The 144,179-nt window shown below is 39.8% G+C and overlaps 1 protein-coding gene across 4 annotated transcripts; it reads left to right on the forward strand.

Annotated features, from left to right (window-relative positions):
- The first annotated feature begins 50,100 nt into the window (after positions 1-50,100).
- On the forward strand, positions 50,101-114,313 carry Septin7 (septin 7). Of its 4 annotated transcripts, none has more exons than XM_036192248.1 (14): positions 50,101-50,348; positions 66,844-66,848; positions 68,086-68,188; positions 76,519-76,625; positions 85,328-85,428; positions 87,294-87,428; positions 92,814-92,931; positions 96,024-96,116; positions 97,563-97,659; positions 99,264-99,315; positions 104,103-104,228; positions 109,164-109,299; positions 111,594-111,733; positions 113,247-114,313. In XM_036192248.1, exons 1-14 carry the CDS (start codon positions 50,288-50,290, stop codon positions 113,284-113,286), a joined length of 1,314 nt encoding a protein of 437 aa, XP_036048141.1. In that variant the 5' UTR covers positions 50,101-50,287; the 3' UTR covers positions 113,287-114,313. The 4 variants fall into 4 exon arrangements, with proteins under 4 accessions (XP_036048141.1, XP_036048142.1, XP_036048144.1 ...); XM_036192249.1 differs by lacking the exon at positions 66,844-66,848 and adding an exon at positions 57,347-57,348 and having other exon boundaries at positions 50,136-50,348; XM_036192251.1 differs by lacking the exons at positions 50,101-50,348; positions 66,844-66,848 and adding exons at positions 50,674-50,760; positions 57,347-57,348.
- The last annotated feature ends 29,866 nt before the right edge of the window (positions 114,314-144,179 follow it).

The following is a 144,179-nucleotide window of genomic DNA, read 5'->3' on the forward strand; positions in this document are numbered from 1 at the left end:
GTACCCCAGCAGAGCTCAGTCAGAACTGGAGAAGCCTATGCACTGTTTATTAGCATGGATGATCTGAGAAAGGCCATCCTGAGGATGTTTTCTTCATTGCATCAACATCAAAGCATGCACCAAACTAGATGGGTACTGTAGGATAATCCTTTGGTACACTGTAAAGATACGTCACTTGAATTGGTTTAATAAAATGCTGACTGGCCAGTAGCCAGGCAGGAAGCACAGGTAGGACAACCAAACTAAGGATGCTGGGAAGAAGAAGGGTGGAGTCAGAGGAAACTCAAGGAGACACCAGAAGATGCAGAGGAAGCAGAACATGTATAAAATGAGGTCACAAGCCATGAACCATGTAGCAGAGGGTAGATAAAAACATGGGTTAATTTAAAAATGTAAGAATTAGCTAGTAACAAGCCCGAGCTTTTGGCTGAGCATTGTTAATAATATTGAGTCTCCATGTCTATTATTTGGGAATAGGTGGATGACAGAAATTTCCTCCTACATATAGGATGGCCTGTTACACACCTCAAAGATACAGTATACATGATTTATTTAAAGCTTTTATTTTTATTTTTTTAAGCTACATTTGTTAAAAAATTGGGGAGCCTGTACTCAGGAGGCAGAGACAAAAGGATCATTAGCTTCTAGCCATCCTGAGCCACTTAGTGAGGCCCTGCATTAACAAACAAACAAAAACAAAACCCCAGGCTGGGCGGTGGTGGCACACGCCTTTAATCCCAGCACTGGGGAGGCAGAGGCAGGCGGATCTCTGTGAGTTCGAGGCCAGCCTGGTCTACCAAGTGAGATCCAGGAAAGATGCAAAGCTACACAGAGAAACCCTGTCTCAAAAAAACAAAACAAAACAAAACAAAACAAAACAAAACAAAAAACCCAAACAAACAAAGATGGTGTATCTCTAGTCCCGCAGCGTTGGGTAAATAGTTGTCTTCCCCCTCTGCATCTCGTCCTACTGGAGTGTCTCTGGGGACAATGACAGATACAGCTGTCAGCTCCTCTGACAATAGTGGCTTCCTTTGCAGTTCCTCCTAAAGATATGCCCAAGGATGGTTCACATTAATTTTATTTATTTATTCTAATTTTTTATGTGTGAATGTTTTGTCTTCATGTGTGTCTGTATGCATATGCATGCACATTAGATCTCTTGGAACTGGAGTTACAGATGGTTGTGAGCTGCCATGTGGGTGCTAGGAATCAAACCCAGATCCTCTGCAAAAGCAACAAATATTCTTTCCTGCTGAGTCATCTCTCCAGCTCCTTATTTATAGCTAGAAAGGATCTACTCTAGAATAATGAAAAAGTATCACAAACACATAAACCAATAACACAGTTTTGTTTTTTTTTTTATTTTTGTTATCAAGTACTGTGAGCTGGATTTGGAGATGGTTGGTAGAGCCCTTGCTTTGAGAGCACAAGCACCTGAGTTAACCCCCTCCAAATCTATGTAAAATAGGGCAGTGGAGTGTGCCCCTAATCCCAACACCGGTGAGACAGAATGGGCATATCCCTCTAGCTCACGGGCTGGCTGGCCTGGCCTCACTGATGGTCTCAAGGCCAATGTGATCTCCAGGACTGTCTCAAATAAAAAGGTAGACATCATCAGAGGAATGACACCTGAGGTAGATTTGTGGCCTCTACATACATGTGCATGTGCAGGTACACACACACACACACACACACACACACTACTATGTGGTATACATAATTGTATGTGCTTGTTTTTGTACAACAGGAAACACAATGGGTTTGCCTACACTGGCACTATCACAAATTCCTATATAATATACTGTACTATATAAAAACCACAACAGCTAAATATCACTAAGCAGCTGGAATTTTTCAGTTCTGTTACAAGCTTGTTGGATTACAGTTGTATATACAGTTGTTGGCCCAGTGTTGACTGAAACACTGTCATGCAGTACAAGTCAGTACTGTAGAGGGTAGCTGGAAGGATGCTAGCATAAGTAACCAGAAGCTGATGTCTCCACTAGCCAGACTTGGGAGTAGTGGGGGTGAGGGGTTGGCCAAAAGTCATTTCCATGAAAAACACTGGTGACAGAGAAGCCAGGACCCACAATCTCATACCAATAGCTCCAAAGCATATTATACAAAAGGTATCCTTTCTATTGGCCACCATCTTGGGTCATGACTCAAATTATCTCTCATGTGAGCAACAGAGGTAGTCCCAGGGAGCTGTTCTGATATCAGAACTACAAACAATGACTTGATACATAGACATGTGTTCAAAGCACTGAGCCAAACTGAATGTGTCACCCAGCTCACTTCCCCTTCATCAGAGCCTCAAGAAATTTGAGGCTACTCTAATGGTCCCAACCGGGAGACAGAAAGAAACCCAAGCAGAGCCAGATAGTAGTGGCCTTAAGTTATTGTATATCTCTTAAAATCTCTTCTTTGTGCCTGTCTTACAGAAATATTTGGACTTGTGGACTCGTTAAAAAAAAGACTCCTGTATTGACATTGCAAGAGATACTGTCAGAGAGGGTTCCAGTAACTTGACCTTGCAGAAAGTCAGCCTTTGCCTAGAACTGAAGTAGTCTACCTTAGAGGCCAGAGAACTGTGTTACAGGCAGGGGATCTAGGTAAGCAAGAGTGCTTCCTTAGGTACTGTTCACAGCAATAATGACTTGTTCATCAAAGACTGGTCAATAACACGAACTTTTGATAGTTTCTAAGCCTCTGACTTTGTAGATCTCACACTTGTTTGTTAACTAAGATGTATTGAAGACATTCTTTGTGGGCACTGTTCTCAGCTCAGTGGTGAAAAAAGGAAATGCAAACCATGCGTTCCCAGGAACCCCAGGAAAAGACGCAACATCAGACAAGCATAGAACTAGAGGGGAGAAGAGGCTTAGAGTCCTGGAGGAAGTAAAATGGGTTACCCTGAGCTTGTGAGGATGTTAGAAGTGACAGATCTAAAGCGTTGATTTTTTTCAAGAGTTCAGTTTTTCAGTGCTAGGGATGGAGCCTCTAGACTTGTACCGGCTAACCAGGTGTTCCATCACTGAGCCATGGCTGGACTTGTTAGTGCTACTTTTTGTAGGGCCTTTGAAAGGGTGTTCAGCTGCTTGAGAATATACACATCATTATCATCACAGTTTGAAGTGATTAAATGGTTCTACATCATGGCCGTGTTCCCAGTTTTGCCAGCCCTCAACAATTATTTTTGAGTGCCTATTCTTTGCCTGAATAACTAAAGACCAGGAAAATAGTGAGTAAAGCTGCAGAGTGCCCGCCCTCCTAGAATTGCTTGCTGGGGGAGATGGTGTGGCAGAATCAGATCCTACCTAGCTAGCTATAGGTTGTAGCCTAGGGATGGCTTCCTTGAAGAGACAATGAGGTATAGTTGTACACAGATATAAATGGGATTGGTCAACAAGGACAGATGTTCTGAAGGGGCCAGTGTGTACAGAGAGTCAGAGATACAGTTAATGGAATAGGGGAGAAAATATGAGGTCTGTTTAGAGACTTCCAAGCAAAACTAATTGCTCTGATGAAAGTTCCAGTGTGAGAGTGTGCAATAAGAAAAAGAAAAGGATAAAACGACTCCTGCATGTCTGGGTAACTCCAGAATGAGGAAATCCACAAAGAGGGCAACTCATTAGGAAGGGGGAGGTGTGTCTAAAGTAGGTGGGAACCCCAGAATGGTCATAAGTAGTAAGAGACATGGCCCATGGACATCGAAACAGATTGCTCTGGCTGCAGCCAAACTGTGGGATATCAATAGCTGCTCTGCATCCTGATCACTTCTGCCTTTCTCACTTTGCTCTCCTGTGGCTTCAGGGAGTTAAAGAAATGCACACCTGATACAGTTAAAAACAGGTCAACAATGCAGAGCTGTGTGGCCTGAAGAAGAGGTCACTGCTTGGTGATGGCCCCAGCTCTGTCTCTACTTCTCTTCACTTATCTCTTCTAGAATCCACTTTCCTTCCAGTCTCTGAAGTAGGAAGAACAATGCCCACTCTGGTGAGTCCCCAGAGCAATAGCAAGGGAGTGAGCAAGTCACCTGGCACTTGGCAGAGCTCATATGCCAGCTGTTATCAGCAATTGTTGTATATTATCATGCCAGTCACGGGACTATTTCTAACACATGATGGGTGTATGCCAGTACTACTTATTTTTGTAGATAGCTATCTAATGATATCTACCTAAACTAATGTTAGAAAAAATTGTATTACCTGTAGTATTAAAGTAAAAACACACAGACATAACATTTTAAACCTTTTCTCCGTCTATTATTCGACATACAAGTTGCTAATGTTTAGGACTTCACCCATGTACAATTATTCCCTGAAGCAACTGAATGCACTCGTTAGCCTGTCTATCCTCTAGTCTAAATGATATTAAGGTCTCAGGTTCAACTTTCTCAAGTTTTCCAGAGCCCACTAGGGAGACTGCTGACACACCATAGTGGATAGCCAGTAAATAACTGCAGAATGGGAAAATAAGTAAACAATAAGTGAATACATTTAACTAATATATGTGTATATGCATACATATAAACACACACACACACACACACACACACACACACGCATATTTGGTTTTTCAATACCATTTCTCTGTGTAGCCCTAGCTGTCCGACTCGCATTGTAGACCAGGCTGGCCTCAAACTCATAGAGATCCACCTACTTCTGCCTCCAGAGTGCTGGGATTAAAGGGGTGTGCTACCACTACCTGGCTATTTTAACTATATTATATGAGGCTTTTAGAGAATGGAATTTTTGAAATCCAGACTGCCCTAGACAATTCAGGATCTATGGCCAGCATACATTCTCAACTAGATGAACCAACTTTAGAAGGAGCTACCGAGTGCAGCTATAGCAAGTCCAACTGGAGGCTTGTGTTATGTTTATTTTTGAGCGTGAAAATTGTTCCAAGTTCCTTGCTGACAGAGCAGAAACAGCCTAGATCTTAAAGCACTTCTGTCTGACCCAGGACACAGGGCCCTGGATGGGCTTTTCTCTTATCTCACTCACTATAATTAGCTGCCTTGAGCAGACCTCTGCTGGCACCAGAAGAGCAAGCCAAACAGCCGGAGATTCTGTTTGTTAGGCACAGCTGAGCCTGGCTCAACAGAGCGTCGATTCAAATGGGAAATAAAATATGCAGCAAAGTAGAGAGACTGGGAACAAAGAATCCAGTCTAACAATTTACAGGAGAACTAAAGAAACACTCAAAATAGCATCAGAAAGGTGAAAAGCCCCGAGAATCTGAAAGAGATAAGATGAAGCGAGGAAACTGAGAGGACTGGAAGGGCTGATTCTCAGGCAGTGAGGAATCCGGAGCTCTGGAAGGGGCACTGTTCAAAGTGAGGTTTATTGAAGTATAGTCTATCTATAGTAAAATTTGCACTGGCGATATACAGCTCTCTGAGTTTTGATCAGCACACATAACTATGTTCTTATCATCCGAGCTGAAATATAGAGGCATTTAATTATTTCAACATTTCTTCTTATTCCTTTGGAACCACACATCACATGCACCCTTAACCCTGATCTGCTTTCTGTCCCTCTAGGTTTGCTTAGGGATGAGGGAGTAGCTCATTGGTAGAGTGCTGGCATGGGCAAGTCCCTGAGTTCAATCCCTGGTACCACCACCCAAATTTGGCAAGGTTCTAATAAAAGAAATAGCAGAGCTTAAACTGTGTGTGGGGTGATGACTAAGAATCTTTTTTTCAGGGGAGGGTAAGTTGAGACAAGGTTTCTCTGTATGACAGCTCTGGCTGTCCTGGAACTCATTCTGTAGACCAGGCTGGCCTTGAACTCACAGAGATCTGCCTGCCTTTAGGATTTTTTGTTTTGTTTTGTTTTGTTTTGTTTTGTTTTGTTTTGTTTTTCAAGACATGGTTTCTCTGTGTAGCATTGTGCCTTTCCTTCACTTTGGAGACCAGGCTGGCCTCGAACTCACAGAGATCTGCCAGCCTCTGCCTCCCAAGTGCTGGGATTAAAGGTGTGCGCCACCACCACCCAGCATGGCTGAGATTCTTTAGTCTGCCCCTCAACACCCGTTCACTTTCCATACTGTTTAATGGCATCATTTATACGAACTTACTTTAATTTTACATTTTATTATTCAACAACTGCTTTAGTAGCAATTTGTAGAAGTCATGCATTGTCTTTCCTTCTTACAGCTTGTCTGCGAGGAGGTATTTTCAGGATTTCTCAGGTAGGAGAAAAGAATCAAAGTGATGTTCAGCTGGTAAGATGAGAGCAGTGATTGGAAATCAAGACAGGCAAAAATGTTATCATGCTTATCTCTAGATGCTAGATTATGGTAAGATTGTACTTTTCCTATTTTTCTTTTTGTATTATCATAGTTTTGACAATGAGCTTATATTATTTCTGTAACCAAAAGAATATTATGTAGCAGGGCATGGTGGTGCACACCTTTGATCCCACTTAGGAGGCAAAGACAGGTGGATCTCCATGAGTTTATGGCTAGCCTGGTCTACCAAATAAGTTCCAGAACAGCCAGAGCTATACAGAGAGACCCTGTTTTGAAAAAAATATATATACACATGTACATATGCAATATGCATAAACAAATATAATGCCTGCGAAGTCTGATTCTATAGCCTTTTCCCAAATGGAGTGTTGGGGGAACAGTTTAGAAAGAAATGGAGAGAAGGCTCCTGCTGGCAATACGCACCTGATTGGAGGTAAATCAGGTTCACCAAAAGGACTGGAGCTCTTCTGTCTCTAGATCTCAGCACAGTGAAGCAGCCCTGTCAGTGGGTTCTCAAGCAGAGATGTCACTGAAAAGTGCCCAAAATGATCAGCTTTAAGAGAGTCCAGAACCGCCCCCAGACACTCCAGACAAAAGGCAACTCTTATATACATCTTTTTATCTTGTCCTACACCTCCAAAACACCAAGTCATCATCTTCCTGGGCAATCCAAGGCATGGCAGCTGTTCTGACACCACTAGAGTGGTGGGGAATCACACTATAAGGCCAAAGCTTAAAATACAGACTATATGTCAGTGTAAAAGCAGAACACAAACTTCAATAAAAGGTTTTCAGAACACGTATTTCACAAAGACTTAGTATCTAGAGTAAGTAAAGTGCATCTATGTTTAAAATAACAACTTAAGTCAATTTGGATTGGTTTTACAATGGATGATATACAAATAGTTCAAAGTACTTTACAACCAGACTTCATCAGCTTTTCCACTCACTGTCCCTTCTCACCTAACAAATTTTTGCATAATCTTAGGCATAGAGGTATGTAAAATAAGAGTACAAATAAGATATGTTTTGATAATAAGTAAAAAAATTGTTTTAAAGCATTTGCTATACAGGTAATTTTATCACTACAGATGAAAACAAATGAAATGGAGTGCCCCCTTATTTTTGCATGAATAATTGAATCTTGGCTGAGTATTTTATATTTCAGTATGAAGAGAATCTTCAACATTTTTCGGAGATGATTGACACATTCATTTTGCAGTCTTCAATGCTGAGAACACTACTTTGCATAAACACACAGTGGAAAGTGGCAGAAGTATGTTTAGGGCCATTTCAGAAAGTGTTGGAAAACTCATCCTCATCACGAGCCAAAATTCATTTAATATTTTTGGTTTCTTTCTGCTTTATTTAATTCAAGACAATAACTCAAATAGCAATTCATAAAAGAACTTAAAATATTTTTACATGTGTCTGTGTGAATGTGTGTACATGTTCATATGTATGTGAGCATATGTGCTTGTGGAAGCCAAAGCCAACATTGAGAGTCTTCTTCAATTGCTTTCTACTTGAGGCAAGGTATCTCAACTGAACCCAGAGCTCACCCATATGACTAGTACAAGCAGCCATCTTGCTGTAGGACTTCCTGCACCTGGGCTCCAGGTACTGGAATTAGAGGTGTGACCCCAGGTGCACTTGGCTGGTGAGCTGAGCTCTAGTCTTCACACTTGCATGGAAAGTGCTTTGCCAGCTGAGCCCTTTCCTCAGCCTTCACATTGCAATTTAGAAGATTAATCATTCTGGAGCTGGTGAGATGGCTCAGCAGTCAGGAGCACCTGTTGCTCTTGCAAAAGATCCTGGTTCAGTTCCCAGCACCCACCTGGAAACTCACACCTGCCTATAACTCCAGTTCCAGGGCAATCAGATGCTCTCTTCTGGTTGTGGAAGGCACCAAGCATGCATATAGTATACATACATACATTCAGGTAAATAAAGATGAAATAAAAATGACTTTTTAAAAATCAAACATTCTAATACAGTATTATCCAGTGATATAAGAATTTGATATTTATATGCTGAGAAATGAATGATGTTAGGAAAATGTTAAAAGTTTTTGTCTTTGGTAAACAAACTTGTATTACTCAAAGGGCATAAAAGTTTATGTATACAGTAAAAACACTGTGATTCCTAACAAGACAGTTTGAATGTGAGCTGAGGTGTGTCAGGAAGTATTCACTGGCATTGTGTTATGTGGCAGCGTGCATGATGTAAAGTGTTCAGGTTATGCATCCTGAAGCAAGGCTGAATAAATTCCTGTAATACAACACAGGTGGGCACTGCCAGAAACACCTCTAATGCATGACATGTTTGATGTTGAATTAATTTTTGATTGTTAAGTATTCAGAGATCTTTTACTGTTGCCAATTTTTTTGCCCCCATGTTCAAATGCATAACTTCATATGGGGTCATGACCCACAATTTAAGAAGAAATTAGGCTTAAAAGACATTCAAGGGATGTGGAGCCAGAACTGGGAAAGTTAGAGACATATGGATTCCCCCAGCTCACTGGCCACCAGTGTAATCACGTGATGACATCAGGTTTATTGAGAGACCCAGTCTCAAATGATAAGGGAAGCAATAGAGGAGGATAGTAGACATCAACCTCTGGCCTACACACAAAGAAGCCCACATATATACTGTGCTGGCTAGTTTTTGTCAACTTGACACAAACTACAATTACCTGTAAAGAAGAAATCTCAATTGAGGAGCTGCTTCCATCAAATTGGCCTGTGTACATCTATGAGGCATATTCTTGATTAATGAAGGAAGTGACAGGCCCAGTGCACCATTGGCAATGCCATACCCCAGGCCTGAGTCCTATAACAAAGCTATCTGAGCAAGCCAGTAAGCCACACTCTTCCATGGTCTCTGTTTCTGTTCTTCCCTCCAGGTTCATTCCTTGAGTTCTCACATTTGATTTCCCTTGATGATGGACTGTACCTGTAAGCCAAATAAACCCATCCATCCCCAATTTGGCTTTGGTCAGTGTTTTATCACAGCAATAGAAACCTAACTAGGACTTGTAACACACACACACACACCACACACACATACACACACACACACACACACACACACACACATACACACACACCACACACACATACACACATACATACACACACACTACACACACCACACACACACATACACACACACACACCACACACCACACACACACATACACACACACACCACACACCACACACACACATACACACACATACACACACACACATACACACACACACCACACACACCACACACACACATACACACACACATACACACACACACACACCACACACACACACACACCACACACACACACATACACACACACACCACACACACACACACACACCACACACACACACATACACACACACACACACCACACACACACATACACACACACACATACACACACACACACCACACACACACATACACACACACACACACCACACACCACACACACACACACACATACACACACACACACCACACACACATACACACACCACACACACACACACACACACACACACACACACACACACCCCGCACACATTAAAAATAAAGATACTTACCATCACTAGTCATCAGGAAAAAGCAAATTAAAGCCATAATGTTTTACAAATGGCTAAAGTAGGTCTTCTAAAAAGAAAAGGAAAAACAAACCAATCTTGACAGCAACAGAAGTGGAAAGAACATGAATTATTCTGACTTGAACAATAGTGGAAAGAACATGTATTGTTCTGATTTCTCTATGCTACTGGTGATACAACAGCTTTTGAGGAAAGGTCTGAAAGTTTGTTTGAAACTGAGCAAATATTTACTATATGACCCAACAATTCTATCCTAAATACATAGCCAAGGGCTTTGGAAGCATTTCTAGAGACTTGTTCAGAAGAGTTCACAGCAACTTTAACAGACAAAAACCGAGCAGTAGTCACACAGTGGCCTTCTCAGCGTCGTGAGGAAAGAAGAGCTGGTAGATGTAGTAATATGGACCAACCTTTAGACATGATGTTGGGCGAAAGAAGACACAGTAAGAATAGTGTATGACTGCATCAATATGAAATGCTGAAAAGACAAAACTGAATGAATTAATAGAAATTTCCCCTGAAGTTGTTATAACACGGAATGGATACAAGAGAACTAACTTTCTGGAACAATAGCAATATGGTATATTTTGCTAAGTATTTGTGTTATATAGAAGCTTCCATTTGTCCAGCACCAGTGGAATCATACAGTAATGGTGCATGTGCTTTGGCCAATTTAAAAACTCAGTAAAATAATGTGTCTGACCAAATACCAAACTCTAGTTGATGATAGCTGTACTAAAATCTTTAGGGGTATGGAGGATACATGTTCAATGTTTCCTTTGAAATATATGCAAAAAAATAAGATGGAGTGCTGACCGAATCAAGGTGTGGCTACGTGCATAAATGTGGGCCAAGTGGGCAGAAAGTAAAAGTCACTTGTGGAATGCAGATTGCAGGTTTAAGGCTGTTAAAGTTTTGGTCTTCTCTGGATGTTTAAAACCTCCTTAGAATGAAATGCTGAGGCAGGGTCAGAGGAGCAATCTACTATTTAGGAGAAAGGAACAGTGAAGGTCCGACAAAAAGGATGAAGCTGATGTAAGAAATCACAGTTGCAGATCTGTGGGTTGGGGAGGGGAAAAAAGATGGAAGGGAAAGGAAGGCAAGGGATCTGGTCTGTGATGGGCAATGCTCATGGGATTATGTCCTTGTTTCCATGGAGATTTTACTCTATAAATATTTTGTATGGTATTGTGAGAAAACATTATTTTTAGAGTAGAATGATGACCCCATTGTGTTCTAGTTGAGGACATGGGGAAGATTTGATGGCCATGCTGAAACTCTGTAACTGCCCAGCTCACCACATGGATGCTGTGTAAGTACCGGCTTTTCTCTTTCTGAGAGAGAAGGTCTGTCTGGTTTGCCCAGGATGAAGTCCAATATAAGCCTCTCAGCTCAGTTTCCCAAGTAGATGGTAAATGTGTGCTGCAGCCCCAGGCTAGGTTTTAGCACATCATCGGACAGAGAGTGGCTTCTTGAAGAGGAGACCCAGGCTCTCTGGACACAATGCCTTGTTAAACAGGAGGTATGTTCATGTCTCTCGCACAATAGACCATAGATAGTGCTCTGAGATAACATACTGGCTCCATTCACCACACAGCCAGGGAATGTGTGTGCAGGAAAAATCGAGCTGCAGCTCCCAAACTCTACAACAGAGAAAATGGCTGCACAATTACTTTGCCAGGAAAAAAAGAAAGATGGAATCCAAAGCTGGAAAGAGCATTAAAAAAGTTCTCTAAGAAATAGATTCTCACTTACGTCATCTACTTCAGTGTTTCTTGCTAAAGCCTTTCCTCTGTGAGCACAGACCATATGTTAGACACCACCAGGAAAGATAAGAATAGCTTTCTTATACCATATTTTCACAATTCTAAGATGCATAATTATTTTTTGCACATTTTGGCATCTCTGAGATGACATAGTTCTTAAAATTAATGGCATGTAACTATGACTACAATTTTAATGGCACATGAAATAATTGTTTCCTAAAATCATTTTCTTCTTAGAGTTACTGCATTACAGTACCTGGTGCTCCATGGTGCAATGTTTTCATCTTACTTGATTTTGGTGAGCGGGGCAGTTACTAAGATGTGGCATGCTCAACAGATCTTCACTATGTCCTTGACTAGAATATGATGGGGTCATCACCCTACTCCAAAAATATTGTTTTCTCACAATATCACACAAAATATTTATAGAGTAAAAACTCCATGGAAACAAGGACTTGGGTTTATTCACTTATAAAGCACCAGAGTATAAAATATTTCTTGGCCAAGAGTAGATATTTAATAAATATTTATTGAATAAATGTTGTATTCTAGAAGGGAATGAGATGTCGGGGGGGGGGCTATCTATGGCCCTGTGGGCTGTGTGGGCTGGGAAGTTTATACAAAGGGTGGCTATCTTGCCATCTTTTAATGTTGATAACATCTCATAAATCATTCAAATCATCCACCCTACAAAGGCCTTCTTTGGGTCAAGCCAAATTCAGTTGGTTCCCAGCATATTGCAAAGCATACTGGTTTCTACATCAGCTGAACTAGATTTATATCCCCTCTGATTTTAACCATCTGCTGCATAAAAATTTTGGGAGAGAATATCTAAGTTTTCTTATTCTTGATCTGTGTTTATCTGCAAAATTGGGAACAATAGAACCTTTAGGTGTAACTGTGAGTCTTAAGTGGACAGCAGCTATGGTGAATGAACCCAGCTCACAGCTTGACAATGGTTCTCACCTTGCTCCACTTCAGCTTGATAACACTTCATTTTTAGTTTACCTTTTCCCCTAAGATACTGTGAATTTGATTCATAATCAGTTCTCCAAAGCTCAAGGGAGTACTTGACACATTTTAAGTGTTGTTAAATATTTCTTTGAGCTCAATCATTCATTTACTTCATGCTTCAACACCTACTATATGCCTGCTGTATACTGGAGCCCATTCTAACTACAGGGTGCAACATTAATCGTATTAACAGAACTTGGTAAACACCTTACACATAGGCCGAGAATATAGCTCACTGGTAGAGAAATTGCCTAGCATGTACAAGGCCCTGAATTTGATCCTCAGCACTGTAAGGAAAAAAATCCTTGTCTTTATGGTGGAAGGGTAGGCAGATGGACAAGACACAAGTAAATAAATTATGTTCAGTGGTAAGTGCTATGAAATAATAAATAAATAAAATAATAATAAAATAAAACAGAAATGGGGTAGGACACATGGAAGATGGTTGGGGGTGATTTCCTGCAATAATAATTTTAATGTAGTGACAGTGGAGCAGAAATGCCAGAGAGATAATGGAAATCTGGTAATCTAGGTAAATTTAAAGAGAAATTTAAATACATATAGGGAGAAATGGAAGAAAGTAGCTAGAACATTCCAGGAGGTGGGAACATTTGACCAAGAGCAAATTAAGTGGAGTCCTTGGGTGGACAATGCTAAATGGACGTCTACTAGAGTGTCAGCTCTTAGAACATCAGGATGAGGGTTTACATTTTACCTTAAGTACAATGCTGAATCACGGAAGGCTCTTAAGTTGGCAGGGAGGGCAGTGTCACTGGAAACTACCTGATAATATAGCCTTTTCTGGGTGCATTAAAAAGGACAGTGGTTGTGAGCCTAGCCTTTGATGGCGGAGCCATCTCTCCAGGTGGCACACACCTTTGATCCCAGCACTCGGGAGGCAGAGCCAGGCGGATCTCTGTGAGTTTGAGGCCAGCCTGGACTACAGAGTGGGTTCCAGGAAAGGCATCAAAGCTACACAGAGAAACCCTGTCTCAAAACAACAACAACAACAACAACAACAACAAAAAAAACAACAACAACAACAATAACAACAAAAGGACAGTGGTTTCATTTAAAAATCTAGAGTTTGGCATCACAATGGGCCACCAAGAAGAATTTGCTTGGCACACAGCAGGAAATATAGGCCTTTGGCTAAGAGAGAAAAGCCTGGGATTTGGGGGATACAGCCCAAGCAAACCCTGACAGTCGGTTCTAATGATCTCCCAAGGCTGCAGCAAATGGACCTTGTTACAGTTTCGCTTCTGACCTAAGAGCATTTCTCTCTGGAATGTTCCACACTTGGGCCAATACTAGATAACCAGAGTCATCAGTAATAAGAATGACATGCAGGACCTGACAGGGAGACATACCAACTAGTTAAGACCATGAGGAGTGGAGAACAAAGTGCCTTGGAAAGCTCAGATTTGCCAGGAATCTGCAAGAACATATATCATGCCAGATGCCAAGGGTTTTTGGTTAAAAGTATGCTATGTGAAATTATCTAGACAGTTTTCATAAAGCAGCATGCCTATAATTAGTCATATCTACAAAAACGACACGACCCCGTCAGACTTCTCAATCTGACACTGACTGGAAACATTAGGAAAGGGGGGAAGGAAGGAAGCAAAGCCTAAGGCTCTACATTTGGAAGCATTTCTCCTTTAAACTTCGGCAAGCAGAACAGAGGTGTGGGCGGCTGCAGAGGCAAGGGTGGGTTTATAAACTCCAGAGAGAAGGCACAGGAAGCAGCTGCATCTTTACGTAAGATCCTTGAGTCCTGCTACCGTGCTGTGTGACAGTGGAAATCTACCCCTGAGAAAAGGAAAAAATAAAATAAAATAGGTTGCTGAAATAAACTTGGTTCTTCCTGACAAAAGTTAATGGTTGTCATTTTGCCTGAGATCTTCCAGGTGTGTTATGAGCCTATAGTTAGATCTAGGCTCCCCAGGAGGACAGAGACTAGGAAAACACACAAAGAATTGGCTTATTTCACTTGAAATGTATCATCTTATTGCAGGGATCCTCAAATGTTTTGCTTATATAATCCCCCAAAGAAATTTAAGTTATGTAATCCCACATATTTTCAGTTGACATATGAAAATTTCCATCAAAAGGTAAAATAAGATGATTGACCATAACTAGAATAAATATTTCATGATGTTATTTGATAAAATAGGTCTTCAATTCTCAGGTAATAAAGCATCCCAAATCTGATAGGAATCATGTAAACATTTTCTGAGCCTTCTCTATTCAAAGTTTCTCGACATTTGTACTTGTCCTCAAGAACATTCCAGTTCACCTGAAGAGAATCAGCAAATGCCTGCTTTCTAGGTGTGCCAAATCCAGAGCTGCTCCCACAAACGCCATCAATCACCCCACCTCTATTGGGTGTGACATGTTCATCATTAATAAAGAGATATGTCTTCACTAACTGTAGTGGTTTTAATGAGAATGTCCTCTATAGGCTCATATATTTAAATGCTTGGTCCCTAGCTGGTGGAACTTTTGGGAAGGGATTAGGAAGTGTGGTCTTGTTGGAGGAAGTGTATCACTGCAGGTGGACTTGAGGTTTCAAAGGCCCATGCCAGGCCTAGTCTCTTTGCCTGTTGCTTGTGGATCAGATGTGAGCTCTCAGCAATTGCTCCAGTGCCATGCCTATCTGCCTGCTGCTGTGCTCCCTGCCATGATGGTCATGGACTCTTCTAGCCTCTGGAACTATGAGCTCCTAATTAAATGCTTTCTTTCATAAGTTACCTTGGTCATGGTGCCTCTTCGCAACAATAGAAAGGTAACTAAGACATTAACTCAGTGGTTTTTTGTTTGTTTGTTTGTTTGTTTTTTACATCTATATGCACCTATAAAACAGAAAGAAATTTCTTAACAATTGAAATAACACAGTCACACCTAACAAAATATTCAGTTCATATTAAAATGTCTCACAAGGTTGCAAATACCCTTTATGGCCAGTTTTAATAATCCAGGCTTCAACTCAAGGCTATACACTGCACCTGGCTATTACATTTCTTTTCATCTAGAAGGTGTATTCTTTTTTTTTTTTTTTTGGTTTTTCAAGACAGGGTTTCGCTGTATAACTTTGCACCTTTCCTGGAACTCGCTTTGGACACCAGACTGGCCTCGAACTCACAAAGATCCTCCTGCCTCTGCCTCCTGAGTGCTGGGATTAAAGGAGTGTGCCACCACCGCCCAGTTTAGAATGTGCATTCTTAATGGCAGTGATGTCCCCAAGGGAACAAAAATTTATATATGCATATGATGCAAATATCCATTCAGGACTCCCGTAGTGTTTTCATAATGGGGAAATGGTTGGAGGAAAATGCCTAAAAATGATCCCCTTCCAAAGGGGGTGGTAAACAGTGGAAGAATGAAAAACACAAGTCTCTCTCATGATGCTGACGGACTGCTAAGTCCCCACCCTCAGTTTGTGCATTCCTTTGCTTTCTCTGTGTGGTCACAACCAACAGCTGAATAAGGCTGACTACACTGGGTCATTTCCACATGGGGACTTCTAAGAGAAGCCTTGACTCTGGAGCTTCTTCAGCCTGAGGAAGACTTGTAGGGTGCATTGTGGTCTGATTCCCCCCACCTCTCATCCTGTGCACATTATTCCCCAGTACAATGTTGACATTCCTAGCTCTCAGTGTCTTTCTCCTGGAGAACAAAGCTGGTATTGTGAATGCCAATGCAGGCTCGCAGGTAGGCTTTAGAAAAAGTAGACAGAAAGTTAATGATCTGGAAAATGACCCCTTTAAAAATTACAAAAAGTGTTCACCTTCCAAAGGTATAAGGAACCACTCAAGGTTCAACGAGACAAGTAGAATGGTAAAGACAGATTTACTTTAACTTATAATTTATTTAATATGGGGATTAACATAATTGACCTTCCTCATCTTGGGGAGCTGGTCACAGCCAATTGCTTCTATGTCTAGTGCTGAACTTAAAAATCAGAGAAGGCATTTGGGAAATAAAGATGGCAGTGAGAGTGAAAAGCCAAAGCAAAGGAGCTCAGAGGGAGAGACTGGAATCCACTTTAACTTTCTGTCCCAAGCCTCCAGCTTCAAGCATCTGATACTGCTGGAGATGCTGGAGTCCATTAGAGTGCCTCACACATCTCTTACTGGAGGCAGAGAAGCTGGGGATGCTGCTGTTCCACCCATAGGGTGGAGAGGGTAGACAGACAGCATGAACGAGTGAGCGCCAAGAACACAAGAGCATGCACCAGTTTCCAAGAGCGAGGAGAACACAGCTCACTTGTTGCTTTAGCTGTCTAGATCTCACATATGAAACGTCCTATATTAAGCCCATTCTAATGCACAGGTACAGAGAAGGGACATCTGGAGGCCATAGCTTCAGTTGAGCTCAGCTGATAGTTAAATCCACCAGGTAAACTTTAACCTTTGATTAAGGACCACTGCTTGTATAGACAACAAAGGGCCAGAGATTCTCCTTGAAAATTACACTTGGGAGTTAGGGATAAAATGTATAGCTTTGTTGCATATTCTAAAAGTCTATTAAACCTAGTTCCATCAGTTGGGGAGAAAATTACTTCTTTACTTCAGAGCTTTGACAATGAATGAACTAAGAATGGAGAAGAAGAAGTTTAAATCTTATGGAGCCAGGTGGGATGGCTATTAACCTCTCTAATGCTGAGTTTATTCATCCACAAGAAGGGCTGATAATAACTACCATGAAGATTATATTAAAATAGTACACACAAAGCTAAAGTATACAGTGTCAGCATATCACAAGTGCCTACTGAAGGGATGCCATTATTTCAGGGATGCTTTATAGCTTCTCAGTTAATAAAATCGTGCTGAGACCATAGATCCACTGAACTTCTGGGCAGTCACAGCAGGCAAAGATTGGTTAAGCTAGAGGCTGGAGCTTTCCATATCATCAGCTCACGTTCCCTAAAACCAGAGTGACCCATGTCCTCGAGGAGAAGAGCAGAACACAAATCTGATAGGCCTAACTGCTTAGCTTCCAATTGATCCTATTAATTGCTGAAGGCAGAAGACAGTAGCTAATGAGAAATGATGCTTCACTGCTATTGAAATTCATTGTTTCCTGAAGGCAGATTCCTCCTTCCTGGTTCTTCATGCCTCAAAGAGCTGAAGTGACCTGGGAATCATGGGAGTAAATAAAGTTGTGAAGAGCGGGGAAAGGTCATTTTGTTCTGTCCTAATGTAATTTTTCCACCCTCTGCTTTCTTCCACTAATATATAACTTAAGGACTACAAATAAAGCTCATGGTCAAAATGCACCTAGCCTTAAATTAATTAAAACTGTGCTTTTGACAAATACAAACGCAAGCCCAACTAGCTGTAAACAGACACCCCCCCCCACACACACACACACGCAAAAGAATGGCAGGAAAGAAGGAAGGAAGACAAAAAGCAAAGAAAGAAGAGAGGGAATGGAGGGAGTTATGCTTTCTTTATTTGGCTCAGCAATGCATATTCCAGAGGAAATGAACTCTGGATTTTGCAGGGCCTTAGCAAATACAACCTCTAGGTTCTCTCTCTATATCCTGGGCTGTCTTCAAGCTCACAATTTTCCTGTCTCACTCTCCTGAGTATTAGGATTATAGGCATGCTCCACCATGCCTGGCCAAGTCTGAAATATCAAGCCTGGATTTTTGTCCCTGCAGAATATGACCTCTTCTAACTCTATATACTCAATAAACAAGTAGTACTTTTGTACCCACTGGCCCATTTCTAGCTTTCTATTACTTTGTCACAGACCTCCCCTGACTCACTCAGCCCATCGTGCTTTAAAGAAAGGCCAGTGGTACTCACTTCACAGGATTCTGTGAAGATAACAACAGTAGGCATGAAGTCCCAGCACACAGTGTACCTGTTACACTCCATCAACTTCATCAGTGCTTTCCATGGTCTGCGTTGCCGTAAAGAGATCATATAGCACACTTCTTTACCACACAAGTCCATCAAGTTTCCTTCTTTTTTTTTTTTTTAGAAATATTTGAATAAGCAGCAGAACTTTCAAAACAAAAATAGTGCTTACACTAGTTCAAGATAAAACACTCCCCGCCACCCCCAATGATTTAAGCTATTATCCGACCGACTGCGTTTGCTGTTTCCGTCTTTAACAAAGGGTCTTTTTTTACATGGCAGCAACAGCTGGGGAAGGAAAGAGGGAGACCGAAGCTGGCTCCGCTGTCCTCATCTACTATCCATAAATGATCTTTTCACGAGGACAGCTGATAAAGAGAAGAGAGAAGACAGAAAGCGTTCTTGACTTAGGACTGGAAGAGCACCCCTCCTCCCCACCACCCATGTCTGGTTTAGATATGCAGAGTGGCTTTCTCAGGGCTGTGCCTCTTTTGAATTATGTGTATTCCCCCCACCACCGCCCCAGGCTTCATATTAAAGACAAGATGCAGCTGCCGGGGCCTCCAGAGAGTTTCTAGCAGTCTACTATAGTGAAATAAAATACCATGTTATGGTAGCTAGTCCCTTCTTCACATGGGCTGAGCTATCTCAGGGCCAGGACAAAAGACCCCAGGCCTTGCTTCTTCATGTTTTTATGTGTTCCCTAATGATTTATTTTTGAGACTGAGTCTCACTATATATACTAGGCTGGCCTTTAACTCATTATGTAGGCAGAGCTAGCCTGGAACTCATAATCCTCCTGTTTCAGCCTCCCCAGTGCTGGGATTACAAGCATGTACTATCATGTTTGCCCTTGTATGATATGGATAGTTATCTTCCAGAAAAATCAGGTATGTTTGTATGGTACATATATATTCCTCCTCTTTGGAATTCTGCCCTGAAGGAAGACAACTATTTTATTTACAACTAGAGGGAGATTGATGACCTTGTGCCCCAGATGGTTTAGTGCGTTGGCAGCTTGTGAACTTCCATTTTCATCTTTTATGTCATTACTGGTTGAGGCTCACATCACACAAATGGGCTGGTGGAACTGCCTCTGCTGTTGCATGCTCAGCTTGATTGACACCAGAGAAGAACAGAGATGGCTGAAGGAGCACTGAAACATTACATGAAAATCTGTAGTAGTAAAATGTTGAGCAGGTGTCAAAGTGGGGGTGCTGTCTAGTTTAAAGTGTAGTAGAAGGTGCTATAATTTAAATATGGAATGCTCCAATGGCTGTCCTTCATGTCAACTCTACTGGGAAGATGTAGAAACTTCAGTAAGTGAAGAGTATGGGAAGGAAGTTAGATGGTTGGGGCTGTACCCTTGGATGGACTATTGGACTCTAGCCCCTTCCTCTCGATTTCCATGCTGCCATGGGGTGAGCAGACTTCTTACCTTCCTTGTCCCCAACCATGATGTTTTCCCAAGTGACCCCAGACCAAAACCTCTGCAACAAGCCAGAATAAATCTTTGGTCCTTTACATTGTTCATCTCAGAATTTTGGCACCATGACAGAGAGCTAACACAGAGAATGGATTAAAAGCAAACATGATGTCGCATCCTCACAGTTTGATTGCAATCTTTGGACGTACCTCATTCAGAAATCTTCACTAGAATACAGTTGTCAGCTGCTAAGAACCAAATTATTATTGGGGGATGTATATGACAGAACTGGAAAGGCCCTAATTCATGATGCAAATATGAAATTACATGTTCATTCAGGCATATGAGTCTCCCCACGCAAAATCTGAAGCAATGGAACTTATCAACTAAAGATTGAAGGTGTATTCTTGTTTTTCTTCTTCTCTCTCTTTTTAAATTTGTTAATCATCAGGGAACACATTATTTTAATAAATAGAGTTAAAATAGTGCATTGAATATATCTATGTCAATTTAAAAAAAAATAATCCAAAAAGAATTGATCAAATGCAATAAATTATTAACTACATCCTGAACAACTTCTTTATTTTTAATTATGGTACTTTCCAGTATCAAACATAATGATTTATGTATATTTTCTTCAAATTCTCTGAGGTTTCTATGAACTGGTAAACCAATCCCACCATAATTTTGATTTGGTCCTCACAAAGATATTATTACATAAGTATTCTTTTAATATCTCTGTACAAATAAGGAAACAGAGACCTAGAGAGGTAAATGACCTACTTTGAATAACATAGCTTGAATATGAAGATTCAAAATCAAGCTCGGCCAAACTTGGTGGTGTACTCCTATAACCCTAACACTCTTGATGCCATGATGATGACAAAACCCAGGCCAACTTGGGCTACAAATACATGGAGAGACCCTGCCTTGTTCTACTCCCACCCCACCCCCCCATCCCAAAATCAAGTCTCTTTGAATCCTGAATAAGGTATCCTAAAGTCGCTCTCTGGCTCTGCTTTCTTCCTCTCTTCTTTCCTCTCTTCCCTCCCTGTCCTTCCCTTTTTCTTTCCCTTCTTTACTCCCTTTCCTTTCATCCCTCTTCTCTTCCTTTCTGCTTTCCCTCTCATTCTCCCCCCCCCAATCTCTCTCTCCTGCCCTTCCTCCCCCTGCTCTCTTTTCAGTATCAAACAGGTATCTATGTATGTTTTCTACATACTCTCTAAGGCTTCCATGAACCAGTAAATGTTCATTGCCAGAGAGCCTTGCCAGTCCCACACTGCAAAGATAAGCAGGATGATGGACAGTTATGCTACCAGACAACTATGAGATCATTACCAGCTGCTGGACTCAACCCCAAACTAAAGGCTGTGTAAGCTGGGGCTTGCATTTTGTCACTTGGATGTATGAATGACAACCATTAACTTAAAAACCAATTTTGAAATGACTGTGACTTTAGCCAACTAGTCTGTATACACGTACTGTTGATGTGAATAATTTGCATCAGAAATTTGCTTTGATGTATTTGTAGAAGCACATTTCACATTCTAAGCACTATCCAGGTCACAGTTACGCTTTCTCCTTGATTCAGCACAGAGGTACATTATTTGTGAAATTATCAAGGCCACTCCACGTAGTTAAAAGGGAGATTTATTTTGTGGGGTAACTTACAAATGAAGGGATAGGTTGTAGGGTCTGGCAAAGGTATGGTGCAGTCCGGTGGTGTTCTCTGGAGAACTCTGCTCGGTCTACCTCCAGCGTCCAGGGTCCCAGAACCAAGATAGACCTCTCCTCTAGATCCTGGGTCTTCAGCTTCCTCCCTCAGCCCCGCCTTGTGGGCGTGACCATTACCGAAGCCTCAATGGGGGTTGGAACTTCCAGGCCAATGCGGGGATGTCTACCCACTACAGTACATACTTTTAATCACTAATACTCTTGGCTCTATAAACACACTGCTCCATGGGTTAACATATGTTATTTCATTTAACCAAGGCTTATAGGAACCAAACAGCAGCCCAGTGGTCATACAAGTCACTGGAAGAGCCAACTCTCCAGTATAGGTTGACCTTATGTCAGGTCTAATTCTGAGTGTCTTGTTCTTAGTGACAAGCCTGTGGCATCCTCATAGAAAATAAAAAGAAATGGCTCTGTCAAGGAATGTGGAATCTAGTAGCAGATTATTATAAATGTTCACAAATGTAATAATAAAAGGCAGAATGCAGCCGACAGATAAGGAATTGTAATGATTTCTAAAAAGGAATAGACCCTTAAATTGTGTGCAATGTTTTTTAAAAGAACTTGGAAAAGAGGAAACCACAGAACATGCTCTGAGATAGGCAGCCTTCCAAACATCACAATTTCTTCTGTGGAATAGCAGAGCCAGAAGTTGGGGTGGGATGTCCCAAAAGTCAGTGGCTGGGATAGATTTAAAACTTGTGTGTGCTTCTGAAGATAAAGGGGTCAGAAGGGCCAAGGGAAGATTAGAGCTAATGACCCACAGGACTAGAAGATGAGAGCCTGTTCTATCAGAGCAGCACAGACCATAAAAGGATCCAAGAATTAACTGCTAGTGTGGTAAGGCCCCTGAAGGTCAAGACCTTTTGCAGGGTTTATTTATTTTTCTATAAATAATTTACTTCATAAACCATAGTTTTTAGGACAGCGCACATATTGTGTTAACTTTGATCATTACCGGGTTGAGAGAAAAAAAATCTTTCAAGTTTTTTCTCTATATTTGTGACTTTGTGAGGGAAATCAATGCTAAGAGTCATTTTCCTGAAAGGTGAGAATCACTATATCTATTATATCAATAACCCAACTCCAACGGTTTCTAAAGGACCTCACACTCCAGCTATTCTGGTGATAGACTGGTCTTCCCCTCCAAAATACTACTTTTCATAAATGTCTATTCACTTTGCCTTTAAGTGGATTAACAAATGTTGGAGGGATGCAGTTGTGGAGTTCAGTAGGTGGGTGGAAGAGAGGTAAGAACCTGCAGCCATCAGCACTTCGTCATCAGGTTGTTCTCTCAAAATGAGGAGTGCATTCTGCATTTGCTGCTTGCAGTCCAATGGGATGGCGAAAGCCACGATGCAAAGAGATCTCATAAAAAGAAGCTCATTTGTGTCACACGTGCCCTTCATAATGGTTATCAAATTTCAGCTGTATTTTTCAAAAAAATCTTGTGGGAACTTGCAATGTACTAGCAGAAGTTCATATGGAAGAACCAAGCATTGGCAAGCCCAAGAAGGGTTTAAAAAAAAATGAAAGAATCTTGTCTTTGAAAAGTATTTACATACATTCCAGAGCATTCCAAGAACATAAAGAATAAACTCAGCAGAGAAAAGCATTCCATGCTCCAGATTTTGTCTTTGAAACTGGGATTTGTGTGGAAGAAATACATTCTGTTTCTGCTATATGGATAGAAACAAAACAGAAGTCAAAGGCCCAAATGAAATGTTCTTGGAAATTTCGTGAGAGAGAAGGGCAGACACCAAGGAGAAATTTTGCAGACGGACATGCTTTGCAATTTGAGCATTTTTGAGCTTGCAGTGGAATTTTAAAGCCATCCAGAAACAACAGATGCTTAACCCCAAGTGCTTCAACTTCTGGAAGCCCAAACCAAGGCTCTGAAGGGGAATGCTGTAGTTGTAACATATGAAGAATGAATTAAGACACTTTTCTCCAGCAATTGGTTCCAAGGAGTCACTCTGTGGCCTGCTGGCCCAGTCTCTCACTCTGTGGCCTGCTTGCCTGTGCTCTCAGCAGTCAGTGATCTTCTATATTCTAAGTGATATAAGTTTCTGTCAAATGGGAATATTAATAACTCAAATCCAAATCTTTTTTCTTCTAGGTTTGACTTCAGTCTCTTCTCTTCTTGCTTGCCCTAACTCTTGACTACATCGAGATCTCAGCAAGAAGACCCCTCTAAATATTATTTACTTCCAGAATTTTATATGTAGAAATGTTTCACAGATTATGGCTCCACATGCCAGAATTACCTAGCTAATTTAATTTCCATAAGCAGTCAAGCTAGAACACTGTGAGTATGTAACTAAAACCCAACTAATACTCCCACCAGCAATTAATAAGCAAAGTCCACTTTACAAGTTTATTTTTCCTGAGTAAATGCTATAGATAATAGATACATGTCAAATCTGCTTTGATAAAAAAATAATATATCTTTCATCCTAAAATCAGATGATTACTATTTTATTAAAGTGTCTGACCAACTGTGTCCTTCTATATCTATTTTAAAATGAGCACCATGTAGACTATTGGTTCCCTCTGTTCAGCTTCTAGAGAAACTTCTTGTACACCCCACTTATCAAATAAATTTCCCAGCAAGGTAACAAGTTTTATTTGCTTCCAGAAAGATAATTGGAATAAAGATGTGTCATATTTTGCCACAGGAATACTGTCAACTAGCATCTTTGGGAGAAAGTGGCAGTGTGGCCACAGTTTTAAAAGGCAGCCAGGATCTCAAATTGCAACTGCACTTTAAAAATAGACAGCAGCTATGATTATAACTTAGCTCCCCAGCACGTAAGCATGCTATGAGCAGGAAGTGGGGGTGCATCTTCCTAGCCTGATAAGAGCCTCTAATGCAAGACATATGTTTTGCTGCTTAGCTGGCAAGCAAGGCCTAGTCAGAGGAAGAACAGCATATATATTTATCTTAACCTAAAGATCAAACTTACAAATCTTGGAAGATTTTTTTAAATTACTTTTAAATAAAACCATGACATCAAGGGTGTATGGCATATACTCAATTCTGAAAAGATAATTGTATTTGGAAAAAAATAAAAATCTGAAGTAATTTCCAGGGGAAAATTCATTAAGCTAGCTAGGCATTACAAACCTTTGTTATCTCCTCAGCATGGCAGGGTCAGTCCTAGAGAATCACTGCTAATCAAGAAGGCATGTCTAACAACAACAACAAACATCCCCAATATCTATAAAAAGTCAGGACTGAGCTCTCTAAGGATTTTATGTTTCAAGAACATTTTACAATACCAATAACTGCTCATAGTTCAACTTAGGACAAGTAAAAATGTGACAATGCATTTGGAGTTACTCTGATATTTTAGTTTCTGAACTCTGAAATTAGTGTTTTAGAGAAAGTATAAAACACAACAACATGGCTCAGCAGTGGACAACCAATAGTATATCAATGTGTAGACAGACTAATCACATTGTCCGATTTTTAAGTCTATATTAAAGACAATGAAAAGGAGCCAATATCCAAAGCCTACCATCAAAATTCAAATAGGACTTTTTTAAACCTGTGATATAGTTCATAATAAGAAAAGTCTGAGACATGTGGAAAACAAAACAACAAAAAAGTAATTTTGATTTTGGCTTCTATTCCTTTACAAACAGAAGTCTAGGGATATTTCTCTAGTTATGCAGAATAAGGATGAGTTTACTCATTCAACAAATATTGTTTCTTATACATAAGGTTCTGTTGTACTTGCCAGAGGTCTGGCAATGGGAAAGGTTGATAGAGTGATGCCATTCAAGCAAGACTTGACAGTCAGGAAGCAAGTAAATAATAATAATAATAATAATAATAATAATAATAATAATAATAATAAGAAGAAGAAGAAGAAGAAGAAGAAGAATTTCTCCAAACCTTTAAGGGTGAGGTGTTAAGGAAGACAGAAGAGGTGGGGCTGTTTAAAATGATGCTCAAGGAAAGCTTTGTTTGAGATGAGACCTGATAACTAGAGAAAACAAAATGACTCTCTCCCTCCCTCCCCGTCTCCCTCTCTTTTTCTCTCTCTCCCTTGTAGGAACCGTAAGAAGCAGGTGCTAAGGCATAGGTCCTGATGATGAAGAAAAGCTAGTGAAGTCGGAAATGGTGACTGCTAGAGAGGAAGAAAGGAACCTGGAGGGAAGGCTTAGCCCAGACGGAACCAGAGCTACTGCATCTTGGTAGTGTGGTTTGGATTGCATGCCCTCAAAGGCCTATGTGTTAAGGGCTGAACCCCAGCATGTGGCACTATTGGGAGTGGTAAGACTTTTAAGAAGTGAAATCTACTTTGCTGTTCTACAGAGTCCACAGTTGGTGTGCTCTTTGGGGAGGTTTAGGAGGCGTGGTCTTGCTGAAAGGAGTAGGTCACTGGGGGTGGGCTTTGAAAGCTCAAAGCCTCTGTCTCCTTCTGCTTTGTGCTTGCAGTGGAGGATCTGAGCTTCTGCTTCCTGCTCTGGCTGTCATGCATGTCTGATGCCAGATTTCCATGTCTGGATGGACTCCACCCCTCCAGAAACAGTAGACCAAATAAACTTTTCATTCTATAAATTGCCTGGCCTTGGCCATGATATTTTATCACAGCAGCAGAGAAATAACTAACACACCTAGGAAAGGAAGTTATGTTATTGGAGGCATGCCTTTGATGGGTATATTGGGATCCTAGCCTTTGCTCAGTCCCACTTTTACTTCCCGGCAATCAAAAGGTAAGTGACTACCTCTGTCTGTGCTCCCACCATGATGTACTATTTTGCTACAGGCCCAGGGGCAATGTGTCTACCTACTATGGACTGAAACTTCCCAAAGCATGAGCCCAAACAAGCCTTTAAGTTGATTTTTCTCAGGCATTTTGTCACAGTGATGGAAAGTTGATACATAAAGGAAGATCACATTCTTTGGAAAAGATGGTCCTATCCTAAAGAGATTAAATGAGTCAGGATTATGTAACATTGAACACCCCAGTCTCCCACAATCCTCCTTTCTTTTCCTTAAACATCATCTTACCTATAACTTTCTATATCCCTAGATCTTTCCACTTATTTCTGTTCCTCCTGACCCCCGTGAAGCCATCTGTTCTCCCTGGGGCTTTCCTTTGTATGTATGTCTTTAATATCACTTAAAACATAAATTTGTAAGCTAGGCGGTGGTGGCACACACCTTTAATCCCAGCACTTGAGAGGCAGAGCCAGGTGGATCTGTGCGAGTTCGAAGCCAGTCTAGGCTACCGAGTGAGTTCCAGGAAAGGCTCCAAAGCTGCACAGAGAAACCCTGTCTCGAAAAACAAACAAAACAAAACAAAACAAAACAAAACAAAACAAAACAAAACGTGCCAGGCAGTGGTGGTGAACACCTTTGATCCCAGCACTCAGGAGGCAGTGGCAGGCAGATATCTCTGTGAGTTTGAGATCAGCCTAGACTACAGAGTGAGTTCCAGGACAGCCAGGCTACATACAGAGAAACCCTGTCTCAAAAGAATGAAAACAAAAACACTCACAATATAAATTTGTGGGATTTTTTGTGTGTGTGTGTGTGTGTGTGTGTGTGTGTTTGTCTCCCTCACTTAAGTATAGCTACATCTAGAAAACCAGCTAATATATTTTAGTGGTTTTTAAACCCTCAGAGTATGTACTATTTGTCTTTTACAATGGGAAGCCCAAAATAAATTACTAGACTATTAAATTAAGGAAATTGGAAAAAGAAGGAATCTATAATTTTCTTCTATTCTTGAAGCCATGATTTGGTTATTGCCTACATTTAAAAGCTTATTTTTGAGATCACTGATAAAATCTTCCTAAAGACAAATGAATATTCTCTATGGAGATGAGAAAAACAAGAGAGTGATCCTTCTCTTCAACGTATTTCAAATTCATTCTTCAAATTCATTTCCTTTTTTGGGAAGTTAAAATGCATTGCTTTCCCTTTGGTGGATGAAGTGGTAACACTTTAATGGTGACTCCACTGGAGATATGGCTGCAGCACGGCTGTGGCTCACTGTTTAGGTTATTCTTCCATTCCTGGGTGATGACCTCTGCTTTCCACTGAAAGGATGATACAGTGGTGCAGCTTCTATCTCAAGTGAGTAATATGAGAACAGGATGGCTGAGGATGCAAACCACAGAACAGAATTCCTACTGGACGCAGGGAATGTAACTTTGCTTGGACAATAACTGATAATAGTTTCTTAGAGTAGATTTTGCCTAGATGAAAACCAACTTGGTAACTTTGGACCACCAGCTCCCAAATAATGACATGGAGACTTCTTATTAATTATGAAAGCTTGGCTTTAGCCAGGCTTGTTCCCAATTATCTCTCCAAACTTAAATTAACCCATTTGTATGAGTCTACATCCTCTACATGGAGGATGACATACTCCTCAGTACCGCATGTCCCACTTCCTCTGAATCTGGCTGGTGAATCACCTGCCTCTCAGATTTTTCCTCTGAGTTTCCTCTCTCTCCCTGGAAGTCCCGCCTATCTTCTCCTACCTAGCTATTTGCCATTCAACTCATTATTAAACCAATCAGAAGGTGCTTTGGCAGAGACACATCTTCACAGTGTACAAAAATATTATCTCGCTACAGCAACACATATTGCATTTGAAAATAGGATTTAGTGTGGTTGTAAGCCTTAACATGGAAGTTTATGACAAATATCTCTAAGACAATGGACTGAAACATTGTCAAATTAATACAAGCAAATCAATAACCTTCACATACACAAAACTGTTTAAAATATAAAGAAAAGTACTTATAACACTAATAAATATACCATATTCATCCTGACTCATTTAAGAAAACGGATATTAGGACCTGAAAATCACAGAACTGCTGCTTGACTAAACAGGCTAAGTCTGAAGATCTTTACAATATGTTGTATTGTCCTGACTGTCAAAAAACAGGTCCTCTCCAAAGGCATAAATCAACACAATCTTTACTGAAGGCAATTTGACAACAGTGTAAATTGCAAATAATTTCCTCCTTAACCAATTGGTGCTGCTTTGGGGAATTTATCTTTCATTAGCTGCACAATTTAAAAATAGTTTATGTGAAGCATGGCCATGTTGTCATAACTCTAGTTGTGTGAGATGCTTGGGAAAAGTTCTTTAAGGTTATCACATTTAGTAAAAAAGTAAGTAAATAAATAGAAAGCAGTTATAGATAAGGATGGTGGTCCTAGTCAGAGTACTGACCTATCATGCACAAGTCTTGGGTTGCATCCCCAGCACTGGGGTTGAGGAATGGGTAGGAGTTGTACAAAAATTTGGCAGATCTATAAAACACTGTTTAAAATGAAAAGTGAGTATGATAATATGCTGTTTTGACAAAAGATAAGAAAGCCAAGGGTGGGCAGTGGTGGCATTCTCCTTTAATCCCAGCACTCAGGAGGCAGAACCAGGCAGATCTCTGTGAGTTCGAGGCCAGCCTGGTCTACAGAGCGAGATCCAGGACAGGCACCAAAACTACACAGAGAAATCCTGTCTTGAAAAACAAACAAACAAACAAACAAGAGAGCAAAACTGTGTTGGGCCTTAAGGCATTATTCCTTCACTGAACACTTCAAGGATAGATTTAGTAGTGGGACAGAATGGAAGGTCAGAAAGTTCTCATGAAAACAAAACTACAGGACAGAAGAGATGGCTCAGCAGTTGTTAGGAGCCTGTACTGATCTTGCAAAATACCGTACTTGGTTCCCAGCACCCATGTATACTGTCTCACAATTGTCTGTAACTCCACCTCCAGGAGAATTAGACACTTGTGGCCTCCATGGGCACTTGCACATAGCCACACAGAGACACATACACACGTATGTACACATGATCCTTAGTCTCTTATCACTGGACCATAGGATCTGGGAATTCTCCATTCTGGCTACTCTAAATGTGGTCTGATGTGGTCACAAAGACTTTGAGTGGGCACAAACCACTAACATCACAGACTTTTACTCTAAGGCAGGAGCAAAGCCTGAGTGAGGACTTCAAAATTTCAGCGGTAGGGACCATTCTCACTTTGCCTTTAGGTTGACATAGCTTCAGCTATTTCTTGATGATCCAGCACCAAGTAAAGTGTAAGTTTTAGAATATTACTTTAGAACAGAGAGGTTAAAAAACAAACAACAAAAACAAAAGGGCTTCATGTAGCCCAGACTGGCCACAAACTACATATGTAACAGAATCTGGCTTTGAACTCCTGATCCTTCTGCCTCCACCTTCCAAATACTGGGATTATAGGTATGAGCAGAGATTTTCATTAAAATTTTGATATGTAGCCAAACATTTAAAATATGGCTGAAGGGCCTGGAGAGATGGCTCAGCAGTTAAGGACACTGGCTGCTCTTCCAGAGGACCTGGGTTCAATTTCCAGCACCCACAAGGTCCCTCACAACTGTCTATAACTCCTGTTCTAGGGGATCTGACACTCTCACACAGTCATGTATGCAGGCAATGTGCATAAAATGCAAACAAATAAATTATTTAAAAATAACAAAGGGATGGAGAGATGACTCAGCAGTTAAGAACACACACTGCTACTCTTCCAGAGAATCAGAGTTCAATTACTGGCGACCACAACAGGCAGCTCACAGCCTTCTGTAGCTCCAGCTCCCAGGTATCCATGCTGCTGGCCTCTGCATTCACTTGTATTCATGCACACAAGCACACAGAATTATGAAATAATAAAGTTTAATTAAAAAATAATAAAAATACTGGGTGATGATGACATACACCTTCAATCCCAGCATTCAGGAGGGAGGGGCAGGTGGATCTCTGTAAGCTTGAGGCCAGTCTCATCTACAAAGTGAATTCCAGGACAGCCAGACCTGTTACACAGAGAAACCCTGTCTCAAAAAACCAAAATAAATAAACAAATAACAACCACCCTTATCACCCTTATTATTTTGTGGTTTTTACAAAGTGTATGAGTCAAGAGAAAAATCTCTAAAAGGAGAACTATAGTAGAAAGAATGGAAAAGAAGACTTACTCATCAGCTGATGCCATTGTAACCTGGATTTTAAAATATACAATGTAGACAAAATGAATTTATATTAATAGACCAAAAAATGAAAGCTCTCATAATAATCCTTTAAGCAAATACAGAATTTTGAATACTGAACTGAATTAGTGGGAAGTCTTTGGTCCACAGAAGAAACATACCAACACAACATATTAGGTAATGTGATAAATACAGAAATTCTGTTTTCCCTTAATGGCAGCATTCACTTATGAAGCAAGCTGTCAGTAGGAAGCAGTTTTGCTTGAGTTGCCCAGCTTAGCAGATGTCTTTGTCAGGAATGTGACAATTATGGTCATATTTGTTTCACTGAATATCAAGTGGGAGAGAGATGCCAAGTCCTCTTCAGCAGCACATGGTCAGCCACATCAAGCAAGCTGCTTGCACCTTTACTCTTTGTTACTTGCTCTGGAAATTATCATAAAATGACATACCCGACTCTGCTCCAAATTGAAACTAGTTCGGAGTTGCTCTCACTGATCACACATACTACATAGACTACAAAGGGAAAAGGATTACTGTTCCTTGTGCTTTGCGGTATAATAATGCTGAGTCACATTCACAAGGCACTTACTCTGTACCAAATTATGAGTAGGTACTCTGTAGTCATTATCTCTTAAAATTATGATCAGATTCTCCCTGATAATGACGTATAGTCACTCACCTGCACTATCTTTCTGTTAACATTTTATTATTTGTTATATCATCTAATGACTTGTTTTGATATGAGTACTGTGAACTTTTGTCCACTGAATAATTCTTACTATAGAGAGTCTGTAGTGAATAGAAAATTAATTTATAATAAATATCAAATTACTGCTAAAAACAAATTTAAAAAAATTACTATCCCCCCAAAGTGAAATTTGATCCTTAGTTCTATAAATTAAAAAGAGGCCACCCTTAATATGACATTCAACAGTTCAGTGAGCAATTAAGTGCCTATTGTGGACATGCCTCATGGTTATCAAGTTATACATTAACATGAATTTGACCTTGCTCCTGTCTTTCAAGTGGAGCTTTAGTGGAGAAGATAAGCAGTCACTTTTGTACAAAGACAGATTTAAGAATTTTCTGTATTCTAGATATTAATTGAATGTAATAACATGAGGGGTCTCTTTTTCTGATTCTGGTGATGGGGAGAAAGCCTGTTGGAGGAGAATAATTTGAAGCTGACTTCAAAAGTCCCTAGCCCTATGAATGTTTGAAGACCCAACTCTGGTCTTCCTTGAGCTTTGCAAAAGCAACTTTTGAGAGGAAGCCACAAGACAAAAGCAACAGCTTAAGAAAACATGATTGAGTACAAATCATGTTTAGGGACTTGTCGCAGATCAAGGCACACCAAGAGAGATTAAGTCGGACTAAACTAAGCAAGGCTTTGAATATAAAGGACAATGGGTAAAAAAGGAAATCCTTTGACCTGGAAGTGTGACATGCCCAGGTAGAGCCTTCTGTAGAAAGCTCTAGCAATGGTGCTTTAGAATGCAATATTTAAGATACTGGTCAAGAATAACAAATGAGCTGAAGAATAGGAAGGCACACTAAAGAATCATCAGTGTGTGATTCCACCAATGGGAGGAGAGACTGAAGGGAGTAGAGGAAGTCTACTGTAAAGTCCCATGCAAGCATGAATAGGTTTCTCGCTGTCTTCTAGATATGAAATGGACAATGTGAGCACGAACACACGGTATCTGTGGCTACATCAGCAAAACAAAAAGACATTAAAGTAATAGAAGGACAAGTGGAGAAGACAAAGGAGGCCCACATAAGTGGGAAGGGGATAAAAAAGGGTAATGGAGGGTGAATATATTCTCGATACTTTGTGTATATACCTGAAATTGTCAAAAATGAAACCAAATGCTGAAAAAGGAATTAATAGGCTTCTGAGGAAGGGTAGAGAACAGGGAAAATTGGTTTGAGAGTTAATGGTGAAAGAATACAGTGTTTAAATAAAGATATTAGCTGAGATGAAAAATAACACAGAACTAAAAGTGTGATGCATTCAGTTTAGATTAGAGTTTAAAGTGTCTGAAATCCATCAGCATAAGATGATCAGCATTTAGTAAGAAATGAGGGCATGACTGGGAAAGACAAGTGAGGGCTACCAAGCTGGGCCTCATCGTTACAATGGAGATAGGCAGACAGATCAGCCAGAAGAAAGGTTGAGATAATGAAGAGGCTGTTGGGAGTTAGAAGACAAAGACTGAACAATGAATTTAGAGAGTATGGGCATTGTTATTTAGAGGGGTTGGGTTTTGTTTATTTTTTATTTGGTTTGGCTTTTAGGCAGAAAAAGAATCTTGAAAAGAAGCTAAATGGAAAACAGTCAATAGCACAGGAGAGAACCAGAAGACTGTACCAAGGACACAGTAGAAGATGAGAGGTTTCATAAAGAAAGAGTGGCCATTGTTTTAAGTTGAACATAAGATCTTAGTAGGTTTTGTCTCTAAGAATTTTAATAGGCTAGTGATGCTGAGAATCAATTAAGAGAAGAAATTGAAGTAGGTGAAATTTGTAGGTGAAGGAGACAACCATACCATGAATGGAATTATCATTCAAGAGCCCTTCTTTTTTGGGTAGGAGAGTAAAGGGTAGAAGATGTCAAGGAAGAAAGGCTCAAAAAATATACAGAAACTAGATAACTGATGAGGTCATGTCAAGATGGCTGTGAAAGGAAAAAAGGAAAAAAAGGTCGGTGTACGTAATATAGTTGTTGTACTTGTCTCTAAAATAAAAACTTATTTATTTTTCAAATTTTAGAAAAATGTGGCTCTGTTCCAATCTGTGGTAAAACTACAGAGAAGTTAAATAGGCTAGGTGATAATTTGGGCACAATTAAATAAGTAATCAAATCGTATGACTTCTAGAATCTTCTAAAACAGGTAGTAAACACAGTGAGTGTAGAAATTTAATGAGATTACAGAGGATTGAAATAACAGGTATTATCATTTTAAGAGTAAATTAGTGAGAGGTGAGAACAGAAATGCCTAGTGTTGTTACGTTCCCAGGTTAACTGCATGGGAGACATTTTAGATCATCCAAACAACCTAATGATGTTAAACATTCCAGAAATGTCCAGGTGCTTGGAAAAGGGAAAAGAAAATGCAGACAGATGTGTTAACCAGAGCTAGAAATTAGCTCAAATAAGAATAGTGGGTCAATGGGGCTGGAGAGATGACTCAGTGGTGAAGAGTGCTTACTGCTCTCGCAGAGAGAGGGTCCACATTTGCTTCCCATCACGGCAGTCAAATGGCATACAACTGCTTGTAACTCTAGGTGATCTAACACCCTTTTCTGGCTTCCAGAGCCACTGTACTCACATGCACCACGACATACACACATACTATATACATACACATAATTAAAAACTAAAACTAAAATCTTTATTAAAAACCAGTAAGCCACCATCTGGATGCAGTTAAAAGCATAAGGCATAAACTGTGCCTGCAATGCTTTTTATTTTATGGGGAGGGGACTTATAGAAGCTTGCAGGATGGAGAAAGTACAAAGGGATAAGCCAGGAGTGAGACAAGTAGCAAAGGGAAGATAAGTGGTCTAAGAAGCTCCAGTATGGAAAAGCTGTGGATAGCAGTAAATCTTAGCTAGAGAGGATCTGAGGCAGAACCGTGTGGAAGTGAAGGAGGTCAGAGTTTAAAAGATGATCATGATGGATTCTGAATCTTAAAGAACACTTTCATTATAGATTTTTTTCCAATATGACAAAAGCTATATTTATATGGTATTTAAAAAGGATAATAGAAAAATATTCAAAAGAAAGATTTTTTTATTCAATAAATAATATATATTGAGTATTATAATGTGTCCAATGTGAAGCTATATTTAAAAAGCATACTATATGGGAGAGACTTCTGTATATGATGGCTTAATTAATATTCAGATATCAGTTCCTGCAGTCTGAAGTGATGGTGACCTTGAACTGAAAGTAAAAAGTATAAACCAGTTACTTTGAAGAATGGAAAACAATATAATAGGAAGCCCACACCTAGTAATTATGAAACATCACCCTACAATGAAACAAATAGTTGAACCAAGTAAATAATAGTGATTCTTGAGAAACTGCTTATGCTTATCATGAAACTGCCAGTCATTTCCTCACTGTTTTGCCTTGGAGTATAAGCTTTCACTCTCTTTCCATGTCAATGAATCCAGAAAGACAACTTCTCTCACCAACACATCCTCTGGGTTGTCATAGGACTAACTTGGAGGTGGCACATCTGGAACCACTGAACACACAAACCACAACAAGCTGGGCTCACTGGCCCTTTGTACCCAGGATGGGACAGAGCCACAATTTTCTAAAGTTTGAAAATAAATAAGTTGTTCTTTTTTTTTTCTTTTTTAGAGACAAGTACAGTGACTCTATTATATACACTCATTAGGACACTGTGCAGAGTTGGGGATGTTGTAATCATCCCACTGAAAGAGGAATTGTTAGCCCAGTGTTGAGAATATATGTAAACAGGCTCTGGGAGTACACACCATCTCTGAATCTTTGACCAAACACTACAGCATCTATTTACATAGTTTTCAAACACTCTTTAAAGAAGACTTGGAAGCCCTATTTTTGTATTACTTAAGTTGAATACAGACAAAAACGTTAATTATGAAAGTCGCATGGCAGATAAGAAAGTTTATTGCACTTTCCTTGTATAATTGGATATGCTTGAAATTTCCTTTAATAAAAAGAAACAAGTAAGAGAAATCTTTTTCCCCCCGTATCTCTGTAGCTCATACTGCCCCCAAACTCACAGCAACCCTCCTACATCCAGCTTCAGTACTGGGTTTGGAGGTCCATGCTGTACCTAGCTTCAAATCTATTTATTTAGTTTGCTAATGTAGCTAGTAGATGTGAGGTTCCTTCCTTCTTTGCTTTTCTCCTTGTTGACATACTCTGAAATGTCTGAAGAGTTGTTTACCTCACTTTCTTCTTTTCTAGGACAAATTAGAAGACATGAACACTAAAATTTGGATGGCATAACATCATTATTATTGTCCCCTCATACCTCATAACTCTTGCATAGGCTATTCTTTCATTATTTCTATGGACCTTATGCATTCACAGGTATTCTCCCAAATACATGCCCTACTAGGATTCAGGCCAAATGACACAGGATTTAATTACTAGCCAACCAATCTTAAGAACCAAATCTATATCTATATCTATGTGTGTGTAAAATTATTTAACATTATTTTATGTTCAATGGCACACAAAATGTAAGGTGGTGAGCAGCATCCAACAGACTGCCTTGAATCACTAAGCAAAAATTTATTAAAAACCTACTGTCTTCAAAGTAACTACGATGGCCTTGGTCATATAGCATGCTTGGAATTTCTGCAAGGAATCAGGAATGAGTGAATCATAGTGGTATGGACCTTCTAAGTTAGGAGTAGGGAAACTTATAAAAATTCAAATTCCCAGACCAAACAGAAAGATCCCAGGAAGCCTTGAAAACCACTGCTCTAAGTCATCAAGCCTCAGGGGCCTAGTGATCCCTAGTCCATCCAAAGCTGGGCCTGTTTTCCACTTGGAGTATAGTTTGCAGGATACGTGTCTGAAATCCATCCTGGTGCTAGAAGGCATATATATGCAAAGAGGGCCACGCCTTAGGGGAAAATCAGCAGGATCTGGTTCAGAACTTAGAGCCTAACAGCCCGAGGATCAAGCTGGGACTCTGTACCTGGTAGAGTGCTAATTAGGGACTGTATAAAGATGAGTTATGCATTTTGTCATTTTTGTGTGTGTCAGATACTGTATAAAGCTCTTCACTCATGTAATCTTATCCTATCCTCATGACAGTTCTGTGAGATTGGAGCTGATGTTTACAGCTGGCCAAAAGTGATTTAACTCCTAACTACAGAGGCCTTGTTCTCTCTTTCCCTCTTCATGTTGCCTTCAAAAGTGGGCTACACTCTCACATAGATAGTAGGAGAACATTCAAGTATGAGGGGCTCTTCTCTTTCAAAATATTTTTTTAAAGATTGATTTATTTTTTATGTACACAGAAGAGGGCGCCAGATCTCATTACAGATGGTTGTGAGCCACCATGTGGGTGCTGAGAATTGAACTCAGGACCTCTGGAAGAACAGTTGGTGCTCTTAACCTCTGAGCCATCTCTCCAGCCCTCAAAATATATTTTAATTAAATCTTTGAGACTGTCATACAAGCATACAGTGTATTTTGACCATATTTCACATAACTCCTCTACCAGTCTCAACTTTGTGTCCCTTTTTTCTCTCTCCTTTTATCCATCAAGACCAATTTCTGCTGCTATTCACTTGTGTGTGTGGAGCCTCCACTGGAGCCTGCTTGACCTACCCACAGTCATACCTTTAAAGAAAACTGACTCTCCCAAAAGTCATCTGCTGTCAACAGCTCTCCAGCTAGAGACAGGGCTGACGAGTGCCTTCCCTCTTCATGCTGGAATGCAGACTGGCTTGATCTTTTGCGATCTTGCACAGCCAACTACAGCTGCTCTGAGTTTTTGAGCACAACAGTCCTGTCATGTCCACAAGACACTGTTCAGCTCCAGTCCTCCTCAACCTGTGGCTCTTACACTCTTTCCACCCCCCTGTTCCCTAACGGACCTTGAGTCCCATGGGATGGATTAGGATATAGATGCCCTACTTGCAGCTGAGCACTTCATAGACATTTCTTTCCTGTACTTTGACCAGTTCTTGAGTTTCTGCGCTAACCACTGTCCACTGAATAAAATTCTCTAAGGTCTGAGAGCAGCACTAATCTGTGGGTATAGAGAAATGAATTTAGAGGCAGTTTGTTACTATGTCCATTTAGCAAGTGATGGCAGTAAACTCAGTCCTGGTGTCAACAAGCTCTATTGACATGGCTCTTGCCAGATTTACAGCATTAGGTATGCACTTCCTCCTGTGGAGCAAGCCTTAACAAGCACCACCATTTCACCTATGATATATCTTGCCATTTTGTTTGTTTTTGTAGCTGACGGGGTTCACAGCTGGATAAGACGTTGATAATTTTTCCCTCGGCAGCATGCATGACACCTTCCAGGAAGATGAACACTAGCCAGAAAGGGGGAACTTCTAGATCAGTACCAATTTGACAATGGTACTGATGTCTTTGTGGCAAAAGTGTGTGGTAGTTTCATCAATAGTCTTCACATCAACTTCTAGTGCTTAGAAAGCTTATGAAAAAGTAGGTTTCCATCCAGCTTCTTCACACATCCTAAGTGTTAGTTATCCCTCCCGCTCCTCTATACCTCCCTTTCCCCTACTTAAACCTCTCTTCCCATTGTTCAGTCATTCCCCTTCATATCACCTAGGGCTCCTCTTATAGGAGACACCATGCAACTGGCAACATTCACACTCACTAGCAGGCAAAATAAGCTACCATTAACTTCTAACTGCCAAGGTTCCCATGATTTCCAGATCAGGGCTCAGTCAATGCAGGGCAGTTTGTCTTTATGCCTACCAGAGTTATCTGCCTTTGTTTCTTCCCCAAGTCGGGGAGGGGGGACTGCCTGATGATCTTCAGTTCCATTCACATCAAGCTATAGTGTGTGCTGACAGATTCAAGAGGGCTGTGCTTTGGGAACTACTGATTTCGAATAAAGATCAGGAGCTTGAGTGAGTGAAGGCACTATTAGGAGAGGGGATAAGAAGGGCTTGAAAGATAGGCTGAATTCCTTTAGTCACACTTTTGGATAAACTGGATGCTAAGTGCTGTCTGGAGAGACATGATAAGATCTCAGGAGATAGAGGGATTAAGGGTTCTGCTGCTTCAGAAATTCTCTTGAAGTACTTTTCTTACCACTGTACAAGCCTGTTTGCACAAAGTCCTCCTTTTTTAATGGGAACAATAAGTATGTGTATACTTTTCACAAAGACAGTCTTTAGTGGTCATTATGAAAGCCTCTTTCTTTTTGATAACTGAGGTTGTAGCCCCAAACACTGCTATATTAGTATTCAACAGTGCTGTCCTGCCTGCAATAAATGGTAAACAACAGTACCCACCCCTATCTTAGGTCTACAGGAACTCAAGACAATTAAAAACAGAAAAGACATAAAAAGGATACGAACATGACTGGTCCTGGGTTTCGGTCCCAGATGAATGAAAAGAAGAAGTAAAAAGGAAAGGATATGATTGGTCCTAGGTATTGGCACCAATGAAAAAAAGAAATAAAAAAGGAAAAGAACTTGACTGCTTCTGGGTATGTTAGAGGAGAAAATTTATTATAGGTATGTTGGAGAGCATAGTCAGAGCAGGAACATCTGGGAGATTTCAGAGTGGACATGCCCTTGAGCCATGTGAGGAGAGGGGGTAGAGAGAGAGGAGGAGAGGAGAACCAGGTGCAGCAGTCAGGAGGCCCAAAATGATCAAGGAACCAAAATGGTTGAGTTGCACCAGCAAGGACAGCCCAGTCCCTGGAGTGGAGAAGTACAGGGTAGGGGGCAAGGCTGCCAGCCAGGAGGGCCTTGTAACAAGTAGGGACTGAGGATACAGGGAGAACCTGGAAGCCAGTGTCTGCCCTGACATCTTAAATAGGCACCTTGTCATTTGTCCTAGGTTTGAAACCAAACAAAGACGATGGACATTTTTTCTACTTAACAATCACTTTTGAGCTCTTCATTGCTCTAATAAATACATATGACTATAACTAGTGGCTACCACACATTATATATTTCTAGATTTAGAGATGGTGATTTGCTTGCTGAGGGAATATAGCAGTAACCAGTGGATGATACTCTAAGATAATGTTAAACTATATAATCATTTTCTGTATCCTGTATATAAAACAAGTAATTGTATAAATCAGCAGCAAGAGTTGACTTTGTCATTTATTTTCTACAAATGTTGAAAACCATCTGACTTTTCCAAGCTGTGCTTTCTACCACACACAATACAGCAAAAATATTAATACTTGCCTTGAGAAGTTCTTCCAAGAATTGAATTGTATGAAAATGTACTATCTGTGAAGTGCTCAAAAACATGTGTTGATGGATAGGTACTTGATGCTCAAAAAGTGAGGCTTTGAAAATGTATTGTCAAACTTTAGAGACTTTAAAACTATCTACCTATGCGTAGGATAATTAATGAAGTATCAGTTTCACTTTTAATCCTAAACCATCACATTTATTGCAGGAGTTCAATTATGTAAGTGAACAAATAAAAATTGCAAGGCCCCATTCCAAAGTTCATACTTTGGAGACAGTCACTCTTGACAGGTTGACATATATTCTTTAGACATTTTGCTAGGTATCTACAAATATTTAATTTTAAAACACAAGTTTAGATTATATAGTGTTCTGTAACTTGCAATTTTGATTCAACAGTGTATTTAGACCTAGTATTCTATTTTCTCAGTTGGATTTTAACTGATGATATAAATCTGTTATTAATGAATCATTGGGCTATTTATTATTTTTTTGCTATTCCACTCACTGGTGTAGTGAACATTCTTAAGTAATCCTCTTTTAGCATGTGTACTTGGTATTTTTTTCTAGGACAAATTCCCAAAAGAAAAATTAGTAAGTCAAAGAGTACTATTCTGACCAGCCTTTGTTAACCTGCATGGAGAATGTTACAGAATGGGTTATGTCCCCGAAGAATTTACATATGAAGCCTTTGATCTACCCAGTGCTTCAGGATGAGACTATTTAAAGATGGGCCCTTTAAAAGGGAGATTAATTTATTAACAGGATGAGGTGGTTACAGGGGCCCTAAATCTACTTTGACTCTGACTTGTAGCCTAATAAAACAAAGAAGCTTGGATGTCTGAAGACATTTACAGTGTGTACACACAGAGCAAAGACCATGCAAGGAGACAGGGAGAAGACAGGCGTCTGTAAGCCAGGAGAGAAGCTTCAGGAGAGACCAGCTTACTACCACATGGATCTTGGCCTTTCAGCCTCTACAACTGTGAAAAACAGATTTACTGATGATATCCAGCTTGCAGTATTTCATTGCGCAGCCCTCACAGACGAATGTGATCGTCTTTGTGTAGTCTGCTGTCTGAGGCCCTGGAGTTATGAAGCTGTTCTCTTCGCACCCCCTGCATCCCTGCCTGTCCTTCTCACTGCCCTCACTGCCCACTCCTCCCTGCTTGCTGCAGTTACTTACCAGCTTGTTACTATGAACCTTGGGGAAACCTCAAGGCTCTTTGGAGGTTAGTGAACAAAAATTATTTCTATTTTTAGTTTTTTCACTATTATTATTAGGGTGTAACTAGTGTGTTGAGAACATATCACAGCACACAGCCTGAAATCAGAAGGCAATTTGTGAAGTTGGTTCTCTCCTCCCACCATTTATATGGATCCCAGAAATCGAACTCACGTCACAGGCTTGTGCTTTTACCTGATGAGAGACTTCTATGGCCACACTTTTTTGTTGTTTTATTTTTCCTTTTGCTTTGTTGTACCTCATTCTGGCAAAAGATTACAGGACAAAGCTATTACAATATTTTCCCACTGAATTATACAATAGTAAGAACAAAAGCAATAATGTATTTCTTCCTTGGGTTGATGGGGATACACACTCACTTTAGGTTTATTAAATTCATTGTTTTGTAGTACAGAGGCTTGGATTTAGCGACCACATAGGTTAGGCAAGTTGTTTCGCCACTGAGCCACATCTCTGTCTCTTCTAAAATTTTTAATTTTATTATTTTTTGAGTCAAGGTTCTGCCTTGTTTCAGACACCCTCCTCTGTCAGCCTTCAAAGTAATTGGTATTACAGGCCTGAGCCACTGAGCCCAGATACAGCCACCTTCTGATTCACCTAATTAAATGAATCTGCACTGACCTAGGAGCTAAAGGCACCGCCCTTTCACACAGTCCCTCTTCCTGACCACCCCACCTCCCTAGCCCTCATGAAATCTGATGTGTGTGCTTCTTTGAGAAGCAGGAAGGAAACCTGAAATTACCAAGGATCTATCCTATGGTCTACAGCCTGTCAGCAATCTTCACATACTTGGCATTCTTTTCATTTCCTAAAGAAGTGACTCACCAGAACTCATAGCCACAGTAGTTGGAATAATTAATCTCAATGTCTTCTATTAATTTTTTTCCCTTTAACAATTTATTTTACCTGTAAAATAAAAGACTGCTTTGCTGGATATGTGCATTTTGGTTATAACAGCAGAGGGATGTATCTGTCAGTGATCTAAAAGAGGATTTTTCTTTTCTGATCTCTTTCTTCCCAGAATTCAATTTGGCTGTTCAAGCACCAAAGGCCTGGGAAGCCTGTGTTTACTTTTCCCTAACAGATCAGGAAACCATGGTGGGAGCTGAGTCAGACCTATCTCAACTAACAGGTCAGGATGGCCTGGAAGCAACCTGACTGAAGCAGGAGGTGAGCACATTGCCAATACAACTGACTGAGAGAGGAGGGAGGGAGGGAGAGAGAGAGAGAGAGATCTGTCATGCAGAATTTGCAGGAAGACTATTTATGAAAGGACTTTTCTCTTGTGCTTGCTTATTTTTGCCCTAATGTACTTTCATGTATGTGCAAAGGAAGTTGGGGACAAATTAAGAAACAAACCCAAAGATAATAATCTCCCTATTTGTAATATAAACATTCTACCTTTTTGTCCTTTTATTGTATTTTTAGGTATTGTTTTTTCTATTCTATTTAGTTTACTAAGCCATGTAAGAACCTCAAAATGCATGCAATTATTCCCAATAAACTTGAGTGGCCTCCATATGTAAGGAATTCTACCCAACTTTGTAGAAGATACTCAAGGCATTGTGCTAAATTCTGTATCAGACAGCAAAGATGCCGTCTATCTCAGGATCTGGAGATCTGCTCAACAGTTTGCAGAGAGACAGCTAGATTTTTACATAAGAAAACATTCTAATTGTCTAGTGGTCAGTGAAAGAATCTCAGTATCACTTATATTTAGCTAAAAGCCCAAGAGTATTTTGAGACAATAGCAAGTAAATGAATACTTTTATCAGAAACCGATTTCAGAAGGATTCATTTGTGTGTTATAATTTATGAAAGGGAGAGTTCCGTCCATGCCATATGTGCACAGCAGAGCTACAGTAATATCATCATCTGCAACACAGCTGCTTCACTTGGATTTTCACATTCTGCACTCCAATAGTATGCAGCATGTGGGCTATGAAAAACTATATTTGAGCCAGGTCGGAATTTGGTAGCTGATTTAGAGTATCAGGCCTTCTCTGACCTAAGAAATTAAATGAAGGAGCACATAAATATGGCCTTTGGAGACAAGAACTTGAGTAGAAATGCCTACAGATAAGCAAACCCTAGTGTCAACTGAGATATTACTATCATTTTGGATGAAAAAGAGGTCCATTATTTTCACTTCATGAAGTCTCTTCATCTGTGGATAGTTTTGACTGGCATGATGCTATTATTTACTATAAAATTTCTGGAAGTAAATAAAATAAGAAAAAGCACTAACCAAAACAAGACAAGTAATTTGGTTTCAGGGAATGAATTACATCCTGAGTAACAATCACAAATACGGTCATTTGCACTCTTATTTTCTGTCAGGTGCTCAAGCACCTCCTTAAAACAGGGTCCAGTCAATATGAAATGTTAATGATGCAGTAACAGTCTCTAGGTTTGGGATGGTTTGGTAAAGTGCTTGTCTCAAGTTAAAGACTAGGTGTGGTGACCTGTGCCTCTAATCCCAGTGCTGTGGATGCTGAGACAGGAGGGTCTCCGGGCTTGTAATAATTGCTACTGTAGCCAGTTGATTCAATGAGTGTGCCTCAAAAATGTAAGATGGAGAAGAACTGAGGAAGATACTTGGTCTCGGGCTTGTAATAATTACTGTTGTAGCCAGTTGATTCAATGAGTGTGCCTCAAAAATGTAAGATGGAGAAGAACTGAGGAAGATACTTGGCCTCCATACACACACATGTGCATGTGAGCTCACACGAACAACAAATATATAGTGTTTGTGCAAGTACTTGAGACACACACACACACACACACACACACACACACACGGTCTCTGCACTGTTAGGACCCTCACAAAAGAGGGCAGTAATGACACAATATTTTAACTATTACTAATCTTCTTACCTGTTCCAATCAGTCTCCACAGTACTGCAATTGCTTCACTTAAAGCAAGCAGGTCTGTCTAGCACAAATGCCAAGGCATTTGCTTCCTCTTTAAATTTCCTCTTATCCTGGATGTGAGTTCTCTAAGGTAGACCTTCAGAAAACTCATGAGTCACTAATCAAAATCTGCTAGAAAAGGGCAAATAGGACCAGGCTAGTGTGTACTGCTTAAAAATGATGTTCATGTTCTCACCTATTACATCCATTTAAATTTAGTTAAGTTCAACTCAATTCACTTTTGTACAGCAGGAAGTATTCAGTCATTGCCAAAGTCAATATATTAAGCCTAGCTGCTGAAGGCAGCTGGTTTCCCATACATAGTACTATGTGTCCCTATTTCCGATGTCAGTCGATTGGTAGGAAATGCCTAAGGGAGTTTGCAGCAATGCCCTTTTCCACTTGTAATAGATTTTATGAACTTTGGATTTTTCTCCTGGATCGTTCTAAAACTAATGTCAAACAAAATAAAACAAAATGAAAAGGTGAGGGGTTTCTCCTTCCTGTCCCAGAAGCAAGTATCCTGCCAGTCAGGGATGTGGAATCCCCAAGGAGAAGAGGGGTTCTCATTTGTATGAGAAACAAGTTTGTAAGAAAGCTCTGGAATGTGAACATTCCTTGAGACTCCAATGATAACTGGAGATAAATTTGGACTTCTGGGACATCCTATTTCTCTGCTATGTCTTTGCCCACTCCCTTCTTGGCTGGTGGGAAAAAGAGGTAAAGAATTTAAGAATAAGGCATGTGTTCTGATATTTTTTCCTGTTTGTTTAAATCTCCGTGCTGATGCTGCAACCCCCCACCCCTTCCTTTCTCTTCTCTTTCTGTGTGTTTTGACTTTTCTTCTGTGATAGTTGATCTTTAAATAGATCAAGTATGAAGTTTAATTTTTCTCTAATTTTTGTTCATTAACCTTGCAAATATCACATTCTTGTACTTTGTAGATTCCTAATCTATATAGGGATATATTAGTATCTATTCCCTTTTGTTTGTCTAACATCTCAATTTTCAATTACTTTAATAAGCTTGTGATTTCCTCTGGTAACTATGGTATTAATCACAAATATTTAAACCACACTCAGATTTCATAAAAACTTAGAGACTCTGTGGCTGGTGGATATATTAGTTATTTTTCTGTTGTGTGATAAAACACTGACAAGAGCAACTGAAGGAAGCGGTCTTCTGGTTCCAGAGGGATAGTCAACCATGGCAGGGAGAGGGAGAAGGGGGAGGGGAAAAGGGAGAGAATTCCTATGCATCAGCTGTGGGGATGCAAACTGTAATCTCAGCACTAGCAAGGATGAGCAGGAGGACTGTTATGAGTTCAAGACCAGACAAGACTACACAGAGACTCCCAGAGTTCCAACGTCTACCAAGCAGCTACGTGTTGGCCCCCTGGGGAAGTGGAAGTCACTGCTGAACACCCCGACACCGAGCATGCGTAATTTGTGCTTCTGCAGCAGTGCTCAAAACTGCCCTTCAGGACATCTTTTATTACTAAACTAACTGAGGAGCCCTGACAGTGCCTGTCTATGTCGAAGACATCTATTCAAATTTCTATTTGAAATTAAAACCGAGAAAAATTTAGAATATTATTTACTAATTCAACCCACAAACATCTAAAACTCATTAAAATGTAATAAACTAATATCTGTTAACACAAAACATATCTTATGAAAAATATCTGTATCTCCTAAAGCAATAAAAGTTAGGTTGAGAAATGTCATTGTTTTACATATTGGCAAATTCCTTTAATGTCTAGCTTAATAAGTAACAGCTGATTCTTTTATGGATTTTTTTTTTTTTTGCATTCAACTTGTTACAATTATCATACTGGAAAATGTCAGCGTATTTTTCATGAGAAAAAGATTTAACAGAGAATAAATCCTCATATTCAGTTTAAAATTGGCCTTAAAAGTCAGTATTAGTATGTTAAAATATTGACCTTTCAGTTCCCCACGTTCTCAGAGACAAAATCCCTTCTCACTGCCAGGATTCCTCACTCAACACCTAACTACTGTACTAGTGCCTACTACATAATTATCCCTCAAGAAATAGTTGCTGGATTAAGTAATGGATACGGTACCCTATGTTGGGACTATATAGGTTACCAAGAATCCCTTCTCTCAAGAAGTTTGTACTCCACTGGAATACAAGTATTTATGAAATTGTACTATTAGCACAATATGAGAGTAAACACAAGATGCTATGGAAGTTTAGAGGGTATGCCACCCAATCCTGGAAGGTCAAAAAAGGCCTTTAGGGGAAACGTGGTTAAACTGAGACAAAGTAAACATCAACTGAGAAGTGTGAGTGGAGTGTTACAGATGGAGGGGATAGCAGAACTTGCTAGAGACAAGCCATGAAGTGAGCAGGCCAGAAGGGAGGAAATCTATCATGTAAGTTTTCCAAGAAAAAGTCTGAAGACTAACCAGGAAACTGAGACAGTTAAGGCCTAGAATGATCACTATGGATACAGGTGAAGAATGAGTCATGATACAAAGCAACAGGCTGAAAAGCTGCCACAGGGAGCTAAGTCAAGAGAATGTATTTGTCTAAAAGTAATGGAGATGAAAAGAAATGGAAGTAGATTTGGGAAAGCAAACTTGACTGGATTTCCTGATGATTGTAGGAGGGCGGGGTAGAGTGTGACACCCAGACTTCTGGCTTGTACAACTGGATCAGTGATGATACTATTTAGAGATCTGAAGCAAATACAGGTACAGTGAAATGAGAATTGTAGTTTGAGATGAGATGTTGTTTTGAGATACCCTGGACCATCCAGGATAGACATTTTAAAGGTAGGTAGACTTTATAGCTAAGAGAGAACTGGACTTGATACTTACTTTGTTAGCACACATGATTATGGAAGCCAGGGAGACCACAGAGGACTGTTAAAGGTGAGATGGGGTGCAGGATCGTGCAGTGGATAAAAGCACTTGCCAGGTAAGCCTGATGAGTTTCATCACTGGAAACAGCAGTGAAAGGAGAGAATAGATTCTCTAAAGTCCTCTGACTTCTGCACATGTGGTATACATACACACGCACATATATTATTAATGATAAATTACTTTTTAAAAAGAGACACAGATGAGATGCCTCAGTGGTTAAGATCACTGGCTGATCTTCCAGAAGACTTCGTTTCCATTCCCAGCACTCACATGGCAGTTCATACTCATGTATCTCTAGTACCAGGGCATCTGATGTCCTCTTCTGGCCTCTTTGGGCACCATGTACACACATGGTACACAGACATACATACAGACGAAACACTGATACACATACAATAAATAAATAAATAGTATATCTATATGTATATATGTGAGTAGGAACAAATCAGACAACTTCTAGGCGCATGATATTTACGTGCCAGTAGAAGATAATCCTAGAAGACAAGATTAAAAAAAAAAGAGCTAGAGATCTAGGAGGAAAACCAGGAAAGTGTGGCTTTAGATACCGAAACATGTAAATTTGGAAACTATGGTTACTGGTATTTAATGCTGTAGAGAAGGTGATTAAAACAAGAAAAAAAGGTCTACTCTATTGAAAAAACTGAGTACTGATGACCTTAAGAAGAATTTAGGTAGAGCGATAAGGGTACAATCTTAAAGCTTATTGACTAGAATAAAAAAATCCATTGAGGGAAGTTCCTGAGAAGACAGAAATATGTGCTTCAGAGATGGTAGAGGGTGAAGGACCCTTATCTGTGGTGCCAAGTCAGATGTGTATGCAGGCAGGCTTGGGAGTGAGGAAACAATCGGTTGGTTTATAACTGTTTTGTTGTTTTCTGAAAATAAGAGAGGGAGGGAGGGAGGGAAGGAGGGAGGGAGGGAGGGAGGGAGAGAGAGAGAGGAGAGAGAGAGATTGAGAGAGAGAGAGAGATTGACAATAATGCAGAAAACCTGGCGAGCCTGTTGTTGAAAGTGGGAAGAAGAGCTCACTAGGGGAAAGCATTGCTCGATGAACTAGGCAGTTTACTTGAACTGAACACTGTAAATACATATTGGAAACAACCTACATGGTCAGCCAGGATTTTATATCAACTTCCTTTTCCAAACCTTTTTCTGAATTAGGTTAAAATCTAAGCTTTATTTTGTAAACAAATGTAATACCATAGACAGCACAACAGAAAAATCATAAAATGAGCACAATTCTCACCTTCCATATTTGCTTACATATAATTTTCAACATATATAACATCAGCTACTTAATCTTTCTGAGAAAGCTCCACATGGTATAATCTCATTTCCTGTAATCTTCCATGAATTTTCAATGGAAAGCACTGAAGTTATTATTTGGGGTAGACTTTGTATGACAGCATAAATATATCTTTGACATTATTTATATTGAGAATTTGTCCATTTTCAGGAAATGACAGCTCAACATTCACTAATCTCCTAATGAGAATCTGATCTTACTAAAAGCTCTTCCTCAAAGACATTTACTAACAGAGACAGAGACAAATATTTTCTTCTTTATAGACTATTAAATCATATCAATTATAGTATTTGGTTTAATTTTACATATAATCATTATAAATTAACTATATGTAAGAAGTATTATTAAGTTTACACTATGCACATTAGTCTATTGAATTCTGACAAAAACTTTGTAAGTATAGAGGAAGCTTGATCACAGAAAGTTAAGAAACTTATCCTAGGCCACATACCTAATACTGTAGGCTGGGATTTGAACCCAAGCAGTCTGACTTTGTAGAGCCTCTTTATTTTCTACATTGCCCCTTTCAAGACAGAAATTTAATGAACCTTCCTAAAGTAAAATGCTCACTTGAACTTTAGGAAATTTAACAGAATGAACTGGTTGGCAGTTAAGGTGGAATCGACTTAAAGAGCAGTTGTAAAAATGTAGACTCAGGAACAGCATAAATCAAGATAAAAATAACTGGCTTTCTTAGATAAAATTTCTTCCCTTAAAATAAGGTGCTTGGAAATATTTCAAGTACACAGAAAATAGTTACAATTGAACCTAATTTTAGTATACCTTAAGTTTTGGATGCCACATTTTCTGCTGGTTACTTGTCTAGAAATTAACAGGTACAGTGGAATGCTTCCTGTTACATTCCCTTCTCTTCCTCAGAAAAAGTAGCCATTATTTTAAATTTTATATGTATCATTTATGAGACTTGCACTTTGATTTCATGGCTTCTCATTTAAAAACTTTTATTTATAATAGAGTATTTTGGGAACTTGCTTCTCCCTCAATATTGTGTAAATGTACTTATCCAACTAATGCTAGTAGCTTTAGTTCCTTGAATTTCATCCTACTGTCTGTGTATGAACTTTTTAATAACAATGTAACTTATCCATTCCATTAGTACTGTTTCACTGATACAACTGTTGCTATAAAGATTTATATAGTGCTCACAGTAACTTTGTATACAAAGTTCCTTAACAAGTTCCTGGACTTCACAGCGAAGAGAGCCAACGGTCAAGAAAGGAACTAAAGACAGGGGTGATTGATAGCGAACTGAGAATACTCTCCCTAGGATGCTCCAAGACGACACCTCCCGCCTTCCAGTGACACCCTCCTCCACGGTTCACTGAGATCCCCAAGTGTCCATTCATTTCCTCAACCTGAGCGGAGCGGGGACCAAGGTGAGTCAACAGGAGTGTGTGGGGCGGGGTACAGCCCGCCGCCGAAACTGCACAAGTCGGCCTCTCCACTGCGCCCGACCACCAGCAATGACAAGAAGGAAGAAGGGTCGGGGCCAGCGGGGCCTGAGCTCCTTCTCCACCCCGCAAGTCAGGGGAGCGAGGGAACGGATGCAGGGAGCACAGACACCTGCCTGCTGCCTCTCTGCCACAAGGACGTCAGGACCGTGGAAGGGCCCAGGCGGGCCCCCGCCCTCAGGACGATTTTTCCACGAGCTGGCTCTTGAAGCAGCGCCTCCTAGCCTTACGCCAATTCCGTAAGGAGCGGCCGAGGCCAACCCCGCGGCTCCCGCGGGCTCCCAGGCCTGATGTGCGACTGCGCGGGGCGGCCCTGGCGGCGGCGGCCATCTTTAGTCCGGGCAAGACCCCGCCCTCGCGCCCTCCTCCCCTCCCCCTTGGCTGGCCCTCCCGAGTCCCCAGGATTTTTCAGCGGCCAAAAGTAGCGCAGTTCATCTCCGAAGCAGCGTCGGAGAAACATACAAAAGACCCTACTGTCTACGACAACGGAAGTGCCCAGGCGCGGCCAATGTAAACATGGCGGTGAAGGAGGGACAGCGAATCGGCGGCGGCGCCGGTGAAGTCATGCTCGCCGCGAAGCAGGGCGGCGGGCGGAGGTGGGTAATCTCGCGAGAACTCAGCCGCCTCGGCTCGGCCCGGAAGCCTCAGGGCGGGCGAGCGCCAGTGGGGCCGTCGGCCTGCTGCCGTGTGCGTAAGTGGGGCGGCTACGCCGCGGAATCGGCGTAGGTGGCTTTGGAGAATCCGGCGGCTGCGCGGCGCCGGGGCTGGTCGCGGAGGGGGAGGGGATGTCGGTCAGTGCGAGATCCGCTGCTGCTGAGGAGAGGAGCGTCAACTGCAGCACCATGGGTGAGCCTCAGCCCCCGGCCGCCCGGCCATCCCGGACCCCGGCTCGGGACGCGCCGACCCTCGGGGACCTCCGGCCGTGCGGGGGAACGCCCTGGGGGACCAGAGGGGCGAGCGGCGCGGCGGGGCGGCGGGGAGGCGGAGGGCCCGGGGCGCGGCGGCCGGGGGGAGGGGAGGCGGCCGCGGTGACAGTTTGAATTGAGCCGAGCCGAGGCGGCGGCGGCGGCGGCGGCGTTTCCTGCGCCTTGGCGGGCAGGCCTGGGGAGCGGGCGGGCGATCGGGAGGGGAGCCGCGGCCTCTTGAGGCCCGAGCTGCCGGAGCCGCCCCGTCCCAGCCCTCGCCCGCCTCCGAGGCCAGCCTTTCCTGCGTCTCCTCCGGCCTCCGGCCCCGCGGCCTGGCCTGCCCGGGTCTCCTGGTGGGTGTGTGAGCCGGGCGGGCAGGGTGGGGACCTGGGAGCGAGCTCGGTGCCGGGTTTCTATGGGCCAGCCCGGGAGGGAGGAAGAAGGATGCACTGGGCTGGGGCGGCGGCGGCGGCGGAGGCTCAGCAACTCCAGCAAACATGTTGCTGCTCCCTTTCCCCTTCTCCCGGCGCAACCGGGAAGGCTGGTGGATGGCGAGCGAGTCCCGAGAGGCATCCCGAGCTTGGTTTTGGGATTGATTTTTTTTTTTCTTTTTTTTAGGAAAAAGGGAAAGAGAAGGTCTGGAAAGGGCGCCCCCCCCGGAGGAGGTGTAAAGATGGGAAGGGTGCCTGGAAAGGGGAGGGGGGCGGGCAGACACGGACTGGAGAAGTTTAAGGAAATTAATTTTTGAAAATAATTTCAGTATTCTGTTTTTCTCTTAAGCCTTTTCATTTCCTTTCCTCCCCCACATGCTGGAAAAAGAACAGGCCATTTCATTCATATTTTCCACTCCAGAGTTCCATTTCGTGCTTTTTATGTAGTATGAAATAAGCAGCTGAGATTTTTTTCTTACACATTTCTTTTTGCTAAGTTACTTTTTAGAGTACACTGTTGCAAGTCTGCGTTCCGTCAGTTGAACGGATAGAATCTGTGATGCCCAGATGTTTGCTAAGTTACCGAAAACATTACTTACTGCTTAAATCTCAGCAAGTGTATTGCTGAATAGTTCAGCTTCAAGAGTTATGTATTTTGGTTTTCTAATTTTGATGAAAAGGGACAAATATCTTTCTCATTGCCTCTGAGAATCCAGGAGAACGGGAAATCTAGAGTGACAGCATTTCTTTTTCTTTTTCACATGTGTATGTGCTTTCAGGTAGTGAGAAGGTGTCGTGCTTAGAGCAGGAGTACACCTTGTGGAATCACAGGTTCTTCCGGGAGTCTTTATTTTTGCAAACAGCAAGGGAAAGAGTAGGGGATGATGGCAGAGTGGAGGCAGGAAACAATCTTTCATTACATCCAGCTGAATGGGACTAGAGTAGATAGGGCTTGAGTGGAGCTATAAAAGAAAAGGAAGCTACATTGGCAGTTTACATGCTAGCGAAGCGACGTGTTATTCAGTGATAGGGCAATGTGATGGAGCCTGGTCCTCTTTATACTGTTATTAAAAATATCACATAGGCACCCAGGCTTACAGACTTGAAAACGAAGTTTCTGTGTGTTTATGGGAAGTTGAGGTATGTTTTTCTAATTTGGCAATTTATAGGTATTGGTTTTGGTTTAGAGATAATTTGTACATAACTACATGAAAAGTCATAGTATTATTTCAGAAGTTAGAGAGAAAATCGATTCTGTGGATTTGTGCATTGATCCCAAAGACACGATCTTGAACTACTATGAGACGTTAGGGCAGTTTAAAGGGTTGTGCTTTAACAGCAAGAGTATTGAGGAAGAAATGGGAAGAAGAGCTAGATTTGTGGCTTTAGGACCAGTTGGGCTGAAGATAGTTGTAGAACAGGTTGGTTCCAGACATATAATTTGGTGGTATATAAATGCCTCATGGCTGCGGCCGGCCAGTAGAGTAGTGTTGCTTGACAGAATTGTCAGGAGAAAGCCTAATTTCATATTTTGACTTAAATAGCTAGCTTCAAATTTTTATTAGAAGTTGAAATTTGTTAATGCATTTTACCAAGATTTGAGACAGAAATATGTAGATTCCATTCTCTGTATTGTGGTAAAATGTGCAGTGGTTCAAGAGTAAGGATTTTAAATGTTGTTATAGGGGTTAGTGGTCTTGGTATGAGGGAAAAAAAAGACAAAGGCTTTAAGTTCATGTTGCATTTTCTTATTTGGATCTAGTTATTCTGCACACTGGAAGGTAGTTGGGCTAGAAAGGCCCTATCTCCAGAAGAGGTCACCTCCAGACCAGATAGACACCAGGGTGGGCCCCCAAAGAAAATAGTAGTAGCCAGTGACTACTTTAGGTTTTGAGAAGAAAGTCTTTTGTTTTTTCTTGACCATTTCTGTCATCAGATTTCTAGAGAGTAAGGGAGGGCTTCTGGTTCAAAGTCTTAATGAATACAACCTTACCATGACTAAGAACTTGAGCTTTGATGTCTGACATGGATTCAGATCTTCACTTGCCTCTTCTACTGCTGTGTCAGTCATTTTAAATTAATACTTCACATACAAATGGTTTCATTTCTTTTTCTTTTCTCCTCCCTACCTAAGTCCCTTCTTTTAGTTCCCCACCACCCCAAATCCAAAGTACTGTGAATTTATTTTAAATAAAGCAGAATGAGAAAGACCATGAAAATCCCAACTTTATTATTAGGTCCAATATACAGAAAATGGTCCTGCTATTAAAACAATTTCTGAGAGAGGGATACAGTGTAGTGGCAGAGCATTGTTAGCTTAGCATCTATGAGGTCCTGGGTTTGGTCTCCAGCAGCTTCAGTACCCACAAAGACATCTATTTTTGGGCTAAAAATTTCTATACTTTAACATAAACCTACTTTCTTTCATACACTGGTCCACCTTGCTTTCAGAATAGTTAACTGGGTTAGGGTGTTATACAGTAATTTCTGGGTAGCTAAACATGGGGGCTTATCAGTTGTATTAATGATTGTGTACTTGCAACCAGCAACTTTAAAAGTGCCTTGAAAACTGAGAAGAGCAAAGTATACCTTGTGTTTGAAAGAATAGCATGGGGCTGCTTCTATTTACATTATTTTGAGGGTTTTAAGTCTTGGATATTCATGTATTTGTGTTTTAGTGTACGTTTGCTTAACAAACAGTATAAAGGGGATATCTCTCTTCCTCACTAATCCAAAAGTTACAAGGACTCTCCTTTTTCATTTTTAAATTTTTAAAATTTGTGTATGAGTGTGTATGTGTGTGTAGGGTTCAGAGGACAATTTGTTGGGGTCAATTCTCTTTTCACTATGTATTCCACAGAATCAAACTCAGGAGGTCAGGCTAAGAGGCCTTTGTGCCTCAGCATGCTTATTCTATTTCATTTTTCTCTGGAGCCATGACTGAATACTTTTGGTAGCTTTACTTGCCATGAGCCTCCAATCAGTTTCTCAACTTCTGAAATATTAACATTTAAGAGTTTGTTTTTGTTATGTAAGAACAACTTGGAGGTGCATGTATGCGTATATATGTGGTGTGTGTATGTGTGCATATTATAAACTTAGTATTTCTCAAACTTGAGAATTAGGATTATCTAGGTAGCTATTTTGCTTTCTTCCTTCCTTTCGTTCTTTTTTTTTTTTTATCTTTGATTCATTAGTTTTTGTTTTCTTTTTTGGTAATTAATCGACATACCCTATATTGTGCTAGATCAGTCCCAGAGTATAATTTCTGATCCTCAGATATGAAGAGTCAGCCATAGCCTTGTGTTAAACAGTGCAGATTATCTGGGTTCCAGTAATGTTCCTTGATTCACAGTATCTGGGAGAGAAGCCTAGGAACCTCCATTTTTAAGTGTTTCCCAAATTAATAATTTTAGTAAGGTATAACTTTTATACCATAAAATTTACAGGTTTTAAGCACTTCAAGGAACCTTGATATATAAACATATGTATCTTGTAGCCTTATATATCAATCAAGATACTGAATGTTTCTAACATCTTGGCATTTCCTTGTGCCCATTCTCAACCCTGTACCTTAACCTTGTTCCAGGTAACCACTGATCAGATTTCTGATAGTCATTGATTAGATTTTTAAAAGCAGTTTTGTTGAGATGCATATTTATTTTGTATGATATATATATATGTATATGTATATATGTATCTATCTATCTATTTATATCTATCTATCTATCTATCTATCTATATATATATATCTGACTCATTTGAAATAGTTTTTTCTTGGTAGTTCTTAAAGTTTTTCCTTCCTCCTTTTTTTGTATATGGTGTTTATGTGTGTACCTGTGTGTATGTGTTCATGTGTGTGTTTTGTATCTGTCTATGTGTGTCTGTCCATCTGTCCATCCATCCATTCATCCATCCAAGTATAGCAGCCAGAGATCAATCAGTGGTGGATGCCTTCCTCTGGTCTCCACCTTAATTTTCTTTTTGGTACATGTTTGTTGTGTTTGTGGTTATGCATGTGACTGCTGGAGCATGTGCCTATTTGTGTGCATGCGGGGGTCAAAAGAAGACATGGGTATCTTTGTCACTGTCTTTATTACTTTGAAGCAGGGTCTGTCACTGAACTGAAGCTCTGTTTTGGGATTCACTTGTCTCTTCTCCTCAATGCCAGGGTTAGAAGCATGGGCATCCATGTCTAGCTTTTGTGTGTGTGTGTGTGTGTGTGTGTGTGTGTGTGTGTGTGTGTGTGTGTATGCTGGAGATTTGAATTTTGGCCCTCATACTTACATAGTAAATGCTCTTACCTACTGAGTCACCTCCCCAGCTCATTCACATTTTTCTTGAGACAGGTCTCTCACTGAACCCAGAGCTCACTGATTAGACTAACTGGCTCCAAGCCCCAGACATCCTGCTGTCTCTCCCTCTTAGCCCTCTGCGCCAGGATTGAAGATGCATGTTGTCACCCTTGGGTTTTATGGCTTAAGCTTGGGTATTGGGGATCCAAATTGAGGCCCTCATCCTTGCATGGCAAGTACTTTACTGACTAAGCCATCTCTCTTTGTAAGATTTCAAATGCACAGTAAAAAATTAAAAAGTTAAAAGGTCACATAATTCTAGTAGCTTTCTAGAATTATATAAACAGGCTTGGGATGGGCCCCTGGAAATCTGATTAACTTTTTCAGCAATATAAAAACTTTTCTTATAGTTTGATCTTTGTAAAATAGTCTTGTAATAGCAGTTTGACATTTTGCAAGCTCTTTTCATTGATTTAACAAACAATGATTACAAAAGTCTTATATGCACTATGAAATCTAAGATAATTTGGCCCATAACCTTACATGTATTATTGTGTTTGTAGTTTTGCTTTTGGAATTGGTTTTTGTTCCTCCTCATACCTTTTTTTTTTTTTTTTTTTGTGGCAGTGTCTTACTGTGTAGTCTGAGCAGGCCTGAAACTCATTATGTAGTTGGGGTGGCCTTGTACGCTTCAGAGATCCATCTGTTTCTGACTACCCCTGGGATTGAAGGTGGGCACTACTGTGCCTAGCTCCTCCTCCTATCTTTAAAGCCGTTCAGTTTTCTACTCTTCAGGTCACCTACTCTAACATTTTCTTATATGTACTCTGAAGGATTTAAAACAGAATTAAAAGTCATATAGACTTCCTGCCCTATGACATACATTCTCTCTTGCCTCATTTTCCCCAGCTAGTCTATTTAGACTATCAGTGTGTAAAGGTCAGTCTTATTTTGTATTGTTGTATAAATCTATTTATATGGTATTTTAGTCTGTTTGTACTGTGATAGCAGTATACCTAAGATTGAAACAATTATATAAAGAACAGAAACCCAATTCTTATAGTGTAGGAGGCTGGTAAGGTCAATATCCAAATGCCAACAGGTTTGTTAGCTCGTTATAGCCAAGTCTTCTTTTAAGTTGGTGCCTTAGATGTGACTTCTAAGGAGACAAGTGCTCATCCTTGTGGTGAAAAAAGCTCAGAGTAAATAGCCCTCTTGCACCTCTTTGCAGTAATACTTCTATTGTTTTTTTTAAGTATTTTTTGTAAGATTTTTATTTTTTAAAGTTATAATTCTATCATTTCTCCCTCACCCTAAATATATAAATACAACCTGCTCTGTCTTTATAATGTTATCTGTATGTGTGTGATCTCAGGCTGATGGCTTGTTATTGGATAACCAGTTGGGGTGCTCTTCCTTTGCTAAGACCATTTCTCCAGCTCTCAACATTCCCTAGTTGCCCATGGTTCCTAACCAGGCTTGAGGCCATGAAAGCTTTCCTCATTCCATGTTAGCATGTCCATTGGTGTTGTCATTGTTCAGGTCTTGTTAAGGCAGCCATGTTGATTTGACTTCATGGGTGTAGCCCCTCTGACATCTCTAGGAGATGCAGCCTCACAGCAAACTTCCTGTTTCTCTGGCTCTTAACAAACTTTTTACTCTCTCTTTCAAAATGATCCCTAGTCTTACGTGCAGGAATTGTCTTGTCAGTGAATCATTGGACTGGGAATCACACACTTTCTTGTTCTCTACATTTTGATTGGCAGTGGTTTTCTGTAGTGATCTTTGTTGCAAAGAGAAGTGTCTTTGATGAGAGGTGAGAACTACACTTGGAGGTAAGGGTAAATATTTCAGATGCCGTTAAGAATTAGGCTGGTTTAGTAAGAGGGCTATTTTAGGTTCTCCTCCAGGATCCATGACTTCACTAACCCTGGGTTGTTGGCTTGGTTTCCAGTGTCAGGAATGGTTTCCCTCTTGTTAAGTGGGTCTTAAGTCCAGTTAGAGAGCCGTTGGTTGTCACCTAGGTATGCTTGCCATTACTGCACCCTCAGGGTTGCTGTTTCTAGATACTTTGTAGCTTCAGAATTTTAAATTATAAATAGCATTTTGAAAAGAGAATGTTTAACAAACCTCCCCCCTTCCGCATTTATTCTTGGGGATGTTTATTAGTGCTTTAAGCTTGCAATTTACATTTCTTATGTTACTGAGAAGAGCTGTTTGTTATATATAATCTGATAATTCCTCTGCTTTTAGTGGAATACTCAAGACTTTTAAAAACTACTGTCTGGTATATTTGGTTTTGTGCTATGAATTATATGTAACATGTTATTAAATAATATAATTGGAATTTTAAAACTATATGTAGCTTTTTACATTTTCTGTTTTATGGCTATATCTACCTATCTTATTTCCTGGCTTATTTCTTGAATAATTCCTTATTTCTTGAATAATTTCTTATTTCTGTCTGTCATCTAGCTGTCATCTTTTAATCCACTGAATCCAGTTACTGCTGCCCATGTGTTCACAAGTGTAGGGTTAGCCACTGGCATATGGGGAAGCCTGCTAGTACTATTTCCTGCAAGTGACTCTTCCTCCTCCAGTGGTCATCAGCTGTTAGTGGTTCTTCATTTCTTCTCCTGAGCCCCTCCCTACTCCAGGCTAGAATTTTTGATTCCAGCTTCTTGGTCTTGTGCAGGTAACCACACTGCTGTGAGTTCTTTTGAACAATCATCATGCCATGTCTGAAGGTCATCATTTCACATCTTTCTTCCCCATCCTGAAGTTCTTACATTACCCACTCCCCTGCCCCGTGTTTCTAGCCTTAGATGATGATCCAGGTGTCCCATCTAAAGCTGAGCATGAAGTCACTTACTCTCAGCCCTTTGAACATTAACAAGTGAGTGAGTGTTTGCATTAACCATACCCACTGTAATAAGAAGCTTCTTTGACTACACTTGGAACAGTACAAATTATATAAACTTAAATATTTAAAAGGTAGTTTGACAACATGACTATTTAGAAAAACCACATCAATAGGTTCTCCCCTATGGCTTAGGACTTCCCTAGCTCGCCATGTTTTGATCATGTTTACAGTACCAGATCTGATTTTGCCTGTGTAGACACAGGTCTCAAGTCCAATTTAAGGTCAACTCTATGCCTGTTAAGCATTGAGCTAGATTTACATGTTTGGTTCTCAGTTATGTCCTATAAAGTTAGGGTACTGGGTGAAAATAAATTTAAGTAGGAATAATTCTTGTTCTATGGATGTTGTATAAAATAGTATACAAATAAAAGAGCTACCAAACCCATTTAGGCTGTTTACTGAAGATGCTGAGAATAGTGAATTGATTTCTCTTGTTCAAGTTTGGAGAAATGAGAACTTGACACAAGTGGTGGAATTAGTGGAAGCATGTAGAAACTAGTCAGCTGTACCTAGGGTTTGTTTTGTTTTTTTTTGTTGTTTTTTTTTAATGTTAGAAAGCAAAAGTTGGTGAAATAAGAATAATTATGGCTTACTTCAGGGAGATGAGTACTGTACTGTTGTGAACTGCTTGGAAGCTGACTGTATAGTGATAGCCTCTTTCTTAAAATTTTAAAATAACTTTAGATTTGATAAAGAGATATGATCGTATAATTAGGAAAGTTAAATACTTGGTTAACATGTAGAAATAATAACATAGACATGCAAATATAGCATGAAATGATCATCCACTTTAGTACTGGCCAGGATTAATGGGAATGTCATTTGAACTCTTCTTTGATATTTGATAATTTTTTTGAAAGGATGTCATGTAACTCAGGTTTTTCTTAAACATGCTACATAGCAGAGGCTAACTACTGATCATGCCCCACAGCTTAGTGCTGGGATTTCAGACATGTTCCACCTCACTAGCTCATTTAACAGTAACTTTTAATCTGTGATGAATGTTTTTTAGTACAGCTGTGGGGTTTCATTGCTAGTTTGGTTGAAGAGTGGGTTTTCTAAGTCCAGTTGGTTACCGGAGATTGTGTTTAACGAATTAGAGTCTAGCTAAGATAAACCAAGGACCTTTATTCCTCTAGCTTCTTCATTGATTCTACTGTTTTTGATTTCTTCCTAACTAACAAATCTGTGTTAAGTGTGTTGTAACTAAGGCTCTACTTTAATAAATAATTTGCTTATGGTGGAACTTTAAATAATATCTGTTACTTATAGTATAGGTTTCTAGGGTTATAGTTAAATACTATATTTTGGGCTCTATTGCTAGGATTTTAATTGCCTGTTTCTAGGCAAAGGTCTAGGTGTATGTTTTCATCAAAAGCTTCCTAGGAACTCTGTAGCCTCCAAAGCTAAAAATAAAAAAGGGGAAAAAAAGGCCATAACACTAGAATTTACTGTTTTGAGGTATTACATTATATTGATTGCTTCAATAGCTTAACAAAGTAGGCTTTTCAAATCTTTAGTTGTAGAGTTAGCTTATGATTTTATAGAAACCTTTATAATTTATTAAGAATTTAGCTAATAATTTTATGCAAACATTTAAAGCACTTCCCAGTAACTACATTAGTATGCTAGGTCTGCCATACCCCATTCCCCAGCCCCAAATCAGATGTTTGTTTTCTCACGGGAATGCAGTAGGGAAGCATTTAAAAAAAAAATACAGAAAGAATTCATTCACTTACAAAATTGTCCTGTTGAGAATACTACAGTAAAGTACAGAGTGCTCATGTACTGAATGAAGAAAAGACATAATGACTGACTGGTTAAAGTAGACTACAGCTAATCCCTAAAATTTTTGGCATATGTACTTGATAATCTTATTCTTACGAATTTTCATGAGGTCCTTGTAGATGTAACTGTCTTGTTAAATAAGAAACACAGAGCCAGTTGCAGAGTTAAAAGCCAAGAGGTCAGAGCAATAGCTGAGAGCTGAAAACCTTACCCTTCACTGCTGCTCTGTCTTTCCTCTCCACCCGAGACCTACTTCCTGTGTCCTGTCTTTTATATAGGCTTTCTATTCTGTCTTCTCATTGGTTGTAAGCCACATGACTTCCTCATCACTGCCTGTCTGTACAGACCTCCAGGTCTTCTATGGTTGGTATTGAGATTAAAGGCTTGTGTCGCCATGCGGCTGTATCCTTGAACACACAGAGATCCCCCTAGCTCTGCCTCCCAAGTGCTGGGATTAAAGGCGTGCACCACCACCGCCCAGCTTCTGCTCTGGCTTGCTCTGACCCCAAGGCAACCTTATTAATACACAAATAAAATCACATTTCAGTACAAATAAAATATCACTATATAGGACTGGAAGATCAATCATTTAGTCTCATCATGGAAGCAGCTCACCCTGCAGTCTTCACTTGTTGGTTTTTTAACCCTGAACTGTTCAATATGGTAGTAACATATACATGACTGTTGAACATTATAGATGCAGTTAGTTTGAATGAAGATATGGATCATGATGTGGAAGCCCATATTTCTATATAAAATATCTTGTTAATTTTATATTGATTGCATGTGGAGACAAATGTTTTGAACATCTTGCATTGGTGAAATACGTTGTTACAAGTAATTTTACATGTTTCCCTTTGCTTTTTTAATGTGGCTACAGAAAATTTAAAATCTTGTGTGGCTTGCATATATTTCTGACAGATGAAGTGGTCCATCTATCAGATGTACTAGAGAAAATTGTGCTGCTACTAATACATAGCTGAATGTGGTATTCAGATCTTCTCATTTGCTCCTTGAGATCAGAGGGTAGTTCTTCTTTAATATTATATAATCCTCTGGAGAGAATCCTCAGGCTTTTCTAAGTTTTGGTAGTTTGTTTTCCATTTCCTTTAGCATTCTTTATGAGGCGGAGAAGCAGATCCCTTGAACTGTTGGTGCTACTTGCCTCTGAATTTTTTTTTTTTTTTTAACATAGCCTTTCCTGGTGCTACATTCTAGATAAGTATGCTAATGAACCTTAAAGTTAACCTTTTAGGTCAGTGTTCTTTTCTTATTGGTGAATGTTGTCAATTAAGATGCTTCTACCTTTTCTTTTTGGGCTGCTGCAGTTTTGTTTACTCATTTTTTTTTTTCTTAAGTTAGGAGAACTTACTGAATGCATCAAGTGTGTCCCTCATCTCTTATTTCTGAAGTTCTGTTATAGTTCTGACCTTCATTAAAACTTCGTCTTTTTATTGGGATGAGAAAAAAGGCACATGATGGTTCCACACACTTCCATATTAAATCTTACTTTGGAGTTTTAAGGGACTTAAACAGTAGTTTTTAGCTTTCTTAGCTTTTGTCACTTGCAGGTTTGACTTGTACCTTCTGTGTTTTCATCAGATTATGAAATTATTTTTTGACTTGAGGCCATAAGACAGACTGTCAGATCCTTGGGATGTATAATTCTGCTGAAGTTGATAGACAACTAAGCAGCTGTTTATCTGTCTCACTTTATTAATATTATAGCTCTTTTTGTATCTTTTGAGACATGGTTTCACTGTGTAACAGCCCTGGCTGTGCTGGAACTCACTCTGTAGACCAGGCTGACCTCAAACTCACTGAGATCCACCTGCCTCTGCCTCCCAGTGCTGGGATTAAAGGTGTGCACCACCACTGCCTGACAAGATTTTATATATATATATATATATATATATATATATATATATATATATATATCTATCTACTTCCCTTGTATTCTCATCATGGTTAATCTTAAGGTTTCTTCCTTTGTAGTCTAATGAGTTTGTCAAAATAAAATATATATATATATATATATATATATATATATATATATATATATATATATCTGATTTACGTGTTAAAAGGTAACCCATGGTGGCTTTTGATGTACATAGCTTCATTTTCATTCCTTTTGAATTTTTAAAAGTGGAGATGCTTCTGATTCTTTGGAAATAACCCAGGAGATAGTAGAAAAAAGAATTGTCACCAAGTCCAGCTAGCAAAACAACACTGGTATTAAAATCGGGGTATTGTGTTCTTTTAGATTGTTTTTATTCTTTTTAATTTGATTTTTTATGTTTGTTTATTTATTGTGGGTGTGGGCATACTTGTGGAGGCCAGAGGACAGCTTGCAGGAATTGGTTCTCCTTCCAGTGTGTGGGTTTTGGGGATTGAGCTCATGTCTTCATGCTTGCCAGCAAGAACCTTTACCCACAGAGCTGTCTAGCTGGCTGTTAATTAACTTTTTAAAAAAATACTGTAATGATGATGGCTATGGTTTTATTTCTTTGGTTTGACTCAAATACATGCACGTGCACACACATTTAACTTTTTAAGTTATTACAAAACTTTTCCAATTAGAAGCAGCATTTACATTCCTGCCAGGAATTTATGCGAGTTATAGTTTACTATATATTCACTTAGCAGATTTATAGAAGCAGCCCACCCTCCTCCCCCCTTTTTTTGAGGCAAGTTCTCTTTATGTAATCCTGGGACTTGCTTTGTAGACAGTGCTGGCTCCTAGCTTGTGAATCCTCTTGTCTCTACAACATATGTGTAGTGGAAAACTCAGGACATCCTATGTGTGGAGCACACACACTACCATTGAGCATGTCCTCAACCTCTGCTATGATTTTAGTGGCCTTATGGGTCTTATATTTCTTTTTTGTTAAATCTTAAAAAGATTGTTCCTTCTATAGTTTCCTCATTTCTACATTTGTGGTGCCTTAATTCAGCTCTATGTGCCAGCTCTCTTGAGCCTGTCCTTTGTATGTTCTTTCCAGAGAAAAATAGTTTCAGATAAATCCTAAATTTGTTATTGTGCTCAAGTTACAAGTTGCTGTTGGAAAAAAAGATCACATGACTTCAAGTTCACATTCAAAGAATTGTGGTCTTTAGCCTTAATTAGATGACCATATTGCTTTACTGTCTTATCTTCCCTCTGATCCTTAACATTTTTTGTTTGTTTTGCTTTGGCGTTACTCTGAATTGAACACTATAGAGTCTTGTGCATACTAAGCTTTCCACTGCTAACTTACATTTTATTCAGCCTTCTTAACTTTTTATTTCAAGACAAGGGTTTCACTAAGTTGCTGAATCTGTCCTTGAAGTCACTTTGTTCTAGGCAGGCCTTGAACCTGTATTCTTCCTGCCTTAGCCTCCTGAATAGTTGTGCCACCAGATCTGACTCCTTACTCTTTCTCCCTGTTCTTGTTGCTGTTTTCACATCTTTGTCTCTGAAAAATCTTCTGGCCTTTTCTCTCTTAAGATTAGAAGGTGGTTCTATTCCAGGTATTGAGGAAGAAACCCCTTCCTACACTGTATAAACATCTGTGTCCTCACCAAACCTCTTTTCAGTCACTTATTTTCTTTATCTTTTCTATAGCACTTAAACAAGTACCAAAAACCCGCTTTTCTTTTTGATCCTGAAGCCCTCTCTTGACTCTGAGCCACCCTCTCTATCTTTGTTTAGTTGGCGATGGTGGGATTTTGGTGTTGGTTCTTAGCTAGCTTCCCACTGTATATTGCCATTAGATTCATACCATTTAAACAATGACTTAAAATGTTAATATCTGCCTGTCTTTTTAATTTCTGGTTTTTTGTTTGTGGTGGCGCTCACCTTTAATCCCAGCACTTGGAAGGCAGAAGCAGGCAGATCTCTGTGAGTTCAGGGCCAGCCTGGTCTACAGAGCAAGTTCCAGGACACCTGGGGCTATTACACAGAGAAATCTTGTCTTGAAAAACAAAAACAAACAAAAATACGCAATGTACATATATGCTAAAATCCAAAGATTGAATTTAAAACCATATAGGAAAGACTAATGTTTTTTAAAGTTATTGATGTAACCTTTGTGTTTTTGTAATTTTTTTTTTTTTAAATTGCAATTACAAAAGGGGAAATAGAATTCTGGGTATATTATGGTACTTTGGGTTATACATTGTTATTCTTAACCATTTTAGTTTTTTTTTTTTTTTTTTTTTTTTAAACTGAAATTCTTTGTTTTTTTCAAGACAAATTTCTCTGTGTAACAGCTGTGGTTGTCCTGGAACTTACTTTGTAGACCAGGTTGGCCTTGAACTCACAGAGATCTGCCTGTTTCTGATTCCTCCCTGTCTTGTTCTTAAAGTATTTTTGATTCCTAGAAATAGAGTTAAATAAATTCAATACAGACACATGTAGTGCTGTATCTTATTTCTATCAACAGAATTGTTTACTTTCCATTAAAAGAATTTGATATAGGAATTGTATCTATTAGATTAAATACTTTAAAAATATAAACTATTACAAGAAATGAGTGTTGCTTCTTATACAACAGGCTTGAAATCAGTGAGTACCTTCATGACCCCAGAGTATTTTGGTGGGAGCCTAAGTGAAAAATCATATATTTGTTTATATTTTTGTGTTTATAAATGTCATAATTATATCACTCATACACACATATACATATATATTATGTATGTGTGGAGATATCTATATACATATATGTATATGTGTGTGTATATGTATATATATGTAACATTTATTTTATTTTTGCCCAGAGATTACATTTCATTCTGGCTATTTTGTTGTTCAGGAAAAGAATCAGTGGGTGGTTAAGACTTTCAGAGTTAAAGATTATTTTTTGTTGTTGTTTTTGTTTTTTGAGACAGGATTTCTGTGTGTAGTTTTGGTACCTGTCTTGGATCTTGCTCTGTAGACCGGGCTGGCCTCCCAAGTGCTGGGATTAAAGACGTGTGCCACCACTGCCCAGCCTGTAGATTGTTTTTAAAGTTCAGGGTAAGGAAAGATTATTAAGAGATAAAAAATTATCTCCCTTAGTTAACAAATAGTGGTATACTGTTAGTATATCCTTTAAACTATATTTGGTGCCAGGTTTTCTGTGTGGGAGCCAGGTGCTCCAGACATTAGGTTTTGTATTTTCTGGGATGCTTACTTGCAAATTCTGAGGAAGTTTGTTTGGCAGCAGTAGCCAAACTACTTTGTCATTGTCTTTGGACAAAATTTCTTCTGAAGACATTTGTTTTAAAAGTGTGATCATTCACTTTTTTGGAGGTTATCGGTTGTGTATTCATAGTTTGTTAGGATTGTCTGGGTTCTCTGCTTTTTATTATTTATAGTTTCTTTTTGGGAATCCATTCCCTTCCCAGTATCCATGTGCAGATAACTTATTTTCAGCACTAGCCAATCCTGGAATTTCTTTAGTCATATGCTTCAAATTGTCAACTGGACACCTCTTCTTGAATACAGCAGATAGCCGAAACTTAACATGCTATTGTTGATTTTGGCTTTCACTACTCAATCTTCCTCCTCCATTGTACATTGTTTTCATAATTGCCACCAACCATCAAGTTGTTCAAATCAAAGCCAATAGTTATCCTTGGTTTCTTCTTCTTTCACTGATGTCTAATTCATTAGCAATCTTCCATCAACTCTACCTTTGAAAATATATTTTGAATCCTTAAAATTTCTCATTGCTTAATTTAATCTAAGAGTAGCTTAATTTAATCTACTCTTTCTGGGATTATTGCAGAAGTCTTTTTAGTTCTTAAGCCACTCACTTAACAGTCAGTGAAAGCTATCTTTAAATGCTAATCAGGTCACTTGCTTGTGCAAAACCCTCCAGTGATTTCCTCCATGGCTAAAATAATATTCAAACTTCTTACTTTGGCTGAGTCCCACATGATCTGGCCCCTGCCTGCCTGCCTGCCTCCATGACCTCATTTCCTATCCTTTTGTCTCTTTCCTTTGTTATACATCACATACCTCCTTTTATGTTCCTGAAAGTACCAGATTTATTCCTAGTTTATGCTCCTTCCTGTTGGCTGGAATATGTCCTGCCTTTTCTTAATTCAGCCCTAAAACAGTACTGATTATGAACCACAGACTTGAGAAAAGACAATGAACACGACACAGGTACATACTCTTGGGTGTTGTGTGCCTTTTTGACTGGTGGGTTCCTTTAAGTGGCAAAAGAAAAGGATAGTTGTGGAAGACTTTTCAGTTCTGTGCATGCTGTGTGTATATGTGTGGGGCAGTTTTTGAAATTTTGTTTTCGCTTATTAAATAAATTAAGTATAAACTACAAGAGTACCTTTACTCCTCAGATTATCGAAGTAGGTTGCACAAGTGTAAAATTATACCTTTCTCAGGGAGTTTCTCGTACTGTTGTGTTTTCTTCTCTGCACTAGGTTGTCTTTCAGTTTTCACAGCCTACAGCTTATCTAATTTTCTCATATGTTATGGCATATCTTTTTTTTTTTTTGCTACAATCTACATTTCTTTTAAGTCTGAGTTCACAGAATTTGAAATGCACCATTGTATGAAAAGATTTTAACTAAAATGTTGTGTTGTCTAAGCTGGGCTGTTGACTGACAACACAAAAGTTGTATGAAATCATAGTACACCTTTCCAAAACTTCATATGTCTACTTCTTTTGCAGCATTTCCTATAAGATACAGTATAATAACTGGCCTTTATTAAAAGATAGGACTTTTTATATTTCTAAAGGAAATATAAAAGCTACTGAGAATATTACTTTGGCATGCATAGGATAGAGTCTTATTTTAATTTGTTTTATTAATTTACTTTTAAGTTGTTGAGTTCCATGTAAGTAACTTTAATGTTTTCTGTATTTTGCTACGTTCCAATGGATCTGCTACTCCGGGTGAACTGAATGTGCCACTACAATTTGTGAAATTCCTCACTTGCTGTCTTCTGTGAATTTATTCTGTTGGAATCTGGAACACTGGAATGATGGAAATGTTTCTATTACAAAGTAGCTGTGAGTACACTACGTAATTTATACAAAACCTTGTTTATAGTCTAAGTTAAATTTAACTTGTAATTAGATGAAATATGACCTTTACAGAAACGTATAACTTAACATAGCTTTAGCTATACTCATAATAGGCTCTCAGATTCTTGGCTTTAAAATAGTATATTCCAGTCAGTCTGCTGGTTGTTGTGTTCAAAATTAGCTTTTAATTGAATGGGCTAGCTTGGCTTACCAACATTTGTCTTAGTTAATTTTAATGGAAAGGATGAAAATTGTTGTTTAGCTATAAATATGATAACCAGTAGAGAGTTCTGGCCGTTTAAACCCAAATGTTTTGTAGTAATGCTTTTATATCACAGGTTATTTTATCATTAGAATTTAAATGTGTCAAAAACTTAATGTATGTCTTCTTGAGAGTATTTTGCCACTGTATTTAAAGATGACTATTTCTAAAGTAAAATGAACAGTAAATCTACTCACTCAGATATTGTAACTGTGAACAGTATTTTTTTTTTTTACCAGTCACTCAATTAAGAATCAGACTTACTTTACCAATGTAGAATTAAATTTTTAAAAATTACTCATGAAATGATTGCTTGGGTCACCAGAGAATCAAAACTCCATTTAGCTTCCATAATTATGGTTTGCTTGAAGTCCTGGATGTATGTCCTTCCATGAAGAGCGAGGCAAAAGATGATGGGATCTTGAAGGGACACAGTGGGCCTGGGGTTACAGCCTGAAAGAGACATGCCTCTTCAAGATTTACAGAAGAGAATTGCTCTAAGCACAAATATTTATTTTATTTTATTTTTGAGTCAAGATCAATTGAAAGAAACTCATAAGTGTGGAAATCAATCAGTGTAAAGAATGGTTCTTAGAGTACACTTACAGGGATTTGAATTTTTTCATAGTTGGAACTTGTTTGTTATTTTGTTGCTTTAGATGGTTGTTCAGTTCCTTGTTAAATGAAACTTATTGTCAAATGAAATCTTTGGTCTGAGACCAGTTTCTGTAATTCTCCATTCTTGGGTTTTAATAACTATTTTATTTTAATTATGTTCAATTTATTCTATACATTCTACAATTAATGTTTTTGTTGATGACAATATAAACTATTAATTTGCTATGAAAAATAATGTGTATAATTTTTAAAAAAACAGTTTGTATAATTAAAAAAATAGTTTAAAAAGAATGAGGGAATTTGAAATGTTTGTTGATACATGGTTTTTCTTCCCTTCCTCAGCAACCGAAGAACCTTGAGGGCTATGTGGGATTTGCCAACCTCCCAAATCAAGTCTACAGAAAATCGGTGAAAAGAGGATTTGAATTCACACTTATGGTAGTAGGTGAGATAATTTCTTACTAATCTGGAGTTTTGGTCTTTATTAATCAACTTTGGATGAATTTAAGAAATAGTATCTCAAATAACTTTAGTGAATGTATGTTATATTTTATCTTATGTGGAAACATTTAACAATTTAGCCTAGTTGCATAATAGGATTTGTATCTCCTCTTTCTCCTTCCTTTACCCTCAACCTCTTTGGTAGAAACTGAAAGTTGAGACATGATGGATAGTTGTGATGGAGTAGAACAACGCAGTGATTCTCTCCAAATGGTAATGCTAAGAGAGGAAAAGGCATCCAATAGCTACTTATTACTGCAGGATTTGTGTGCTCTCTGGCTAATTACCTTCAGCAAAGTTGTCACATGAGCATTTAAGGTAAACAGGTATTTGCTTTGAATTTTGAAAGGAAAGGTAGGATAAAAGGTAGTAATTCAAATGATTGCCTTTAGAATTACACTCTGTGTGTGGATATTGCAGGGAAATGTGATTTTTCTTTCTTTTTTTTTTTGTGATGTATTTATTATGTATATAGTGTTCTGCCTGCATATATGTCTGCAAGCCTGAAGAGGGCACCAGGTCATTACAGATGGTTATGAGCCACCATGTGGTTGCTGGAAATTGAACTCAGGACCTCTGGAAGAGCAGTTAGTGCTCTTAACCTCTGAGCCATCTCTCCAGCCCCTTCTTTTTACTTTATTTCTTTATATTTTATGTATGAGTACTCTGCATGTATGCCTGCAGGCCATAAGAGGGTACCAGATTTTGTTATAGATAGTTGGTTGTGAGCCATCATGTGGCTGTTGGGAATTGAACTCAGGACCTCTGGAAGAACAGCAGGTGTTCATAACCTCTGAACCATCTCTCTAGCCCTCTCCTTGTTTTCTAATTCAGTCTGCAAACCCTTTGCTGTGCTCTGTAATCCACTTGAAGATATTGTTAAGAGTTATTTTTCGTATAAGTTGGTTAATATCATCATTATATATATATATATATGTACTTTTGCAACCTGGGTAAGATTACTAATCTTCAATGGCAATCTTATTTCTTTTTATTTTATTTTTTATTTTTTGGTTTTTTGAGACAGGGTTTCTGTGTAGCTTTGCGCCTTTCCTGGATCTTGTTCTGTAGACCAGGCTGGCCTTGAACTCACAGAGATCCACCTGGCTCTGTCTCCCAAGTGCTGGTATTAAAGGTGCGCGCCATCACCGCCCGAATGGCAGTCTTATTCTTAAGTGACTATTTTCACTGGCTATTAGCTGACTTTAGTCTTTAGTAAAATCATGAGTATAAAGGAACTGTGTTACATTTTCCTATTATTTGTTTTAAGAAGGTGAAAGCAAGATACCAGATGAACTATTTTTGAGAAAGTTGAGTCTGTGCTGGATTTAGATGGTGTATATTGTTTTGCTAATCATGCTTTACCACAGTGTTTTTAATTTGCTATTAAGTTACTAAAATTAACTGTGAAATACTCCTTATTGAGGGCAACAGTATTGTGTTGATTGCCACAATTTTTTCCCTTTTGATTAAATTTTTTTTTCATTCTAGAAGTTGTGTTTATTGTAACAGTTCATGGTGTTAAAGCATTGCAATTTTATACTCAATAATGTTGGTTTAAATGAAAATGGCTTACATATCTGAACATTTGGTTTATCAGTTGGTAGTATAGTACTGTTTGGGGAGGTTTAGGAGGTGTGGCCTTGCTGGAGAAATTGCTGGGAGGAAGACTTTGAGAGTTTAAGGCTTTACATTGCTTGCAGTTTGCTCTGTATACTGTGAAGCTTATGGTTAAGGATGTGAGCTCTCAGTCTCCTGCTTTGGCTGCCAGGCCTCCCTGCCATGATGAATTCTTACATCTCTGGTACTGAAAGCCCAAGTAAACCCGTAAACCCTTTCTTCTGAAAGTTGCCTTAGTTGTGGTGTTTTATCACAGCAACATCAGAGTAACTAATACAGTTAGTTAACCTGATTGATTCTGGTTGGGTAGAAGTATTGTACATGCGGCTCTGGGGCAGAGGTGAGAGTCTAGAGAGATGGTTGAGTTTTTCCTTGTCTTTTCTAGGTTGGCAAATTGATAATTATATATGAAGAAACACTACATCTTAACCTTTGAGATGTCATTAACTTAAATTATATTAGAATTTTAGTTTAAAGAATAGCTTTTGAACATGTGTTTAGTAAAATAATATCTGTGGTCATTTGAATGAGATGTCCCCAATAGTCCCAGGCATTTGATCTCTTTATGTGCTGTTTAGGGGAAGTTTAGGAGGTGGAGCTTTCCTGGAGGAACTATGTCACTGGAGACAGGCTTTGAGAGCTTAAGGTCTCACCCTGTTACCTCTCTGCATCATGTTTGTGGTTCAAAATGTGTGCTCTCAGCCTTGTAAGATGCTAACTCAGAATTTTGAGACTAGAATTGAGGTAGGGATTAAAGGGGTAGTCCAACTAGGAAAAGAGTAACCAGTTGTATTAGTGAGGGATTTCTAGAGGAACAGACCAATGCAGTGAAATATATGTATATTACAAGAGGATTTACTAGATTGGCTTACATGGGTACAGCTGGGTAGTTCACTTGCATCCTGGAGAGGCTGAGAACCTGGTAGTTGATAAATCTAAAAAGCTGGCTGCCTCAGCAGTTCCAGTGTGGTGCAGAAGGCCTGCTGCTGTGTTCCAGTGTCAGTGAGCAGTCTCATGGTAGAAGCACTTAGCAAATAACCAAGGTGAGCAGGTAAAAGCATTTCCCCCAGACTTCTTTCTATCTCCTCTTCTCCAGGAAAGTGCTGCTCACCCTGAAGGGAGGTCTTCCACCTCACTTAATCCTTCTGGTGAATCGTTGGGTTAGAAATAGGACATGTGTGTCCAGTTAGAATGCAGTTTTTTTGTCCTTCTTTATCATAAGGTCTCTCACATACTTGCCCAGAGCCATATCTCTTACCTGATTCAGATCCAATGAAATTGACAACCAAGGTTAACAGTCACACTACTTTCTTTCTTTCTTTTTTTAATCACTTAAGTGTCAGGCATATGTTTATTATGTATGTTAAGTCATAATCCTATCATAAGAACTCATTTCAGAGATGACATTAAGGTTACTTGCTTACTTGCTCATAGTTGCAAATCGAGTGTTTCTGTTACTAATAGCCATGCAGAGGCTCATTTAAGAGTAATGAGTATGTATTAATACTCAGTTGAGAAGCACTGGAGCCAGTATACCTAGAGAATTCTTGATTGCAAATCTTTGTTTAAAAATTAATTAAAAACTATTATCAGGCTGAGAGTGGTGGTACACTTGGGAGGCAGAGGCAGGAAGATTTCTAAGTTCGAGGCCAGCCCAGGCTTCACAATGAGACAGTGTCTCAAACAGTGCATAAGCAAAATACCACCATCACCAAGAACCAATGTCAGGTTGGTCACAATGAGACGTGTCTCATTCTTGATGGCTGTGGCGTCAAATATATCTCTATTTGTGCTTCCCTAGAAAAGTGGCTTGGCATGAGGGCTTCCACTATGCTGAGTTCTACACCTCACTAAATTGTATTTAGTAGTAAATCTTAATATCCAGTCCAAGAAAAAAAAAAGTCTTGAAAATATGTCCTATATAAGCAATGTACCTGATAAAGCTATGAATTACATGTCAGTCTTAAGCCTGATTTTTTTTTCTTTTTTCTTTTTCTTTTTCTGTTTTTTTTTGAAACAGTTTTTCTGTGTAGCAGCCCTGGCTGCCCTGGAACTTGCTTTGTAGAGCAGGCTCGCCTCAACTCCTAAAGGCATGCACCACCATGCCTGGCTTAAGCAAGCCCATTTTTATTAGTACATTTTCATGACTTAGTTTTAAAATCCAGAACTAGGGATAAAGGAAAGAAAAAGATAGGGATGATAGAGAATGGTAGAGCAGCTGATAGGTTAAGTGCTTGATTAGTTTTTAGTTTGACTTTAGTTGAATTCCTTTGATTACAGACATTGTATATTATATATATTTAGGTATATTTAGGATGTTAGAAAACATACATGGCCATTTGTAAGTTATATCCACTATATAACGCAGGATGGCCTGGAACTCCATTGTAAAATTAGTAATAATCCCAATTTTTATTTCTAATTTCATTAATTTGAATTTTTCTTCTTTTATTCTCAGTGTAATTGATGGCTTCATAATTTTGAAGGCCCTTTTGGACAGCTCAGTTTTGTAAATTTTTTTTTTTTCTTTTCTAGTTTTTCTTTTTTGGGGGGCAGTCTGCCATAGCTATTATTTCGTTTTGTATTTAATTTGCTCTTTTCTAGATCCATAAGCTGAAATGGTCATCTTTTTAATCCCATCATCATTGTTATGTAAGCATTTACAACTGACAATTCCCTACCACTGCCTTTCTTAGTGCAGTAAGGTTGGCACACTGTGTTGACATTTTCATTTTTCTCTGTGTATATTTTACTTGCCTCTATAGTTTCCTCTTTGATCCTTTGGTTATATGAGAGTGTATTGATTAATTTCTAAATATGTGTAAACTTCTCCGTTCATTTTTATGTTATGTGTTTGTTTATGTGCTCATGTGAGCATGCATGTGGAGGCTGGACACGTTGACAGCAGCTGGCTTCCTTGGTCACTTTGAACCTAGACTGCCTGGTGAGCCCCAAGGACCTTCCTGTCTTCTGCTTTTACTTGGCTACTGGGGATCAAACTCTAGTCTTCATGTTTTCACTGCAAAGCGCTTTACTCACTGAGCTGTCTCTATAGCCTCAGTTTTATTTAGTTTTGATTAGAAAATACATGTTTTTATTTCAGTTTTTCCTTTTTTCAAGGCCTATTTGTTACTCTTTTTTTTTTGGTTTTTTGAGACAGTGTAACTTTGCGCCTGTACTGGAACTCACTCTGTAGCCCAGGCTGGCCTCGAACTCACAGAGATCTGCCTGGCTCTGCCTCCCAAGTGCTGGGATTAAAGGCGTGCGCCACCACTGCCCGGCCCCTATTTGTTACTCTTAAAGATTTGTTTTTGATTGGACTCATACTTACAAGTTCTCAGCGAGGACACTTTATGTTTCTTGGCAGTGTGTTCCTGGCTTCCTTCATTCTCTGAGCCAAAAGTTTAGCATAGTCTACAGCTTCCTCCTCGTTTCTTCTTAGTGTGTTGTTTCTTCAGAGCAGTATGCCTGTGTTTCTGTTGTAGGACACATGGAGTAACAAGTCGTTAAATCTTGGGAGCTTTGTTCCTGGGCTTCTTCTTTGTTTAGGGCTTTCTGATAATATATTCATGGACGTCATTTTCTTTAGAGAGATTGAAAAGCTTTCAGATTCTGCCAGCTCTTTTAGTCCCCAATTAATGAAGCACAGTAGTATCTGTCAGGCCAGGCATGTGCTTCTGTCTTTTTTTTTAAATGACAAAGTTGAGAAGACTTAGATTGGAAACAGACTTGTGCTCCCGCTCTCCAGTTCTTCATGGTGTATAGCAAGAATGCCCCTTACTCAACAGCAGGTGCACTCTGCCACAGGTCAAGACACCGTGTTCATGGGAAACCTTGCTTGCCTTACCCACCACTGATTCGGACCAACACTCACTCAGAGCACCAGCAGCCGCTTCTGTGGCCATGTGCTTCTCATGGAATTTACAGAACTCGTTCACTGTCCACTTGAATGAGTCTCTGACAGCAGATGGCTTTGTCCTGACACAGCCAGACACCCAGGGGACGTCACAAAAAGGAACGTATTTCAGTTTTTTAAAAGGCATATGAAGACTTTTAGTCATTCCTGGAAAATGTTTTACTTTACCCTTAAGAAAATGTGTATTAGTTAGTCTACTGGGTACAGTGTTTTCTCTATATTGTTAGGTCTACTTTGGTTATAATGTAGCTCAGATCTTATTGTTTCCTTAGATTATTGCCCATCTAGTTGTTCTGTTATGGGGTCCTCTTGGAGCCAACACAATTCACACACCAAGTCAATGCAGATGACAAAACTTATTGTAATCAAGGCACTGCTGATTGATCAGGCCCGCAGAAAAGACTTAGGAGCTGAACTGTGACCCCAAGCCAGGATGTTAGAGTTTTTAAACCTGAAAACCACAAAACATCTGTGCCAAGTTACAGACATACTTTCCACCAATCAGGATTCAGGGATTAGGGACTTTCCTAGGAACATTTCTCTGCATGGGGCCCTTATCTTCTCATTGGTTGGTTTACTCAAATGTGGTGGGGTACCTTGCCCATAATTTATGTCTCACCTTGTCAACCAAGATGTCAGTTACCCAGGGAGGTCTGGGGGGTTCTTGGGAACTTTAAACTTTGTTTGACCTTTAATTCAAAATGGAAGTTCTTTCCAAAATGGCTTCAGTTTGGTTCCTTCTTACAGTTCTGTTTATGGCTGAAGTGTCTAATTATAGAACTATTTTTTTTTCAAATGATATTTTAAGATTTATTTATTTATATGTATATAGAATAGGGTGCCAGATCTCATTACAGATGGTTGTGAGCCACTACGTGGTTGCTAGGAATTGAACTCAGGACCTCTAGAAGAGCAGTTGGTGCTCTTAACCTCTGAGCCATCTCTTCAGCCCAGAACTATTTATTTCTTCACTTTTAACTGTTTGTTTTATATACTTTGAAATTTTGCTGTATGCTATCTGTATGTTTACAAGTGTTACATCTTTGTGAATTGATACTTTTATAAATATACAAAGTTCTTTGTTGACTGTCCTGACAGTTTGGATGTATCTATTTTGTGTGGTACTAGGGTGGCTATTCTACCTCTTTTGCATAGAGTGTCTTTTTTAGCCTGGTTGTCTTCTTAGTTCTAGTGACTCCTTTATAGATACCATGCAGTTGTATACCACTTTATCTGAGTCTAGAAAATGAACGTGTAAATATCAGTGAAGAACTTGCACCATTCTGCTATTTGTTCGGCTGTTTTATAGCTGTAAGGGTCTTACCTCTTTTGTGAGCTATTGTAAACAAACAGAACCCAGCCTGCATATGTAAAGTTATTTTTTTCAAAACATGCATGTTACTATATATTAATTAGTAAAGATAAATGCATTAACTGTTACATCAATCATCACTGCATTTTATAATGTATTCAATCTTGTATAATGTATACCTTAAAGCTATTTGTGTTTTGGTAAAACTGAACTGTATGCTCTTTACTATATACAAAACATAAAAAAATTAAAGAGTATGTGATCATAGTAGAAATCACGCCCTAGCTTCTTCTCTTTTTGGTTGGGCATGTGCATGGAAGTACGGGTGCCCTTGAAGCTAGAGTCATTGCAACCCTGGAGCTGGAGTTACATACAATTGTACACTACCTGACATGGTTACAGGGCACCTATTTGGTTCCTTTGCAAGAGCAGGATGTGCTCTCAACCCCTACTAAGCTATCTTTCTAGTCCCAGATTGCTAATTTTTTCTTAAAGATTTATTTATTTATTTATTATATATACAGAAGAGGGCGCCAGATCTCATTACAGATGGTTGTGAGCCACCATGTGGTTGCTGGGAATTGAACTCAGGACCTCTGGAAGAACAAGCAGTGCTCTTAACCTCTGAGCCATCTCTCCAGCCCTAGATTGCTAATTTTTAATATCTTTAGTCATTCAGTATTGTCAAAGCTTAGTACTTTTACTTTTTATTTCACTGAAGCAGTGATACATATAGCTAATTTTTTTTTTTAATGTCACTGTCTTTGGTCACTAAAACACATTTCTGTTGAAGTGTCAGTTACAGTATTAGAAATGTTACTCTTAAAAAAGATGGATGGTAAAATATTAAACATCTATTTTAAAAACCTTTGACAGTGTGGCTCTTATTTGGTTAGCTTTTCCTGTGGCTGTGACAAATACCCTGACAAAAACAACCTGAGAAGGGTTTATTTTGGGTCACAGTCATTGTAGCAGGGAAGGCCTGGTATCAGAAGCTTGAGGCAGCTGGTCACACTGCATCCAGTCAAGAAGCAGAGAAAGTTATTGCTTGGTCTCACCTAGCATCTTTCTATGCAGTCACTCAATGTGAAACTGAGGACAAACATTTTTTCCCAGGCCCGCTCTTTTCTGAAGGAAAACAGAGGATCTGGGGAGGAGAGGTGGTGCGCAGAACTGAGAGGGCTGGAGGGAGGGGACGCTGCAGTTGGGGTGTATTGTATGAGAGAAGAATAAATAAAAAGAAAACCATTATTTTCCAATATGGAGTCTTGATGTTTTTGATTATGAGCCTATTCTTTAGTGGCTGAACCATCTCTCCAGCCCTAATATGGAATCTTTGGTATATTTTGAATGTCACTAACTAGCATTATTATATTCATTGTATAAATTGGTTGAATTTGACAGGTTTTTCTTCTATTTCTTTTAGGTGAATCTGGACTGGGAAAGTCAACATTAATCAACTCATTGTTCCTCACAGATTTATATTCTCCAGAGTATCCAGGGCCTTCTCATAGAATAAAAAAGACTGTACAGGTATGTATGGTATTGCTGTTAACTAATAACAGTTATGTCAACACACAACAAATTCATTTTATTTGGTGTCTAAAAGTAGATTCATACTTGAAGTGGAAAGTGGTAAACACTACTTCATTAAACTAAAAACAAAAACATATATATGTGATCAGCGATATTATCTTGACTAGAGCCTGCCATAATTGCTCTGATGACCCTCTTAGAAATTGCGTTGTGATGTAGTAATAACCCTAGGGTTGTGTAGTCCATTATGATACTCTCTTTGGACATATGACTAAGGTTGAACCAATAAAATTAAATAAAATTTAGAATGCAGTTTCTCAATTGCATCATACACATCTCAAGTGCTCTTGTGCTAACCACATGTGCTAAATGGTTCTTATTTTGGACAGTCATATATAAAACATTTCTACTATTGGCTGTGAATTAATACCATATGATAGTTAAATGGCAGTAATACTTATGTCAGACTGCGAAGCCATTTATCATTCAATTTATCACCTCTTAGTCTTATTATGCATACTGATGAGCTGAGATCTTACTAAATATAGTTCCTGATCTTTGTATGTTTGAGGTAGAACTGGACTTGTGCATTTCTAACAAGTGGTGTGGATACTGCTGGTTGTCGGAACACGCTTTATAAAATGGTCTAGACTCAGTTGTTTTCAACCTTCCTAATGCTGTGACCCTTTAATATAGTTCCTCATGTTATGGTGACCCCTCCCACCATAAAATTATTTTCATTGCTACTTCATAACTGTAATTTTGCTACTGTGCTGCTGATTCGTAATGTAAATATCTGAAATGCAGGATAGCTGATATGTGACTCAAAGGGGCTGTGACCACAGGTTGAGAACTGCTGCTCAGACTCTAAATCTGCACTTTTGCAGCACAATAGCTTGTAGCTCCGTGTTGTTCCTGAGCTTTTTTAAGAATTGTATTCCACATTGAGATACTCTGCAAGTGTGACATGTGCTTCAGATTTTGAACACTTAGCATGGAGAAAAGAATGTAACCTCTCATTGGTTTTTGTTGTTGTTTGTTGGATTGTTCTTTTGGTTTTTTTGTGACAGGTTTCTCTGTGTAGCCCTTGGGCTGTCCTCTAACTCAGAGATCCACCTGCCTCTGCCTTCACTCTCAGTGCTAGATTAAAGGCATTCACCACCACTGCCCTGTTCTCTCATTATTTTTGTATTAACCGTATTCAAAGTGGCTACTGAACAACTTAAATGTACTTATGGGGATCACTGTATACTTTTGTTTGGTAGCACTGCCCCAATTATTGATGAAAAGATTATTGGTGGGCTGTAAAGTAAGATACAGCACATTGTTGAGGCCTGTGGGTTTAGAGCTGGATTTGAAGTAGTGATTAGACCACTGTACAAGATGGATGGGCAGAAACACGCATATCATACTGCCTGGTGCAGTTTGGTAATTGATTAAGGAGTAGTTTTATGAAGAGATATTTTATTTCTCATTTAGCTTTGTTTGATTTAGAGAGGGAATAAAATGTAACCTTTAATTTGCCTACAGAAAAGTGTTCCTAAGAATGTGAGCCTACATGGCTTACTTTGTGACTAATATTGAAGATTTTAATCCTAAAGAAGAAAAACTTACCTTTTTCAATGTAGGCCTTAATATTCAAGATCAGAAAACTTGGAAATTTTTAATGAAGTCTATGGTATAAACTTTTAAGTTCAGATGTAATTGGTATAAAATAATCTGTTAGATATTGTCATGGACCTACAAAAACTATTCTTGGTTAGGTAATTTTCTGAGTTCTCATTATTGTTCTAACTTGTAGTTAGTTAATTCCAAGTCTACACAAAAAACACTGACTTACTGTTACCGTTTTCCAGATACTCCTGTAGATGCTATAGATGTTTATTTACTTGATTCTTACAAGTCTTAAAACTTCATGTGATAAATGGTGGTAATATCTCATTTTACCAATATGATTGTTGAGACAGACTATGCTGTGCCCTGAGATCATGTAATAAATAAATAAAAGAGACAAGTTTCAAATCCAGACTGTTTGTACACAGATACACACGTACATACACATACGTGTACACAAACACACATGCTCTAGGTGGTTAATGACTTTGTTGAATAGACTAATCGGTTCTTCAAAATAGGATTAGCTTTTCTTTACTAGTACTTTATGAATAACAGCACACTGTAGTTTTATAAGTTAGCAGTTTTCTTCTGGTTTGTTTTGCTAAATGACAATCTAAGGTGTTCCTTGGGAGCCATCACCTTGTTTTTTGAGATATGTCTTCCACTGGCTGGGAGCTTGCTACTTAGGTTATGTTGCCTGGCCGGTGAACCGTAGGTGTATTCCTGTCTCCACTGTCCAATATTGGGATTGCAAATGCACATTGCTGCACATGGCTGGCTTTTATACATAGATTTTGGGGAATCAAATTCAGGCCCCTTTGCTTCTGTGGCAAGAACTTTACTGACTGTTTTCTCCCCACCCTTCATTTTTAGCTCTTTCCATTCGCTCAGTAACTTTTGCTAGTGCTTTAATAGATGAAAATATTAACATAGTAATTTTGGGATTTGACACAAAGAACTCTAATTTAACATGTTATTTGACAAAATATTCAGTGAGAGATTATAATCTTCATTATTCTGTTATTCTACAAATTGAGGTAACATCTGTTAGAAAGGATTCATAAGATGTCATCACTGATTTTCTGTATTGTGTGGCACAGTTTTCCTTTGTCCTTTTTCTAAGTTTTGTTCTGAAAATGCTTTGTTATGAAAAGGCCTTTTTGAGGAAACAAAGGGCACAAACTAGAGCGTAGGTATTATGAATTTTCACATCTATCCATACATCTGGGCAACCTGATTTTGGGTTAATGTGTACTACATTTTCAACATTCCAGAAAGTTCCCATGTGCTTCTCCTTTAGTGCTGGGTCACTCCCTCCCCAAAGACAAACCCCTCCCCTCTCTAGATGAATTTGGATGTTCTTGAACTTCATGTGGATTGATTCTTGAAATAGATTTCTTTCCCTGAGAATTCTTTTTCTCACTTGTTCATGCTTGTTGTACTAGTTCTCATTGCTGGGTAGTATTGTTGTGTAGAAATATATCATAGCATGTCCTTTTTGTTTTGGATAAACATTTGGGTTTCTGTGTTTTACTAATACAAATATCCTGTTGTGTATGAATGTGGAAAGACAAAGACACTTCATTGCTTTCACGTATTTTCCATTTGTATGTCTGCTTTACTAATTGGCTACTTAGGTTACTTAGGAACTGCTTTGGTCATTTTAGTATTTCCTGTCTTTTTCTTTCTTATTTCCAGGTGTTCTTTATCTACATATGAATCCTTGACATTTTTGGCATTGCAGATGTCTTATTCCCAGCTAGCATCTATTTAGAAAGCTATAACTTTTGCTCATTTACTCTCAGGGAAGAACATGACATCTGTGGGCAAAAGTCATTCAAGAGGCCTGAATATAGTTAGAATGTGATCATCTTTTGCAGCCTTTTGGCAGATGATCTGTCCTTGAAGTAATAAATGTCTCAGTAGAAGGATTGGTCTACCCTTATTATATCACATTTCATACATAGAGACCAATATAGGCATACTGTCTAGAGTTTTGAAAGACAAATGTCTGTGACTTTAGTGACCTGGAGGATTTTTAGAACATTTCCAGTAGTCAGAAAATAAAAATCCTCTCCTGTGATGTGGCCAAAGAGTAAAACCGTAAATAATACTGCAATGTCATAGTCTCCTGCCTGAATGTTACATTTATAGTAGACTTGTGTTTTCCGGGAGAGTTCTGCTGACATTAATAGTCTTGGAAGATTACTAAGTATTTAAACTAATAAAGAACTGATTCTGAGGTCTATGCTCCTCAGTGGCTCCGATTCAAGTGAAGGTCTCACTTGAACGCTGAGATTAATTCCTAACCTCCTATGTTGTCCTGAGGTCCTCTGCTGAGCATGGCCAGATGTGAGCTGCCACCAGGAATGGTTTTCCCTGTACTAGTGATTCTCAGTGTGAGTGTACACCAGATGGAGGCAAAATCCAGATAATTTGCATTTCTTTTAAATTCTCAAGTTGTTGTAGTCACAGTTTAGTATTTAAGAATCCTTGCTCTGTAGTACTTCTGGATTGTTGTAAACTGCTTTCATTTTATCTCAGGGAGAAGGTTGGAGAGGGAAGTATTTCTCCGTAGTACTTCCAAGGATATTTCAGATTGAATGCAATAGTACCATGTTACTTCTGTCCTGGTTTATATATTTTTCCACGGTAGATTATAAAAATTAAATGAAGGGGAAAAATAGACAGTTGTACTCTCCATGTTCTTATTTCAGATATATATCCCAATATTGACAATTTTAACAAACTATATAATAGTATATTTATGTAATTATTACATTTTATTTCACTTTTTTATCGATTTTTAAAAATGGTATTTTTTGTCATTGTAAGATTGTGAACTATGTTTTCTGGGGGAAACTATCTTTTATTTGAGACAGTTTATTTTAGTTTTAATTTCTTGATTGGCAAATTTATCTTGATGTGCTGTGAAGTTTAGTGAATCACTAATAGTCTTGTAGTGATACAGATTAGGTAGCTACACAATTTATAGAGGTGAGAAAAATCGAAAGCAATAGGTTATACTCTTAGAATAAAATGCTTTATATTTATAGACTTCATGAAAAGTTTTCCTAGAGCCCAGTTAAATGTTCTTATAGATACCACTCTCCTCTTTTGAACCAGTCATTTGCATGAACATTTCAGTGCTTTACATATTAGGTGGGTCTACAGTAATGATGGACACAGTGTTCTCAAGGATCTCTAGTAGAAAAACAGGAAATATGAAATAACAACAATGCTGCTGTTAGTAAGATGCTGTTGGGAATTAGTGAAGTGGTGTGGCGGCGGGAGGTAGTAGAGTGGAGATGGGTGAGAGCTGTGCAGAAGAGGACAAGAACGGATATCTATAAATGGTTATGAAGGAAGCATTTATTCCCAAAGACCTACGCTAGCCTGTGATTTACCTCCTGGGTGCTCAGATTACAGTGGTAGGCTGTCACACCCAGTCTCTTTCACTTTTTATGTTTTCCAAGGAAACAGAAATAAAACTAAATGGAGTGTTTCCTGTCTTTGAGCCAAGTAGATGTACCAGGCTATCTCTTCAGAGCTTTGGCCTTACTGCTGGTTCCTAAGGAAGTATGGGTAAAGGAATAAACTCTCAACAGAGGGCTGGAGAGATGGCTCAGTGGTTAAGAGCACTGACTGCTCTTCCAAAGGTCCTGAGTTCAATTCCCAGCAACCACATGGTGGCTCACAACCATCTATAATGAGATCTGGTGTCCTCTTCTGGCCTACAGGTATACATGTAGGTAGAACATTATATACATAATAAATAAATAAAATCTAAACAAAAAACCAAAAACCCTCAACAGAAAAATTTAACCTTTTCTTCAGCATGGTATGCAGTTAATTAAATAACACATTTTGTTTATGTTAATAAATATCTTGAGAACATTAGATTAAAAAGTTTAGTGTACTTGGTAGTCCTTTTGGTTATAAAGCTGAATAACAATCATTGAAGGCTTGACTTGTTCCTAGATTGAAAAGCTATAATATTAGGAATAGTGGTATCTTTGATTTGTTGGATGTAGGGAGTCGAAAGATGCCTCAATAAATCAACAACACACATAAATGATACGAGATTTAGTTTTACTTAGTTTCTATAGAAAAGCGTAGTAGAAAATGCCCCTGCTTCATTCTCTTGTATAACTTCGTTTCTTTGGCATTAAGTTATGCATATAGTGTTAGAGAACTCTGGGTGATGCTTTGAAACATGCTGAAGTGACCTGCTTAAGAAGAGAGCATGGGAAAGTGACCATTTGGAGCAGATGGTTAGAGATCGTGGAAATTCCTAGGCTTGAATTAATTTGTTTTCCATGGATCCCATGAGGATACTTGCAAAACCAGATAAAAGGGTAAAATTGGATCCTATGAATGGCACTAGTTTACAGTTAATGTTTTTTGAATCTATGCCATTTGTTGCTGACTTCTTTGTGTTTGATCATGTATGGATACCCAAAATTTCATAGGCTAGAAATGGAAACTATCTTTATAAACAGACTCATCGAAGTACATAAAAGCTTCATTTTTCTTACCAAGTCAATAAACAAGTTGAACTTTTTAAAAAATGTACTAAGGGTTTGGGGATTTAGCTCAGTGGTAGAGTGCTTGACCCTCGGTTCGGTCCTCAGCTCTGTCAAAATAACTAACTAACTAATGAACGAACGAACGAACGAACGAAAGAAAGAAAGAAAGAAACGAACGAAAGAAAGAAAGAAAGAAAGAACGAAAGAAAGAAAATGTACTGAGGATTGAACCTGGGGCCTTAAAATGCCAAATAATCACTTTGCCACTTATAGCCCAGTACCTAATCTTTGTTAGTACAAACAGTCTTAAAACATAAGCTGTTGTTTTAAGGAATGTTGTTAATATATATATATATACTATTACTGAAAGAGTAATAGGTCTTGTTAATAAGAAAGCCAGAAATTATTTGAAGTAGATTTGTCTTATTATATGTATGTGATGTGTGTGCACACCATGTAACGTGGTGCCTTCAGAGGTTTAGAAGAGGGTGTTAAGTCTCCTGGACCTGGAGTTAGTTGTAAGCCTCCTTGTGACTGGTAGTAACCAAACTTGGTTCCTTGGCAACAAGTCCTCTTAACTGCTGAGCCATTCATTATTCTAGGCTCTGGTTATTTCTTTTTAATGATACATATCATCAATGAATAACTGTTATAAAAGAGCTGGGAATGAATTCAAGATATTTTGAAATGTAGATTTGATCAGATTATCATTAGACCAAAGAACCACAAAGTGTGAACTTCTTGATAATATAACACTGATGAATAGTTAAAACTCTTGTTTATTGGTACTCAGTTTTTAATCTATATAGACTTCATACTTACTAATATTTAATTAATACTTTCAAATATTCAGATTGCCAGTAGGTAAATATGCTTATATTTGGGATACTCAATTTTCACTGATCATATCAAGGTCACTGATCACTGATCGAGGTTAAAGCAGTTTGAAGAAGAATGATCTGCAAGATAAGTCCAAGGCTTATCTAAGAGACAGGAAACATGCCTTCCCATAGACTTGCATGTCTGAATTGCTGCCTTCTTTCCCCCAATTTCAATAACTTCTGATAATAAACTGCTTTTATCAAAAAACTCCTGATTGCAGTAAGAATATAATGTTCAGTTTGGTAGCTACGTGTGAGCTATTCAAGTTTATTCATAGGAAATAAAACTAAATATTCAATTCCTTGATCGTACTCATTAACATTCCAAGAGATAGGTAACCACATAACCAAGAATTGCTGTATTGGACAGTAGAGGTAAAGCCAATTTTGTCATCTCAGAAGTGCTGTTGAACATTGTTGCAAATGACTCTTGCCCAAACATGCTAGCCTCAGCTTCACAGTCTTTATATTTATCAGCAAATGTCTGTTAAAAATACCAGAGGGAGCCAGGTGGTGGTGGTGCACACCTTTAATCCAAGCACTCAGGAGGTAGAAGCAGGAGGATCTCTGTGATTTTGAGGCCAGCCTGGTTTACAGAGCGAGATCCAGGACAGGCTCCAAAACTACACAGAGAAACCTGTCTCAAAAAACCAAAAAAAAAAAAAAAAGCAGAAGAAGAAATGCCAGAGGGGAGTGAAAAGGCATCCTCATTTGCATAATCCTTAAAAGTATATCAAACTTTCTCAACCCAGTGGTTATTCAACATATTGCTGAAGCTGCTTTTCATATGCCTTTGATCACATTTTCATCTTAAATCTTAATGTCATTTTTAGGCATTTGACACTCAAAGTTTGTGTATAAGTCTTGGCTTCTTTAAGTTAGCTTACCCAATACATCTAGAGCCTCTGGGGAAAATATTTTTGCTCCTTGCTTTCTTTTAGACATCTGAAAGTTGATAATATATACCTTGGCCATACAGCTGGGGCTTGCAGGAAATCCATAAATTCTGCCAGGAACTAAAGCTGTAGTTGAAGGCTCTTTTTCTTACAGTACTTTCAAACTTCTGAAGACACTTGAAGTATGAGTTTGTCATACTATTTACATATGTTTTTCTTTCAACGCTATCCTAGTTGCTTAGACATGTAGGGGATGGGAAGATGGCTCAGTGGTTAAAGTGGTTTCCATCCTAGTGTGAGGACTGGAGTCGCAGTCTGCATCCAAAATCCTTGTGAAGAACTAGTGGGTGTGGCAGAGACAAAGGATACCCAGAAAAAAGTGACTAGCCAGACTAGTGATGTCAGTGAGTTCTGGGTTCAGTTGAGAGGCCCTGCCTCAGTACATAAGATGAAGAGCAATTGATGAAAACTTCCCTGTCAGCCATGAGCCTCCACAGCCATGCACATATAGGTACACCTGCACCCGCACACATGTGAACATATATGCACACACCATGTACATTTGAATACGTGTACACACACACACACAGAGAGAGAGAGAGAGAGAGAGAGAGAGAGAGAGAGAGAGAGAGAGAAAGAGAAAACATGTAGGTGGTTAGATTTAATTTGTAAACAGCTTTCCAGTTGGTTTTGAGAAACTTGAGTGTCCTTGCCTCTTGTTACAGGAAACAACTCACATAATATATAATTAACATATACACCAATGATTCTTACAGGTGGAGCAATCCAAAGTCTTAATCAAAGAAGGTGGTGTTCAGTTGCTGCTGACAATAGTTGATACCCCAGGATTTGGAGATGCAGTGGATAATAGCAATTGGTAAGAAATGTTTGTCCCCATTGTTTCCCAGCTCATTTTAAATACCAGTGTAGTTAATTACCCAGGCGTGATGGCACATGTCTTTAATCCTGTCAGTTGGGAGGCAGAGGCAGGCATATATTTGAGTTCAAGGCTAGCCTGGTCTAGATAGCTAGTTCTAGGCTAGAGCTACACAGTGAGACCCTGCCTTATAAACAGAAACAAAAACCTAGAACAACAAAAAAACTTAACAGTGAGAATCATTAAGTTTTTTTTTTTTTTTTTTTTTTTGGTTTTTCGAGACAGGGTTTCTCTGTAGCTTTGGAGCCTGTAGACCAGGCTGGCCTCAAACTCACAGAGATCCACCTTCCTCTGCCTCCCAGCTGGGATTACAAGCGTCCGCCACCACCACCTGGCCGAGAATCATTAAGTTTTAAATGATTAAGACTTGGGTTCATATACCAACTTTGCTGTATCTCTTACTTGAAGAAAACATTACCTGGACTGGTTTGTTTGTTTCTGTGTCTTTTTTTCTATTTTGGTGTTTTGAGACATGATCTCTTTGGGTCTCAAGATGGTTGAGAACTTAAATCCTCTTGCTTCAGCCTCAGATTTCTTTCTATATACTGTGGAGTTACTACCTCTTATAATATGTGGGCATATTATTATAGCATATATTATTATATGCTATAACAATATTGTTATATATGCTGTATAATATATTAATACCTCTTAAGCTGATATATATAATTAATTATAACGAATTAAAGCATTCTATTATAATTTTGTTTGTTATCTAAATTCTATCACACCCTAACTTGTGTAATATTTTAGATTTTTAGTTTTTCAGTAAATTATAGTTGAATCAAACACTCATGGAACTCTAGTCCAAAGTAATCTTATTTGTATTTATAAACTGTTTCTTCTTTGAGTTTCACATTGATGCTGAGTTGCAGTTAATTAACATTTTTCTTAACTCTTAAAATACCTAGTAAGCTAATCATGAGGTTTTTGTATTATTTAAATTTAAAACTGTGGATGTAATTGTTTTCAGATTATAAAATATTTAGCATTGATATAGTTATCAATGTAAATAATATACTAATTAATTATCAGAATTTGCTTTGACACAGAACAATTCATTTTTTAAATTTGAAAGTTAAAAATAATGAATCAAGATATATTTATTGCAGGTTTTTTAAATGATTTATTTATTATGTATACAGCATGTATGACCAGAAGAGGGCACCAGACCTTATTATATATGGTTGTGAGCCACCATGTGTTTGCTGGGAATTGAAATCAGGACCTCTGAAGAGCAGTCAGTGTTCTTAACCTCTGAGCCATCTCTCCAGCCCCCTTATTGCAGTTTTTTAAATCGTGTGTGTGTGTGTGTGTGTGTGTGTGTGTGTGTGTGTTTTCACACATACGTATGTATGTAGTGTATGTACATTCAGATGTGGAGGCCCAAGATCTAGGTTAATGTCTCCTTAATTGCTCTACACCTTTAGTTTTTGAGACAGGGTAAAGCTTAACAGTGTAGCTAGACTGGCTGCTCAGTGAGCTTCAGGGACTCGTCTGTCTCTGCCTCATACCTTCCCACAAGCTTGGGGCCAAAGGCACTGGTCACTATGCCTGGCTTTTTACATGGGTTCTAGGGTTGGAACACAGGTCCCTGTGTTTTCAAAGCAGGCCCTTTACCAATTGAGCCATCTCCCCAGCCTAACTTTACCTACTTCTAATCAGTATGTAGAACAATTTAAGATGTTTTCTAGTGGTGAATTATTTTTTTTAAATCAAATTACAACTATTATCCTTTAATTGTCAAACAGTTCATTCCTTTGTAGGATTGTAACTTAATTGTTCTGTTTATCTACTTTGTACAGCTGGCAACCTGTCATCGACTACATTGATAGCAAATTTGAGGATTACTTAAATGCAGAATCTCGAGTGAACAGACGTCAGATGCCCGATAACAGGGTTCAGTGTTGTTTATACTTCATCGCTCCTTCAGGACATGGGTCAGTACCTTGATGCTTTGCTATTCATTGTTTATAGTGTGTGAATATTTTAGAAGACTGTGTCTGTGGAGTACATATAACTAGATCATTTATTAAAGAACCTAATGCCATGTAAAAGGGGCTTGGAACAACCTAGACCTAGGTAGTTGCTTTCATCTGCTTCATAAAAAGAAGGGTTTCCAATTTTCATTCAGATTTTTGAGATCTTGTAATAGTTTTTTCCAGTTTTTGTTTTAACCATGCTTTTGTAAGAGCAAGTTAAAAACCATGTTTTTTGATTTGTTGAGCTATCAAAAAAACAGCAATACTTATTGAGTTTATGGAGTTTCTAAGAAATCCCAAGGTAACAACTTACAGACAAGGAAATATACTATAAGCCTAACAAAGCTTAAGTCCTAATTGCTTTCTTGTGCTATTTCTTTCTAAGTGGTTCATTACACTTGAATATGAAGATTACTGTGTTTACATCAGTATTATCCTCTTTTAGTAGTTCAGACTAAAGTGTTAAGACATTCATCTGATTTGATCTGTTTGATAGTAGCTAACCTCTTCTTTAAAAACAGAACAAAAACTCTGTACTTTTGGGTAGTTATATGTCATTATTAGCTATTAATATTTCCATTACTCTTCATCAGTCTTTTTAGGGGGATGATACGTCACAGCATAATCTAACTACCTAATTATTGTAATTCTACCCACTCTTTACCAGAAGGAACTAGACTGTTACATAACATAAACTAAGTAGTCTTGCCACCCAGTACTCAGAGTAATATAAACTCATTCCCTCCTGTTGTTTTGATCTCTTTTGCCTAGTATGATGCACATTTTCCACTCTACTAGTATAGGGAGCCATAATATGTAATTACTATTTTTTGTAGTAAGGTTGGAAAAGTTTCTTTTGTGCTTAATATGGTATAGTATTGTTAGAAGTTTATACATTTATATCACTAAGCCAGCACATCTACTTATCAGACTCAAAAAAAAAATAATAAAAATTTAAAAATGTGATGTGCCAGCAGGCTCTGATGGCACATCCCTGTAATCTTAGCACTTAGAAAGCTGAAGCTAGAAGATTATAAATTCAAGACCAGCCTAGGCTATGTCTTTGTTGATAGCAAGACTCTACCAAAAGAAAACAAACAAACAAATAAATAAATAAAAGAAAACATGGGCTAGGATGTAGCTCAGTTCAAGGTCCTGTGTTCAATCTTCAGGACAGCCAATTCTTCACCCCTGTCTCCCTCTTAGAAACCAAAACCAAACACCCACTGTCACATACTGTACATAACAGCTTTTTATGAGCGCTTAGGTAGCTCTTGAGCTTATGCTTTTGTTTTTTTGTCTTTTTTTGGGGGGGACAGGATTTCGCTATGTAGCCACAGCTAGCCTGGAACTCACTCTGTAGACCAGGTTGGCCTCGAACTCACAGAGATCCACCTGTCTCTGCCTCCTGAGTGCTGGGATTAAAGGTGTGTGCCACTGCTACCCAGGCCTAGTTTAGCTTTTTACTAGCAGTTTCCAAGAAGTCAGCCTAGTAAAACACCTACAGTTAATGAGTGAGTTTATAACTAATCTTTCAGACTTTTACCAAGTGTTAGTGATTCTCATGAAGTCACATTCTTATCATTCTTTGGGGCTAATTTTTATTTTTTAAAATTACATAGGAAATAAGAGTTTTTTGTTTTTTTAAAAGAAAAGAAATTCTGATTTCAATGATGTGCATGGCTTTAAGCCATTTCTTGTTTGTCACAGGGAACATTTTTATTTCCTGTGCCTGTTCCTGAACAGTATCTCAGCTTAACAGCTTTTAGAGATGGAACAGTTTTTCCTGTTGATACATGATACTTATAGATTAGCTGAAAGAATATGATAGTGAATTTGATCTGGAATTAGAGGTGACCTCTCTCTGTAGGTTGAAATGGCATAGTCTGGTAAGTGAATCAGGCTTTTCTCTGAGTCCCTTGATTCAGTACAACATAGTCTTAGAACCTTCCACAATCCCTACTTGTGTCATTACTAGATGTTGTTAGGCTTAAATTTCAGTTTTTATTCTTTATTTGTCTTGTTCACTGTTTAGTAACTGCAGTTATTAAAAGCTAGCTTTCAGATATTAAAATGCCATTATATCCTTTTAATATTGATTGCCACTTTAACACAAAAATCAGTGTTACTCAATGAGCTTTATATAGAAAATATGTGTAATTAGTATTTGTTCTTTGGCCTTTATTTTGTTATGGGCTTTGAAGTAAAATAATCTTTTCTATTAATGTGGGTCTATCTTCTAAAAGTTATATATAAAGGTCTTTCTATTGTTTAAAAACTAATTTGTTCAATTGAACATTTTGGTGCATGTAATCCCAACATTTGGGAGTTAAGAGGAATGAGAATCAGGACTTCAGGTTGGCTGTATAGTGAGTTCAAGACTAGCCTAGGCTATATAGGACCTTACCTTAAAACACAAAACAGCTACCCATCTTTGAATTTGTTATTAATTTATGCTTAGAAAACTAAATGGATAGAGGAAAAATTACAACCACCATATTGAATTAATTTCTTTTTTTTGTTGTTCTTGATTTGTAAGCATCTGATATTTATATACTCATTTAAAAGTTTTATTGAATGAAGTTTTTACCATTTTCCCTACACTTTAGGTTTTAAACTGGTTTCAGTGTTCTTTGGTCCTGTTTTTATGTAGGACTTTTTCTTATTTCAACTGTCTAAATCGGTCTGTCCTGGGATGTGCTGTGAGCCCCCCTCCCCCCATCTCCCCAGTGCTGCAGTTGCTCACTCATACTCCCCAGCTGCAGGACTTGGTTTACACTTAAGACACTGACTTCTGACTCCCTGACATACCTACTATAAGTATCTTTCTTAAAAGTTGTGATACCATATGCTAAATGTATAGTTTTAAATAATAGAATTAAAGCAGAACTTAAGTTTTGCTTTTAAATATAAAATCCTTGGTGTAAGTATGAAAACTGAAAATTTGATGTTGATTGTTTGCTATTAAGATTCACTGACGTTTTAAACTGAATTTTACCTTTGTTCCTGTTTAAATAGGAATAATACTTTACAAACCTGTGATATAATTGCTTAATGAAGTGGTGGGCATTTACGTTTTTCATGAGCATAAACTGGGAAATGGTGCATAAATATTTGCTTATCTAAGATTGAATAGACCACAACTTTTTTTATGTAGTGTTGTATGTAAGGATGAGAAGAAGCAAATCTCAATTTGGTCCTAAGGATGGTTTCTTTTGGCAGTGGTGAGGTGAATATGTTTACAGGTAGTGCAGATGATGGAGGCTGTCCAGCCATACTTTTCCTATAGTGCTTTATGTTCTGACTGCCAGAACATCCCATAGTTTAAGATAAAGAGAGTCAAAGTAGGTCTCTTTACTTCATGTTTCTGTTCTGATTGGATTAGACTAGTTGGCCTTACTACCATACAAGAGAATACTTACTACATCGGGCCTCACACTTCCTGTTTTTAATAATTTAAAAAAATACTACTTATTAAGTATTAGTCAATAAAAATATGAGCCTGGCGGTGGTGGTACACGCCTTTAATCCCAGCACTTGGGAGGCAGATGCAGGTGGATCTTTCAGTTTGGGGCCAGCCTGGTCTCCAAAGCGAGTTCCAGGAACGGCGCCAAGCTACACAGAGAAACCCTGTCTTGAAAAAACAAAACAATAAATAAATAAATAATAAAAATAAATAAAAGGAATGCCCTTTGGAATATTTCCATTATCTTGTCTTATTACTGTGGTGCATTAATTTTAGTCCCTGGAACATTCTAGGTATGTAGATTCAGTCTCCACTATGGCTTCTAAAGGACATGTGACAATGATAGCATTTTACTTCTTTTGTCAACAGATATTTAGGGACCTTTACTACCTTTGCTAGGTGCTAAAAACACAGATGAATGAGATAAAAACACTCAACTAAAAGGTTCTTTTAGTGTTAGAAGGGAAAAACCAACACAGGGCAAATGTTTAGTGCTCATCACATAAAATACTGTGACCACTTAGAAGAGGTTTTTCTTCTTCATCTGGAAAAGGATTCTATGCAGATATTTGACTGTCAGCCATGTCCAAAAAAAAGAATAAGGATGAGGGAAGCAAAATAGATGGAGTATGAGACTGAAGAATGTTCAGGCAGGGGTTGTAACCTATGACACTTCCAAGTATGGAACTTTTAAGGAACTGTGAGAAGTTAAAAACATCCTGGCACATTGGAATGAAAGGTGGTTAAGGAGAAAGTATTTTTCTTCACAATCTTAGTGAGCCACAGCAGCTAAGGAATATGGCTTTCAGTAGATAGTTAGACAAGTAACAAATGATTCTGTCAGATTGAGGTGGCAGTTGTGTGCATGGTGTGCTGGGAAACCAGAAAGGCTTATGTAGTTGTCCACTGTGTAGATCTCGGTGGCCTGAACTGAAGTGTTGAAAATGAGTCTATGTTTCTGTGTTTGTACATATGTGTCTTTCATGCAGGTCTTGGTATATCTTAGGAATGAGGAATAGAAGAGCAAGCAGTCCTAGGTGTTGGGGTTAAGTGTTTGGATACATTGAGAGAAAAATGGAGATGCAGATTGAGGTCTTGATTCTGAGGAACATGGCATATTGTGGGAGCATAAAAACTGGGTTAGACAGTATATTGACCATCAGAGTGAAGTTTTGATTGGGTATAGATTTGGTAATTTTGGGACCTAAGTGATTGTGGTGATGTTAGTCGTACAGAATGTAGGGTTAAAAATTGAAGGTGACCTAGCAGAGAATTCTGAAGAAATCGAATGTTACAGATGTAGCATATATATAGAGAGAGTCCTAAGGATTCTAGAAGAGCAGATGACAGAATAATATTTTAGATGCTGCATTCTGGGCAAATTAGTGATGGTAAGTGCCATAGTGGAAGTATTTGGTCTTGAAAGTATAGAGCCAAAGCCAGATTATGATGGACAGAGAGGTATGTTGAAGATTGACTTTTTAGCATTTTGTCTGAGAAAGATAATTGACAGCAAGCATTGTATATACTGAAAAAGGACTACCATTTTTCTCGGAAAAAAAAAAAAAACACACAAAACAAAAAACTCCACCCACCTTGTAAACCTTAATAAATATAAAGCTGATTCTAGGAAATTCTGTTAGGAGGCTTTCTGGTTTTTTCCAGTTCCTCTTTAGGGACAAAACTTAATGACCAGGGTGTTTCAAAGGCAAGAGTCAAAAAGCCTTCTTAACTACTCCGTTGCTTCTTAAAAGTCTTGTTCTGCCTGTTGGCTGACCCAGTATATCTTCAGAGTGTTTCTGATGATTGTATTTAATGTGAAGAATCTATTTCTTCAAACAGATGGATTCAGTCATATTAAATACTATATATTTCAGACTTAAACCATTGGATATTGAATTTATGAAACGTTTGCATGAAAAAGTGAATATCATCCCACTAATTGCCAAAGCAGACACACTCACACCAGAGGAATGCCAACAGTTTAAAAAACAGGTAAGCAAGAATGAATTAACTTTTGGGTTTCCCACTACTCTTTTAATTGATAGTTGTTATTATTTTTAGTACAGTATAGTCTATTTATCTTCTAGCTTTAGTTTGCTGTCCTCATAAGCATATGCTTTTTCTATTTTCTCTTGAATCTTAATGTTGTTTATATTACTTAATAAAATAACTATTTAGAAGATAATACATGTTAATGTATATATGTATATACACACATACATACATACATACATTTAAGCTTCCTCCCCCAAACTCATGCTCTATTATTGCAAAAATAATTCCCCTCCCTCATTTTGGGGGGGTTGTTTTTTGAGACAGAATTTTTCTGTGTAGCCTTGGCTATCCTGGAACTCTAGACCAGGCTGACCTCAAATTCACAGAAATCCATCTGCCTTTCCTTCCTGAGTGCTGGGATTAAAGGTGTGTGCCACCACTGCCAGGCTGTAATAATATTCTTAATGATACATTTTTCTCATTTTGTTGTATTTGCTTTGTTATATATGGCATTTGTGAAATCTAAGTTAAGTTTCTGAAAGTCTGTCTATTCCAATAGTCTATTTTTTATTTTAGGCCAATATTTAGAAAAATAACAATTTTGTATTATATTCAAAATAAGCCTTAGAGTTTTGTTACCTTATTATTTTTGTAAGCTTCTGTGTAACAAATACTTTTAAAACCTTTTAAATATAATTTTAGAATACCTTGAAACTTTTTACAAAATGAAAAATGTTCTTGAAGTGTTAAATTCATATGAATTTTGGCATTTTAAATACAGTTTTTGCTACTAATATTTTCACCACAGGTAAGTTTTCTCTTCCTTTTCCCCATCTTCTTCCTGTTCATTCTTTCCCTTTTCATCCATCCTCTCCCCTTTCTTCATTTCTTCCTCTGCCCTTTTTCCTCCTCCTTTCCTTTTTTCTTCATTGTTATTTGAGATGGAGTCCCAGACTGGACTAGGCAATTCTTTTGTCTTTACCTTAAGTTTCTGCCTTGAGTAGTCTGAATCTTTTTATGGATTTATTCTGAGAAGTTAGAGGTAAAAGGATGGTTTAGTAATGATTTCTACTTTCAGACTGATCACATACCTACTGGGCTCCCCACCCCTCTTTTTGTTCTTCCTTTCACTCATCATTGAATCCAAGGCCTTTGGTGCTTACCTCGGTATTGTGCTTCTAGCCTCAAGTTTCTTTTCTGTATCTTAGAGCCAGGTTTCTTACTCAGGAAATCATTTGGAATTTTTCTCAAATAATTTTTGAACATAATCCCTACCAATTAGTTCTATAAGGAAGTTAGCATTTATTTTGAAAATGCTCAATTACATAATTTTTGTGCATAACTTCTGATCAAGGACCACTGCTGTTAAAGCTAGCAATTGTAGTCAGACTTTCTTTGGGCCACTTGCTCCCAAATAATGACAAATTAATCTGTTTATATTAATAATCTACATTCTGCCACTTGCCTCATCGTGACCTCTCCTCAGTAGACAATGTCCAACTTCCTCTGTGTCTCACTAGCGAGCACCTGCCTTGCTGATTTTTTCCCCCTAAGAGTTCCTCTTACTTCACGGAAGTCCCTCCTATCTCTCCTGCTTACCTATTGGCCATCCAACTCTTTATTAAACCATTCAGAAGGTTCCTTAGGCAGGTGAGGTAAGAGTCTCTTCATACAGTGTGATTAACTATCTGGCGACAGCTGTTGTATCTATTTCTTGGTTAGTCATCATTTATTTCTTTCTTTGTGTTTGTTTGTTTTTGTTTTGTTTTTAAGACAGGTATCTGTCTATGTAGTCTTCACTGTCTGGAACTCACTCTATAGACCAGGCTGCCCTTAAACTCACAGAGATGCTCTTGCCCCTGCCTCCTGAGTGCTGGGATTAAAAGCATGAGTCACTATGCCAAGTATCATTTATTTTCACTGTTTGTTCTTCAAGACGGGGTCTCACTGGAGCTCTGGTTGTCCTGGAACTCACTATTTAGACCAGGATGGCCTCATGAACTCACAGAGATCCACTTACCTTCTAAATGTGGAGATTAATGGTGTATGCCACCTCACCTGGCCATTGGTTTGCTTTTAAAGTAGATACATGCCCATTGTTAAAGGCATGGTCCTATTGATGGCCATTGATAACTTATTCTTTTTTGAGATAGACTCTCTTCAGCCTAGGCTAACAAGAAACTCTCAGTACTTTGGTCTCAGCTTCCCAAGTGCTAGTATTACAGGTGTGTACCACCATGCAGGGCTTTTATTTGTGTCTGTTTAGTATAGTAGTCACATAACTAACTCGTTTTGTTTATAGCCCTTATAGTGCTATTAGAGACTCTTGCTGTGAGAGCAGCACTATAGTAAGAGTACAACTAGGGAGGGTGTTTTTGGAGTCTTAAAGTTCTTTACTTCTAGTGTGTGTTTTCTCCTTGCTTGCTTGTCTAGGCTTTGATTTATGTATGTACTCTTGTTCATGTAATGACTTTCTCTGTTAGAATGTAAACCCTCTCCTGGGACTAATGTTGTGTTTTTCCTTACCCTTTTCTACTACTTTTAGATGACTTTAAGCTCTGTTGCTTTAGCTTTTATAGAAAGTTATAATAAGAGAAAGGATCTCATTCATTTTAAACAAATGACAAAAAGCTATTATAATAGAGACTAGCTGGAAAAATGGCATTCTAGAATATTCTTTCCTTTTTAGAATTCTTTTTTGGGATGACAGCCATAGGGTCTTCTGACACTTCCGAAGTAATTGAATTTAAACATATTAAATTTCATTTTGTTCTGTGTGTGTGTGTGTGTGTGTGTGTGTGTGTGTGTGTTACACATGTCATGTCATACATGTGGATGTTGGAGGATAATTTTGTGGAATTGGTTTATTTCTTTCTGCCTTTCTCCTTCTACCTTTATAAATCTCCTAGACTTGTATGGGAAGCACCTTTACCATCACTCCCTATTCCCCAGTAATGGGTTTTAGTATTTAAATATGAACTACAAAGAACCAGAAACTGAAGTGTCTCATTAAAATCCAGGAAATAGTTAGGAAAAATACTGCTAATGTCATAATTATATTTGGTGCCCTTTCTCTACTTCTGTTTTAGATAATGAAAGAAATCCAAGAACATAAAATTAAAATATATGAATTTCCAGAAACGGATGATGAAGAAGAGAATAAGCTGGTTAAGAAGATAAAAGTAGGTTCTTTTCTATGCGCAGTGAAGTGTTTGGGCCTTCTAATGGTACTCTAATGTGAAAGAACAAAAGTGTCATTTTTAAAATAGTTGGCTTACATAAACAAACATGGATATTTCTTAATGTTTATGAACTTTACAGTTACCTTTGATTAGCAACATATAGAGCAGGGCATTGCACAGAGTAGGTGGGTGAATCCCATCACAAATGGTTTTTAGTTAAGTGGTTTCAAATTTATATACATTTTTTTTTTTCCTCCTTAAGAAAAACATGATTTAGCTGGGCGGTGGTGGCACAGAGCCAGGTGGATCTCTGTGAGTTCGAGGCCAGCCTGGGCTACCAAGTGAGTTCCAGGAAAGGCACAAAGCTACACAGAGAAACCCTATCTCGAAAAACCAAAACAAACAAACAAACAAACATGATTTAATTTGTTGTTGGCATCCATCCCCATCCTGTCTTCCCCTGCCTCCCTCCCCCTTCCCTGGCCCAGTTTCTCTATGTAGCCCTGACTGTCCTGGAACTCGCTCTGTAGACCAGGCTGGCCTCAAATTCATAGAGATCCACCTGCCTCTGCCTCCTGAGTGCTGGGATTAAAGGCGTACACCACCACACTTGACTTCTAAGTTTGTGTGTTTTAATTTAAAATTGTTTTTTAGTACCTGGAGCTAAAGTGATTTAGTGAATACTGGTCTTATGTACATGCATAATCTAATTACTATATAATTGCTAGAATATTTATGCCTCACAAATGAAGAAGAAAATAGCTTCTTCTATATTTCTAGCAGCCATGAAAATAATGAAAAGTTATACTCTGCATTAAAAATGATTGAATACAATTCCAAAAGTGAGTTTGAGATTCTGAACTTGCAGTTTAGAAAATAGAATATTTCCTGTAACTCATATTGTTAAGGTTAATGATCAGATAGATTCATGCATGATCTTAATCCCTTTTTGCTTTTCTCCCAAATACCAATATATTTTTTATTCTATGTTTCTCAATATGAGACAATTTTTAAAGTAAAATTTAACAATTAATTTGACCAATGCATGCCATATTATTCTTAAAATTTCAACAAAAGTGCAATTTTATCTATTATTTTTACCTTGGTGGTAATACTGTTTGAATAACTTAATTTCTAAGCTGGACATGGTGGTGCCTGCCTTTAATCCCAGCATCTGAGAGACTGAGTCAGGAGGAGCTATGTGAGTTTGAGGCCAGCTTAGTCTACAGAGTGAGTTCCAGGACAGCCAGGGTTACACAGAGAAACCCTGTCTCAAAAAACCGAAAACCAATTTCCTCAATATTTATTGCTTGGCCAATAAGAGTTAATATAGGAACTATCCAAATGATTTTTTTTTTTTTGTTAATGTGTTGACTATTGAAAATTATATATAATTGCATCATGAGTACTATAGAGATCTCTTTACAATAACACTTTGTTTTATAGGATCGTTTACCTCTTGCTGTGGTAGGTAGTAATACTATCATCGAAGTTAATGGCAAAAGAGTCAGAGGAAGGCAGTATCCTTGGGGTGTGGCTGAAGGTAAGGTTCTTTTCAATGGTAACTAGTATAAGGTCTCATGAAGGTGCTGAAATGTGTAGCGTATGTAATAAAAATGATGCAGTGTATGATGCACTCTGGACGTTCAGTTGTCTTTGCTCCACTTGCCTATGCCTGCACCACCATCAAGCCAGTTTCTGTCTTGTTTGAAAGCTTGCTTATAGTGCAAGGGTTTCCCTTGCTCTAAGGTTATTTCCTAGGATCTAGTGAATCATTGAAAATTGAGCAGTTTGGAGAGAGCCAGCCACAATCATGACCAGTGCCTCTTCTTTCCTCAAGGAGAAGGTCAACTTTTTCAGTTACTTTACTAGCTTGTTGGTTTTTCAATGCCAAGAAACTCTTAGTGATGACATCAAACCCCAGAAATCCCATTAGCAATAGAAATATTTCTATAAGCTTGTGTTCATTATATTAGTTTAATCTAATACTTAATCTCTACTGTACTAGTTAGAGTTGCTGTTTGATATATGTGTTGATATTTTGAATAATTGTATAATTTAAAAAAAATCATGCCCTGACTTTATCTGTTATTTTGCCCAAGGACACTCAACTTTGTTGCCAGATGACTTGCAATTACTGACTTAAGGCTTTAGACCTTTCATGTCCTTTAGAAGTATGGACTGAAACAATTGCTTTACTTATAGGTGTTTTTTCCCCCCCACTTCCTTTCTATCCCCATTTAGTGTTTTTTTTTTTTATTTTTATTTTTATTGTTTGTTTGTTTTCTTTCTTTTTTTAAAAGATAAAAAATCTTAGAGCTCTTGACTAGCCTTTTCATTTTGATTGTCCTAAGGAGGTTTCTAACATATTCAACCACAGCATAAAGTTTTTGTTTGTTTGTTTTTGTTTTTGAGGCAGGGTTTTTCTGTGTAGCCTTGGCTGTCATGGAACTTGCTTTGTAGATAAGGCTGGCCTGGAACTCACAGAATTCTATCTGCCTCTGCCTTCTGAGTGCTGCGATTAAAAGTGCGTGTTACCACCTCCCAGCTAAGGTTTTTTTGTGCTGCGCCCCCCCCCCCCCCCCAGCTGAGAACCTAACCAGGGCCTTGTGCTTGTTAGGCAAGCGCTCTACCACTGAGCTAAATCCCCAACCACTAGCTAAGGTTTTTTTAATGTATCATATAATGAATATATTCTGTACTGATAAGGAGTAAGTGCATCTTTCTTCTTTCAGATTGTATTTATTTCTAGAGGGCTCATTCATTACATGGCTATCACTTAGGATTAAACTACATGAAGAAAGGCTGGGGAGGTGGTTTAGTAGATAAAATGTTCATTGAGAGATCCTGCCTCTATAAATAAAACTGAGAGTGGAGGAAACAGCTGATCTCAACCTTTCCTTCACAGATACATGCACATGCATATGACATACATACACACAAAAGTAATATTTTTTAAAATGCTATAATAGTAATATTTGGGTACATTTGCCTATTATTCCCTGGAGTTCTATGGTGGTATTAAAGTTTAATAAAATTCTCGTGTAGGCAGTTTGAATATTTTGTCCTTGGTTTTATTTCCTTATTCCTATGAAAAGATAAGCTTTATTAAAATTAATGTGTGTGGTCTGTTTTCTTTTTCTGCAGTTGAAAATGGTGAACATTGTGATTTTACAATCCTAAGAAATATGTTGATAAGGTAAGTATCTGAGCAACAATAAAAATAGCAAAGATTTTTTTTAGCACCATAAATAAAGTTAGTTTGAAAGATTGTACCTCTGTAAGTGGAGCTACTTTAAATTGACAGCTTCATTCTCCTGTTGAAGTATTAATAATGCGTGGCAGTGACTTACATTGTTTATCCAAGGTTTCAAAGTCATTAGCAAAAATATAAAGCAGGTTTTAAGGTGAGGAATACAAAGAAAAATTGGTCTCATACCTTTTTTTTGTCAACAGTCTTTTTTAAAAAATTTTTTATTTATTCTTCTCTCGGACAATATGTTCTGAGTGCAACTTCTTCTCCCTCTACCCTTTCCACTCTCCCCCCCCCCACCATCTCCCCTTTCTCCCAGTTCACCCCTGATAACCCAGTCTTCCCTCAAAAAAGAACAGACTTCCCAGAAACATCAACTGAACATGGCACAACAAAATACAATGATACTAGGCTGGGCAAGGCGACACAGTAGGAGGAAAAGGGTCCCCAAAACAGGCGAAACAGACAGAGACGCCCCCAATTCCCACTGTCAGAAGTCCTCCAAAACACCAAGCCAACAACCATAACATATGCAGAGGACCCAGCTCAGACCTATGCAGACTCTGTGGTTGCTGCTTCAGTCTCTGAGCTCCTATGTTTGATTTCATGGCCTGTGCTCTCCTGGTGTCCTCAACCCCTGGTTCCCACAGTTTCTCATTCTCTTTTCTGTGGAGTTCCCCAAGCCCTGAGTGGAGGATGCCAACAGAGAAAAAGAAGTATTTTGAATGTTAAAGGTACACAGGTTAGTAGCTGGTACATGGAGCATTTTAATGTACTGGAACTTTATAAGCAAAACCAGTCTTCCTACTAGTTCTTTAAACTAGATTTCCTGATTCTGAAAGAGAAGAGAAGTTAGGAGAGCAGGACATAAGGAATATTTTGATGAGAGAAACCCAAGGACTTGAATTAGAGTAGCAGCAGCAGAGGAGAGAAATAGTGGAATTGGAGATGATAGGAGCAGAGGGGTGATCAGAATGAGCTAGATAGAGTGTTTTCATGTTAATCTATATTACATCCCTTTCTGTTCACTTTCTTCTTTTATCTTGTTTTCCCCAAGCCCTTGGCATGTACTCTCCAGAAGCTTTGGTTTGAGATGTATGTCATAAGTTGATGTATTTATTTTCACACTACTGTTCATTTTCTCAGTACACAGGAATCTCATCTGCACTGAAGAAACTATAATACATTTATGAATGATAATTGGAAATCATGGAATAGTAGGGTCATTATCATAATGAAAACGATATTTTATAAAACTCAAACTTCTCCCTCAGAAGCTATACAGTCAATGAGAGAAAGTTTGACATCAAAGGATTCAGCATCTTTTTCAAGGGAACACATGGCCAGGTTTCTCTGGCAGGAAGTAGATGATAGAACAGAGATTTAAAAAATGGGTTTACTAGGCTTCACATTGTAAGAGCATATCAAGTATGTATGAAGGGAAGCCTTCACAGTAGTATTAGAATACATGCTTTAGGTTCTAGTACCAATTGTTCTTTCTTGTTTTGATTCTTATAGAGCAACTTCTAAAGAACACAGTACCTCATTCAGTAGGACATGGTGGTGCACTATCTTTTATCTCAGTGATAGGTAGGCAGAGGCAGGTGGACTTTGGTGAGTTGGAGTTCAGCCTAGTCCACATGAGTTCTAAAGCAACATCTGAGATCCTGTTTCAAAACAAACAAACAAACAAACAAACAAACAAACAAACACAATGTCTCAAGACAGCATGTAAGGACTGTTGAAATACATAATTATGTTCCATCTGGATTTTAAATATACTATGCTTGACACTGTTGTATTACATCACTTTTTTTTTGTGTATTTTAAAATATATAATCAGTAATTACCTACATATCTCAAACATTGTAGAAGGGACCCAGAAGATACTTTGAATGTGCATAGCCTCAGAACTGGTAAGGAGGAGTCCCTAGTATAAGTATTGCAGAGGAAATTGACCAGCCTGTAGGAGGATTTAATAAGTGCATCCTCAAGGACCCAGGTTCAATTCCTAGCACCCCACATGGTAGTTCACAAATCTCTAAATCTAATTCCAGGGAATCCAGTACACTGTTCTAGCTGCCACAGGTAATGGGCACACAACTGATACACAGACATACATCATACACATAATATAGAAATAAAATTTTTAGTATAATATGCTATAAATAAAGGTGTTTATAAAAGTATTTCATGTAGCTACTGTCTCCCCCCACCCGAGACAGGGTTTCTCTGCAGCTTTGCGCCTTTCCTGGAACTCACTTGGTAGCCCAGGCTGGCCTTAAGCTCACAGAGATCCGCCTGGCTCTGCCTCCCAAGTGCTGGGATTAAAGGCGTGCGCCACCACTGCCCGGCGTAGCTACTGTTTTTAAGATGAAGGCACCTACTGGTTATTTAATAAATATTTGAAGAAAGGAAATGTCAATGTCAGTCTAAGTCTAAGTCTCAATTACCTGACAGGCCAAAGTTAGGAGTTAGACTTGCTTCTAAGAGAGATGTAAATTCAAAAAATTTTGCTAAATAAGAACTGGCTGCTCTAGGCAAACCAAGGAAAGCAGCTAAAGAAGAAAGATGAAACACTATTTTGAGGGAGGGTGTAGGGACGGGTGGCACAGAAATCACATAGAACAAGAAAATAAGGAGAGGAGATAGCAGTGATATCAGCAGTGGAAACTTAGAAAAACAAATTCCTGAAACTAGAGAAAACTGCTGATTTTCCAGATGGAGGAGTGGATTGAAAAAAATAAAACGTGAATAGAAGTAAATGCAGTTTTATACCCAGCCTCTAAATGTCAGAATAAGACAGTTGCAGAGCAGTAGTTTAGTGAATAGATAATCACTGTGCTGACACTAATACAGGACTTCAACAGTATCTTATTTTTATTTATAAATTTTCTTTACTATAATGTTTCTTAATGATAGAGTGATTAAATGAGTATTAAATTACAGAAAATACTGTTTTTTTTTTCTTTTGTTTTTAATTTTATTGTAGTTTTAGGTAATGTCTAAAGCAGCTCAGCCTGGCCTTGAACTTTCTGTGTAGCTGAGGCTGGCTTGCTGAGCTGATCCTGCTGCTTCCATTTCCCAAATGTTTGAATTACAGATGTGCACCACCACACCCTGCTAGAAATATTGTTTCATGTTAGCATCATACAATTATCCTTAGTCTCCACCTGGAGACACTTACACAGTGATACATTCTTAAATACTATTTATCTTATCTTCTGAATGTAATTATTACATTTTTAAAAGATCCTATTATCTGGTATTCATCTGTGTCAAGAGTACAGAAGAGATACATGTTTATGTTAAAGATAAGCTCACAATATAGTTAAATACATAATTTGTTATCACTTATGACTTAATTCCAGTCCCAAAAGATCTAACAAATTAGCATGAACTACTGCATTTCACCTGCCAGGTGTTGTAGGGATTGGGGACTGCCCAACTATACTGAAGTAGAAGTAGTAGAAGCTTAGGGGTAACTGTTGAGGTTGGAAGAGAAGACGAGTGGATTGGTAGATGGGTTACAAGGAGAGGAATCTGCAAAACCCAAACTTAGTACTGAGAGAAGTAAACTTTTAGAGAACTGCATAGAAATGTCAGATAATAGAAGGTAAGCCAGATAACCAAGTTACTTTGTGTTCATGATGTGGGGAAGATTCTTCATAATGGATGGGATTTGGATATAAGGAAGGACAAGACACTATCTTTATTTTTTAAAATTTTATTCATTCATTCATTCATTCATTCGTTTGTTTGTTTATTTGTTTGTTTGGTTTGGTTTTTTGAGACAGGGTTTCTCTGTAGCTTTGGAGCCTGTCCTGGAACTCGTTTTGTAGACCAGACTGGCCTCGAACTCACAGAGATCCACCTGCCTTTGCCTCCTGAGTGCTGGGATTAAAGGCGTGCGCCACCACCGCCTAGCCTCACTATCTTTATTTTGTCTCCCCAAGGAAGTTGTGATAAAATAATAAAGGTGGTATGGAGGAAGTCCAGAGTGTGATGGGGAATGAGAAAAGGGAGGATTGTTACTTAGTCTTTATCATCTTTAATCATTAAAGAATTGTCATCCTATAAATTGTATACTTTATCCCGTGTCTTGATTTTATATATGATAGAAAAGTTGCCCAAAACAGCACATTCACTGGACAGCTTTGATAAACAGAAAGTTACTCTAAATTAAGATTCACTAGTTGGAGTCAGGCCGTGGTCACCTTTAATCCCAGCACTCAGGAGGCAGAGGCAGGAGGATCTCTGTGAGTTTGAGGCCAGCCTGGTCTACATAGGGAGTTCCAGAACAGCCAGTGCTACACAGAGAAACCCTGTCTCAGAAAAACAAAAAAAACAACAGATTCCCTGGTTGGTAAACAACTTGATAAAGGTCCTTATATAAATTAACCTGTGGAAACTCTGTTACTTTGTTAGTAATTGTATAAAGGAAAACAATTTCTGCTAGATTATGAGAGCTTCAGTAGTAATCCAGTTTTCTTTCTCAATTAAACTATTGAAAATGACTATTTTTTTTGGTAGAAAGTTTCTTCAGTAATTTGAGTAATTCATGGCTCTTGAAAGCTCATTTGGAACCTAAACCTATTTATTTGTCTTGATCTGCTTTGTCTGTAAATGAAAACACGTGAATGTTGTGTCTTGCTTAATATTTTGTCTTGGTGAAATTTTTAATTGTGTCAGAGCCTTTAACATGAGTAGTAACCTCTTGCTGTTTATGACAGAACACACATGCAGGATTTGAAAGATGTTACTAATAATGTACACTATGAGAACTACAGAAGCAGAAAACTAGCAGCAGTGACTTACAACGGAGTAGATAACAACAAGAATAAAGGACAACTTACTAAGTACGTATATATTTTTGTCCAGAAAAAAATGTTTACATGATAAATACGTCATAATTTCCTATCTGAAATTCTTGTTACTAATTAGAAAATTGGTGTGATATTCTCTATTTATAATAGCAGAAAATTATGCTGTTAAATTTTGTCTTGGTAGTTTTATGTCTTTTAATTGTTGGAATGATTATTTTTCTGTTGTTGTTTAAGTAAAGAACTGTATATTTTCTTGCCTTTTTCTGGTCATCTTTATAATTTACATAGTACAGATCAAACCAGGTAAATGTATATTTTATTGAGAAAGTTACAAGCAATTTCTTGGGCTGGTAAAATGGCTCAGCTGTTAAGGGCACTTTGGGGTGCCATTTGGTCTTGTAGCTCGGAAGGTTTGATTGGTGAATTTCTCCTGGTAGCATGCATATTATCCTAGTGAGGATTAAACTTCCAAATTGAATACCAGCTAGATTTCTCCATGTTCCATGACTCAAGTATGAGATGTCTTCATCTGTAGGCTCTTACCAACAAATCTGGAGGGTATATATAACAGCATTGGCAATATCCTGTAATTTGAGGGATTTTTTTAGGGAATTTTATGGGGCCTCATTTGCCAACAAGTCAAAGGGGGGTAATCTCTTCCTGGCACTGGGCATGGTTATTTGGTAGCATAAGTGACTAGTTAGAATATTGCCCCCTGTTATAGGGTAACTTCATTTAAAACCCTTTTATATGTATATTTAGAGAGTGTCTACAGTAGATTTCTATATGGCTCTTTCAGGCCTTTATTGTTAGCTGTCTTTTTCTGTACTTCCTCCTACACTACCCTCCATACCCTCTTTAATCCTTCCTGTTACGTTTCTCCTCTTTCTTTCTTCACAACACTGTATTGTATTTCAGCTTCGCTGGAAAATCTCCTTCCTCCCGTTAACCTCTGGAGATATATCCTCCCCTCCCCCCCTCAGCTGAGGACCAAACCCAGGGCCTAAAGCGCTCTATGACTGAGCTGCAGATATTTTACATGAAACACATCTCTAAAGCTTAAAAGTTAACGTCCACCTATGAAAGAAAACATGCCCTGTTTGTCTTTTTGGGTCTGGGTTACCTCACTCAGGGTGATTTTTCTAGTTCCATTCACTTGTCTGCAGATTTCATTAATAGTGTAAATATACGGCATTTCATTATCCATTCATCAGATAGTGGACATGTGGGCTGTTTTCATTTCCTGGCCATTGTGCATAGAACAGCAGTGAATGAAGAGAAGCAGTTCCCTCTGTAGTAAGATATAGGTCCTTTAGGTATATGTCCAAGAGGATTGAGTTGCACAGCATTATTTAGTTTTAAGATCTATTTTCAGTTTTTTGAAGGGCCTCCACACTGATTTCCATAGTAACTGTACCAGTTTGCACTCCCACCAGCAATGACTTAAGTGACCCCTTCCCCCATATTCACACCAGAATCTGCTGTCATTTGTTGTTTTGATTTTGGCCATTCTGATGGGAGTAAGATGATTTCTGCTTATTAACACAGTCTTCACACAAAGTTAATATGTCTGGTTTTATTTTACTTCAGAACTTTGCTTAATTCCTTAATTGATAAAACATAACGTAGGTTTGTACATAGAAATAAGGAGTTTTTCTGTGTATGAAGAAATACCCTTAAGTTCAACATTTTTTCTAATTATGCTGATTACCCCCCCCCCAAAAAAAAAACCACATCTAAATCACAGCAGTACATCATTACATCCTTGTTCTTGTTTGTTTCCTTTCTCTTCTTTGTCCTTTCTGTCTAGCCGCTTGTCCTCTTGATAGGAATAGAGTGCTATGATGGTCAGGTAGCCTAAAACTACAGTTTCATATATGGTAAGATCCTGATTCTTGGATCTTTATACTTTGTCTGTACAAACTTTAGTATAAAAACTTTTCTGTAAATACTTTTCACCATGAAATTTTTTTTCATCTCAGGAATTACTGTTTAATAATACCTATACATAAATTGACTTGATGCTTTAATCTTATCACAATTTTTTTTCCATTTTGAGATTATGATAAAATTATACTATGTCCTTCTTCCCTTGCCTCCATCTAGACCAGCAGTTCTCAACCTGTGCATCACAACCCTATTAAGGGTATTGAACAACCCTTTCATAGAAGTTGCCTAAGACCATTGAAAAACACAGATACTTACATTACAATTCATAACAGTAGCAAAATTACAGTTATGAAATAGTTAATGAAAAAAATCTAACTATATTCAAGGGCCACAGCATTAGGAAGGTTGAGAACCACTGCTCTAGACCCTCCCATTTACTAGCTTCCTCAGTCTCTTTCAAATTCATGATCTCATTTTTCATTGTTGTGACGTGCATGTACCAGGCTTTTTCTCGTGGGCCACCAACCAGCTTCCAAATCATGACACAGACTTACTAGTTTTGAGTGCTCTGCCTAGCTTGGGCACATTTCTGGCTAGCTCTTTTAACTTAATCTGTTTCCTTTTATCTACCTTTTGCCTCAGGGCTTTTTACCTTTTCTTACTTTCTTGTTGTCCCTGTCTGTCTGTCTGAGGGCTCTGTGGTTTCTGGCCCTGGGCATGTCCATTGTTCTCTTGGGCTTTCTCTCTTCTCCTAAGCCTATATCTAAACAAACATCCCTACATCACTAAACAAATGCAGCATCAACAAAAGTAACACACCTTTACACAGTTACTGCAGTGTAAACAAATGTAATACATCCTTGCTTACTTAAAATAATATTCCACAACACATGCATATAGGTATATACATAGATTCCTTAATATATCCTGCTCTGTCTGTATAATGTTACTCCTATATATGTTTTCCGAGCTGACCATTTGGTATTGGATAACCCAGTTTATGTGCTCTTCCCTGGAGAAGACTATTTTTCCCATTCTCATCATTCCTTATTTGCCTGCAGTTCTTTGTGTAGGCCTCATGGGCTTTCCCCCATCACTTTGGCATACCTGTTCTTGTTCAGCTCATGTTTAAGCAGTCATGTTAGTGAGACTATGAATATAGTTTCTGATGTTACTAGGAGACACCATCTCATAGCAAACTCTCTGATTCTCTGGCTCTTACAATCCTCCTCTCACCCCTTTGCACAATGTTTCCTGATTCCCTGGGTACAGGAGTGCTTTATAGGTCAGTTCATTGGGATTGGGTTCTACAACTCTGCATTTTGATTAGTTGTGGTTTTTCTCTAATGGTCTCTTGTTTGTAGCAAAGAGAAATTTTCATGGTGATGAGTGAGAACTACCTGTGGATATAAGGACAAATGTTTAGAGTGTAGTTAAGAATTGGGCTGTTTTAGTAAAGTGGTTCTTGTAGGTTCTCCATCACTAGGTTGTTGCCAGATAGGTTTTCCCCTGGGTTATTGGGTAGGTTTCCAGCACCAGGCATAGTTTCCCTCTTGTTGAACAGGTCTTAAGTTCAGTTAGAGAGCTAGTGATCTATCAAGGCTTGCATGCTGCTGCTACACTCTTAGGGCTGTCATGTTATGCTGGTCATTGTTTTGATTCATAGGCATCATACCTAGGTAGGACTGTTGATTATTTCCCTTCTTTGAAAGCTTGTGTAGCATCTGACACCATGAAAGTTTGTCCTCAGGGCGGAGGCATTCAGGACAGTTGTAGCTCAGAAGCTACAAAATTTTGCAGCAAAGAGATTTGAAACATGAACTTTAATGTCTATACAGTGAACTAGTTTTTTTTTTTATTTATTTAACTTGTTAATGTCTACTCTAGCATGTTTAACTCACTGAACATGCTTGAAACTTAAGACACTAAAATATTTAAGTAAATAGATTTTCATCAGCATTAGTTATAAAGAGCCTAGAAATAGTCTGCATAACCTAAATGATGTTTTAGGTATTGGATGGTAGTCATCTTAAGTATTTCAATTGAGTTACCTTAATAAATTATAATGAATATAGTTGTGACATCAGTAGTTATCTAGAGGAGATTATAATACTTGAAGTTTTAATAAAATTAAATGTTCTCTCTATACTGACTTTGTTAGCTAAGTTTTTGCTTTCCTCACACTGAGAATAATTTTTTAAGGAAAATAAATCACATGACTTTCTGTAGTTCTTTTTTTTTTTTTTTTTTTTAATGTACTTTGGGAATGTTTCTTTTTGGTTTTCCTTCTACAGTTTATTTCAAATATATCATTGTCTTAGTCTGGGGGGTGGTTGGGGGGCGCTTACTATTGGCTGTGATAAAATACCATGGCCAAAAGCAACTTGGGGAGGAACAGGTTTATTTTGCTTACACTTCCATATCACAGTTCATCATTGATGGAAGTCAGGGCAGGTGCTCAAACAGGATAGGAATCTTGAGACAGGAGTTGATGCAGAGGCCAGGGAGGGGTGCTGCTTGCTATCTTGCTCCTTAATGATTATTCAACTTGCCATCTTAGAGAACCCAACACCACCAGTCCAGGGATGGCGGGCTCCCCCCCCCCCCCCATCAATCATTAACTAAGAAAATGACTTAAAGGCTTATCTACAGCTGACATTATAGAGGAATTTTCTCAATTGAGGTTTCCTCCTTTCAGATGACTTAAGCTTGTATCAAGTTACATAAAAACTAGCCAGGACAATCTTCTTTAGACCTGAGGGCAACAAGATTTATACCTTCATAACATTTTATTTTAAGCTTTGCTTCATAGTAATCATTTGTAGAGATTGAGATTTAGATAAACTTCTGTTAACCTTTGGTTATGAGCACATTTTATATTTTACAGTTTTTGAAGGATTCTTTACCCATCTGTTATATAAGACTTGGAATTTGTGTATAAAATGATGTAAATGTTTTTATGCATCCGAATGATAATGGCATCTACAACATCTCATTGTTTTTATCAGTCCATTCAGACTTTAGTATTGCAATTTCCACTTATAGACCTTAATGATTTTTCTTAAATGTTGGTGACAGGAGCCCTCTGGCACAGATGGAAGAAGAAAGAAGGGAACATGTAGCCAAGATGAAGAAGATGGAGATGGAGATGGAACAGGTGTTTGAGATGAAGGTCAAAGAAAAAGTTCAGAAACTGAAGGACTCTGAAGCGGAGGTAATCAGCTTAATTAACAGCCTGTCAGCATTGCTTTTAAATAGTACATTTACTGAAATGTAAATTCTATCTTTATACATTTTCAAAAATAACTTAATATACTAATAAAGTAGAGGAATAAAAGTATTATTTTTATTATAAATTTACATATTTCAGTATGTAAGGACTTAGATACAGTATACTAAATAGGAGGACGAAATAGTCAAAATGCCTTCAATGAATTACTAATTATAATGAACAATAAGAAAAATTGTAAGTCATTGCCTAAACAAACTAGCATTTATGTCACCTGCCAGTAAATGCCAGTAACAGCGCCTTTCTCAGGGAGGGACTTGTGAAGAGAGCTGGGCCAAGTTTTCTTCCCCAATGCCTGTCTATTAGCTGGCTCTACTCCTCTTACTTCCTAGAGCCCCATTCCAATATGCTTACCAACATCCCTGCGATAAAGTTTGTAAAGCTTTATATTTACATATGTAAATATATTTAGTATATGCAGGTAAATTATAGAAACCTTTTTAGCCTTGCTTAATATAATTTATTCCTGAATCCAGTTCTGCTGCAAATACTTGAGACGTAACTGCTAATACTTAGCAGCATAGTATGTCATACGCAGTCCCAAGTTTCTGACGTATATTGTCACTTAGTCCATGGATGTGTAAGGTAGGTATTTCTGTCTATCCTCACTTAGACATATGAGAGGAAAGATAAAATATATTAGTCAATGCTACAGCTGCATAAGTCAGCGTAAAGACAGTATGTGTATGTGTTTTGATTATGGTTGCTGCCCTTGATAACTTCAGGAAGCATATTTTAAACATAATTTATATCCTTTTATAAGATGTAGTTATTTATTTTTTGTGTTTGGGTAAATGCATATCATGGCACAGATATGGAGGTTAGAAGACCACTTGTGAGAACCAGTTCTCTCCTCCTACCATGTGGAGCCTGGGGATTGAACTCAGGTGCTCAGGGCTTGTGGGCAGCCAGCTTTGAGGACTGTTGCTTTTTACTCCTTGAAAATTTTTCTATTCCTCAATACATCTGACCCAAAGATTTCTTGGAAATAACTGATGTGAACTGTGCCTTTTGTGTGTCCTCTCCTTTACATATCATCTCTCTTTCCCAGAGGAAAGTACTGTTCTGAATTGTGTGTATATGATTGCTTTGTATTGGTTTATACCAACTGTGGTACAAAATTTACATTCTCTTGTGCAGATTTGACACACCTTGGAATAAATGTGATTTCCTTTTATAGGAATTAGATGATGTCTTTACAGTAGTAATAAATAAAAAGTTGGGGTTTTGTGGGTTTACAAAATAAAGCAAATTGTATGCAAAATTATATTAAACTTCAAATCCAAGGTACAAATTTACCAATAAATCTTTAGTGCATATAATTCCTGGGCAGCTGAGTAATCTCAACTGTCATATGAGCATCTGGTGTAGTGTGACTTAATCAGCTTTATTTTGTTTAGTGTTTTTTCTTTTTAATTGTTAATTGTTTTCTTCAGAAATAGATTGGCTAGTGCTGCAGTGAAGGTATTTTTTTGATGATCCATTAGATGTAAGCTTTTTGCTTCTGTAGTTAACACCTGTCAGCCAGCAGTTCTATACAGCATTAGTTCTTAGCCTTTGAAGGACCACAGCATTAGAATCATTGGGACCTGCCTGTTGATTGAAAATCCAGATCTCTCCATGTAACACCTGAAGGTTCTAATCTAGTAGATTGAGATTAAGCTTTAGGATTCTGTATTGTTAGCCAGCACCTCAGGTAAAATTTGTATGAATTTTTGGGACCCACCCCTTTACAGGAATTATGGGACATTATCCATTACCAGGATCCATTTGGACTTACAGGTCTTTCACTGACTACTTTCTCTAGCTGCTGGTTTAGATATCTGAACTGGGGATTAGGAGATTTGGGATTAAACCCTTATATTGTTGCCCTCTGGTCTGTAGTCCATAGCTGTTTCCTCTTCTGTAGAGCAGAAGGAATAATGGCTTTTCCCGTTCCACTGCCATTGTTCCTGTGAATTAAGAAAAATGATGAGATAAGTTATCTATAATAAAATATACACAAATACAAGTTTGTTGCTTTTATAAAAAGTGGTTATTTTCTGTTTTCTAAGGTAACTCTCTGGAGTTATTGGCTTGGGTGGCAGATTCTGCAGTGGGAGAAATCTCAGCAGTGCTTTCCAGGTGGCACTCTGGCATTGTGACACAGGTGTGCGTTGACACTAGTGTATCTGTCCTCAATTTCTTAAGCAGTTGTTTCATCTGTGATTCTGATTTAGCTCCAGCGGCGCCATGAACAAATGAAAAAGAATTTAGAAGCACAACACAAAGAATTAGAGGAAAAACGTCGCCAGTTTGAAGAAGAGAAAGCAAACTGGGAAGCTCAACAACGCATTTTAGAGCAACAGAACTCTTCAAGGTAATTAATATCAGGATGCCCAAGAAATAGATGTATTGATATTTAAAAGAACTTTTTACCTATTTATTTTTAAAAATTAAAAATCCATTGTCTATTATACATCTCTTAGTTAGATTTATAGTAATATAATAAAACATCATGACAAACTTTTCAAAGAAAGAGTTTATTTGGGGGCTTACAGTTTTAAATAAAGTGCTCATTAGAGCCCACGCCATCATGGCAGGAGAGAGCTCACATCATGACCCACAAGCAGGAGATAGAGAAAACTAAGTGGGAATGGCATGGGCTTTTGAAACCTCAAAGCCTACTCCCAGTGACACACCTCCTCCAACAAGGCCACATCACCTGATCCTTCTTCCCAAGTAGTTCCACCAACTGGGTGCCAAGTATTCAAATAAAAATGTGAGCTTCTGAGGGCATTCTCATTAAAATCATCATAATCCCCAAGCACAGCTGTTTTCATGGATAAATGTTTTTATATGAATAGGTTCATTTGGTGTACTGTAGTAGTATTTTCTTCAGTCCAAATGTTTTCCATGCTTAATTTTTATAATTATGACTGAGAAGCTTCATTAACAATCTCTACAGGTTTTTGTTTTTGTTTGTTTGTTTGTTTGGTTTGTTTGGTTTTTCGAGACAGGGTTGCTCTATAGACTAGGCTGGCCTCGAACTCACAAAGATCTGCCTGCCTCTGCCTCCTGAGTGCTGGGATTAAAGGAATGAGCCACCACCGCCTGGCCAACAGTTAGCATATCATAATTGATTTCTTACCTCCTCAATTCAAGTGTTGGATAAGATGGTTTGGGGGTGTTGGAATTGAACCTGAGGCCTTGCATATACTAGACCGGAGCTCTGCTCCCCAGCCCTTAGGAGGTGCTTCCATTATATCTTTAGAATACATTCTTTAATGTAAATATGACACCTCTAATTTGTAATACAGCTAATTATCCTCTTACTATGTATAAAACTCAATAGTGTTTCTACATTAGGTTTCTTCTTTTGATCATTAGTGTCATTTAAAATTAAGATGTGATGTCCCTTTGAGGAGTCTTGAATACTCTCTTGGTGAGGTACTTTCTTCACACTTAACCATTTTTGTTGGGCTTTCTTATGAACTTTCTGTCCAAAGAGGAAAATACATTTGTCAAAGCACATACAGTTAAGAGTGCAGATGGCAATAAAAAAAGGCACCCGAGTTGATTTTAAATTTTCTACAATTTATTTTTAGGAAAAAATTTCTTGTAAGTTAAAATGAATAAAGTAGAGCTTTACTTTGTCTTTTACTGCTTATTTTGGAATTTTGTCAAACATTTGATTGTCTAAGAAAATACTAATATGGATTAAAAATTGGTTCACTGTTTACTTCTAAATATTTTAGATTTTTTTTTCTTTTCAATGAAAATGTATTGTTTGGAATACCAGCATAGTTCCATGTGGATTAGCTGTTTCTGCCATTTGTTGCTTTTGTCTTTATAGTGTGACTCATTTTCATTGTTTTCTTTTAATCATTTAGAACCTTGGAAAAGAACAAGAAGAAAGGCAAGATCTTTTAAACTCTATTGACCACCAGTTATGTATTAGTTGCCAATATGCCAGCTTGGACATCAGTGTTTGTTGGATCCGTTTGACCAATTTGCACCAATTTTATCCATAATGATGGATTTAACAGCATGACAAAAATTATTTTTTTGTTGTTGTTCTCGAAGGAGATTAAGATGCCTTGAATTGTCTAGGATATTGTGTACTTAGAAATTAACAGCTCTAAGTACCTTTCTACATTTTCTTTTTTTTTTTTTTAAATTAAAAAGATGTCTTCAGTTTAATGCAAGAAAACATTTTACTGTTGTACAATCATGTTCTGGTGGGTTGATTGTTTACAGAATATTCTAAAATAAAAGGACTCTGGAAGGTTTTCATTGAGGATAAATTGCCATAATATGATGCAAGCTATGCTTCTCTATGATAATTATAATACAGAGGTTCCATTCGATGCAGCCTATACAATAATGTATTTAGTCTAACACAGTGGACCCTATTTTTGACACTTCCATTGTTTAAAAGTACACATGGAAAAAAACCTATATGCTTACAGTGCACCTAGAGCTTTTTATAACAGCCTTTTTTTTTGTTGTTTGTTTGTTTTGGATTCTTTAAATATATATATATATTATTCTCATTTAGTGCCCCTTTAGCCAGAATCTCATTACTGCTTCATTTTTGTAATAACATTTAATTTAGATATTTTCCATATATTGGCCCTGCTAAATAGAATATAGCATCTTCCATATGGTAGGAACCAACAAGGAAACTTTCCTTTAACTCCCTTTTTACACTTTCTGGTAAGTAGCAGGAGGAGAAATGCATTTGTAGATCATTTCTAGGCAAATTGTGAAGCTAACGACCAACCTGTTTCTACCTATACTCAGTCTTTTGTTTTACTAGAAATGGGAATCATGGCCTCTTGAAGAAAAAAAAAAAGTCACCATTCTGCATTTAGCTGTATCCATATATTGCATACCTGTATTTTTTTGTTTGTATTGTAAAAAAATTCACATAATAAACAATGTTGTGATGTAACAAGTGCAGTGTCTTGCATATTCTATAGTAAACTGGCAAGTTGGGAAGACACTTGAAATTATCTCTGAGGGTCTGCTGCATAACTATCTTGGTAAGCACATGCATGAACCAGTTCTCAGAGAGCCAGCACCCTCAGCTATTACTAATGCTTATTAATAAATTACTTCTAAAAATGTTTTCCACTCTTATTTGGATTATGTATACTCTAGAAAGTCCTGCAACTGTTGGGTCTTTCTTTTTTTTTTTTAAGAGTGTAGTGCATTTTCTTACTAAAGTCAAAATAGCTTTTTAAATGACCAAAGCCAAGAATTGATCATTCTAATTAGCCAATTTTTTTTGTTTGTTTAATTCAGAGCCTGAAAGACATAAGTCAGAATGCTTGAAAGATGTTTACTGCCTTTCAGAAATACTTTGTTCTGGATTTTAAAACATTTGATTAGAAATACTATTCATATTATAGAATCATATAAAAATTCACTCCAAGGTGGCTATTTTAAAAGTAGAACTTAAAAGGCCTTCAGGCACTGCAGATGTAATTCTAAACACAGAGCCAAATGCAGAGTTAAAAGCCCAGAGATCAGAGAGCAGTAGCCAAGAGCTAAGACCACCTTCTTACCACCCGCTGCTGCTGTTGTCCTTCCCTTGAGAAAGAGACCTACTTCCTGTGTGCCTGTCTTTTTATTGCCTTTATGTTCTGCCTTCTCGTTGGCTCTAAACCCAACTACATGACTTTCTCATCACTGCCTGTCTATACAGACCTCCAGGTCTCTATGGTTGGTACTTGGATTAAAGGTGTGTGTCACCATGCTGGCTGTGTCCTTGACCACACAGACTGCTTGCCATGTGACAGGATTAAGGGCATATGCTACTACTACCAGACTTCTGCTTAATGGCTTGCTCTTACCTCCGGTCCCCAGGCAACTTTATTAACATACAAATAAAATCACATTTCAGCACAAATAAAATACCACCATAAAACACCATTTAGGAAAACCCAATGATCATTTACCCTTAAGAGATGGCCTTCATTAATTTAAAATTGCCTTATGTGTTTTATTTAATACTAAAACACCATCTCCTTTTGGAAAACATAAAATATATGTGTAGCTTTTTAAAAATAAAGTATAGCTATATCTGGCCATGGTGATGTATATCCGTATTCCCAGCTTTTAGGAAGCAGAGGCAGAATTACTGCTCCGAGCGTGAGTTTGAGGATGGCCTGGACTATATGATGTGTTCCAGGACAGCTTGGGCTAGTAGTGAGACTTTGTGTCAAAAATAAGTAAGTAAATTTAATAAAGATTTGCAGTGTGTGTGCTGAAGTAGAATAACCACGGTTAGGATCTTTGTTTGGATGCTTTTTGCTTGGATGGTTGTTTCTAGTGCTGTGTTGAGAGACTAATATGTCTTTTCAAAAAGGTTTGATATTTAATAAATTTGAAGATTGAGAAATGAAAAATATTTAGGTCTCCTGCCTAACACAGTACTGTTGCTTCTACACGCCACTGTCATATAGTCTGTGTATTATGAAAATATTGGTAAGACTTCCCTCATTTTACCACCCTTAATGAAAGCACCCCAGGCTTTCACCGAGTCATATAAAGGAGTCTGGAGATTTACTGGGGCTTTTGATCATTAACTCTTGAGTTTTGAGCACTGTGGCAGCTGGTTTGCTGGGTGTTTGTATATGTCTGATTTCTGATTTTCTTCTTGCTATCAAGTGGAGTTGATTCCATTGAATTGCCTGAACACTGGTAGAATTTTACTGCCACCTAGTGGAGGTGGATCTAATTGTTTTCTTTCCAGTTTATCAGATTCCATTGGATGAACTGCTATTTATAGCTCAGATTGCAATCCTGAAAGCTGAAGAGGGGCCAGGGCTTTGTCTCTCAAGCTTACTGCCTGGGTGTCACCTTCTTGCCTGTGCACTCTGATTCTGATCTAGGAGTAGAAGCCAGGGTAGGAAAGGAAAATGTACTATTGTTATTAATGCTGCAAGAACACTGTCGACTTAGAGTTGCCTAGGTCCTCGGCTCTAAACCCAGTCCTGCTTCCTTAGTAAAGTATTTTGGAGGATACACCCACAGTTGTATGTATACATATATAAAGCTATAAAATGTACTGCCAAATGACTGTGAACATTGAAGTAGTGAAATGTAAGCTTAGCACTCAGTGGAGCCATTGCTTGAGAGCCATTAATATAGGTCATATGTTGACAGTAGTATGTAGAGACTCAGTTATTACTTAGTCCCTAAGGAAGCACTGTTGAAGACATCGTCATCCTGTTTGATTTGCAGTGAACACTTGTTTGGTACATTGAAATAAAAGCCTTGATAAATAAGCGGAAGTTCCTGTCCTTCACCCAACTCTTCTTCCCCTGGTCACTTATGAACTGTTGTAGAAAGTAAGCCCAGCATCATGTTTAATCTTTTGTAGCTACTGGAAACATTTGCAGTGTAAAAGCTGGGTTTGGGAGGCTTTACTCACCTAGTAGACAGTATCTGACAGGGATGAGGGAACATTTTTGTTTGACAACATGTGCACTGGTTTCAGAATATCACTTGGTTTCATCTGTCAGACTTGCTGTTCTTCAGTTATTAGCACAGACTGGTGCTCACTGGTGCTCTGTGGCTTCAGATCTCAGCTCTGAAGTGACACCATTAGTCACTGTTCCCTTGGCTACAATTCTGAGCTTATGCTTTTGCTTGTTCGGGGTTTTACTTTGTGACTTACTGAGACTTCCAGACCTTGGGGTTTAACTGACTGACAAGTAGTTTCTGAGTTTCAGGAGGTGGCCCATTTTCAGTGTCTGTGCTGCTGTATCTACACTTGCCTCTTTGCACACAGAAGGTACCCTTTTATTTGTTTAAGTATTTTGTTTTGCTTTATGTATATGGGTCTGTGTGTATATATGATCTGTGTATTCGGGTGTAGTTAGAATTTTCCTGCCTGGCCCAGAGTCAGGACAAATCTCTCTCACCCGCCAGTCCCACAGTGGCTCAGACCCAACCAAGTAAGCACATAGAGACTTATATAGCTTACAAACTGTATGGCCGTGGCAGGCTTCTTGCTATCTAGTTCTTATATCTTAAATTAACCCATTTCTGAGAGTCTATAAGTTGCCACGTGGCTCATGGCTTACCAGTACCTTACATCTCGCTTCTCATGGCAGTGGCTTGCAATATCTCTGCCTCCGCCTTCCTGTTCCCAGAATTCTCTTCTCTGCTTCTCTCGCCTATACTTCCTGCCTGGCTACTGGCCAATCAGCATTTTATTTACACAGAGTGATAGCCACAGTGAACTGAAAGTTTTTTTGTAACTGAGTCAAGTTTCAGCAATGTTTTTTTTTGTTTGTTTTTTGTGGCACATGGGAGCTGGAATGAGTTGGATGAAGGGACAGCCCCAGACTGGCAGCCATGCATGCTGTGCACATTTCTGCTGTTTCTGGAGTGGCTGGAAGGGCCTGCAGGAAAGGTGACTTTGGGGGAATGGCATTGTCCCGTTGCAGCCCACCAGCATCAAGTTTTAAAACTCCATAGTAACAGCACTCACCAAATCCCAGGGTTGAGGGAGTTGGATACAATGACTCTAGAGCCATTGGCAAATTAGGCTCTGGTTTCCAACTGTCAGGGGAACTTTAAGGATGTTATCAAAACTAACTGTGAACTTTAGAAATGAAGCAGTTTTGAGTTCACCTGCAATTTTAACTGTGGTGATTCTCGATTCAGGTACTCTGTGTTGTTGGAAGATAATGTAAATAGTTCAGTTAAGAGATCTCTTCTAGATGTTTGCTAAAGTTGATAAGATAGTCCTATAGAGTTTGGTTTTGAAAAAAAGAGTTTGTAAAAATTGTAAATATATATAGTGTATAGTCATGCTAGTTGTAAATATGTATAGTAATGTCCATACCAGAATTATGTTGTTATTAATGAACCAGGGTGTGGTGAAGCTAAGGGAATCTTTAAGTTTGATGCAGTTTATAGTTTGCATCAAGAGTTTATTGATTTAAAAAAGGGCTTGGCACAGCTAAGGCTGTTATAGACATCTTAAGACTTATTCAAAAAAGAACATTCCATCTTGGTCATCCCCTACTCCTTTACTGGGGGATATGGAAACCTAGGATCACTGGATTGTTCAAACTACTTGCAAGCTCCTGAATCAGAGTTAAGTCCTGTACCCTCTCCTGCCAGAGGCTGGTAGTCAGAGATGGGCAATGTTCTTGTTAGCTGCCAACCTAAGACACGAGTATGCTTGATGGAAAGTGTATCTCTTAAGATGGGTATGATTTGTCTAACTGAAGAAGATGACCTAAGACAGGCACAGTCTTATCTGAGGGACCTGAAGGGCTGTTTAAAAAAATTAAGAGGAGGGGCCTGTGGGAGCCCACAGGGATGGATTGACCACATGTGTGGTTACCAGGTGTTTGGAAGGGTCTGCATTTGGCTGTGCTAGGGGGAGGTATTTTGCTCTACCCCTTGGCTTTCATTTTAAAAACCCTTGAGAAGAGACAGAGGGGGTGGTGAATAAGGATCCAGGCCCTCCTGAGACTATCCTGTGTTTCTATCTGTCTCTCTCCTCTCTATATTTCTATCTAAATCTGTTATCCCTCACTCACGAGTACCCAGGGAAAAAGGTGGGGGGTGGGTCCCCCACAAGATTCTATCTTGTATTCTATTGGTGATGCTTGTGTCTTTAGTTCCTGTTTGCTTACCCAGGTTTTCCATTCCCATAATTCTCTCAGTTTATATTTCCTTTATTGCTTCTACTTCCATTTTTAGGTATTGAACAGTTTCATTTGTTTCTGTCAACTTGTTTTTCTTGACATTTAATTAAGAGATTTGCTGATTTCCTCCAGTTTTTTGGTTGTCTTTTCCTCCATTTCTTTAAGGGATTTTTCCATTTCCTCTTTAAGAACTTCTATCATCTTTATAAAGTTATTTATTTACTTTTATTTTTTTGTCTTTTTTTTTTTTCCAGCACTGAGGACCGAACCCAGGGCCTTGCGCTTGCTAGGCAAGCTCTCTACCACTGAGCTAAATCCCCAACCCTATAGAGTTATTTTTAAGGTCATTTTCTTGTGTTTCAGCTATGTCGGAATGTTCAGGACTTTCTGTTGTAGAATAACTGGATTCTGGTGGGGACATTTTGCTATTTCCGTTATTGATTGTGTTATTACATTGGCATTTAGGCATCTGAGTTTGGGATGATTATAGGTCTAGATGTTGATTCTTCTCTTTGTCTTTGTTGAATTGGTGTTTTGTCCCTTGGTTTCTGTTTCTGCTCTTGTCTTCTGGCCTAAGTGGCCATGGGTTCTGGTAACTGATGGGTTTTCAGGTCCAGTAGGATGTCTTCACTGGAGTTTTAGGGGCCTTGAGTCCCTTGATTCAGTCTGGCCTCCAGTAAATATGAAGTCTTCTTGGGTCTCTAGATACAGCCTGGCCTCCCATAGAGCTGCTGAGGGTGTTCTTTCGAATGGTATGGACTGTATGTGGGCCTATGGCTTCCAGGTGGCGTGGGTTATGTCTGGGCCTATGGAGTCTACTGGAGTTCTGGAGAGAAGGGCTGCTTGTCCACTGGTGAGGGTGGTTGTGGCTGGTGTGGTCTGCACCTCAGTGGTAGAAGTCCCCTGGGATTGGGGGTAGGACCCAGCAGCCACAGGGCCAGGGACAAATTAGGGTGGTATTGGCCTGGTGAAGGGTCAAGGGGGATGGAGTCCAGGGAGGGGTATAGTTCTGGTAGGCAGGTCACTCACCCATTCTGGCTTGTGTGCCCTGGGCCTGCTTGGTGAAGGCAGAGATTGTGCAGTGGGTGAAGGCAGAGAGGTGGTGGAGTGGGTGACAGCACTCACTATTGAGTCTGAAGACAGAGTTTAATCCTGGAACCTGCATGTTAGAAAGAAAGAGATGATTCTCAAGTTATCCTCTGAGCTCCATGCTGCACTGTGGTGCGCACACACACACACACACACACACACACACACACACACACACACACACACACACGATTATATTCAGGCAAATTCCAAAAACCTTGAGACAGTTTTTAAAAGCTCCAAGTATAGAATGTAAATATGCTACATACTCATGAGAGTGGCAGTGATTAGGAATGTTCTCAGGAGGGTTTGAGTGCCATGGAGTCCCATTACTTGGGGATCTCAATTGGGAGTGAAGAGGAGTGATCCTTTTTATGGAGTCTACATGGATATGCCCTTGCTCGGAATTGCCATGCCTTCAGAAGGGAAATGCTAGTCCACAGTTCACTCTCCAAAGGTGCATCGTGGGAAGTGGTTAAGAAGTACCTGGAGGTGTCCTTTTCTCTAAGGCCGACAGAGCCTGCTGTGTCATCCCCCAGTAAGTGAGATAACATGATTCTAGCTTTCCTTTACTCATCCAGTTCATCGTTTCCCATAAGCTCACTGGGAAGACTAATCAATTCTGAATTGTTAGTTATCTTCAGACTCCCCTTACAATAGTGCTCAGACCGTCATTTCTCCATTCTCATAGGATGCCCAATAATTACACAGAGCTAGATGCTTTTTCAAAATGGGTGTATCTTAAATTTAGAAGAATGTTTTGAATGAAGTAAGCCAGAAACTTGAGTCACTTTTGCCAACTGCTGGTTTTAGATTGGCATTTTTTTTTTTTTTTCAGCCAACCCAGACTATTAACACCACAAGGTCAAGTTTTACCAAGAGTTTTAAATACTTGACTATCAAATGAGTCTGTGGTCACTCAATGCAAAGCTCTCCAGCAGAAGTGACCACCCGTGAGAACAGGTGTCTTCTGATAAGGGGAGACTAAAGCTCAATGGTAAATTATACAAATTTGCATGATATATATATATATATCTTGGTGCAGGAGGCATTTGGATAAAATCTGATTATCAGATTCAAATAGCTCATTTTGTGAAGGACTAAAACAAAATACTTGTTCTAACAGCTGGATTTTGAAACTTTAGAGACTTCTGATAACCGAGAATCAAGTTTCAGTTTGACACCAGTGTTTTGCATTTTGGCCTATAACAGTTTTGGTAAGCTGTAATTGCAGTGAACTTAAATCATGTGCGTTTGGTTAAGGGTTGTGCTTCACAAGCCTTCTTGGCATACACCTTTACCTCTGATTCTCATTTATGCTTCCACTTTGGGACACTCTTTACTTGTAGGACAAACCAACACCCAAAGTCCTTTCTCACCCCAAAAGCGTGTTCTAATTAACTTCTTTTTATTTTTGTTAACAATGTCTCTCTTTGTACCTATAGCTTCTCATAGATGGTCCCATTTTACAGAACTGCAGGTAAACACACTGAAAAGCTGGACACTAAGGAGAAGAAACAAGGAGCCAAGGAGGCTGGTGCCATAAGACTGCTTTAGAAGGTTAACCCTACAGTTAAGAAGCCAAGAAGGTACAGCCTCCAGATGAAGCCCTGCCTCTGTCAGGGAATTGGCTGACATGCCTGAAAAGCTATGTATTCCAGGCCTTGTGCGGGAGGAAGTACTTCACAGCCAAATCCAAAGCTGGAAAAGGTTCTCGTTACTGGCGTAAAGCCAGAATGGTGGCATGGGGGTCTTCAGCTCCCAGTGCCTGCAGATGTGCTGCAGAAGCTGTTTGTCACAACAGAAGTCTCCAGTTGGCCATCTCCAGAAGCCCTGTGTTAGGCACTGGCACTGCAGGCTGGCCCTCTTGGTTCATAGAGTACTGTGGGACAAATGTAAATGTATCTGAGCTGCTCTGAGTGACAGGTTCTACCCTTGAGGTAGTTGCACAAACTTACAGCCACAGAACAGAATGTTACATATCAGTGCAGGAGCTGGGGAGAGGGTTCAGGGAATAGTGCACTGGCCCTGCAAGCTTGCTGACTTGAGTGTGAGGCCCAGAACCCTGAAGAGCTGGATGTGGCGGCATGCACCTACCACCTCAGCACATCTACTGTGAGGTGGAGTGAGAGGCAAGGTTGAGAGAGTCCCCTGAAGCTCAAGGGCCAGCTAGCCTCGGGTAGAGTAGGCAGTGCAGCAGGGGAACAGAGGGCTTGCTTCAAGGCAGAAGGTAAGAACCAGCTTCCTAAAGGTTGTCCTCTGACCTCCACGTGTATGCTGTGATATATGTGCACCCCCATACATAAATAATAGTTGTTTGTTTTTTTTAAGTAATGCATATGCCAAATACATTGGTGAGGACATCAGACAGGCAGGCTTTACAGGTTTCACTGGTATCTGATGACATTTTAGCTTTTGGTCTGCTAAGAATATGTTCCAAAGGTTTAACCTGCTAGGTAAAAGAATGTCAGGTCAGCCAAAGGGGTGATAAATGGCCATTAAGTATATTTAAGATAGCCTAAGGTAATTTTGGCTCTCGGTCTGTAACATTTCAACTCTAGTCCTTAAAAAAACCCAAAAAACCAAAACCAAAACCATTTCAACTCTCTACAGTCAGACCATTCCTTCTCTCCTCTCCCCAACCCCCGGCAGGGTTTCTCTGTGTAGCTTTGCACCTTTCCTGGATCTTGCTCTGTAGCCCAGGCTGGCCTTGAACTCACAGAGATCCACTGGCTCTGCCTCCCAAGTGCTGGGATCAAAGGTGTGCGCCACCACTGCCCAACACAATCAGACCATTCTAATCAGTCTGTAGACTCAATATAGATGTGACTTTTTCAGGGAGCTTCAGCTCACATGAGTCAGTAGCTTGGCCTTAGGAACACAGTTATTTCACTCTTGACACCAAAATGAATTTCTTTACTTTGTAATTGTTGGGCAGGGATTAGAACCTGCATCTCCCCACCTGAACCTCTCAGATTGTTAGTGCTGGATTAGACCGTCCCACATGGTCAGTTTCCTGGAACATGGCATGGAGACAACTGAGAATTCTCCTTGATCTGTGTTCTAGCAAGATGGGCCTCATCACCCTGGGCAGGACATGGCCTTTCTCTTCAGCTGTGCTGAAAGAACTATCAGGCCCATCCCTCTCTCTGATGGGACACTTTAGACAACACTGGGAAAACACTTATTTACCAAGGGAAAGAGGCTTAAAAATATGAGGGTGGAGAGAGTCAGTAATGCAGCAACAAGAATGGAATGCTTTCTACGTGCCAAATGCCACATTCAGACACATTCTCAGAACCCATGAGAACTCCAGCTTGGCCATTTAACCCTTCTGTGAAGGACACCTACCAGTGTGTTGTGTGGCCGTATAATACTTGGTGTCACTGTGATAGATACTCTAGCAACAGAACTGCGTAGCAGCATTTGTAACAGAACTGCGTAGCAGCATTTGTAACAGAACTGTGTAGCAGCATTTGCAACAGAACTGTGAGGCTGCAGTATTTGCAACAGAACTGTGAGGCTGCAGCATTTGCAACAGAACTGTGAGGCTGCAGCATTTGCAACAGAACTGCAGCAGCAGCAGCATTTGCAACAGAACTGTGAGGCTGCAGCATTTGCAACAGAACTGTGAGGCTGCAGCATTTGCAACAGAACTGTGAGGCTGCAGCATTTGCAACAGAACTGTGAGGCTGCAGCATTTGCAACAGAACTGTGAGGCTGCAGCATTTGCAACAGAACTGCAGCAGCAGCAGCATTTGCAACAGAACAGCAGCAGCAGCATTTGCAACAGAACTGTGAGGCTGCAGCATTTGCAACAGAACTGTGTGGCAGCAGTATTTGCAACAGAACTGTGTAGCAGCACATGTCATCCCAGTGTGCAGGGTGGCGCCTAATGGCCTGGCCAGATGCTTCCAGGTAGGGACTCTGGTGAGGATGTCCACTGAGGCTCTGGTCAGCCAAGGGCTTGAATAACGCTGCAGGACCACATGTCACTGGCAAGTTGATAACAGGACTCAGACTCTTGCCACATGAACCAGGGTGGGGGTGGGGTGGCTTCCCAGGGCACAGACAAGACAAGGGGTAACATGAGGGCCAAAAAGGGGTCTGATCCCACCCTTTGGTTTCTCCACTTCAGAACTAATTATTTTGTTTAAGAGAGAAAATTTAAGGGCCAGGTGGTGGTGACTCATGTCTTTAATTCCAGCACTTGGGAGGCAGAAGCAGGCTGATCTCTGAGTCTGAGGCTAGGCTGGTCCTTCAAAAACGGACAGCCAAGGCTACAACACAGAGAAACCCTGTCTCAAAGCAAACACACACACACACACACACACACACACACACACACACACACACACACACACACAAAAGAAGCTGGGCACATGCCTTTAATCCCAGCACTTGGGAGGCAGAGCCAGGTGGATCTCTGTGAGTTTGAGGCCAGCCTGGGCTACAGAGTGAGTTCCAGGAAAGGTGCAAAGCTACACAGAGAAACCCTGTCTCGAAAAACCAGAGAGACAGAGAGAGAGAGAAGAAAAGAGAAAGGAAAAAAAATTAAGTATTACCAACGAAACTGACTGGAAACAGCATCATGGACAAGCAAAAGGAAAGAGTGACCCTCTGGTATCCTCAAGAGACTCGCAGAGTTCCTTATGAGCCAACATTTCTACTGCCCTGCGTGGATGCTCTGGAGAGGCAGCCTGGGATGCTAGCATAGGTTCTGTTCACACAGTTAACACAGCGCTAGTCAAAACGGCAATGGAATGAGGTAGTAGAGATGCCCCCAAAGACTCTGTATAGAGCAGGCAAATATACTCAGAATTTAATATACTCATATTGAGATCTATGCAAGTTACAATATGGATAAATTTTGAAACTATGATGCCAAAAGTGAAAGAAGGTAGACAAAAAGAAGAAAAATACTGTATGACTCTCTCTCTCTGTCTCGTCTCTGTCTCTCTCTCCGTGTGTGTGTGTGTGTGTGTGTGTGTGTGTGTGTGAAGCCTCAAACATCTTGACCAGTCCCTAACTGGCCTGCCTGGCAATCATTTCCCTCTAGCTTCACACTCTGATGTGGCAAAGCTGGGAAAGAGCCAGCAGCCTGTATCAGGCATTTGCTGTGGAGAGGGGCACATGGGCTAGATTGCCCAGTGGAAATCTGGAAAGAGGACACTCAGCCAAGGAGATGCTGGAGTGCTGGACACAATGGCAACAGATTAGTTACTGTGTATGTCCCATTTAAAGCTGTAGTCAAGGACAAGGGACATGGGCAGCAGCTCCTTAGTGACTTTGAAGTGGGTGATGCCCACAGCAGAAAATCACCTATCTGGGTTTGGAAGTTGAGCACTGGGGTTAAGAGTCCTGGTGGTCTTACCCTATTCCTACAGGATGAGAGCTTCTTCAATAAGAAGATCTCAGCTTGAGTTTGACAAGCACTAATGGAAAGACTGGCATGGCAAACGCATACTGTCCCCACTGTCGTAATTTAGGTTTCAAATGTCTATTGACATTGGGAGTGTAAAAGTCGGCCAGTGCAGCTGGGTGTCTTGCCTTGAGATGGTAGGGAGACATAGAGCAAGCTGCCAGCAACCACTAGGTGGCAGTGCAGCCTCGGCGCCAGCCTTCCAGAACCATGGGGCTTCAGTCCCCGGCTGGGCAGTGAGAGCCTGCCGCTGAAGCAAGGCTGCTGGAAGCGAAGAAGTAAAAGTCCTTTCTGAGAACTTCGAGCTTGGTTCACAGAAAGCCCTGCCCTGATTCTGTGTTCCAGCTCTCTGAGAGGCAAGTTTTCCTCTTGTCAGTTTTTTTTATCTGCCAAATGGAAGTGCTTGTGTAAAAACCAGCAACTGCGGTCAAACCCTGTTCCCGTGTGTGTTGTGTTGGTCCAGCTGCTGCTTCAGAGAAGGAATGTGCTAGCTGCGCTGCGGTTTACAGGGACCATCCTTCGGGACCAAAGGAAACCTGTCTACATAGATGGACATGTACAACGCATGTGTGGTGTGCCCCGCTTCGGCCAACTAACCCAGCCAGGTCACAGAATAATAGATTAGTTAGGCTTCAGAATAAGCACGAATTCATTCCGTTAAAATCCATCCTGGCCAGGGGTAGACCTCACTGTGGGGACCTGACCCACCGGGAACTTAGGTTACCTGTGAAGAGGTGGCCTGGAACCGAGGAAAGGTAAATGCGCGCCGCTTGCCCGCTCCGCAGCCTCTCTCTTACCCGGAGACAATCCGACGCAGCAGGGAGTCAAGTCAAGCAAGAACTCATTTATTGATAGGCAATGAGTGTCCTGTATACCAGAAAACCTCAGAACCCTAGGAGGTGAAGGAACCAACCAATCATTTTAAAGGTCACCCTATTTACAAGTTGTTTATGTCCTGACATCATCTCTTGTTTTTAGTATTTTATCTTAGCATAAATAACTTGAGCTAACCTTTTTTTTCCCACCATTTGTATCTATCTTATCTCCTTACAGACAACCCAAGCTGGCTTCCTCTAGGCCAGCCTTTGTATCTACTTTCTACTAAACAGCTTAAACTCACTTCTTCTAGCATCACCTGTATCTACTTTCTGGAGAAAACAGTTTAAAGCTTAAGCTCTGTTTGTCTAACTTCCTCTAGGCATCCTCTTTGCAGCCTATGTATGCCTCACACCTCACAGCCCAGGACTCTCTCTTGCAGGTGTGTGAAGGCAGGGCATGGCTACCCACTGCTGGGTGTTCAATTCCAGGGCCTTCCATTTACTAGGAACTTTTTTATAGACAAAGAGTTTTGATTCCTTGAAAGGATTGGTTTCTGGGAAGATGATCTTGGTAACTTTTGGGTGGGCAGGTGTGTGTGTGTGTGTGTGTGTGTGTGTGTGTGTGTGTGTGTGTGGAGAGAGAGAGAGAGAGAGAGAGAGAGAGAGAGAGAGAGAGAGAGAGAGAGACTCAAGGTCTTAAATGTCCCCAGCAAGCATTTTAGTATTGAGCAGTTCTAGCTCCTTGTCAACCCTTTCTGAAAGTAGTTGGCTCTGTGCAATCGCAGATGGCCGGGTAGCCAGTGCAGGGCAGGATAACGCCAGGGCCAGCCCCTCGAGCTTTGGTGGAATTAGGTTTTGAAGGCATTGGGTTGTGGGGGGTGAAGGAAACAGGACACGGGGGATGTTGGAATAACCTGGTGATGCCAAGCTCGCATGCACACAGGTCATCCTTCCATCTCCCCAGAAGACTTTGCAAATTTAATGCAATATTTTAGACGGCAGGAGATTAAAGGTCCACTCCACCGAGCACATCCACGTGGATGTCAGAGGCAAATCTGTGCTGCCTCTGTCGCTGGACCCAAGGCGAGTTTCATTGCTTCTTTATTCAAGATGTCTGTTATCATTTGTTTATGTGTATGTGTGTGTAGCTGAGGTGTGCTAGTTAGTCATTGTCTGTGGAGGTCAGAAGAGAGCACATGATCCGCTGAAGCTGGAGTGTCTGTCAGCTGCTGATGAGGGTGCTGGAAGCGGAACTCCAGTCCCCCAGGAGAGCAGAGAGTGCTCTGAACTGCTGCAAGTTTCGTGACTTTAGGGATAAGTCCATGATCCTCAGTTAGAGAATGAAGACTTCCCTCTACCCCACAGCATCTGTGTGTAAAAAGCATTCACTTATACCTTGCTCTCTGATTTGTAGAATGTCTAGAACGTACCATGTGCTCAGTTTCGGTACAATGCACAAGCGATGGAGAGCATGGCTGCTTGGTTTTGTGGCTGTCCCAAGTACGTCCTGTTCATGCCTGTGGGGATGAGCCGGGTCGGCTTATGACCCATTGAAAAGGAATGCAAGGTATGCTTCCTCCCAAACAGAGAACTAGACTTGGCTGTGTCTGTGGTCTTGACTCCATCCCACCCACCTGTGGCTTGAAAAAGAGTGGAGGCACCTTTGCGTTTTTAAGGGTGCTGTCCTGTCATGGTGCTCAACAGCAGAGTAAATGTGCTGTGATTTGGTGATCAGGAAAGGGGCAGCAGCCTTGAGCCTGTCTGTCTTTCAGCGATGGGGAAAGAGTAAGCCTGGAGCTCTGGGAGAGCAAGCATGGCTGCCGAGAGAGAGATGGCCGCAGGACAAAGGTATGGAGGGATGTGAGGCAGGTTGTAGGGAGCTGTAGAGAGGGCCTTCTGTAGGCCCCATGGAGGCTGTGGAGTTGTGCTGGAGCCCCTTCGTGGCAAGGCCCTGGCAGGTGGAGAGGTGAGGCCCTGGGACTGGGGTGGTGGTGTGCTGCAACCCTCCATTCTAAGAACTCCGGTCTGAACACCCAGAGGACCTCTTCAGGGCCCATCTATCCTCAACCCCACCCAGAGGACCTCTTCAGGGCCTATCCATCCTTACTCCCACACAGGGATTTTTGTGATAAAAAGGAGGAATCCTTAAATACTTTCCTTTTTTTTAATCCTCAAATGATTTTCAGTGTCTTCTCTTAGTGGCCGGCAGCCTGAAGCAGTTGGAGATAAATCAGAGGGAACCGCTTGGCATTGTCCTTGTCTTGGGGGGACCTTCAGCAGAAGGCAGAGACAACACAGAAAGTGTTTTCGAGATGAGGTCCAGCAGGCTAGGCCCAGGGAAAACTGCTTAAGTGTTTCTTCTGGTGGTTTTGGTTTTCTTGACATCAAACTCTTAGTCAAAAAGCTCCCACATCTGGTAGCCAGAGATTAAGAAAGCTGGATCCAAGTCAGATATGCTGTTCTTAAATTCCAATACACGTGAAAACACACACACACACACACACACACACACACACACACACACACACACACCTGCACGCACACACGCACAATATTGTCTGTGTTTGCAGTGACACCTGGAATGCTGGGAAATGCTTACAAATCCAGGAGTGATGGTGCACACCTGAGATCTCACCACTTGAGAGGCAGGAGGATGGAGAACTAAAGACCAGCCTGGGCGACATAGGATTACACCTTGCAGCCTGCTCCCCATGCCTTCCCACTACCCCCTGAAGAAATAGCTCAACTATTTTCAGTAGGATACAAGGCCCAAGGACAAATCACTAAAGAAAGTGGGGAGGCACCCTCTGGGTCTCAGTAGTGATGGAGAAAGGGGGTGCAACCCACTGGGCCTGGGCAGTGATGGTTCCTAAGGTGAGACATATTGTTATTTTTCATTAATTTCAGTAGCTGCCACTTGGGGCAGCTCCCAGTAGTGGTTTGGCTGCACTGGCTGTAGCCGGGTGGGAATTCCATTCCCTCAGGCACTGGCTCTATCATGGTCTAAAGGGGAATTTATCTAGATTTCTATCCCTCTATAGAAACCAGGATTCAAAGGTTGAGGTGAAATTCTATTCTAAATTTTAGAGCTAGACTCCTAGCTCATGTCTCCCCCAAAACAGGGTGTCCTTCTGCTCAGTTCCCACTTAAGAACCCTAGCTACACATGGTTCCTCCCCACCACTTCCTGTCAGCTAGTTGCTGACTCAGCCTCCTGACCTGAGGTTAATTTTATTTAACCAAACAAATGTAACACATCTTCGTATCATTTTTTAAAAATTCACAGCATAAATGAATGTAACCATCTTAAATTAATATTCCACAACAGCATATAACTAGGGCAAGCCTCTACAAAGGTCCCCACTGGTATCTCCAGGCAGAAATGATGGGCAGGGACCTCTGAAGGATTCTAGGACCGAAGACAGCAGGAAGTTGCTGGCTCTAGAGATCTTCCTGTACCTGTGTGTTTCATGAACTCCATCATCTGGGTGGATTCACATGGTCTTCTAAACACAGGAAGCCTGTGGCAGGATTTGCTCACTGGTTCCTCTCAGGGTTAACATTAAAGGTAAATTAATGGATTCCAAATCCTTGGAGCATGGAGTCCTGCCTGCTCTACCCACAATGAAATTCTCTCTGCAACCCAAACCTTGTCTGCCAGAGTGAGTGTTAGCAGAGCAGAGCTGAGGGCTGAGCCACATCTGGCCAGTCCTGCGTGTGGACCCTTAAGCAGGAGCCCTGTCTGGATTATTGAAAGAACGGGATGTGATTGCTGTTCTCTTCATGGGGCTGGCGATACCACCTAATCCACAAAGATACATTAAACCCTTAATGCTGTCTTCTCCAAAAGACTCTTTCTGAGGGAAGTAAGCCAACTGAGGAATGCTCAGAAAGTGTTTAATAAAGAAAACAAGTCCATTTCTATCATTAAGAAATAGAATATCAATAAATTTAATACAAGAAATATATACACTCTCTAAACTTTTGAAAATTGTTGATAAAACTGGCGGTGGTGGTGCACGCCTTTAATCCCAGCACTCAGGAGGCAGAGGCAGGTGGATCTCTGTGAGTTCGAGGCCAGCCTGGTCTACTGAGCAAGATCCAGGAAAGGAGCAAAGCTACACAGAGAAACCCTGTCTCGAAAAACAAAACAACAAACAAACAAAGTTGTTGACAAATGCTGCAAAAGTTAAGTAAATAGACAGGGACACCCTGTCCATATATAGGACTAGATACTGTTAATGTGGAAACACTTCCAGAGCTGCCCGTAGATCTCTTACAGTTCTCGGGGAACGCCTTGCTGGCCTCTTGACAAAACTGTGCAAGTTGTTCTTCACGCTAACAGAACTCAAGGAACCCAAACTTTCTACTTCGCCTCTTTGTTGCTGCAGTGAAACACTGACCCAAAACCTCGCGAGAAAGGAGAGAGTTGAGTTTACTTGGTTACAGGTTCCAATCCATCATTCAGGGAAGCCAAGGCAGAAACTTGAGTCAGGAGCTTGAAGCAGAGATGGTGGAGGGAAGCATGCTGGCTTGCTTCCAGGCTCACATCCAACTCCCTTTCTTGTGCCTCCCAGGCCTACCTGCCTAGGGTTGTACCACTAACAGTAGGACATCTTACATCAATTAGCAGTCAAGAAAACGCCACACAGGCCAATCCAAAGGAGGCAATTCCTCACGAAGTTTCCTATCTTCAGACGTTTCGCAGGGATCACTGGAGTTAACTGTGTCACCGGAGTAGCTAAAACAGCATTGAAAAGGAAGAACCGAGTGAGAGAGGCCTGCAAATCCGTAAATCAAGATGATGTGGTACTGGACTGTGGACACATTAACAGAACTAGCAATCCAGACATCGCTTCTCACATTTATAATCAGCCAATTTTCACCAAGGATGATTCATGACTCGCTAACATCAAACTTCACATAAGCAGAGGAGAAGCTTTATCAGGTGTTAATGGAGGCGAGACAGAGAAAATAAGTGACTGCCAAAGTAGAAACTCACTTCTTAGAGGTTAGTTGGAAATTGCAGGCTGGTAAATTCTGTGGGTATGTATGTGCTCCTGAGTGCACGTGTCCATGGAGGCCAGAAGAGAGTGTTGGATCTATGAGAACTCAAGTTACAGGTGCTTGTGAACTCCAGTCCTGTGCAAGAGCAGGAAGTGTTCTTAATTGCTGAGCCATCTTTCTAGCTACTCGGTTATTTTGATCACATTGTTCAGAATGTACTGGAGACATGTTCATAACACATGTGCTTATGAGAGTTCAGGTCAGCCTTCTTCTCAATGGCCAAAGAGTGGAAAGACCCTAAAATCTGTCAACTGAGATGTAGTTTAGCTACCCAGTGGGATGCTCCTGGCTATAGAAAGGAACAAGGTGCTGGCCCATGCTACCACACGATGAACATTAAGCTTCATGAAAGAAGCATTTGAAGAATACACAGGTAATGAAAAATAACGTAATATTGGACTCAAGATGTAACTAAGTAATAGAGCATTTGTTTCGCATGTGCACGAACCTGTGGCATTGAGTTCCCTCGCTGTGGGGGAAAAGGGAGAAAAAAAATGTTCTCAAATGGCCACACAACTTTGAATATACTGAAAGGTGTTAACATGCTTTAAAGGGTAAATGCCAGAGAGTTTGTCGGTAATGTTGTTACAAATATTTAGTGATAATTAACTTTTAAAGAGTTCTTGCACAGGCTAGGGGATGGCTGCCAGGACAGTGCTTGCAGCACAGGGGTGGAGATCTAAATTAGACCAGTCAGAACCCACACCCAAACGCCAATGCAGGGGTGTGTGTCCGTAATTCCAGCACTAGAGATGAGGAGACAAGAGGGTTCCCACCACTTGCTGGCCAGTCAGTCTAACTGAGTCACAAGCTTGTGGTTCAGTGAAAGACCCTTTCTCCACAAATGGTGAAGAATGTCAGAGGAAGGGCATTGACGTCCACTTCTGTCCTTCATAAGCGTGCGTGCACCTGTGTGCACATACGTGAATATATTCATACATAAATACAGACGACTTAGTTTAAGCTCACTCATAGTGTGATTCCTTTTACAATAAAAACTTAAATAAATTACAAATATGGCTGAAATCCCATGTATTTGAAGCATGGATTGCTCCAAAAAATGGGCACCGATTTTACTTAATCTTCGTCTAGACCACCTGTGGGCGGAAAAGTTAATTCTTTAACTCAGCCACTCCCCCATGTATGAAAATGAATCAAAGGTGACTTCCTAAAGCCTGTCTTCCAGGAAGAATATCACAGGCAAAGGAAACAGCTATCAAGTATATATAAGAGTCAACCTCCAGTGTGCATGTAAAAGCAGACCTCCAGTGTGCATGTAAAAGCAGACCTCCAGTGTGCATGTAAAAGTAGACCTCCAGTGTGCATGTAAAAGTAGACCTCCAGTGTGCGTGTAAAAGCGGACCTCCAGTGTGCATGTAAAAGTGGACATCCAGTGTGCATGTAAAAGTGGACCTCCAGTGTGCATGTAAAAGTCAACCTCCAGTGTGCATGTAAAAGCAGACCTCCAGTGTGCTTGTAAAAGTAGACCTCCAGTGTGCATGTAAAAGTGGACCTCCAGTGTGCATGTAAAAGTAGACCTCCAATGTGCATGTAAAAGTGGACCTCCAGTGTGCATGTAAAAGCGGACCTCCAGTGTGCATGTAAAAGTAGACCTCCAGTGTGCATGTAAAAGTGGAGCTATAATGAGTTTCTCAAAGCAGCTCCTCCAGCAGGAGCTCTGCTTCTGGTAAAAGAATCTTCCTCCTACCATGCCCTGGGCAGGACACAGAACCTTGCTGAGTTCAGGGACTGAAACTGAATGGCAACTGAGACCTCAGCCTGGGAACAGGGGAAGCCAGGCAAATGACCCTGCTTGAAGGTCTTCTGAACATTCCACTCGCCTCTCCCGAGACATTAGCTGCCACTTACCAATAGTAAACACAGAAGCCAACACATTTGTACAGAGTGGAGGGAGGAGATGAAGCCCAGGGCTGTCTGCCTTGGCATCCACAACACAGGCACAGGTCAGAAGTGTTGTATGAGTGGGTGGGTGGGAGGGAAGTGACCTCCACAGGCCCTGCTCACTGCCTGCACACACATGGAGCATGCACGACTCCTCCAAGTAGCTTTGGTTCCAAACAACAGAGGTAATGAGGAAACTTCCATTCATTATCCTCAGGACCTCAACGGGTTTTGCTTATTTGTGCTTTTTATGAAAGGGCAATATTGCTTATTTCTCCTTAAAATTAGCCTTCTGATCTGTTTAGGCCTGACTTCTGTTGGCTGCTTTTCCCAAGAACTCTCTGAATACCTGAAGACTATGTCTGACATGCCGTCCACTGGGTAACTGGAGCTCCATCCACTGAGTGACCTTTTCATCAGGGTCTCTCCTTGGCACTGAGTTCAGAAAGGTACTGAGAGCATCCAGAACATTGGGCTGGTCTGAACACAGACTTAGGGAGCCCTGGCACGATGTATGGAGGAGAATCCAGGAGGCCTGGATTCTCGGACCACTACCCCCATTCCTAGAAACCAGACTCTGCTTCTCTGCCTGTTAATCATGGATGATCTCACCCACCCAGCTTCCCTCCCTGATGTGGGCAAGTCATGGGTGTGGGAGTGCTCTGTGAGTGACACAGACCAGCCTGGCTTTGAACTAACTTCCCACCATTTACTGACTTTGGAAGAGTTGCTTAACTTAATCAAATCCTGAGTCTGTTATCTTCCGTACAAGGAAAAGACACCGCTGTCTTTCCATGACAATGTATCAGGATTAAATGGGATGCAATGTCTGTGAACAGCATGTAACTGCTAAGTAGTACAAATTATGGCTGCTCTTCCGGGCAGTTAACTAAACTCAAAGCAGGTGGACTAACCCCTCACCAGTCAGCTCACCACCGTCTTTTGGCTTTGGACGCTGAACAGGTATTTTAGGAGTAGAGAATGGGGAAGGAAAACTGCAATGTACTCAGCAGAAGGGAAACATTCATCAGTGCAAGGGAAAGCTAGGGAAAATGGCCTTTCTCCAGGGAAGGGCTGTGGAACCATGGAAAACAGTCAAGAGCTCCAAAAGAGCCAGACAGTGGATGCTGGACCAAGACCTTTGGTCTTATTCAGAGTGTGCCTCTGTAACTGTTTTCAGTGTTGGCCAGAGTGCCTGGAGCCTTCCCTGTTGACCCCAACAAGGGGAGAACTGCAGAGCAGTGGGCGGGGCTCTGATCGCCTCACTTTGTCCAGGGTTTTCCTGGTCAGCTCCAGGGGTCATTGGCTCGCTGGCTGTGGCACCAGCTCTCCTCACTCTCCTATTTGTTTATCAGCGGCCCCTCCTCCTGAGGAGGCCTGACACTTTGAGATCACACAGTCTGCAGACATGGGCCGACACCCTGACTCTGTATTATTTTTAGACAGGCTTGTAAAAAAGTAATGGATGATTATGATGGAAATAATTTGGAAAATTCTTCAGATCACAAGCATTAATTTTAACCCAATTTGGTTACAGCTAGTTTTGCAACTCGTATTTTTCTTCCCACAATAGATCACCTGCTCTAAAATCATTCAAGGGTGTTGCAGCCTTTTTGCAAGGATCACACTACAGTCTTTCACAGAGATCAGATGTGGTGTAGCATGGGTGAGCACTCCAGAGACCTCCACAGTAAATACGTCTATAACAACTGCATTTTTAATGCACCTGCCTTTTGTCATTGGACACGAAGGTGCTTTCCACTAGGATAGGTATGTCCCAGTGTGTGCTTTGTAAACAAATGTGTATGTGTCTCTAATTTCTCCAAGATATAGTTCTAGAGGTAGAATGACTAAATCATGGGCATTGTATTAATAATACATTGTATTCATAATCAGTACAAGTTCCTAATATCTTCATCTACATGTAGAAAGCATACATGTAGTAGATGTTGGTGTCTTTCTCTATTACCCTCCATGTTACTTGAGATAGGGCCTCTCACTGAAATGGGAGCTCATTGTTTCTGCTAGGCTGGCTGACCAGAGAGGTCCTAGGATCCACCTTCCTTGGTCCCTGCAAAGCTGGTGTTACATGCGCATGAAGCCATGCCTGGCTTTTCTATATGGGTGCTAGAGATTTCAGTGCAAGCTCCAGTGCTTACAGAACAACCATACCTACTCACTGAGCCATCTCCCCAGCCCTTAAATTGTTTTTAAGGAATTATTATTTTTTTTCTTTTTGGATGAGATTGTAGTTGGTGGAGCTAGAGTCTCCGACTACCCATTTTATGACAGCAGCTGGGAGGTATGCCCCAGGGGCTTCAAGCAAGATGCTCTGTCATGCCTCTCAGTATGAAGCTTTGGGTAAGGGGCCGAATGTCTCTGTGTCTGGATTTCTTGACCTGTGAAATGATTATTGGCATCCCAGTGTAAGGGCTCATATAGGCAATAGGCTTTAGCACAACTGGTGTTGGATAACTGAGAAGAGCAGCCCCGCCCCTGTGGCTTCCCCTTTCCCAGTGTCAGCCCTGCAGAGACAAAGGCTGTGCAGTGATCTTGCGACCCCTTCAGGTAATCTGGACTAGACTAGAGGTTTTCATTTTGACCCACTTCTGCTAATCAAAGTGGGAGACTCCAAAATATCACAGATTTACCCTTTCCCATCAGAAAGCAAGCTGGCCAAATGGAAGAGGGCCAGACCTAGCCAAGTGGAGCTAATTCAGGAGAAGCCAGCTATATTCAGACAGGGACTGACCCTTTTGAAGGTAGCTAACTACCTGAAGTGAGCCCAACACGGAGGAAGCAGGCTTGTTCCAAGACAAGAGACTTGTCTGGTGTGGTTGAGTGGAGAAGGACCCATCCTTCTCAGGGGTCTGCATTATGTCACACGCAAGGAAGTCAACCAACTTTTTAAAAAGATGTTTGTTTCTTACACAAATATTATGCAGGCTAGTATGAAGTAAGTTTACTGTTATTTTCAATGAGTTAGTATCTTCTTAAAATATAAATCTCGATTTTAACTTGGCATAGTGAACAGATGATTTAACACACAAAATCTCTTTGGGGTCCTTCAATTTTTAGGATATAGGTGGATGCTGAGGCCAGAGGTTTAAGAATCACATGGATGTGACATATTCCTTAGCCTACTTAGGCTGTTTCAGTAAAGCTTTATCCAATCGCCAGTCAGATCTCTCATATCATTCATTAAGTTTGTTTCTGGGCACTGGAAAATATTCTGATGCCATTATAAATACTGTATTTAAACTTGTGTTTTAAACATTGTTCAGTAAATGAATACAAATAGTGTTATTTGTCCTGTTTTGTGTATGGCAAGCTTACTAAACACACCTGTATTTTCATGAATATCCTTTAGGTTTTTAAAAATAGAAAAGCTAGAAAGGGGAGAAAATCTATTTTCCTCCTCCTCCTCCTCCTCCTCCTCCTCCTCTCTGCTTTGGATCTCCAAATCTGCAAAACGACACGTGCTGTGAGTCCCTGAGCTTCCTGTAATAGTCGCAGCAGCAATAGCTTCTTAAATCAGGAATAACTGCAGGTTTCTCTGCAAGGTCCATTTCCCCTGTGCTGGTTTGGGGAGATAATTCGAGGCTGTACACATTTCAGATTTCTTTTCTCACTGTTACTCACCAAACTGGACACCTGTTAATGATAGTAACCCAAGTCTGCTGTGTGAATCATGCTTCCATTACTCCTGTCTTTGTTAACTGAAATGAATCCCCTGGAGACCAAGTTTTAAAAAGGTCATTATGATGTCTTTGTTCTCTCTGAAAAACTAATATTATCTTGGTCACTGCACCAGTGCTGTGAAGAGACTGACCATGACTATGGCAATTCTTACAAAAGAAAGCACTTAATTGGGGACTGGCTTACAGTTTCAGACGGTTAGTCCAGTATCATCACGGCAGGAAGCATAGCAGTGTTCATGGTGCTGGAGCAGTTGCTGAGAGATTTACATCCTGATCCACAGACAGACAGGCAAGCAGGCAGGAAGGTGGGATGAGAGACACTGGGCCTGGAGTGGGCTTTTGAAACCTCTAAGCCCACCCTCAGAAACACACCTCCTCCAACAAAGACATACCTACTCCAGCAAGGCCACACCTCTTAATCTGTCCAGTTTTTCATCTAGAGAATAGGCATGCAAATGTATGAGCCTTTGGGGACCATTCTTATTCAATTCATTACAAATAGCAACCCTTGTTGTGTGGCGCTATTCCTGAGGAGCTGTGAACAAATGTCTCCTCACCCGAGATATGACACTGATGACAGATCAAAGTATAGTTAGCACAAAAGTCCAACATGGTGAACTGATGAATTTTATTGGGGCTACTTCAATAATATGGGTGAAGTTACTTACAGGAACAGAAATTATTCAAAGACAGCCACATTACCACCAAAGGTCCACCTAAGCATGGGCAACAGCTCACAAAACCTAGAATCCTGGAGCACACTGCACAGCCTGTAGGCAGCTCAACAGGTTGGAGAGTGTCCTTTCCAGATAGCTCAGTTGGTCTGAGCCTCCTCCAGGCAGCTCAGCTGGTGTCTCCTTCTTTCAAGGGTTTGGGCTTGTCTGAGAGTCTTCTTTGTAGCTTGGCTTATCTGAGAATGACTCTCAGTGGTCCTTACTGCTTATATCCTCCTGAGGTAGGAGGGACCTAATGAATCTGTTCAGTTTTAGGGACTTCCTAGATCTATTTTGAGATGTTTGTTTCCTGTCTTAACCAGTTTCCCAACAGAATGGACTGTTTCACCTCCCTTTAGGATATCTTGTTTTACCTCTTTTTAAACATCCTATCCTAAAATATCCTGTTGTTTCACTTCCTTTTTACATCTTATATCTTAAGAAGTTTCTCTCTAAGATGGAAGATTTTAACCTCAGAGGAAATTTCCACTCAACAGCCTTCAACAACACATGATGTTCAAATTCTATGAATTGTTCTGGTAAGATTTTAGAAAATTTTAATTTACATTTATTTATTATTATGTGTGTATGTGCTTGTGCCCAGGCCATTTAGTGAGTGTGGAGGCCAGAGGAGCCAGCTTGGTGACTCAGTTCTCTTCATCCACCACACAGATCACAGGAATCAAATTTAGATTGTGATGCTTGGTGGCAAGTGCCTTTTCCCATTGAGCTAGTTCATTGGCCCCAAAGTTTGTTTGTTTTTACTTTGTTTGGGTTTTGTATTTGTTGTATTGTTTTATTTTTTATTTTAAGTACAGAGGACCAGACTTGAGGTCTTGTTTGGGCTAAGCAAGTATGCTACCACTGAGCAACACCATCAGTGCTGATAGGATTATCAGATTGGGGCTGGAGAGATGGCTCAGTAGTTAAAAGCACTGGCTGCTCTTCTGGAGGTCCTGAGTTCAATTCCCAGCAACCACATGGTGACATCTATAATGGGATTTGATGCCCTCTTCTGTCGTGCAGGCATTCATGCTGATAGACACCGAATACTTATTAAATAAATAAATAAATAAATCTTTTTAAAAAGATTGTCAAATTGTAGATTCATTTTAAACAGGTGCTGTTTAGGTAGATTTGCATTTATTGATATATCTCTTGGTTCCTTAATCAGTCAGTTTCCTTTTTTTTCCTCTTATATTTTATTCATTGAAAAATCATTCTCTGTTCTATAGCACTTCCCAATTCTGGGTTTTCTTGTTGGCATCATATGTTATATTTAACTTGTTTCTGATCATGTAGTATTTCTTATGATCTGACAGTTGGCTCTAGGGGTTTGATTGGGTTTCAGTTAAGTTCTTAGCAAAAATGCTTCATAGTGTTAAGTACTTATGATTGCCTCACATGAGGTACACATAACTATGTAATTGTTATATTTCATGTTAAATTTGAGCAGAGCATGCATGTATAATCAGCTTGCTCTTCTGCTATGATTCTGATGTTGAGTGTGGTGGTATGAATGAGAATTGCCCATAGGCTATATATTTGGAATACTTGGTCCTCAGTTGGTGGAACTGTTTGGGAAGGATTAGGAGGTATGGCCTTGTTGGAGAAGTTATGTCACTGAGAATGAGCTTTGAGGTTTCAAAAGCCCACACCATTCTCAAGATGTGAGCTCTCAGCTACTACTCTAATGCCATGCCTGCCCAATGACATGCTCCCTTTATGATAGTCATGAACTCTGACCTTCTGGAACTGTAAACCCCAAATAAATTCTTTCTTCTATAAGTTGCCTTGGTCATGGTGTCATATCTCAGCAATAGAAAAAGTAATTATTAAGACTTTGACTTTTGCTAAATAATTTCTGTAGTCAATGATTCTCACTAATTTTGCAGCATAATAGTTTCTCTCTCTCTTTCTTTTTACTTTTCTTTCTACTTTTAGGATAGGAATATATGAAACCAGTAGTGGTTAAAGAAATTAACAAGTTTAAATAAATGTGGGGTTATTTCCTTCCATAAGGTTGGAAGCAGACAGTCCCTGACTAGTTATGGGGCTTACTGGTATTATTGAAATGGTGCCCTGTTTTCATGGCTTCTGCTTCATAGACACAAAACTGTTGCATAGTTCCTGGCATTACATATTTGGCTAAGATACAAAGAGATGTCTAGCTGCTTCTGTTCTTTATATAAGGATTGTTAAGAGATTTGCTGAAATCATTTAGAGTCTCAAGAAAGACTATGAAAGTGAGTTTTTAGATTTTTCAGTCTTTATAAAGAAATAAAAGAGAAGGGACTTGTGGGTAGATGTTGAATCAGTGAGGCGTGTCACACACTGGAATCACTGGATAAAGTTTTAAGCTTATTAACCTATAAGGCACAGGCTTTCTGTTGTGGAAAGTGGGAAAACATCAAAAGTTTTGGTCTGGGGTCAGCATATCCCAGACAGGTGTCATTCCTTGACGAACTTGTAGTACCATGACATTGTTGGGAGGTGGAGCCTTGTGGGAGGAAGCTGGCCATTGGGAGAAGTGCAGGAAAACATGTCACACTGTGTACCCAGTTCCTGGCCCCTGCTTGTCTCCCCTTTATGGCCACCATGAGGTAAGTAGTTATCTTCCACAAGACAGGGATTTTCTGGTGAGTATTTTAGCCCCAAGTCAGGCACACAGATGAGGAGTCAACTTACTGTGAACTGGAGACCTTAACAAACAAACAACATTTTTGCCTCTTAAAGTGCTTCTTTCAGGCTCTTCTCAGTGCAAAGAGCCTGTCAACAGCACTATCCAGAAGGGACCAAGCAGGCACTGGGCCAATGGGGAAAGAGAGGACAGAGAAGACAAATGGGCATGGGGAGTTTTGCCTTATGAATATTACAAGACAACTATTTCCATTTGTTTTGTGAAAAAGAAAAATGACAACCTCTGAAGGCCATAGTTTGTGTGGTTTTTACTTTAAATCCATTAAATGATTAAAGTGGTGTGGGCAGGGGTGCAGCCACATGAGGTAATTCATGTCACAGAGCTGCGCACTTGAAGTACTCACAAGGGTAGATGAGATGCGTTTTATATTGGAGACAGAGGCTCGGAAGGGGGTTTATAGAGACAAAGGGCCGTGGTTTCAGGCGAACAAATGAGGGACAACCTAGCAGAGGCCCAGGGCTGATGAAGAGGCCAGAGCAGCAGCACTCACCCCGCAGTCACGAGACAGGGATTTAAAAGTCTACTTCTGAACTGCGGCTGTGGACTTGAACTAGTCACTGTGACTGTTTCCATAAAAGGAGACCAAAGCACCAGTTCTGCTGACCTCACGGGGAGCACAGAGGGGATCAAACTACACAGTGGAGCTGGATCAACCAGGAGGCCCGGGTTTTCCCCATGTGTCAGAGCTGCTACTGTAAGCTCTGAGAGGATTCCTGTCATCCACGTGAGAGCACACTGTCTCATCTCTGACCCACTGATGCTGTCAGATTTCACCTCATGGCCTGGGGCCGTGAATACATGACCATGTGGTGGCGGCCGCAGAAGGAAGTAGTATACGCCCAACTTTTCTCTCTCATTCAGGTTAGCTCCAGGATAGCCTGGGCAGTCGTGTGAGACCCTGTCTCAAAAACCTCAAAATAAAAATAAAAAATAAAAAAATAGACTGGTATAGCTCCTGACGTATAATGAACAAAGTAAAATATTACTACAACCTGTCATCCCTGCAGCCAACAGAGGTCTGTTAACTTCATCAGATTTCAAGAGAAAGGAAAAATATTACTAACAAGTAGTGTGAGGGAGTCACACTCCCTATGGCCCTAGGGAGAGTTCCCTGAGGTCTGCCCATTATATAGCTGCTAAGAAAGTTAACACCCCACTTTGTGGGCATGGAAAAGAGACAAGAACCTGCAGTTGGGTGGCAGTTCTTGGAGCATCTTTAGCTTCGTGAGCTTGATCTTGTTAAAGCCATTGCATTGCTTAAGATGTCCTGCCATCTCTTCCCTTCTTTCCACTGTCTTCAGTCATCTTAGTGTAGGACTTCACTTTCTGTAAGTGAGGTAGAAGCCATACACACATCGTCACCCCACTGAACAGTTGAGTAGTTTTGGGGATACTCCCAGTCAGCACATTGTCACTGTAACAAAAATATTTAAGGTAACCAACACATAACACAAAAGGCCTTATTTGGGCTCTTGTTTTGGTGGTTTTACCCCACGACCATGTGACTTTTGTTGCTTTTATGTCTGCAGTGGGGCAGTTCATCAAGGCAGGAATTTGAGATAGATCAGAGCTACTGACCTAAAGGCTAGGTAATGAAAGAGAGGAAACAACTGGGGTCTAACAGTTCCCTTCAAGGACACATTCCCAGTGATGTGCAGATGTCCTACTATGTTCACATTTGTAAAGTGTTCACTACCTTCCAGTATGACAGGCTGGGGACCAAGACTTCGGCCCTGGATTTGTGAGTAGCCTCGATTCATGTTACAGCAGTCACAAGCCACTGTCTTGGGCTTGGAAACTGCCAGCTTCCTAACTAGCTTTTCCCGGTCTCCTCTTCCAGGCTATGGTTCTCCTGTTAGCTGATTTAATCCCTGAAGCTCAAGGGGGTTCTTATTCTCATTTGTCTACCCCTCTTTAAATACCTTACAAGGACATATGCACACCTGCACACTCTCACATAAGCACATACACATACTCACACAAACATACACAGGCACACACAGACATACCCTCACATAGCACATACACTCTCACACAAACACATAAACAAAGATGAACACACACACACACACACACACACACACACACACACACACACACACCAGTATTCCTGTGCTCCTGCGTGCTCACTATCTACCTCCTTCCCAGCCTGCTCTCTCCTGTGGCATCCTGGACTATGGACACATTGGACCACTTGGAACTAAATGAACTCCTTCCATGCCTCTGTGCACATCCTCTTTTCCTGACACATGGTTTGCCCCATTCTCCACTAGCCAACTTTGATTCCACCTTGAAGAGTCCACTGAAGCCAGCTTTTCCTCAGAGGTCTAATTTATCCCCCAGACAGCATGACCTGTCTTCACTGCCTTTCCTTTTCCCCTTGTGGGTGAACACAGACTTGGGGTTTGCTTTCTGTAGATCAGTGTCCAGAACTATCTGAAACCCCTGAATCTGTGAGCTTGCCCACAGCTTAATCAACAACATAACTCATGGGTTTGTTAGCATCTGCTGTTTTCTTTTCTTGGTGCCTTAGTGAACCATGACTTAGGAGTACTTACATGGCTTTAAGAAAAAACGTTCATTGATTCTTTGTGGATTTCACATCATGCATTATCATCCCACTTCTCTCCCGGTCCTGTTGCATGTGCCCTCTGCCCTGCAACCTTCTCCCAAACAAAACAAAATTTAAAAGAAAACCCCAAAACCAAACCAACCAAGCAAAAAAACCAAAAAACAAACAAACAAAAAAAGGAGGAAGAAGTATCTCCTTGTGGAAGCTGTAGTGTGGTCTGCTGCGTCACACAGCTTACTCTTTGGTCCATTCATCTTTTCTTACATTCATCTTTCTCGTTCATTGCCACGAGTCACTGGTCTAGCTGGAGGCCACTGGTTTCTGCTACACCACCGACAATGGGCTCTCACTGGGGCTCATCTTGGACTTCCTGTTGTTGTCCTGTGTTGTGGAGATCCTGCTGTTTTGGATCTGTAGGCTCATCCCCTTCACATGCTCCAACAGTTCATATAGGAGGTGGATGTTGGGGTGGGCCAACTAATAGCCCTGCTTCTGGGCCGGGGTGGTAGCTGGGTTGGCCAGCCTACCAGCTTTCCCCCATCTTCACTACCCTGGCAAACTCTCCAGAACTGCCTCAGCTAGCTCACTCAAACAGCAAGGAGCAGGGCCTGTTCTGTTCTCAGGCCCTCAGATCTGGCTCACCCACACTGGCACCATCAGGGCCAGCTCTACTGCTTTGCCCAGGAGAGTTTCCGAGCCCTCGTTCCTGATTGCTACAGGGGGCATACAGGGAGGTGGGTGGGAGGTGTCCAGCTCTCCTGCTGTCATGCTCTTGGGGCTGGCTCACCTGCTCCCCAACAACAGGTCAGCTCTCCTGTGTGCTGCAGCTGGTGAGAGGCAGGTCCAGTTCTCTTACTCTCCTGAGCCTGGGGTCAGCAATCTTGCCTGCTACAGGTAGCAAGGGGTGGAGGGGGAGGGCATCTTTCCCTCACACATGCCACCACATGGCAGATGTGAGGGTCAGAGTCAGTTCTGCTCTCACACTCAGGGTCAGCTCACCTTCATCCTTGACCACAGGGTCAACTCTAGTGAGCGGCCCAGGTGAGGTGCATGCCTGTGGTGAGGGGTAGGGCCATCTTTCCCTAGTGAGGGGTGCCACCTCCTGCTGCAGAATCCAGCATGGGGCAGGGCCAGTGAAGGGTAGGGCTGGCTCAGCATGGCA

Source organism: Onychomys torridus, chromosome 7 (genome assembly GCF_903995425.1).
Source record: "Onychomys torridus chromosome 7, mOncTor1.1, whole genome shotgun sequence".
Lineage (NCBI taxonomy): Eukaryota > Metazoa > Chordata > Mammalia > Rodentia > Cricetidae > Onychomys > Onychomys torridus.

Excerpts from the sequence above, each read along its gene's own strand:
- Septin7 (XM_036192248.1), top strand. The coding sequence starts at position 50,288 with ATGTCGGTCAGTGCGAGATCCGCTGCTGCTGAGGAGAGGAGCGTCAAC. Across the intron at positions 96,117-97,562 it reads AGCTGGTTAAGAAGATAAAA|GATCGTTTACCTCTTGCTGT; the intron begins GTAGGTTCTTTT and ends TTTGTTTTATAG. Across the intron at positions 104,229-109,163 it reads AATAAAGGACAACTTACTAA|GAGCCCTCTGGCACAGATGG; the intron begins GTACGTATATAT and ends TGTTGGTGACAG.